We start from the raw sequence: 143,803 nt of genomic DNA, 5'->3' as shown, positions 1-143,803 counted from the left end.
GCAATCATGCTTTTCTTAAGGCACAAAGCTACGCTTCCAGCAGCAACACCCTGTACTATCCAAACTTGTTTTCTTAGACCGTATCTTCCGGCCCGATCAAGTCGACAGCTTGTCGATCGGTGCCTTCTCGCCGTGGCCGCAGGTCATCGTCGGACAGTGCCGGGCGCGGCATCTTCTCAATATTCCCGACATTCGCTACAATTTCAATTTCCTTGACGCTTTGACGTTCATATCTCGCGATCTTGTATGCAGCACGGATCTCGCCGTCGGGGACGCAGCCGCAGTACGGGACGCGTCGCCGCGGCGGCTGCGGCGGCCGCTCGTGTTTCATATCAGTCTGTCACATTGTTTTGGACGCGGTAATCCAACACTGAAACTGTTTCCACTGCCACGTGGCAGCCAGCTGCTGCGAGTTCATGTACAGCTGACATGAAGCAGCGGCAGGCAACGCGCACATTCCGGATGAAAGTCCTGCGACCACTTGGCCAAGTCAAGAACAAGCCGACGCCCGTCCTCGTACGGCGGCTACCTTGCATCTGGAGGGGGAGGGGAGGGGGCGTTCAAGGTCACTACCGACGCGCCCTTGATGAGATCAGCGCGCGGGGCAATCGGTCTTTGACCAGATCCGTGCCCAGGCCCCCCCCCCTCCCCTCCTCCTCCCCCTTCCCGCCCACCGCGCCATTGTCCGTCGGCGTAATTGTATTCCCGGAGCGGTCTTCTCATTTGCCCGCACTGGAGTTCTTTCTGACCACGTGCCGGTCAAGACCGCGTGCCGTGCCGGATGTGCATCCATGTGACGCGAGTCAGGAGTCGTGACTCCAGTGGCCGCGGCAGTTCGCTACAAACGCTCGTCTGGAGAGGATCTGAAGGGAGCTTGTATGAAAATTCATTCACCTGCCCCCCCTCCCCCCCACACGTGTTGTGTGTGCGTGATTGCAGATGTGTTTGTACCACGACCGATCAAACTGCCGCGCCCACGTATATGAAGCAACGAATCCGGCACCTCGCTGAGGCACTCGGCTTAGGAGCATGCCGGGAGCATTTTACTTTAAAGCCCTTCGGCTTCACCCGTACGTCCTGTGTGCAAAACTGTTTAAAATTGAGGGAGACTGTGAGTGAGCGTGCACAATAAATACTAACCTGAAAACTTTTCAACATGCGGGCCAATGAGAGGAACCAACTCATAGAAAAACAGACCATGTTTTACATAGATGTGACCTGCATGACATGGCTAACTTTGATGTATTTGAATAATCGAATTGAAATATCCAAGTGTGGCCACTCGAGGACAAATGGGGTCAAGTCCTCGCCTTTATGTAAGCAAACTCCTGGTCCTGATTTTCCGGCAGCTTGAGTTCTTACACTTGGAAAAAAATTATGGCACCCGCCGTCTATACAGTTGGAAAGAGGAAAGGAGTGCCACGCGCAAACGCGAACTAAACGAAACGCGCAAAAACGCAGCCTACAATTCCAACCGTTCTCAGAAAGTGCGTCTTTAAGGCCATCCATCACCCGAGCCTCGCTTAAAAGTGCCTTTTCACGCGCTGCTCATCATGAATCCATTAGATCGGCTCCAAACTGGCTTATCAGCGCGGAGAAGACTTGTCGCTGCCCCGCGGCTCCCCACGGTGCGGAAGCTGCCCGGCGGATTACCTTGAGCGATGACTGCTGGGTCGACAGCGAAAACTGCGCACCGGCCAGTGAGAGTCACGTGCTGTCTTACCTTGTTGCTGACTGGCTGAGCTCATCCAATGAGCTGGCCTTACTATAGCGGAAGAGCCAGCCATGGTTTGCTGTTAGAATGATCCTCGTCGGCGGGGCCTTGTGGTAAAATATGCTTGATAAATCCCCCACATTGATGCATGCGTTCATTTCCCTACCCTATGACGCTCGCAGTAGAGTATACCGCTACTCAGTGGTGTCGTTGCGGGCGAAATGACTTTCTGCTCGCAAGTCGTCCTCATGCTACACTGCCCTACTAGCATAGATAAGCGCGGGCAGTACGTCAGCCTGCCATCCGGTGACGGCCCGGTGCCGGTACCGTGTGACAGGCGGCGCGCCCAGGGCCTCCGGCGTCTCCTCCGTCTCCGCACATCGCGTATTGGTGACCGGACGTGAGTCGGCCTTGAGTCGCCGGCGACTCGGAGCCACCAGAGACCCTGAGCTGTCAGAGACCCTGCCCAACGGAGACCCTGAGCCACCGGAGACCCTGAGAAGCCGGAGACCCTGATTCACCGGAGACTCTGAGTCACCGGCGACCCTGAGCCACCGGAGACCCCGAGAAGCCGGAGACCCTGAGCCACCGGAGACCCTGAGAAGCCGGAGATCCTGGGTCACCGGAGACCCTGAGCCACCAGCGACCCTGAGCCACCGGAGACCCTGAGCCACCGGAGACCGACACGGGCGGAAATTGCTGCCGGCGTCGCGTCGGCTGCGACGAACCGCACAAAAAAGCGCGCGCCGACGTCGATCGTCGCCCCCTGAGGCGGCGACGGACAATGGCGTGAGGCAGGCAGGGGAGGGACGTCGCGTCCCTCAACCATGGCGCTCTGCGGGAGGAGATGGGAATCAGGGGCAATGCTGGATGGCCAGAGCGTGCGGACTCTCATGATTCGAATGCCAGAAGGGATGAATGTACACTCAGGCCTCCTTGCGTCGATCTTGCACGTGTTTGCGCGCGCGTGCAGCTGCCGAACGAAAATGAAAAGCGAAGACGGTTGTTGTGATCGTTAGACATACGACAGTTGTCGCTGTTTGGTTTTAATCTTTCAAATAGATTAAGACCACGCTCTGAACATAAAACACACGTAGCCTCAGGAAATTGTGGTCACGATAAGTATCGGTCCCGGCCGGCGACCGGTGTGTGGTGAGTGTGTCTAAGTGGGCGTGAGGTAATTCCATAAGCATGGATACCTGGGCTTGGCCGGTAGAAAGGGTCGGAAATGCATGCGGTTTCGCATTTACGGCACACCCTACTTAACCGCATCTGTTGAACGTCATGCACTGTGGTCTTGTAGACTTTTAACTGAGTAGTTGGGAGTGATGCATGCAATTTTGCACATTAACAGGATCATGGGATCCTATAAGTAGCCAGCATATGGCTCTATGATAACCTTTGCTGCCCCGGATGGCTGAATTGGACTATGTTCTCAGACGGATACATCCTTTTATCGGCTGAGCGACATCGGCTTTGGAAGCGAGCTAAGGAATGCACTGAGCTACTCGCGCCCGCCGGCCCAAATAAAGCGGGGCCAAGCCGTTGAGCTTTTGGCCTGGCGCCAATGCGATATGAAGCCCGTAAACCCACGAAAGTTGTTTAGCACCGCCGTACGTCGCCATTTCTCCGGGATAAAATCTTCTCGTTAAAGGATTTTGTATATTGACTGTGGCCTGACCAGAAGTACTGTTGACTTTAGATGTTGATGGCCTCGAAAAGTTCCCTCACTCTGGCTAGTCTAAGCAGTGTTTTTCTTCTAATTATCTACAAAGTGGATGTCGTTATATTTGCGTTACGACAGTCTGGCACTGAAAAGCTCTTCGCGCTGGGAAAACTTAGATGACGAAGTCATGGGGGCGCGAGACAGCGGGCGGGGCTGTGAAAGCAGCTTACGGCCTGGTAGGTGTTCATTTAAAAGCATTATCACGCAGTATAAGAGCTTCATCTTAGCCTCTCAGTAATGAAATCCGCTGCCACCTGCACCCCACTAATCATCTCAAGACCTGACAGCTTACATCCTTACACAAGCTTTGCACATTTTGCGTGAATGATATTCTAAAATTAACTGGCCCCTTTTTGCTTGTTGCGACGGCTACACCGATGTCAATGCGATGCTGATGTTAGCAGCCTTACATAGTTGTGCACTGTTGGCTCTTCACCTTGGTTTTTCATTTCGAGTTTCACCGCCTCGCCCAATTCTTCGTCTCAAGATCTGACATCTCCGCCCAAATCCTCATGTCGAGCTCTGACGGCTTCGCCACACTTATCAATACCTAGTTTGACAGGCCTCGAGGTCCGACAGCTTCACTAAACACGTTGTCTCAGAGTCTGACAGCCGCTATTGGCAGCTCCTATCGTAGTCCAATGGCAATCATATGTGGCCGGACACCGCGGTCTGTTCGGACCATGTCCACGGATCTCCTGGCGTGTACGCACTGCACGTACATTCCAGTTGAATGGACATTGCATGTCACGCGAGAACGCGACGTTGTTCAGGCATCGGGCCCGCCTTTGGAGCTGCTTCAGGTCAGTGCTTAAGGGTGGGAAAGGGGGTTTAATTTTGATGTTCATGCATCATCTCACCCAAGGTGCTCCGCGAATCCTTTTAGGCCTCTGCTGGTTCAATCTTGTTTTTCTTCTTTTTGCTTGCGGTGACAAAAGCATGGAACTCTTTATGCCAGCGATACCTGCCTCCTATTACTCCACGACAGGGCATTGTCCGTCATGGTTGCTACGTTACCGATAGCCTGACCATAATAACTGGAAGACGTGTCATGCCTTCGGTAGTATCGACCATGACGTCCTTCTGACAAAGCTTCAGTAGTTTGTATAACAGCTTCTTCCGGTTATATCAGTATATATAACCGGCAGAAGTGTCATGCCTTCGATAGTGTCGACCATGACGTCCTTCTGACGAAGCTTCAGTGGTTTGTATAACAACTTCTTTTGGTTATATCAGTATATATAACCGGCAGAAGCGTCATGCCTTCGATAGTGTCGACCACGACGTCCTTCTGACGAAACTTCAGTAGTATGGCACCCACCCGAGGCGGTTTGAGAGCTGTCTTTCTGGTCGGCGGCAGATGGTGAGAGGTGGCTGTCTCTCTCTTCCTCAGACTTACGGCGTCCCTCAGAGATCCATGGCCGCCTTATCCTCTTCAGCATGTTCACGACCGTCCTTCCGGGGACGTCGTGACGTCGTGAGTCCTATGCCGAAAACATCCAACCAACCGCTAGACTGCGCTCTTCCTGAGAACTAAACGTTTTGAAATCTCGACAGGAGGAAGCCGTCCAAGTGATCCGGTCCTACTTCACATCAAACTCCCTCAAAATGAATCCCGCCAAAGCAACCCCGTTCCTTCTCGGCACTCAACAGTCCCTAAAAAACGTCCTCCCTTCACCTGGGCATTCCTGCACACCAGCTTACCCCGCTTACTCTCCGTTAAGATCCTGGGCGCTGCCATTGTCGGTATCCGTTCCTGGGAGAAGTACATATCCCATGTTGTCAAAAGGCGTAATTCTATCCTTTTCCGTGCGTATAGGATTCGTCGCCAACTGGCGCCTGAGGTCCGTAAACCCCCTTTTCCGTGCGTATAGGATTCGTCGCCAACTGGCGCCTGAGGTCTGTAAACCCCCTGTCAAGTCTCACGTTTTCACTCATGTCTTGCTCTGCCGGTAATGGATGGGGAGGGGGAGGGGGACGATCGGCATGGGGTTTGGCTGTTGTGTGCCACATAGAGTGCGTGGGGGTGATGAACTTAGGGGCACGGATCGTCACCGAGGCTGGTCGGCGAGGTTCCACGGTGGCGACCGTCCAAGCGTTGGCTGACACGGTCTCAGTGATCTTATCACTCGGCGCGACAGCCGCGCAGTGTTCAGGGCCCTGGACGGCTCCCGGTGACGATCCGGTCCCTGTTCACCCACACCGGTCCCCTGTATCCCTGCAGGCCAACGTGCCATGTGAGCGGCAGCACAGGCGTCCCTGAGTGCCCAGCTCTCCGCCTGTCCGTGACACGCGGACAGGCGGAGAGCTGGCACATGTCCCCTTTTTCCATCGTGGGTCATCATGCTGGAGCCGCCCACGTCCGAACGCGCTCACACTCGCAGCCAGACGCCCTTGCCGCTGTGTAGTGACATGTTACGACAAATCATGTTTCGTATTGTTGACAAGTTTACGTAGGTGCATGTCTTGTTGTTGCTATTTTGCCACGGCACTCCCCATTTGTATCGATTCAAACAATAACCCACTGATTGGAATGATTCGTCAATTAACGGAACATAAAGGAACGAGCACAACATAGCCGAAGTGCTGTCTTCATTTGAAGCATTGCCTTTGCTGAACTGCCGACACCGACGCAGTTGATTCAACCGCAATCGTCGTTTGTGGATTAGATGGGACCCGAATGTCCCATACGCTGACTGTTATCGAACATGGCTCTCATGAGCCTCCATCCATCACCCTGATCGCATTAATAACATGCCAGCATTTGCACGTTATTGGCGTTATTGCATTGATCGGATCGTCCGGCTATGATGGACGGGAGTCGCTTTGCGGCCGGTTACCTCCCGGCGACCACCATCGGCCTCTGTCACGCGGAGCACGGGTCATCGCTCGAGCTGGCCGTGCCGGTCGCCTGGCCGGCGAGCCATCCTTTGACCGTGAGCCGGGTCGTGTTTCAAGCCGACTTGAACGTGACGGTGGCAGCCTTTCATCCCAGGACTCTATCCTTGTGATGCGCCGCGGGTGAGACCGCTATCGACCCGGGGGCGGTCACGTGGTGTCCCGCCCGCCCGTGCGCCGGAGGGGCCGGTGGACAGCAGCGTTGAAGAGGCCTTCTGCGAAAACGTCACGTCCAGGGCGCGACGCTCCGCGCTGCTCGGGCGCGGAGACCAGGCTTGCCCGTCGGGTGTCGCGTTCAGAACTGCCACGTGAGCCAATCTCAGAGATTGTGTGGGACAGTAAAACAGCGACATTAAATCGCCACTGGCCGGATCCCTGTAATGACCCCGCCGTTGTCGCCGAGTTCGCCGCGTCGAAGGATGACGTGGCGATTTTGGATGAGGCTTCAACGCCGCTGGGGTGGCCCGCCACCTTGCAAAATTCCTCTGTCGACAGAGGGGCTGGACGGATTTTAGCAACGTGTTTCCTTAGTGCTCGCGACTTCAGCACAGTGGTTTGCTCTTTACGGACGTTGCTGCCAGGACCCTGGCATTTGGCCGGCGGGATGTCCATTGGAGCGTGTTCACGAGTTCGCGGGATGATTTGCTTCTTACGGGGTGTTCCGCTCATTGAGGCGCCGTTGCTTTTCTGCCAAGCAATTTAATCAAGCAACAGAATAAGTGTGGACATTAATTTCCTTTCGGACGCCAGCATGTAAAACAGGAGCCGTCAAGTGTGTTCGTTGGGTTTGAATAATTCAAGGGGACAAGATGAAGGACGCAGCATTTGTATGCGCGTGCATAAGCAAATACGCACTGAACTGCCTTAAATCTACTGGTGAACTCATGTTCTCACATACTAGCTTTCATGTGCATTTGCAAGGAACATTATGCATATGTATAAGGTGATATTAAAAACCTTCTTCCTCGTAGGGTAACTAGAAGAATGGAGCAATAGGTAGAGCGATATTTCGGCAACATCTTTTATCAAAACGAATATTTTCGTTTTGGTGAAGGCATCTAACCAACATATCATTTATCTATCGCTTTATTCTTCTAGTTATTCTACGAGAAATAAGGTACCAATACGCTGTTTAAGAGCATGACTAAAGGGTCGCAGCGCGGAAGCACGGAATAACGCAACTTGCAGCATGTGTCGCCAGGCATAACCGCTCCCGTTGCACAAAATACACTATTACAAGCTTTGCGAATCTACATAGTTAATGCAGGCACAGCACGTGATGGTTCCATGGTTCATGGGAGCCGGCCTGATGCACTAAGATGGCATTTCAAGTCCATTGCATTGCAAGGCATTGCATTGCGCGAAACATGCATCACTGCATGCGTTTCCGTCTGTGTGAGTTTCATACTATCTCGTCGTTTCTTCATTTCGGTATAATCTTACCTTTTTGAAGGCAGTGGTGTTTGTTTGTGTTCGTGTATAAATTGCACCAGCCAGATCCGACTCCACTTTTGCACGAGTTTTGTGTTACCTCGTGGTCCCGTGTGGGTTCGGCCACGGTAAAAACTATGTGGATAATTATGTTAGAGCGTAACAAACATATGACAAAAAACGGCACAAGGACAATCAGGAAAGGCAAAATACAACAAATTAGGGGCCAGTCGAACGGACATGCTGCATGTAGAACTTGACACTGCGAAATTGCAATTTCCCTTTCGAAGTGGCTTGCATTTTACTAGCACAGGAATGTGTTGGTCTTTCTGTTGTTTCTCGTTTGCTAGCATTAGGTGCTGCTGGCTATGCTTTTTCTCTGAATGGCCACCATATGTGTTAAATCGGCCTGCTTTGCGTCACGAAGGGGCCTGGCCTTCGTGACGCCCCTTGTGCAGCAGCCTTCCTCGTCAATTGTTAACACGCGACTGGGTGGCCGGCTAGATACCTTTCGCTCCGGTGGGGGGTCAATTTGACCCCCTGAGATCTCTGGAACTAAGAGAGCCAGAGACACTAAATTTACAGGGCGTCTTAATCTGTACATTAACTTACTTAGGTCAAATTTTGAGCTTCCTAGGTCATGACCCTTAGGTCGAACAAGGTCAAACAAGGTCAACTTCCAGGATGGTCTCCAAAGTGCCCACCGAACCTAGGCAACTGTGTTTAAGCAAAAGGTCGCAGCCCATTTGAGGTCGGTGACCTTGTTTGACCTTTTGAAGGTCATGGTGACCAAAATCATACAAGACTGCTCTGAGTTTTGCGTTTGAATAAGCGACAAAGATTGCGCTAGGCAGTATGTTCTTAAAACAAACTGTCGACTCGTGTCATCGTAGGTCAATGACCTGTTCTTATCTCTGAAAATACAATGGAAAACGTATAATGCGGTTCCTGCTGTCAACAAATTTGAAACGAGCACCAGAAACTCTCTTATGCAGCAAGCCCTAGAGAAATAAATCAGGTTGGTTTTGACCTTGGCCTGACCTTTACACCTGGCCTTAGGTCAACGTAATTTACTCATTCAATGTTTGTGGTGCCTAAGAAAGCATCTCAGAGATGTATGACTTCGTCAAACACTCCATTGTTTTATCAGATTGAACGATTCCCTAGAAATTGCCTTCGCCGAAACCATGGCCTGACATTAGCCTGCCATAGGTCAGCAACCTGGCACGGCAACGCCGCGCCGTTCGGAAACCATTCTGAAAGACCTTCGGGGGGTCAATCTGCCCCCCCCCCACCCCCACCCGAGCGCATGCTAATGGATGACGCGAACTTGGGTATGAGTAAAAGTTTTAGAGCCATCTAAGGGTTGCAATCACATAAGTCCAGAGGCTGACAAGCAAGATCAACACCCCTGCGATACTTTTTCACTGTGAAAATGCTGTTGGCATGCGAGGCCATCATATGGGACCGTGTTGCGTGAAGCCCATGACAATGGTCTTCTGTAAAGAGCTCGCCAGACAGAGCGGCTTCAAATTCACGCAACCAGCGACGCAACAGGCTGCCAACTAAAACTGATGATGTATATTGCACTACATGTTTCAAAACCATCTAAGAAGTCAGTGGAGACAATGCGAATGTTGTGAGTCGAAGGGGACATTTCCACGAAGCCCTCACAAAGCAAAAAAGATACTAAAACAACACAATGTCAGCAACCAAAATAGTCTTAGCCAGATCATAACATGCGTGAGAAATCGGTAAAAAAACGATGCGTGGAAAGCCTGCTGGTAATCATGCAAGTCTAAGCTTAGCGGTACGGGGGAGAGGTTTCAGGCTTTGGATCCTTGTGCTCTTTCATTACAGATGTACGCCAACGCACGCGAAAGGTCAGCAGGATTAGGTGCTTTGAATCTGTATGGCACGCGTGATTTTTAAGAGATGACGGGGAGTTTTAGGAAAAGAGGGCACTTGACATTTAGTGCAACACGTTTGGTAAAGGCCTCGCTAAACGCCGCGGTCGAGCAGCTCGGGTCTCGACAAACTGTACAGTTAGTAACTGGCCGCCGAGGCTCCCAGAGCGGCTCGGCTCTCGACAAACTATACAGTTGGTAATTGGCCGTCGAGGCTCCCAGACGGTCGTGTGATTACTGTTTCGTTGCGCCTCGATTAAGGGACGTCTCTCATGGAGAGACATCGGTCTTATCAGCGGGTGGTGTGATTCTTGTAAAGTCAGTATCGGTGGGTAACGTCAGTCATGAAAGAGTGGCATATTGGTAGACGTTTGTGCAGCTGAAGAGTAATTACCTGTGTGTTTTGGTCTAGTGAGCAGCTTCAGAGGTCATTGGAAGGTGGGGGAACGGTGGAGACCGCAAATATGAACGAAATCTAACAAGCGTGTTGGTGTCGTATGTGATACATGAGGTGTTATCATATCTATCGTTTGCAGTTCGTGGCATGATGGGGTTTAATTGCACTTTACAGTGGAGAGAGCAGCGACACAGATATTTGGGCGCGAGGCCCACCGAACGGGATCCAGCACCCCACTCGTGGCTATTGTCCTTTTCTGTGGCAGGAGCTATCGATTAGTGTAGAGAATGCTACCGGTAAACATAATGAGCTGTGCCATGGCATGGGGCGTAGCCATAAGCAAGGGTGTTGGTATTTTTGTTGATTTTGGGATGATATTACAACTGAAAATAACCAAAAGTTATCCAAATAATTAATCTTACATCCATAGAACAAGAAGATGTTATGTTGATAAATGGAGTCCCCTCGTTAAAGTAAGGGATCTGCACACTGTACCCAAGGCCGCTTGGTGGGTGAGATTTCTTTTATTCAGCAGCGAATAGATCTTCAGGGAATTATTCAAATGTGAGTAGAGTGTAATGTCTCGCGCAAAACCAGATTGCATGCGGGACATCATACAAGCCACTGATAAGAGGCCTCGCGTATATACTTTACCGGCCCTGGCCAGATTTTTGTGAGATAACGCTTTGTTTTTGTTCTCTTAAATCAAATGAATAGCAGCTCGCACACCTTGTTCTGGGGACAGTTCAGCGTCGGAAGGTTCTTGCAGCAAGTAACCTTAACGTCCAGCAGCCGTGAAGATGGCCAGATGCACAACGCACGCTGAAGGTAACCAGATCTGCAGAGCATGCTGAGGACTGCGAAGGATTCAGACCATTTCGCGCTATTTTTGCACTTGGCATGTACTTGGATTTGCTCGCATGTGCATCGCGATGCATCGTGCGTGTGGTCTTTGTTGTAACACATTGGTGGGTAGCCAGTGTCAACATGTTGCAAACAGATGGCTGGCAATGTGCTAATTAAGGAATGCAGTCATTTTGGTGCTGATTTTATCGCACAGAGACACGATTAGCGTCGGCGAGTGGAGTTGTAGACAGTTTTTTAAAGATACCCTCGGTTGCGTCTGAAACTGTTCTTCGCGGGATTTAACCATCGGTCTCCTTCACCATCGAAAACATTTGATTTAGTCATTGAGGCTTTTATGCGGTTGTATTCACCTGCGGCTCTTAAGTATATTTTGTGATTGAAGTCATTTTTGGCATAAATTGCAGAGAGCAAACATTACCCTTAATTCGTTAAGCACACGTTGCGCAGGAAACTCCGAGCCAATGAAAACGTAGCAATTTGGGCTCAGGGGCATGCTATAAATTCAGTTCTTTGTCGGGAGTGCCAAGCCCGCCCTGCTACGCATGCGGTGAATTCGTTGAGCCGTTCAAACTGGCATTGGCTGGCCGCCAGCAGGCTTATGACCGCCGCCATATTTGGGACGTGGTAGTCCGTGTACCCCTTCTGACTTACTTTGTATGGTGGAAAGGAATACAAATGAATTGCTCATTGCATGCCTTGAGTACCCGCAACTCTTTCTGGCCCTGCGCACAATCAACGGCCATGCACTTTCATTTTACAGTATTTTTGAAATTGCCTCCAAAGAAGACACCTCTTTTTAATGACACCGAAGCCGGGGGGCTGGACTTTTAGTGCTACAAGGATGTAAATCTCACCAATATGAGTGTAAATTACCTGAATGAAATTGCCTTTACACTCCGGGTCACTCAGCGTGCCCCTCCTATTGTTCTAAATTGCGTCCCTGACAAAGCGGCGTCGTTGTGCTGCCTTCGTAGGCGGATGCAGACCGTTAGGGTGGCATCATAATACCGGGAACGTCCGATTACCATGCAGGGTCTCCGCTGTTTGTCTGCGGTTGGAGGCTGCTGGTGTTGTCCAGCGTCGCCGGTGTATGAGATATCGGGCCGGGTGTGGAGAGGGCCGGCCTCGTCGCCCGGCCGCCACCCAGTCTGGCCGGGCTACGGAGGCTCGGCTGGCGGCCGCCCGCGCAGCGTGGGCCGTCCGCCGCGCTGTCGGTCGCATCCCAGGCCGCCTCGCCTTGCGCGGCCCGACAGTGACACTCGCGGTCCGCGGCAGGTGGGGCCGGTGGACCGGAAACGCCAGAGGTCCGTCTGACCTGTGGGCCGGAGCGCCAGAGGTCTGTCTGACCAGTGGGCCGGAGCGCCAGAGGTCTGTCTGACCAGTGGGCCGGAGCGCCAGAGGTCTGTCTGACCTGTGGGCCAGAGCGCCAGGTGTCTGTCTGACCAGCGTAGGCTCAACAACTCGCATGTACACTTTTTCATGGCCTGTGCAGTATTTCTTCTTACATTCAGGCCATGGTCCAGATTTTACGTAAAATTGACTGAAGTTACGCGCATAAGTTGGTTGCAAATTCAATTCATGTAAAAAACGCATGTCAGCTTTGGGTCCACGCGCATTCCTCTGCGGCCGTTTTGAAGACGTCGCTGCACCCCCTTAGTGCTACTCCTTGACACCGCACCGTCGCGTCGGCACCGACACACCGCCGCGTCGGCCCCAGCGAGGCGTCCTTGAGGGGCGGCGACGCGCCGCGGGGCGCGGCCAGCCGCCAGCAGGTGCTTGCTATGCTCGCCGGGCGGCGGGGCCGCACCGCGCCGCCCCGACGCCGGCTTATCTGCCGTCGTCGAGAGCGAACATTTGGCACCCACTGTCCGCCGAAGTGATCTGGAACGATGTGACGCTGGCTCGCTCGGCCGCGGCCGGCGCACTGGTCGGCCCGACCCGCCACCAAACGCTGAATTCAGATGAGAGTTAAGCGCGGCGCCGCGGGCGTAGCGCTGCGGCTGCGAGCCCGCCGCACGCCCGTCGTTGCCGTCGGGAGCGGCGCGGCCAACGGCCTGGGGCCCGCGGCCATGGTATCACGCGACCAGCGAGCGTGCCCGCGGACCGACGCTGATAATGCGAGTTCCGCACGCGTGCTGGGGCACGGCCAGTGCGTCCTTAACCGGGCGCGTTCTTAATTGCGGCGTGGCTGTGGAATACCACGAAAACGGAAGCGGCCGACCGGGCGTGACAAGGTCAAGGTCACGCCAGAGCACGTGCTCGGTAATGGCCTCCGTTGCTGGGCGTGCTCGGCACGCACGCGGTACCCGATAATGTCACCACGGGGGCGGAAGATGTCCAGCTCGCACCGAGGGGGGGGGGATGACCAGGCTGTCGACGGCCGGAGAGGCGCAGCAGGCAGGGGGCAGGGCGTGACCGGCATCGGCCCGGCGCGTTGACACCGTCCTGGCAGGCGGCGGTGTCGCCATCCGTTCAGCTGCCGCATGGCTCGGCACGCCGCTCGGCATCCGGAGGCCGCGCCGGCGTGTCGGGAGCGGCAAATGCGCCGGCGGTATGCCCGCCCTGACTCCGCCCTGTCGGCCGGCGCTCCCCTCTGGGCCCGGCTCCGCAGACCAGGAGCCTCACCGCCCGGGCCCGGCTCCGCAGACCAGGAGCCTCACCGCCCGGGCCCGGCTCCGCAGACCAGGAGCCTCACCGCCCGGGCCCGGCTCCGCACACCAGAGCTCACCGCCCGGGCCCGGCTCCGCACACCAGGAGCCTCACCGCCCGGGCCCGGCTCCGCACACCAGGAGCCTCACCGCCCGGGCCCGGCTCCGCAGACAGGAGCCTCACCGCCCGGGCCCGGCTCCGCACCCAGGCGCCTCACCGCCCGGGCCCGGCTCCGCACACCAGGAGCCTCACCGCCCGGGCCCGGCTCCGCAGACCAGGCGCCTCACCGCCCGGGCCCGGCTCCGCAGACCAGGCGCCTCACCGCCCGGGCCCGGCTCCGCACACCAGGAGCCTCACCGCCCGGGCCCGGCTCCGCAGACCAGGCGCCTCACCGCCCGGGCCCGGCTCCGCAGACCAGGAGCCTCACCGCCCGGGCCCGGCTCCGCGACCAGGAGCCTCACCGCCCGGGCCCGGCTCCGCAACCAGGAGCCTCACCGCCCGGCCCGGCTCCGCACACCAGGAGCTTCACCGCCCGGGCCCGGCTCCGCACACCAGGCGCCTCACCGCCCGGGCCCGGCGCCGCAGACCCGGAGCCTCACCGCCCGGGCCCGGCTCCGCACACCAGGAGCCTCACCGCCCGGGCCCGGCTCCGCACACCAGGAGCCTCACCGCCCGGGCCCGGCTCCGCACCCAGGAGCCTCACCGCCCGGGCCCGGCTCCGCACACCAGGAGCCTCACCGCCCGGGCCCGGCTCCGCAGACCAGGAGCCTCACCGCCCGGCCCGGCTCCGCACACCAGGCGCCTCACCGCCCGGGCCCGGCTCCGACAAGGGCCTCACTGCCCGGGCCCGGCTCCGCACACCAGGAGCCTCACCGCCCGGGCCCGGCTCCGCAGACCAGGAGCCTCACCGCCCGGGCCCGGCTCCGCACACCAGGCGCCTCACCGCCCGGCCCGGCTCCAGACCAGGCGCCTCACCGCCGGGCCCGGCTCCGCAGACCAGGAGCCTCACCGCCCGGGCCCGGCTCCGCAGACCAGGAGCCTCACCGCCCGGGCCCGGCTCCGCAGACCAGGAGCCTCACCGCCCGGGCCCGGCTCCGCAGACCAGGCGCCTCACCGCCCGGGCCCGGCTCCGCAGACCAGGCGCCTCACCGCCCGGGCCCGGCTCCGCAGACCAGGCGCCTCACCGCCCGGGCCCGGCTCCGCACACCAGGGCCCGGCTCTGCACACCAGGTCTGTGCCCGGCCGCGGGGATGGAGCGACAGGTCGCCCCGGTCTCGAGCCGGTGCCAGATTGTCGTTGACGACGTCCGTTCCGCGCCCGCGCCGACTCGGTCGTTTGAGGTGGCTCCAGCGGAGGCGATCACATCGAGGGTATTTCGCCGCACTTGTAGTGTGCAGTTACGACTTGCTGCGGCGCCGGAGAGAAAGAGCACCCTCTGCCGGAACCCGAACCAGCAGTCCCCCTAATGTTGACAGCGCTTCCACCACGACATTGTAAACAGCGTCCTGCTACCGCCGCAACCCTGCTCAGGAGGGTGTCACAGGTGCACGGCGCGTGCACAGGTGCCACCGGCGCCGGCACACGGCCGTGTCGGTACTGCGCCAATCACACACGTCATCTGTCTTCGGCGTGCGATACCAACGCTGATATCCGGGCGGGCCTAAGTTCAGCTGTGAAACGCGGGCAAGTATTTTCCCGGCGGGATTTTGTTGTGCCTTGGAGCTGCATCTCGTTCTTGCGTCATTCGGCTTTGGGGTAGTCAGACTCCTTACGGAGCAAGCAAAATAGCGGTTGCGACTTGCTCGACGGGACAGGTCCAGGCGGGCGCACTCGACGTGTTACCTTGATCGAGCATCTCGCCGCCGCCACCACCTCCGACCTCACTTATCGCCTCGGCCGCCGCGGCAGCCCTCTCATTCCTGACGCATCGCGCTGCCGCCAGCCTGCGGGGGGCCGGCGTCCACACGGGCACCCCGCGGGGCGGCCGCCGACCGCGGCGCGACCTCCGTCCAGCCGGCGGCGGCGCGGCGGCGCTCATGGCGCGGCGCGCGGCCGGCGCGGCGGCGGGGCGGGGCCGGGCGGTGCGTGCGGCGCCGCGCCGGCCGGCCTGGCTGCTCGCCGTTCAGTCGCGGGCCGGCGGGGCGCGGGCCCGGCGTCGGAGCGCTCGGTGCCGTCGATGGCGTGGCGGGCCGGCTCCGAGATGGCCATTCCGGCCATCCTGGTGCGCGGGGACGAGGCCGAGCCGCGGCACGGCATCAGCCTGCTGACGGTGCCGGCGGCGGCGCGGCGGCGCCACTCCTGGATCTGCGGGTATGTACCGGCGCTGGGCCGCCCGGCTGCTCGGCGTATGACGATGCGCCCGCCGCCAGCTGCCGCATGCCTCGCGGGCTGACTGCGGCCGTCCGCGGCCGCGGCGTACGTGACCCGGGCGGCGCCGCCGCGCCCGGCGAGGCTGCACGGCCGATTGTCGGGTGGTCGGCCCCGCTATCGGGCCGAGTGGCAACGCCTGCACGGTGGCGGGCACGGCCCCCGGCCGGCGGCCGCCTCCTGGCCGCCTGCCGACCGGGCCCGCTCCAGAAACAGGCGCGCGGGTGGGTCCGGCCGCCCCCCCCCCCCTCTCCTCCTCTCTTCCTCTCAGTCTAAACCGCGGCACGTGGCGCTTTTTGAGGCGGGTCACGTGGTCGGTACCCTCGGGAGGTCACATGATCAGTTTCCTCGACGCGTGACAGCTGCCCCGAGAGCCCGAAGGCGTGTGACAAGTGGCTTCTTCGAAAAAGGTGTGGACGGGGGGGGGGGGGGGGGCAGGAGAATGCGGAGAATGGGCCGTAGCAGAGCCAGCTCTCTACGACCGAATCCCAGGACTGATCACGAGATCGGCTCGGCGGGGTCAGTTGAGATGGCAGCAGCGCTACCCTCGGCGCCGTGTCGTGACTGACTCCTCTAAGAGAGTAACGAGGCTGTGTGTTCCGGGTCAGATCAGGTCACCGCCCCTCGGAGAGCAGTCATGTGACCCGGTTATTAGTCGGTCACGTGACTGGCTGTTTCTGGGATCACCTTTCACGAGCGCGGCCTCCAGAGAGGAAACACACCTTTGTCCAGTCGTGGCTGGAACGTCCATCCATTCGAGTCCGACAGCTGCTGTAGCGAAGCCGACGCCCGCGGCTTCAAAGGCACGAGTTCGAGTTGCTCCACGTGGGCTAACGGGATGCATCGTCTCAGCTGTGGAGTTGATCTCATTCGACCTGAGCACGGCCCCGGCAGCACGAGAGTGCCTTCTGATGTGCCTGGATCGCTACGAGAGAAGTTGTTTGGGCTGCCTGTGAAGGGCCCCCGGGAGCCCAGCCGGCTGATTTTGTTGCAGGCTGTAGGTTCAGTTCTAGGACGGGATCGGGTCATGGCGGGATATTTGGCGCAGAAATTGGCACACCGAGTGTCCAATGGTAACAAACATACTGGTCTTCTCGACTGAAAACTGTCTTAAAATCGTGGTTCGTGTGTCTACGACTTCGAGCGGGGCTGACTTCACTTATTGCTTGTTGCCAGAGAGCATCGGATTGTTAAAGGACTGGTTCAATCGACTTGTGTTTGTCTTACGTTGTTTGGTCGGCAAGGTAAACTCAACTCTTTTGACAGAAGATTAGGGCGAGCTCATTTGTTGTTCCACGAGGTAGGTTACAATTTTGACAGTACATGACACGCACTAGTTCCAATTGATACAATTGACTAAGTCTTACATGTTTCTGTGATCAGGTCTTGTGCGCCGCACGGGCGTGCAGTACTGTCAAAATGCAACATATCGTGTTCGGGTCTCAGGGTGCCGACCACACTTCACCTTTTAGCTGTAAAAATATCCTTCCTAACGGGATATTTCTTGGATGATTTGCCATCTTCAGTTTCCCTGTGGTATTTGCCATCTTCTTCCGGCTTTATTTCCAGTGTAAATAAGTTCTGCATGATTTCGAAGTCGGTTTTATGTCCTGGCTGATTTAAACATAAATGTACATAATCGAATGTACGAGAACCGCATGTGTTAACACGGTTGCATACAGATCGTTGACGATGTCACAACTTGCGCCAGTTGTCACGATTAAAAAAGTATTGTAAATCGTACAGGCGCTCCATTTCAAGTTGGTGATGTGACTTAATGGAGCAGAGATGGGCAAACCAGGAAGTTTTCGTGATGGGTATACATTGTTTACGTTTATCCACCATGTACGTCTGAGACAAGGTCATCATCAAAGGATCACACGATTTTGCCCTTAAGCTCGCTAACATGCACCTTTTTGCCTAAACACTGGGATATTATACTTAAAACGCAGATATGCATTGTATCTATGGCTTGCATAAGCCACTCTTAAATATGTATTGTGATGTGTGCGTTCCTCCAAGGTCTTGCCACTTGAGGAAGTCAGACAGCTCTCGTCGAAATGTGAACACGATACATGTTTTGCTTACTAGTGGTATGCCCTTCATGAAAGGGCTTTGTTGCGTCATATTTACAGATTGCGGTCATCACATAGATGGCATTTCTGTGACTTACGTGTAGTTACACAGTTGATCAACCTTCCGGTCATCACATAGACAGCATTCCTGTGACTTACGTGTAGTCGCACAGTTGATCAGCCTTCCGGCCATCACATAGATGGCATTCCTGTGACTTGCGTGTAGTTGTACGGTTGATTAACATTCCATGCACCTGCGATGCTTGCAATGCGATCTTTGAGATAGCCGCGACCGCAATTTATCACGGATATAGTTCCTCTTCCATCAATTCACCGTAGTATATTTCAATCATTGCTTCACGCCCAAGGCCAGTGGCTCCTTGGGTACTAAAGGCCGGATGGCTTCTGGCTCTGAAACCAATAACCATTTTCAACGTTTAGCCCTGTGACGCCAATGCGATGTAACCTGTCAAACTCGGGGCACAGAATGCATTCTGTAGAGATAACTCACCTCCAATGTGCCATGTGTGGCTGAAAAGCGAATGTCGAGGGAGTGTTGAAGTATGCCATGTAAATATTCCTTATTTGAAATGACATGGAAGGAATGAATTATTAAATGAGAAACCGGAGATGACGAAAATTTTCAGCATTTTCAGGATGCTTCCGTAATGTAAGTTGCATTGTTGTTATGATATATATATATATATATATATATATATATATATATATTAGCTTTTGCCGAGCCTTAACCAGTGACTCATATCATTTGATTGAATGTCGGTTGTCTTTATCCGAAGAACTCAGAATGCCGAAAGATTGGGATTGAAGACCATTCTTACATGCATCAAGAAACGAACCGCGACAGCGCAGTGAGATTAGGTTCCAACGCAGCATCCGCAAACAGAAGACACTTTAGAACACCATTTTGATATGCAAAGCGTTTTCAACGGCCGTTGAAAATAATTGAAGGTTTCAGGCTTCCGATGCCATGTATTTAGAAGTGATAGCAGAAAACCCGCGTGGCCGGTGAACGCCGACCCTAGTAATTGTTATGGTGAACCTGTCGCTCAAAACTTTAACCTAATCTGTGGCCGCAAACCCGTGGGGTTAAACCGATTTGAATTAGACGACCGTCGGCCTGAACGGCCAGAATCAACTCAGATGCGAACGGCGTGTCACAGTCGGTACTTCTCAGCCCGCTAACCCGCAAACAGCTGACCCGCGAGAACCCGCGTGTTTCTGGCCGCGTTGTGAGTCATACATACTTGGAAGGCTTTTGCGAGCAACAAATGTCAAGGTCAAAATAATGTGCTGGTTGTTATTACTTAAGTTTTAAAACTATCCAAAAATACCAGTGTGCTGGTAAAAGCAATACAGTTATGAAACCATCTTTTGGTTCGTATAGCAGGAGCTCCAGAGACAGAAACTCGCCGCAGGTATGGCACGTCAGTAAATAGGGGTGCTGAAGCAGAACAGCTTCAAACAACATCTCACTGAAACATCCCACTGAAAAACTCACAACTCACTTTTCCAAGCTTGGCTTAAATATCATTGAGTAGTTAATTATATATTTTTCAGCACAGCTACATGCTGCGCTTCGTTGCTTTTGTTAGGTTGAGGTGCACTTTGACTTCTTGCTATATACACAAACCATGCGTCAAAACTGACACCTATGATCAATGAAATGACAGGAAAGCCGTGCGTCTTTCATTGCTCCAGCCTCGCTCGCTTGTCACTACAGTCTGCAGTTACAGATGCATCAAATGCGCAATAGTTGCAATAGTATCAAAATGCGCAATAATAGTATACACTAATGCGCAATAATGCATACAGTAATAGTATATAATAGTATCAAATGCGCAATAGTTGCAGTAGTATCAAAAGTGAAAAGACCCTTGACGGTAACGTTGAGTGTATATGTTTATGCCGGAATAGATACAGCTTACAACCGGGATAACAATTTCCGTTACATTTTATACGCTTTCCTTACTGCAGCTGCCTGTAGTTTTGATCAAATATGTCGTCTTAAGACACTTGTTTGAGTTGTTTTTCATCTCTCCAAATCTTTGGATCTGTATGTAAGCCTGTGCAAAATTACAAGTTCAATGTATAAAGTCAATCATACGATCGACATTGATCGAAAGTTAGTCATCAGGCTGTGTGAAGTGCGAACAGAGGCCCTAGACATGATTTGGTCAATTTGTCATTGTTCTCGGCAATATATCATGGTTGTTCGTAGCAGTGCTAAATGGGAATGATGCCAATTGGGAGGCAAATATTCTTTGGCTTTTTTGCTGCCCTTGCTTGTTCGCAGTACCACAAATGGTGCGGCGATGGAGGTAGAATGTGGCACGGATAGTGGTAAGAGGGCAGTGCGGATAATTTCAAAGCTGTCATTTGGTATTTATTCCGTGTTACTACATGATGTATCCACTTGAGGACAACAAACACCCTACAAGAGCCTGCGTTTGCCTCTCGAGTGTGGGTTATAACATTATGGCGATTGCGACGCATTTGAATGATGTTTGTGCTCATACCGTGTAATGAAGCGTGTAATGAACCGAGGAGGCTTTTCATGGCTCGCAATATCGAGCACTTCTGACTCTGTCAGTGCAAAGCCATCAGTTGAGGCATGCAGTGTTAGAAGGCCTGACCCGTATTTTACTCACATGAGGTACAATGGTAAAGCCTGTCGTACATGTACATGTCTTCATGTTTCATAATCAATTTCTGATATAAAGTCATGCACATATACCCAAATTAATGGCGCTGGCTCCGGGAGTTCTCCCAGCAACAAGCTCTGCTTAGCTGGGTGGACTCCCTGGAAATCCAGCCCAAAACCCAGCACAAAATGACCAGGTAATTGCCCCCTCCGACTTGTGACTGTATAACCCTTACTAACACCGGGAATTGAGTGGTTGTAGATTATTGGGCGGTTGTAGCGGGCTGTCATTAGCTGATTTTGGCTAATGACTACTTTAAGCCTTTTCATCTACGATTTTTCCCTCCCTCTCATATAACACAATTCCCTCGGGTCTGCTCCACCTCCTCGCCTGTTTTTTTTAAAGTTTGTTTCATCTTCCTAGCTGGGAGTGCCGCGACTTGATTTTATGTTTTCTGGTGTTAACGTACGGTTTACTGCGTCGCTGGGATTGAGGGAGGGGCACTCCTGATTACCTGTTCTTGGGTAACGGCGTAGAAAAAAAAATGTTGGTGACATAACATTTCAAATTCCACCCTCTACTTCTCATCTGTAGTTAAAAGCCGACTTTTTAAAAAATTAGTGACCTTAAAAACCTAGTGTTTCACGGCAGGGTGTAGACCTGCCAGTAGTGCTTTACGGCAAGGTGCAGACCTGTCAGAGGTGTTCCACGGCAGGGTGCAGATCTGTCAGCAGTGTTTCACGGATAGGTGCAGACCTATCAGTAGTGTTTCGCAGTTAGGTGCAGACCTATCAGTAGTGTCTCACGGTTACGTGCAGACCTATCAGTAGTGTTTCACGGATAGGTGCAGACCTATCAGTAGTGTTTCACGGCTAGGTGCAGACCTGTCAGAAGTGTTCCACGGCGGGGTGCAGACCTATCAGTAGTGTTTCACGGTTAGGTGCAGACCTATCAGTAGTGTTTCGCGGTTGAGTGCAGACATGCTGCCAGTGTTCCATGGTTGGGTGCTGACTCGTCGGTAGTGATCTACAGCCGGATGCAGACCGGTCAGTAGTGCTCTCCGGTCGGGCGCAGACCTGTCAGTAGTGTTCTCCGGCCGGATGCAGGCCTGCCAGTAGTGTTCTCCAGCCGGACGCAGACCGGTCAGTAGTGCTCTCCGGTCAGGCGCAGACCTGTCAGTAGTGTTCTCCAGCCGGATGCAGACCGGTCAGAGATCCTCTCCAGTCGGGTGCAGACCTGTCAGTAGTGCTCTCCGGTCGGGCGCAGACCTGTCAGTAGTGCTCTCCGGTCGGGCGCAGACCGGTCAGTAGTGCTCTCCGGTCGGGCGCAGGTCCCTCAGTAGTGTTCCACGGTCGGGCGCAGGTCTGTCGGTGGTGTTCTAGGGCAGAGTGCAGACCTGTCCTGCCTGGCCTGGGTGGCAGCGCTCTGTTCCGAATAATTCTGAAGGCTCCCTTGCTTCCACTGGACCATAAATCTGCTGCGCCAAACCGCATGCATTTGTGCCGGGCGGACGACACCAACACCTGCAAAAACAACATCATTGTGCCGCGCCAGCAGCCGCCCCCCACTCTCGTGAAATGTTTGTTTTCAGGAGCGGTACAGCGCCGGTAAATCAGCCTCTGGCACGGCGGCTACCGCTTGAGCCCTCCCCCCCCCCCCCCCTTTCTTTCCCCTCCCCTCCACCGTGCCGCCCAGGTCCCCGAGTGCACCCCATGTACTGATCAGAGGACGAGCCAGTTGCGCGTGCTCTCAGCGTGGCTGGACGCCGTCGTGCGGCGGCGGGGGAAGAGTGTGCTGCGGTTCAGTGGGGAGACTGCCTAGCCACCCGAGGTCGACGCCAGTACGCCGGGGTGTCGCCGAACCGCTGGTGGGACGGAACAGCAGGTGTGGCAGCAGCTTCTGCCACCAGGTCAATGCATTTCCTAACAGCGCGCCAATATTTGATGAGCTTCCCAGCAATGGAGAATAGGCCTCACACGAAAGTATGCAAGTCAAATAATCATTATTGGCCCGTGCATTCAAAGCCGATGCCGACTGTGCTAGTTTTGGGTATTGTGGAGCGTTATTGTCAGAAGCGGGCGGTGGTCATCAAACGCTGGTACGCCCGCTGCCACAGCGGGACGATGATTAGGTTTGTGACCGTGTCGAGCGATTTGCTGAATGGAGTGACTCAGGCGCCTGGAATGGTGGCATGTAACGTCACCCGCGTGCGCCGTTTTCCTAGTTCTCAGCCAAGCGACCTATCTGCTCTCTCCTTCCTCAAACAGGCGAGCTGGTTGCACCACCGCAAGCTACACTAGCGAGCCTCGTGTCCGGCTGTGATAGTCATGTGGGCCCGAAAGCTCAACCCCACCAGCCGGGATCGCCTGCACCTGCCGCGACGCTGCCCGACCCACCCTGGTGGGGCCATCGCCCAGGGTTCTCGTTCGCGCGGTGAATCCGACGTCCTCAAACAGGCAGCCATCAGCGGCGACGGGCCGGACGTCGATTGAATCAACATGCGGCCGGGAGCGGGGCCAGCGTGATCGGTCGGCGAGCTGGGGGTGGCGCGGGGCGCGAGCTCCAGCTGACCTGGCGCCACCCGCGGCATCACCCCGGCCGTGCTTGCTCCGGAGCTCTGCACGTCCGATGCCGGCTCTATGGGCGTGTTCTGGGCGTGTGGCGCCGTCGGACCGGCGGACGCCTCCGTGAGCCTTTCCCGGTCGACGAGGGGCGGTGTTGTCGGGACTGCGAGGGAGCCTCGCCCTCCCCACCGCAGGGCTCGCTCGGTCGTGGCCTGTCCGAACGCGTGTGCGGCTCAGGACGGTGCGTGGCGGGAGCGCTCCGTCCCCACCGCGACACCGCCGCCCTGCCGTCTGGCGCGGCGGCCGTCCCACGTGATGCGCGTCCGGAGGGGTCAGCCGACCCCGTCCCACCAGCGCCCGGTGCTGAACCGTGCGTGTTACCAGGCCACCGCACGTGTGCGTCACAGCGTCGAGACCGTCCCCCCTCCCCCCGCCCACCCCCGCCCACACCCGCCTTCGCGGACGTCGGGGGCGGCGGGCGGGCCGGCGGCGGACGCCGGGCCGCGCCCGGCCGCCCCGCCCGCCACCCCACGCCGGCTGAGACCCCGGCGGGCGGGCCCGGGCACGCCCGCTGCACTCCAGCATATCGATCTGTGCACGCGCCGCTACAGGTGCGGCGTGCGCGGCGGCTGGCAGGCGGCCAGTGCCGCCGTGTCGTCCTGCACGAGGCATGGCCGTGGATGCGGCCGGCGGCGGTCGCTCGCCGGCGCTCTGGGAAGAGCCGTGTCCTGTGTCGGCCGCACGGCTGCGCCTCCGCACTGGCGTGGTCGGGCCGAGTCTGGCGTGATCGGGCCGAGCTTGGTCTGGTTGGGCCGAGTCTGGCCTGGTCAGGCCGGGCTTGGTCTGGTCGGGCCGAGCCTGGCCTGGTCGGGCCGGGTCTGTGCTGGTCGGGCCGGACCGGGATTCCGATCGCGCGCGCTGGGCTTGTATCGTGACGGCTCGGCGCGTTCTGGCTGAGCAATGTGATAGCACTGTAGTGGAAGCCTCGCGGCAGATTTATGGTGTACGCTGTGTCACACAGATGCGTACGCCGCGCGGCGTTTATGGCTGCAGTCAGCACGCCTGTGTGATGCTGTATTACCACGCAGTCACGGTACGATGGGTTGTTTTTCATGGACGGATGCTCTCAGGTATCGTATCAGAGCAACACAGGTGTCCAAAGCAATCATTCAGGCGCACCCTCCGTTTTTTACGATGCCAAAACTTATCGAGTTTTTTTTTCTGTCCTTGAGCGCCACCCTCAGAAACACAATCAATTTTTGTGCCTGCGTTTTATAATCCATCGCCGTCCACTGGGCCCTCAAAAGTGTTCGATAGTATTAAAGGCTCCAGCCGATTTTAACATCGACCATTTTCATGTTCTACAAAGTACTAAAGGCTTAGCGGCCCGCACTCAGCATTGATGAAGGGGCAATTGCTTAAAGTAGCTGGCGATTATACAAGTTCCAAATGTGAACGAATTAATCCTAACGATTTTTGTGACTTTGGCCAGCACTGACTATTTCAGCCTCACCACTCTCTATCAGATAACCTTAATGGGCCCGGGCAACGACGGCTTTGTGATGTACGACCAGCTCCGTTCGGAAACTGGATACACGAGGTACCGCTGCCGACACGGCTAATCCTTTTGTGGAAGGCCGTCACGCCATACCCGCAGGCCGCGCCACACCTTATCACGGGTCAAAAATGTCCGCCGTCCGCGCCGGTCGGCATGCCCGCACGCCGGAGCAACACGCCATCCCATCTGCAGCCGACCGGCGCTGGCGGCACTCACACGCCACCTCATCTGCAGCCGACTGGCGCTGGCGGCACTCACACGCCACCCCATCGGCAGTGGGCTGGTGCTGGCGGCACTCACACTCCACCTCATCCGCAGTCGACCGTCGCTGGCGTCACCCACACGCCATCTCATCTGCAGCCGACCGGCGCTGGCGGCACTCACACGCCGCCTCATCTGCAGCCGACCGGCGCTGGCGGCACTCACACGCCGCCTCATCTGCAGTCGACCGGCGCTGGCGGCACTCACACTCCACCTCATCCGCAGCCGACCGTCGCTGGCGTCACCCACACGCCACCTCATCTGCAGTCGATCGGCGCTGGCGGCACTCATACGCCGATCCCATGAGTGTCGAGCGGGGCGCAGCGGCGCCTGAGCTGGCGAAGTTCTCGCGCCCTGTCCACCTTCCCGCCCGCCAGCTCCCGCACGAGTTCGACGCCGGACGTGGACGCTGCCGCGTGGCCTGTGTGCGAAGCGGGAGCGAGGCGCCATGGGGGAGGGAGGCAGGGAGGAGCCGTCATGCAGAGGCTGCGGCCAGTGTCAGACGCTCGGGACGCGCGCTCGACGGGGGACGCAGCGTCTTATTTCACCGACTACGCCGTGAACGGGCTCGCTCTACACGGTATCAAGAGTGGCTGCATGTATAACACAGCGTCCCATGCATAACATGGTGGCTCCACACACAGCGCAATGGCTCCATGCGACATCCTGCGGCGGCGGACCTGGTACGGCGACTCTGCGCAGACCACGGTGGCAGAACCAACGCACGGCCCCGACCGAACGCAATGCCATCTTGAAAATGACGACGGTCCCATGCGCCGTAGCACAGGGAGGTATGCGTGGTCTGCCATCAACCACGTCGTTGGAAGCTCGCACAATTAGCATTTCTGTGGTCGCGATCCACCCATTTCTTTCGGGCTGTCGAAACTTATCGGATGTCATCGAAAATCGGCGAGATATCTCTCACATAGATCAGAGCAGAACCTTTGCCACTCGATTTTTATCCGCTATCCTTGTCAAATAAAACATTTCAGCACATACCTGCCTGGACGCCTGTAAATTGGAATATGTCAAAATCAAAAACTGTACTAGGCTTTTGATAATCAGCCTGGATTCGCCAGCTTCACACCCGGATATCACGCAGCTGTACCGGCGCAACTACCAATGCTCGTGTTGGTAGGTAGCGCGTTGGCGCAACTACCCCGACCTTCACGGCCGGGGTTACGACGAGGTCGTCGCACATTTCCAAACCTCCCTCACGCCAGCACAGCACAGAAGACAGGCGGCGATGACGACCGTGATCCGGACAGTTGATGGACAGCCTTCCAATCCAGGCTTACGCAACGAACCGACTCTCAGCCACCCCTGGAGCCGGCGGACCTAACGCGTGAGCCGTATATCCAGCGAGCGATGACTCTAAGTCATCAGAGTCTCGTGCCCATACATCCTGATCAAATATTCACGCATATTTTGAAAATACTCGTCTTTATTCCCATTATTCGTGTGTCACACACAGTGAAAATCGAAACTTCCCATCGGCAAATGCTTGCTAGTTCTCCAACGGTAACCGTTACACAATGTCAGGCACGCTCCCGAATGCAATGTGAGTGAAAATGAAAAGCACGATGTTTTTAAGCAACACATTGCTAGTATCGCACCACGGTACACCACGATACACCGCGGATCCACGTGGAATTGTGGAACTCTCGTGTCGTGCGTGAACCCATGCCTCCACGCGCAACACGATGCTCCCACACGCACGCACGCACGCACGCATGCACGCACGCACATACGCACGCACGCACGCACGCACGCACGCACGCACGCACACACACACACGCACGCACGCACGCACGCACGCACGCACGCACGCACGCACGCACTCAAACACACTCGCTCGCTCTCTTGCACGCACGCACACACACACATACACACATGTTGGCGCATGCACCTCAGCGCATCTCCCAGTTCAAGAGCCGACTGCAAACACAGCGTGGCTGCCGTGTACGTCATACGGTGACTCCACACCCACACGACTGCACTCAGTCACAGCGGGTGGCGCGCTCGAGACACCGGTCTCACCACAGCGGCTCCACGCCCCAACAGTGGCTTCTTCATTAGGGCGGCCAGATCACGCTCACAACACACTGGCCCCAGTCAAGACACGACGGATCCAGTCCATTACAAACCGAGAAACCAGATAAGCTGCGGTGGGTCGTGTTTATGCCGGACGATAAGTTTAGTAGTCGTCGTCTGTATACCGACCGGTGCTACCAAACTGCTTACTGCAGGGCGGTTCACACACAGGCGGCCGTTCGCAAGCGGGGCTCATCACGCTAACCAGTTCTTAGCGCACGGCTGGGTGGCGTGCGCCGTGCTCCGTCCGCCGACACGAACGTCATCCTGCGTCGTCTTACGTCGTCTTGCGCCATGCTCGTCTTCATCGGCTGGGCGGCCTCGTGTGCTGGACCAGAGCTCGTCGTATTCGCTTGGCTCGGGCGCGTCGCCTGTCGACCTAGATACTTCCCCGTGCCCTTGCCGCAGTGGTCACCAATGCTGACCCAGGCACCGTCGTACACCCCTGGCTCAGTCCGTCGACTCAGCCACCGTCGTTTACCGCCGACACGGCGGATGCGTCCGCTGGCTCGCACACCGTCGTTCGGCGCTGTCTGTCGGATCAGTGGCCGTCGCCTGCCCCGGCCTCGGCCGCCACGGCCGCTGACGCGCGCTCGTCGCACAGCCTGACCGCGGCGGCCGGCTTCAGCCCCCGCTGCGCCGTCTTCTCCCGGCGCTGAGCTGGCCGGCCAGACCCAGACCCGCCGTGCTGAGCTCGACACTGTCCTGATTGGGCTGGACGTGGCCTGTCGCCGCAGCCGCCGCCCTGGAATTCCAAACAGCCGCACTGGAGCGGGGAGGGGATGGCCAGCGCCGACCTCTGCCTGCCTCGTCCCGGACATGTCGGTCCGAGTGTGGGCTGTGGATCGCTGCTCGTGAGCTGACACGCCTGGCGCGCGGTGGCTCCCACAGGAGTCCGTTGGCAACAAGGTCGTTTGAGAGTTGGGCAGCTGCTAATCACAGAAGGGAGGCTTAGGCGTTGGCGATGGGGGCTGACTGAAAGTTCACGTGTTTGTAGTGTTACTAATTGTGAGGTGGTATTTTCTATGCATAGCAGGTTCCACATTGATTGATATGAAAGAAATCTTTAAGCCATGGAATCTCGTATGGCCAAACTATCTGGCGAATCAGAATGTCTAACTCGGTACCCCATACTTTTAGAGGGTACACTGAAGCGCAAGACAATCAAAGCTGCGTTGTTAGTCCGGGAAGTTTCCGTCTTGTGCTCGGTCCGTTTGGCGGCTCTTGCTCCATTTCTTTCCACTTGTTTCGTTCTTATGTGCGTTCAACATCCGTCCGAGCGTTACCACCCACCACTGGCAATCAGTTCGCCCTATCGCTTTGTTATTCTGCCATTGTGACCTCAACGGCCCAGCGAGTGGCGCGTGCTGGTGACATCACCGCGGTCAGCTGACTAGTAGCGGCCTAAGTCCTGCGATCTGACACTACCAGAGAGCTACGAGGACCGGCAGAAGACTCCCAGAGACGCTGGCGATCTCTGCCGCCCGCTAATCCGTTCTCGCAGCACATCATCCATGCGAAGATGTGCGAGAGCTGACCAGCTGACTCACTGGGGTGTAACGCAGCGCACACATAAAGCGACGTTGACGCCTTGTGGCTTGTTGGAGGACGTTATCAGTTTGCTGTGAGCGTCACCTTTTGCCGGTCGCGCTAGGCAGGCAAAGTAATGATTCTTGGGCTGGGAGCATGTATGTGCTTTTAGGTTGTTGCACGAATGTATTTACTTTGCAATGCAGTGGTTCAGTAACTACTGGCACTGGTTCACACATATTCTAATGCCCAACCCCCTTTAAGCCTGCTTTTATCTGTGAAAAGTTGTATCGTAGCTGGCTACCATTAAGATAGCTTTAAAATGTAATAATTCTGTGTTCGGCCTTGTATGAATAAATTTGGCACAAGTGCGCACGTTAACTTTGAACTATAAACGAACTGGGCGTGCACGTATACGTGTAGTTTGATTAGTCCCACCGAGATAACGTGTGTCGTAATCTAGTCAGCATGAATAAGTGCTGACATGTAAAATGAAGACTGCAACCGGTTTTGTCACTTGCTTTCCTTACGCCCTATGTAGCCAGATGCGCAGCAATTCGATATTCTACCACTTACACATGTATTTCGCTGTTTCATCGTTTCAGCTTATTTCTTTCGGCCAGAATCTCTCTCTCTCTCTCTCTCTCTCTCTCTCTCTCTCTCTCTCTCTCTCTCTCTCTCTCTCTCTCTCTCTCTCTCTCTCTCTCTCTCTCTCTCTCTCTCTCTCTCTCTCTCTCTCTCTCTCTCTCTCTCTCTCTCTCTCTCTCTCTCTCTCTCTCTCTCTCTCTTCTCTCTCTCTCTCTCTCTCTCTCTCTCTCTCTCTCTCTCTCTCTCTCTCTCTCTCTCTCTCTCTCTCTCGCTCTCTCTCTCTCTCTCTCTCTCTCTCTCTCTCTCTCTCTCTCTCTCTCTCTCTCTCTCTCTCTCTCTCTCTCTCTCTCTCTCTCTCTCACGCTCTCTCACCTTCCATCCTTCCGTTTTCTTCGCCATCACCCCTGAAAAGCATTTTCCTTTCCAATGCGGCTTATTTTTCTGCCAACAGACCCCAACCGTCTCCGGGCCTGGTTCCGGCCGGTACTATGTCTGTGTTTCTAAAGGCGCACACCATAGCTTTTCACGCCGCAACTCGGCCCGTCGCGAATAACGACCCGCATTGGCTCCCTCGCAGTATCCTGCAGCTGCTTCTCCATTCCAAACAGAACTTCTTGCCGGACCGCGCGCACACCCAGACTCCCACAGTCTCCAGACTCCAGGCCAGACTCCCACGACGCCCGGACTGGCTGGCCGCTCACGCATTGCTGACGTGGTGCAGCATTCCGTCCTCACTCCTCTCTTCCTCTCCTCCGCGCCGGTCAATCCGGCACCTCCGAAAATATCTCCACTCGACCCGACGCCCGCGCGGATGAATAGAAATTGCTGAGGGCGCGCCAACGTCATTATAACGCTCGGAGAACAATGATGCCTAACGAGGTCAGTAAAGAGAATTTACTGGCGCCTGCCGCAGTAGAAAGAAGGTGGTCAGGACGGAGCTGCCAGCGTCTGCTGGGGCCCGGCCAAGTTATCAACATACGAGCACGCTCGATAGGGGCTGCTCATCTGGCAGGACCGCGATCCGATGTGACCCCAGAGGCTTGGTGCTACCTCGGCATCCATCTGCATTACAGTGGGACTTGCCGGCCGCCGCCCGTCCTGAGCTCTGAGCTGAGCTGAGGCCGAGCTGGTGCGACGATCATGGCTCGGCGACCGGGGGGGGGGGGGGGAGGTGGAACACACGCCGGCCAACAGGCGAAAACGTCGTCAGTTACGTCAACAGTCGAAAACGTCGTCACGATGCGATGGCAAAGCGATCTGAATTTGCAGGGAGAGGTAAAAAGGGTCGTGTCTGTGGCGGATGATGCGTGCGTCGGGCAATGTCCCCAGCTGAGGTGGTGCCGCCCATGGAACCGTAAACCGCAGCGATGCACTTCGTTGGTGGGGTAGGCGGGGGATGGGTCATTGGTCACTGCCACCCAGTGTGGGATAGGTCACGGATGGATGGGCTCCCGGTCGCTCCCCACAACATTGGTGCCAGGTGACTAGTGACAGGTTTGTCAGGTGGCCAGTGACAGGTGTGTCAGGTGACAGGTGACAGGTGGCGCCATTGACACTATGAACAGGCCCTCAGGGGAGGATGGCACCAAACCCGCCTCGCAGTGCCGCCGAAGGATGGTTACATTGCGAAAACAGTGCCTCCACGTTCAAGTTCATCGATAGCTCCAAATTGATTGGCACAGGCTCTGTGGAGATCGACTTCATTGATTAGAAGCACAGCATTGTCAGTAGTCCTGGCCCACAAAGCAAACCCATGCATTCGCACGTAGAAGAAACAGCAGCGCCCACTGGCTGATTTGCGGCAACGAAAACAGCGGCCCACGGGTGGTCGTGACGTCATCACGTCTGAGACGAGCGACGAGTCGGCAAAGTTGAGGGAAGGTCAGCAGGAATGGTGCTGCTCAAGCGTTGACCGAGACGCGACCATAAACTTGGAGAAGTCTCGCAGCGCTGCGGCGAACGAGGCAGCTTACGGCCAGCTTTATTTGTTGCTGCGTTGTTCTTGAAATGGCAGCTTATGACACTGGTGAGCCCACGGAATGCATGGCCGCTCGTCATGATTCGCCATAGTGTCGTGGTTTCTACAGCCGCATTCGTGCGATTTTACTGAAGCCGTAAATCAAGCACCGCGCGCTCTTCCGAACCGCATTCGAGAAGACAACTTCGCTTCAATTAAAGTTGTTCAGAAAAGTTTATTAACTTTATGACAGGGTACGGTCTTTTGGTTTTGGTCTGAGTTACAATGCGCATACGTTACAGAACGTCATCTGAAGAACAAAGGAGTTGTTGGGTCATAACTCAGACATCCCTTTGTGTCAGCACAAATTAACTTGCAGTCAAGCAACGCTATATCAAGTGCGATATTGAACGTGGCGCTACCATAAATCTGTAATTCGGTTCGGAAAAATCATTAAGCTTCATCTACGAAGAGCATCTACGAGAGAACAAATCGAGATGACGCCAAACTAAGCCGTTGAGGAATCCCTGAGCTCCGCTGGCCGCACCTCTATCCGAACGTGCTAGCGCAGTATCGCGTCAGCATGCCAGGAGTGCCGTGATCCAGCACGCCGGAGGTGCCTTGCTCCAGCATGTGGAGGTGCCGTGCTCCAGCACGCCGGAGGTGCCGTGCTCCAGCACGCCGCAGCGCCGTCCCTGTGCCGCCGGCCTCTGCCGACACAATCGTCACCATCGGCAGCCGGCGGAGATTCATCGTCTGGTTCCCGGCCGGCGGGTCTGCCGCCGCCCACTAAATCAGCCCCGCCCCGATTGGAGGCGCGCGTCACGTGACGAGGTCGCCGCCGCCGGCGAACGACGGGCGTCGATACCGACGAGCGGCGCGACGGCCGCCGGAGCGCCGCGGCGGCAAAAATCGCCCGGTGAAAAAGGCGGCCGCGCGCGCCGCCCGAGCGGTTGCCGGCGGGTTCGAACGAGCCCGGCGCCGGGCGGAGCGAGCGGCGCTGCCGGCCAAGCAGCGTCAAATCGATACCCGAGCATTAGCGGGGCCAAGTTTCGTGCGGCTGAGGGCTGCCATATTTCAGATAGACACTTATGCGGCGCAGCTGCATGGCATTTGTTAATTACGGCGGCTTGGTCCGTTGTCAGCTCGTGTGGCGCCGTGATGATGACCACGACTCGGCTCCCCCTCCCCCTCTCCCACTCCACGCGCGGCACGAATCTCCGTGGCGGCATCCTCCTGATTTCAGGCCTGAATAGGTGATGTCAGAACGGGCGCCCAGAGTCGTGATAATAGGGTTGGATCGAATCACGAACCGCCAATGTACAGCGTCATTTCTAGGTGCGTGCATTATTTAGCCGGTGGTGTTCGGACACCTCCGAACAAAGGGAGGGTCTGGACGGTGGTCTGGATGGAGTGAAATGCTCAGAAACTGACTCATGCGGGCCAGCCATGTCTTTAAGGCTGGTGGGAGGGGCATCCATTGGCTACCTTTGGGAATTGTTACTTGCGTTATCTGGGTGATGTAGCATGGCCAGTCTTCACTTGCCCAGCTTTGCACACCAGCAGGAGGTGCAGTCTGCGTGTAGTCTATGGCGTTTTAAGGCAGTGAGGCTCAGTATAGTCTAGGCGTTCTAGTGAGGCTAAGTGAAGTCTACGCGTTCTAGCGAGGCTTAGCTATAGTTAGTATAATGCGCGTTACATTAAAGTAAAAACCGAGTTTCTACCACTCTCCTACTGAGACGAGCCGTCCTCAGGACAAGCATAACGAGCAGCGATACTTTACCTGGCTTAGAGGCTGAAGACCCGAACCTTAGCAAAGCGTGAGCATCGATCGCTGATGTCACCAATAAAACACTTCAGTTAATGAGCATTGAGTACATGCCAGGGTATTGTGGTAAGCGTCTCCCGTGGGCCATCAAGAGCCTTTAGGCTAATTGTGTATCGATGAGCACACTTGCCCGCACGGAGGTGGTTGTCATGCTCGTAATGGCGCACACATGGTCGGACATGGTGGGCTGTATTGGACACCTAATCGCATCAGCCATGTCACTCTGAGGCACCGCGCTGTGGTAGTCTTCCGACATGTCTGCACTCGTGTGGAAGCCATCTAATTAGCTCGTGTATCCTTGGGCTCATCTCATTTTCCTTTTTTGATTTCCGGACATCACTAAAGTAATGTTTGCGCACCTTGTGGAACAAATGATACATCTGAAATGATATTGGTCAACCCTGAACAATAGGCAAGCCTATCAAACCCGATCAATACTCAGGGGCCACAGCAATGCCCGAAATAGATGGTCCGATTTACAAGCTATCGACCTTACTTTGATGAGGCCCGAAAACAAATCGAGGACAAGACCTCTGAACAGGTGTGTAAAGAACTGTAAGTGCCAGGATGAAGGCGCACCGTTTTTCCACGGCGTAACAATACTTCGATGCATAATTAGGCATTTAAAGATATAAATGTGCGCGTTAGTGGTTAGAGTACCTATATCCGCACCGTTGCACTCAACAGAGAAAATGTTATGACTTTGCCCGTTCTAAAGCCAAAGATTATGACCTTGATGCAGAATGAGGAAGTTCCGAGAACGTAGGTGGGAATGTAATCCCCCCCTGGCGTCAACTGATAGAAAACTACACCCAGGAGTGCAGTTTTCAATGCCTTCCGAAGAGCACACCCGGTGGGCTTGCATAACAGCCGTCATGCGTAGTTCATGCTTCTTGGCCGCATGCATATCACTTTGGGCCCCTTGTCACGCTTCCATGGGTGCTTCGCGTTGAACACAGCGCTCAGAGGAATCTCGGAGCACCTTCCGCCGCGCTGGCAGCTGCCGTCATGCCCTGGCCATCGCCCCCATCTCCAACACGCGTGTAGCGCGCCGCCTCCGACGTGGCTCCGGTGGTCCTCAACAGGCATTCCCGCTCAGCGACCAACGGGAACCGTGGGCTGATCGCAGGTATCGAGCACCGCGGAGCTACCACCGGGAGCCGCGGGATGTTTGCCGCGGAGCTACCACAGGGAGCCGCGAGACATTTGCCGCGGAGCTACCGCCGGGAGCCGCGAGCTGTTCGCAGGCACTGAGCATCGTGGAGCTGCCTCCGGGAGCCACGAGACGTTTGCCGCGGAGCTACCGCCGGGAGCCGCGAAATGTTCTCGGCCATCGATCCTCCAATGTTGGCAGTACGCCGCGACAGACAGACGAGGGGCAGTGCCGCCCGTCATTAGTGGACGCATTCGAGCAAACTCGCAGCAGTTGCATGGGCAGTTAGCGTGGCACTCGCGCCCACTCTGTGTGCTGGTCGTTGCGACCGACCAGCCGTCGAGCTGTAGAACTAAAGCCCGCACCGGGGCTGGGGCGATTGAGAATGGCGCCAATGACGTCACGCACCACCCACGGCTGACCGGTTGGTCCCCGGATGACGTCACTCGGAGCCGGCGCCACGGACGTCGCGCGGCGTCGCTTCGAAGCCCTCCTCAGTGCGGTGACACCGCCGCCAATCAGCGGGGTTTACCTGCGTCGTGAGCGGCCCACCCGCTGAGTCAGGTCACTGGGGAAAGTTTTCCGTGACAGATGGCGCTGCGGGGGCGAGGGGCAACGTTGAGGGTCTGAAGTCCTCTTGTCCTCTGGGTCGGGCTTGGAGCCCCCTCGGTCGGGTATCGTGGTCGCGATGTTCGCGACCGGCTCGCGTTGAATCAGGAATGTAGTGTCCTTTTATTGGGACAGGGCTTCAAACCCCCAGTTTTGCGAAGAAAGTTGGCCAAAATTAAGGGAAACCCTGTTTTCCTGTCTTGGGGCAGATGTACCCATTTCTCCGACTTAGCCCTCCAGCCAGGATTGCAAAACCACGCCCTGCACTAAATGAGGCGCGATTTAGAAGCAAACATATGCAAATTTGTCCTTGATGGCTTATCTATGCAAACCTGACGTGAGAGATTTCGTATTTGCGTATTCGTTGTATTTTCGTTGGCATTTTAATACGATCCCATAAAACAGAAGAAGGCAAATGCATACATGTCAAGAGCAGCCCTTGTTTTGCAGCGCACTGACGTTTATAGCAACACTGTAGTATATAGAGGCTACAAGATGACGGATAATGGGCGTGTTTTTACGCTGCCAACACAAGCTGTTGCGATATTGTCGCTGGGTTATTCAGACAGCAGCCGGCCGTACATTTTGTCCTTAATTTTCTGTTATTTATTGCCCTGAAAATGAGGAGGAAAGTAATGAACATCAGCTCTGTCTAATGATCCAAACAATTAATCAGCGGAAAATAGCCGCGGAGCCATAAGCTTTTCGAGCGAACATTCCGACAACACATGGCCTTCTGCGTTAGAACAAATGCAAAGCCCTCCGCTTCAGCGGCGTCGGAGGCCCTTCGCCAGCCGGTCCGCAGGCTGGTGGGGAGAACAGGGTGCTGGGCGAGGGAGGGAAGGGGCCCCGGGCGTGATTGTCTCGCTACGCAGGGCGAGATGCGCCGATCCCCGGGCTGCGTGGATTGGAGACGATATATCTCGTCTAGCTGATGAGCTGATGACATGATGGGCGATGATTATGGCGACGGAATACTGGAAGAAAAATAAGAGTAAGCCAGATTTACACGAATTGTTTCTTGTGTACTTATCCGAGGACCGGGCTCAGCGACATTTTGCACCCTTTCACCGCGCACCACACACACACCACACATATATATATATATATATATATATATATATATATATATATATATATATATTACGCATTGAAGCGAAGGTTGGACAAATACCAATAGCACCGGCACTCTTAAACAAGGTGGAGCCTTCTCTAAGCAACAATCAATGTTCTAGAACAATTTTTACGGCACGCCATCGATATGATTATACCTATACTGCCAGTGTTTTGGGAAAATGACGCCGGTTAGAACCACACTTTGTGGCTGTGACCGCACGGGTGGGGTCCGTGCCGACGGAGGTGGGGCTGCTGGGGAGAAGTGCAGCCTTCTCTCCTCTCTCCTCTTTCTTTCTACCTTTCCAATGTTTCATCTTCTAACTCTGTAAATTATATTTCCCATTTTCCACGGTATCTCTTGCTTTTCGCATCCCCATTCCTCACTCCTGTCTCGTATCTTGTCTCGTCTTCCATCTGCCAACAACCGTCTCTTTTCTCTCAACACCCGTCTCTCGATGCTTCTCTTAAGTATGTCATCCCTTCATTTGTCTTGTATATATATTCATACTTGTATAAACTCATTTTTTGCTTTTTGCGCACTATGCGTGCTCCCTTGTATTGTCTTATAGCCCATGGCAAACTGGTCACTGCCTTTCAGTTGACTTGAAGTGCTCGCTAGCTTGCATTGCTGGAATATACGGTATAGCCATAATAGATGTTTGATTCAGTTAGCCAGACGACCGTCCGCTCCGAGAAGGAAGCCTAGGCGTCAAAGGCTTCCGGTGCCTTTTGCCCTGCTTTGGGGTGCAGGTACTGTTATGACTAGCCCTGTATGGTTACCATTTCAGTCTGGACGTGCTGCGCGACAGCCGCGCGTAACTGATGGCTTTGCAGTCACTATATGGCCGATCAGTCAAGAAAAACTCCACCTGCGGCAATCACCCGGGATCAAACCGATGAGTAAAACTCCACCTGCGGCAATCACCCGGGATCAAACCGCTGAGTAAAACTCCACCTGCGGCAATCACCCGGGATCAAACCGCTGAGTAAAACTCCACCTGCGGCAATCACCCGGGATCAACCCGATGACTGCTTTTCCGTTACGGCTGTATTATGAACAGGACTTAAATTCCGAATAAATTAAAGGGGGGGGGGTACATGCTGTGCTCTGAATGGCGCGGGAAGTTGCCCCGTGTGGTCGCCTACACTCTCTCTTGTTTCCACGTGAAATCCTGCAATCGTCTCTTTGTTAGGCAAATCGGTGTTTTGTATTATTTATATCCAATTCGACTGTCATTAAGCAGGAAGATTGTCTGATGTTAGTAAACATATCCCTCGAGGATTCGCGGCACAGGGTTATTATGACATGTTTATGATGCGCGATAGGCAATTTGCATAACAGAAGATGACGAGATTTGGCAGTTTTGATAAGAAAACGCACAATGACTCATGCACAAGCCTGGCTGTATTTGGCGTCCTTGCTCATTTATATAGCTATATATATATATATATATATATATATATATATATATATATATATATATATATATATATATATATTGTACGGTTATGTCCAATCCACACGGAATGTGCCCTGCCCTGCCCCTCCTCAGCCCAGCGCTAGGAAGTAAAAGACTATTGCTGGAGCTGAAAGAATACATTAGGGTACAATATCCATTACAAACACGTGGGATTAATGAGCAAAACGGAACATGCCACATGATAACTCGACGTATAAGTGGCACAGATCACCGAAAATGAAAAGTTCAAAAACATGGATATTCGTCAAAAACGATCTAGCTCACACTGATTTGCTTCAAAAGCATCTTCAAGCTCCTGTTCAGCTAGCGCAGCTCCCGGCAGACTAGGTATGGCGACAGTCCGCTGGGGACTAGGGGAGCCCAGTACATGAACTGCCGCCCGCCAGCCTCGGTGGGCATGCGCAGCAGGCACAGTAGCTAATCTTGAGCATGGACGCACGCAGGATTGTGTGGCACTGGAAGGGGGGGGGGGGGGAGAAGCACAACTGAACAATAATGACTGAAACCCGTGTTCAGCGCCCTGCGGGTGGGCTAAACTTGCACGTTCTCGATCTTCTTATTTGTTCCTGTCTACCTGCAACTTTGAAATACCGACATGCATTCAGGCGCATATGAATGCCTGACACAGACGTGGTAAAAGGAAGGAGCTCCTGTCCCCAAGGGCTGCTATGTGCGTAATAAGCCCCTGATCCTCACGGGCTTGGCTTTAGCAAAAGTCATTATTTTAACGGAGGAAAGAGGCAGGGCCAGATGATTCACTACACGTGCGGAGGCTTTATGTGGGGATGAAACATCGACAGTTGTCTAACTGTCTAGAGCTCAGCCAGCCCGGTTTTCTCAGAACATCTGATATGAGGTCAGATCTGTCTGCGCAAACCTTGCAAAGCACGGCGAGCATCGCAGTAGTTCATATGCCTTCCGTACTTTCATTAGATCTCTGTGTCCACGACTGTGCACTGTCTCTACCCACTAATCCCGTGCTGAACGCCACAGGCATCTGGATGCGGCGACGGGTGTGGTCCCTGGATAGCGGTCCGATCGTGCTCCCATCCTTTCGTTTGCCTTCCCCTGCGCCTGTGGCCTCACCGTCCGCTCGCCAAACACAGCGCGATCCGCCCTCACAGCCTTTGTTTGAGGCCGCTCCCACAAACCGCTCCGTCCCCACCGCGCCTCCGAATAAAAGCCCGCATTCGCTGTCCGTGGCGTGACCGGCGTGACCCGCGACAGCGCGGCGAGGTCCGCTGCCGTGCTGCTGTCTCGCGTGCGCCCGTGGGCCCTCCCCTCAGCCGCCGACCGGTTCGAAATAGAGCCGCCGCTGTCGCCGGTGACGGCCCCGGGCTCGACGCCCTCACTGTCGGTCCGTGGTGGCGCCGTCGCCGACCCCCCCCCCCCTCCCTCTCCCCCTCCCCCCCGCCGCCGCTTGTGAGGTACGGACTCGGACAGCAGCCCCCCCCCCCCCACCGTCACTCACGGCTGTGGGGTGACCTGCCGCCAGCCAGGCGAGTTATCGCAGATGTGAAAACTGGCTGCCGGTTGGCGGCGCTTTCGGGACGGCGCTGTTTGTCGGAGAATAGTTCGACGCGAGTTGTGTGGCAATTATTTTTGAAAAAATCAGAAAACATACGCAAGATAAGCCAAGTCGTCTAGCAATGGCTTGCTACTACCTGTATAATTTTAATACATTTCAAGGTTAAATGAGCTGCGATAGAAACATTGTTATTAATTAATTTGATGAGGTTTGTGAAATTCCGCACTTGTCAAAAAAACTCACAAGATGTTTTTTCTTCACTCCGCAATCAGCCTTAGCTGGTCGTGTGCATGTAAGCACCATTTTGTTGGTGTTCTCAACGGCCACCTTTTTAGCATCATCCCAGGTTTGAGAGTACGATACGGTAATGATTCATCTGGAATTGAATGGATTTTGCTTCTCGAGATTGCCCTGTCTTTCCCCCGTGATATTCCTGAACACGATGCGTGACCTGTCTGCGCGGTTGTTAGCCCGTTGGAATGAGTGGGGTCATGTGAGTAGAAGGCCTTTTACCGACCACGGGAGTGGTATGCTATGTTCTAGTTGTTGCCAAGTTTTGCAAAGACTGTTGATTTGGGGCCCAGGGCGTCGCAACGGCTTGGTTATTTAGCTCACGAAGGCGCTAACTTAAATGGCACGTAAAGTATCTACATAGCTCCGCGCAATATAAGCCACCACGGCAAGACCACCACTCAAGTTAGGGAGACAATAACCACCACTGGGCCTGTGGGTCGAGACCCGCCAGTTTTCGCCAGACTGCAACAGTGTTATGTTTTGGTAGCAAACACCAGGACCAAAGCAGACTGGTACCCAGAGGGTATTAGAGGTGGGGTAAAGGAGAGGGTGTGGGTGGGGGGGGGGGGGGGGGGTAGGCCTCTGAGCGAGACTACGGCCTACAATATTCTCCAGGCATGCTGTGCATACACGCGGGCCAGAAACAGTTTCTTTCAGCTTTTGATTGCGTTTGAATTCAAATGAATGATATTGTTGGAAGGCATCCAACCCATATGCTGACGCCATCGTATTTAAAAGGCATGCAAACTACGGTTCTTCTTTATGGCATCGTCTAATGGCATTCTAACTCATATGGACGCAAGCCGCTGTCTCACTTACGCAACACGCAGATGATCGCCTGTTAAAACGCACAGTTAAGGCGAGATCGACAAAATCGACAAACGATGCGGGGTCTGCCGTCATGATGTTCAATCTCTACCCTAAACCAGAAGCAATCCTCGTAAAGCGTTCGAACATAGCAATTTGTTTTAGTACACTTTCCTGTCCTGTTGTGTCGGAGTCGCGTGGAACGGTGTCTGCCGGAGGCATCCGGCCGGCCTGGGAGCGTCCGCCTCTCTCAGGCAAGGGTCCGGCGCTGTAGCTCCTTTCGACGTTTACAAAAACACGCACATAGATTGTGCAGTGTGGCAGCGGACGTCACAAGCTATTGTCATCGCTGCTTTTGGGCGTGGGCGTTGTGTCGGCCACTAGCGGGGTTCAAGGAGTCCCACGGAAGTGCCGCGACTTACCCTGCGGGACTCCCTGACCAGCCACTAGAGAGGTTCAGGGAGTCCTACGGAAGTGCCGCGGCTGATCTTGCGCGGCTCCCTGGCCGAGAGTCGGCTGCCGTGACGGCTAAGCAACCGGCTTACACCTGGGCGCTGCTGCTGCGACCGCGGCTGCCTCGCTCGGGGGTGGTGGGTGCCACGTCTGCGGCGGCGCCGCGTCCGTCTGATGAAACAGTGGAGATTCACACAGGTCGAGCGGCGCATTCTGGGCGGTCGTGACGTGCCACGTGTGTTATGTGCGCGCGGTCGGAATGTTTGCGTGCCTTCTTTCTCAACTTCAGGGCACCGGCACCGGTGTTCCGAGAAGGCGGCTCCGTTCTCCTATTTAGTCTTTGGAACATTGCACTAAATTCGTCCGCGACAGGCGCTTATTAATAGCATATGGTCCTCAGCTGGTGTTTTCGTTACAGATGAGCGACTGGTAAAGGAATGGCTACAATAAAGCCGCTGTGTGTGTGTGCCTGCTCTGACTAACTCAGTGTCGTGCTCGTTTCAGGTGAGTACCGGTGCGAGACCCGTGCCGAGTGAGTCTCAAAACAGTCTGGCACGCCCCTTGATGGATGCTCGTTGGCTCCGTCACCGAACCGGCCAGGTCACGTAGGTACACAGCGGTGCGTAGCCAGCGGGCCTGGCGTGATGTCAGGCACCGCGAGGTGCACAGTTCACACGTGCACGTGCCAGCGCTGTCTGCAGTGCCCGAATTGACATCGGGTGAGCTCGTGAGTGCGGCTGGATGAGTTTACGTGTCGTGTTTATAGAAATTGATCATAAGATGTGGTATCGCGGTGTTGTATGTGAGGTTATCTTACGTCGTCCGCTCCCGGTCCTCTTCGCGAGCTTCGTTGCGATCATTGCGAGAAATGCGCTTTGTGGCTGGAGCCGTCGTGGGAGGAAGCCACATTCGCACAGCAGAACGTAAAGCATACGCGTCTGAAAACGAGAGTTGCTGCTCCTCGGCTACAGTTCATTGAAGGACGTGGTCAGCGCGCCTTTGGATACCTCAAGTCAACCAACGTATTAGGCATGTGGGCATAACTTTCCTCAAGGAGGGCTGAATTAAACATTTTGACAGTAGAAAGGGTCAGGGAAATGACCCCGCGAATCCCCCTGGCTGCGCGTCTCAAACGCATTTCATACTCAATGCCGGTTGTGTTTGAAAGCAGCAGCGGCACAATGTGGAAACTAAGGTGACAGTGCAACTGCCGCCTTTAAATCTCAGGCGCGGTTCCACTGACGTGAAAAAGTCGCCCTGCAGCGTGAGTCGCACACGCTCTCAGAGCAGGATACGGACACGGGGATGGCTAGGGCAGTAAAGCCATGATCGTCATTTGCGATTGGAGCTATTTAAGGAAATGGAGGACGTCTGTCCTTGTCCGACAGGATCTTTTTCCGTACTTCATAGCGGCGCGTAAATGGTATAATCACGACGTCGCGCCTCAGAAGTTGGGTATCCTACCCATGCGGCCGACGTGTTACGATCTATTCCAAATGAAATAGGAGCCGACTCCATCGGCGTACGATTGATAAGGCGATGTTTAGCACCGCTGTGAACCTTTTAACACCGATGTAACGGCCGGGGTTTCCAACCGCCGGGCCATTTATCGAGCTGTAGACCATGACAAATTGTGACCAGGCGCCACGAATTTTCTCGCGGAAAATAAAGAGCGCTAATATTTCGCAATCAGAGACTCTTACTGCTATTGCTGTCATTCGAAATGCGAGCTTTAGTTGACTAGCTTTTTTATTAAAAGCGTACCAATCGCCCGATTAAAACTTATTCGCTCCGTGGACTTACCCTTGCCTGTCCCCAAACTCAGGCACTGAGCATTACCACTTGCCAGCGCCACTGGCAAAAACGCATCCATTCCATATTCCGTTCACATATGCCCGTCTTTCATCCTCGCAGCACATAGTCGTCGATCGTAGTCCAAATACAGGTGCCACGCGCATGCAAAAAAACAGCAACGACTATCGAAGGCTTCATCTGTGGGCCTGGTCCGAACTCATCCCACGATTTGCCGCACCACCGGCTGGCTTGTTAGCGGTGCTCGGTCATTAGGAGTGCTCATACCGTCCAGCAGTGGGGTATCAGGGTATCTCCGCACAGGGGGTATCGGGGTATCAGGGTATCTCCGCACAGGGGGTATCAGGAGAATCGTAAGACGCGATGCAGTCATGGACAGTCAGGCCGGTGTTCGTCCTTGGTGAAGCAGGAATCACAGCGCCTGATACCAATGGCCTAGAGTGTCAGTACCATTGAAACGTGGCATTGCGCTGTTATATATAATGATTCGGGAAACCCCTTTATATGTCACATGCATTTCATACTGCGTAAATATAGCGGACCACGCGTGGGGTAGCCAAAAACCTAGGTGTAGGCGTGAACATGCTTTCCTGTCCGCTTGCGTTCTTGTCTATTTAACTGCTAACGCGAGTGCTTCAACGTCGCGGCATGACCAAGCGACTTGGTGACGGGACGGGTTTCGATACTCAAAACCGAGTGGCGGCGAAACGGCCGAAGGTTCTCGGGGCCGGACAGACGATACTGCCCTGCCTACGACGCGTACCTCGCCATCATAGTGGGGCTAGGGGAACGGCCAAGCAGCCTAGCAAGGTGTAGTTTGGGAGGCTGTCGCAGATTCGGTCCCCGGAAGTTTCTCTGAATGCAGATCCTCGTCTCTGGATGGATTGGGCCATAAAAGCTACGTTGGCGGGCAGCCCCTTTTAATTTTGAAGAGTATCCGCCAAAAGTGTCAGTGGATTTTGCGCTGCGCTGGCCACAATTCTCAAAACCGGAAATCACATTGCAACGTCAGTGATTTCTCTCGTTGGTATCTTTAGCCCAGTTCATGACCTGGTCCAGCCAATTGCCAAGTGATGTTGTTTGGGAATTTATGGACGGATGCCAAACATGGACACGATTCCGTCTGTTAAACCCATTAGCTGATTATCTTTTCCAATTACTGATCAGTTATAGCGGTATTTGTTCCCAGAGGGGACGGTTCTATTTGACTACATTTCGATATAACCTACCCATATTGTGGATCAGTCACGTCTGTAGCCACATCGCGCTTCTCGCGCCGCGAGAGACGTCATGCTGTTGTGAAGTGTCGTAGGTCGTAGTCGTACATTGTGCATTTTGCTTTGGGAAGTTGGACTATGTGAACCACATCAAAACCACACCAAATGTGCGCACCAAAAAGCCATACGCTGCGTCGGAGCAAAGCGACTTTTCTGTGAGGAACTGGCCACCTTACCGATAACGCTCACTCCCCTTGAGCCCGTGTCAAGGTCAACACTCTGAAGAATTATTACCACGAAAAAGGGAAGTTGGGATTCAAAGGAAGATACCATGCTCCTCAGAGCAGTATTCGTTTTTAGAGGGCAGCATCGATGATCCTTTTCGGCACTCGGTCTGCAGCCTCGGTCGTAATCACATGTTTATTGTGTATCATGTTCAAAGCGCCGGAGATGGTGCGGTCGAAATGCTCAGCTGGAACTCCGGTGACAACTAAGTGATGAGCTCCTTTATCCCAGATGTCACCCACCGAGATCCCCACTTTGCAAGATATCCGTCGCATTCAGCCATCGGACACAGGCGAAGTTGGAGTAGCGAATCCAATTTGCAAATCAGGCAAGTCAACAAAATCAAAACAGGGCCTGACGTATGTGCGTGATGGATGCTCAGATGGACGTTGTGCGCACCGTAATTGGTAGGGAAAAACCAGGACTTTCAGGTCTAATGAATCTGATTTATTTCTGCGAGCCTGCAGAAAGCCTGCACTTTACTTCTGCGTGTCATTGCACGTTTATGTGTCTCCAGATCTTATGTTCAAGCTCAGCGTTCTTGCATTAATGACCGCTCGTAGACCAAGCCCATTAGGAAATTGGCTTTTTCAATGGCTTATGTTATCGACCAAGTGCAGCTCGGCACCTCATCGGTGCGCTGCTGGCGGCCGGGCTTATTTGTTGCCGTCGTCATACCTGCCATCCGCCCCGTTTGCTGGCCTTGGCGCGCGTCTGTGTCTCGGCCGCGCCCAATTTGGCGCCGTGACTCTAGTCAGACCAGACCACGGCCAGCCTCTGGCCACAGCCGGCCGGCACGCTGCGCCCGCTCTGCCTGGAGCGTCCGCAGCGCTGACCCCCGCCCCCACCCCTCCCCTCCCCTCGCACGAGACGCTAGCAGGACCCTGGCCTGTGCCCCCCCCCCCCCTCTCGGAGTGTTAGGTCAGGTGCATGTCGGGCCTCTGAGAAATGTGAGATGTCACGACCTCAGTGACCTCATGATTGGACTTTTACGAAATATAAGATGGCGGGCTGCGTAAATTTTCACCGGGTGAGAGAAGTATGTGGCGGCTATTGAGGAATGCGCTCTGGACGGCGCATGCGAGGAGCGAGTTGAGCATATCCATCTAGAGACGCAGTATGGGTCAAAACCGTGCGGTCCATATTAAGATCGTCGAACTAACGCGGCACTACGATCCTTACTGTGGATTTGATCTACTGCAGGGTCAAAGTAAGAGAGCATTACAAATTCAGAGTTGCGAGAACATTGAAAAGATCTCACAGTGTCCGTCACAGGGTAATGTGATTGGGCGACATGCGTCGTCCGCACTCTAGCCAATTAGTGTCGGACAGCGAGTGACTATTTTATGGAGGTTCCACGGCGCCGGTCCGTCGCAATGTAGCCGGCCAAGGACACTTCCTGTCCCTTTGATAACATATCGCCGGGGGCTGATCCGACGGACCGTGCCGCTGCTCTAGTCGAGCCGGGCCCAGCACGGTCCAGCGGGCGACCTATTCAGACTGGAGCAGTCTCTGATGGCAGCCGCTCTTCAGCGGAGCCTGGGTGGGCAGGGGAGCTGGGAGAGGCGCTGGCAGCGACTGTTGGTAAGTGCGAACATGCTCGAACATACCCGGCATCGCACGGTGATTTCGCCGTTTGTTCTAATCGTCATCGGTCAGCAGCATGAGAGCACAACTCCCTACAACGGCGCCAGGCTTGTGCATCAACAACACATCTTCCCCAATATCCCCAGACAGGCGCTTCCCGCCGACCGATTCCCTGCAAAATCTCCAGACTGGTGCAGCAGCACCGCACCTTCCCTCAACGGCACCAGACTAGCGCATACCCACCACCACAGCCCTCCCCACGCCGCCAGACAGTCGCAGCCCTGCAGAGCGCCTCCCTCCCAAGCCAACACCGGACACCGGTCGGCCCGGCCAGGGCGGCCATTCATCCCGGCTCCTGGCGGCTCGCTCCTCCTCTCCGGGCCAATTCGGCGCCGGCGACATTTGTTGCGCATTGCCCTGAGGCTGCGGCACCGACGGCTCATTTATCATTGTCGCGTCGCCTTTCGTCTGAAGGCGTCACCGGCGGGTACCGCGCCAGCGCCGCCGCCGCTCCGGCCCACGACCGCCGTCGAAATAGCCGCTGACCCCGTGACCTGACAGCGGCGCGTGACCTTCCGGCGTGACCCCGGATCTCGGCAGGTCGCCGAAGCGGTGCTTGGTGGCGGCATCATTCCCGTGATGGTAGGCTAACAGGGCGTGTTGGCGCTGGTGGGACACTGGACGGAGCGGCCGCGTGTGCACGGTGGCGGCTCATTGTCGAGTGTCACGACAGCTTACCAGCTGATACCGGCGTTGTTGTGGTTCGACACGGACGCTGATGGTGTGGATAATCGCACTATGAAATTCCGTTCGTGGAAAATGAGTTGGGTATAAGCTCAGTGGAAAATGTGTGACGGCTATATTGTTGGCCAGGCATGCTGTAAGGTTTCATTTGTATCCTACCCGTCGAATATCGCTTGCTGACCCCGGTAGTGGATACAACCAACCAAAAATGAAGATGTGCTGCCCTAGCTCTTTGTCATTCCAAAACTGATCAATATGCAATGGAGGACAACTCCAACTCGACGTCACGATTGTGGATTTATTCTGCGCGGGACATCTTCATTCCAAATCCCAATAAAACACACCCTGAACGCTGTTTTTTTAAACGGAAAAAACATAATATATTTCCCTGCAGCTTAGACTGCAATGGAGGCCGCGTAGGGAATGACTGCGTAGACTGCGTAGGGAATGGTTTGATGACTGATCTGTTTTTAAGACCCCATGAGACAGTATCGCATGCCACGTGTGCCATGACATGATAGTTGTAGTTATAGGAAAATATCTCGCTTGTGGGTCTCGTTACAACCACCATGCAATTTTGCGTACTGGTTCCCAGCAAACGGCTGGTTCGTAGACAGACATCTCAGCTTCCAGACGCAGACAGTCAAAATGAAACTGGCGAACGCAAGATCATCGAACAGAGTCAACTAGTTTGCTTTCAATATTTCCCCACTTTGCTCCAAGCGCGTTCTGTGTATTCACTGGGCGATATTGGTTGAAAGCATGCAACCTGGACGAACCCTATTTCAGACTTGCCCAGACCCTCAAAGCGCCTGTTTGGTCTGAAGCGCCATGCTCCTGTCCATTCATCTCGTTCGAAAACCGTTAAAAGACCGGCCACAAATTCAGCGCGATAATAAAAATTCAACAGACTGATGCTGCTGTCGTGCTAGCGGAACGCTAGTACTGCTGTCGCATTGACGAAACGCTAGTGCTGCTGTTGAATTGACGGAACGCTAGTGCTGCTGGCCTGCTGACGGAACGCTGGCGCTGCTGTACTGCTGACGGAACGCTGGCGCTGCTGTACTGCTGACGGAACGCTGGCGCTGCTGTCCTGCTGACGGAACGCTGATACTGCTGTCCTGCTGACGGAACGCTGGCGCCGCTGTTGTGGTGACGGAACGCTTCCGTGCCTGCGCGCGGTTGGCCACAGCTAAAATTCTGCCTCGCCGCTCCGGACCACACGAAATTCCGGCGACCCCCGAACACCTGATGACTGCGCCACAAGGTGAACAGCTCCCAGGCGGCTCATCTGACACGGGTCGCACCGTAAATCAAAGCAAATGACGTCCATAAATCCGGCGGCCGTCCGGCGCCGCCCGCCGCCGGAGGCGTCGGCTTCATCGGCTCACGAAATCGAACGGCGCGGTCCGTCATCGACGCGCAAACAGCGCAAAACAATGGGCAGGGCCGCTGGCGCCGGCGTGTTATGACGACTTCGGCCGGGCGGGCGTGTCGAACCGCCCCGGGCGCGGGTCGGGCACGCGACGAGCGCGGCTCGGCGCTGCGGGGCTACTGCTGCCCAACTCGGCCCGCGGGCGCCGGTGACCGCACGGGATGTCCGTTACAGCCCTGGCCTCGTCGCGGTCAGGTGGGAGGAGGCTGGGATCATGGTTTGGTGGAACGGGGAGCGGATCTAGATATTGTGCGTTGTCTTGCTCAGTAGGTGTATCGTGGCGCAATTACTGAAAATGAAGGGAGGGAAGGTGATCATGTGGTGACATCGCACGCTTCGATTTTCGGCGCTCAAGAAGTTTCGTTCGCTTTTGTGTCGGGGGAGAACCCAATCAAAATTGTCTTCGTTGATGATCTGAACTGCTCTGTGGTTGGTGGGCTCAGGTAAAGCGCGCATAAAGGTCTCCTCGGCATTTGCTCCGACCCAGAAGCTGCCCACGTGCGAAAGTGTCTAAGAAAACACTCTTTCTCATCTCGTGGAAGAGCCCCCTGTAGATGCCAGAGGCAGCGTGCGTAGCAGTCGTTACGAATGCCGGCCGTCATTCCAGACCAAAAGCGAGGGCACGTTTGCGCGGGCTGGCCACGCCGCGACCGTAATCTACAGCGCGCCAAATTAGCAGGCGGGCTGGCCGCCGGCGCGTCCCGTCTGCTCTAAAGCACGGCCGGCTGCGCCGTCCGTTACCGGCGCCGGTCCGGCTGGCGGCCGTTGCTGGCGGGCGGCAGTGCACCCCGCCCATCGCCGGGCGCCCGCCGCCGACCGCTGCCGATGGATGATGACCTGCGAGCGCCCCGACAGAGCTGCCGCCGAAGGCTGCCGTCGTAGCTTGGCGGCAGCACCGTCGGCTCGTGGACTGCTGGCTGGTGGCAGAGCGCAGTATTAGTGGTTTAGTTTTTCGCTGGTAGGTGGCGGAGCTGAGGAGCCTACACGAGGATGCGTTGGTGGGATGGATGTAGCGGAACGTCCTTCATTGTTTACCGGAGCAAGGGAGACCTGAGCCAAGAAAACAGCCACTTGTGGTTATTTTCAGGCGTCCGAAGTGAATGGCACTGTGGTGAACCTAATGCTCCACATTCCCTTTTCGCCTCTGGAACGTCCCTCATTGTTTGCAAGGTTGTGGAGACCTTAGCCGAGAATAGATTTTAAGTTTCATTTTCAGATGTTCCCAGTGAGCGGCGCTGCGGGGAAGCATAAAATGAACCAGCTTATTCCGAACGTAATCCACCTGCGTCAGTCAAGCAGTCCCAAACAAGGAAGACGGGTCGGTCTGTGATTTTATCACGTCCGCCGGCTCATCCATTTCATGCGAAGTCACACGTCCAAGCTTATTTCCCATTCCGGCATCCAGGGTCGCATTCATCAACTGGTCCCGGGGGTCAAGTATTTTTCGTATACAATGCATGACATGCACTGAGATGTGCGCCAACAAATGTCGACTTAAGAAAATGTACGCTTCACGCGTAAAAGTAAGTAAATGGGGGAAACGCGTGATGTTTTGGGCCGTGCGACATATTTCTCGCACCCACAGCGCGCCAAGCCGGGTTTTCAGTGAAATCCTCGGTTGTGAGTCGTCGTCGAGTTGAGCTGAGAGCAAGAAAGTTGAGAGAGAAGTTGCTGAGAAAGGATCTTGAAAGAGAGAAAAATCAAAAGTCCGCATACAGCCTCGGGAGACGGCCTGGAGCTGCCCGTGCTCTTAGTTCGCTCTGGAGCCCCTCCCCCCCCCCCCCTCCCTCCCCCTTCCCGCAGGACGACGGTCCGCGGGCGAGACAGCGTGGGAGCGGCGTAATCCCACCGCTGATCTCTGTTCCAAATCCGTTAGCGCGGCGGGGGTCCGCGCGAGCCGTAAGCTGGCCGCACCTCACTAGGTTATTCACCATTCAGGCTGGTGTCTCATGGCACAGTTCCGACCAACATTCAGACGGCGATGCGGGGCCGCACACACCCAGCGGCTCGTATGCATGGGCGCACGTGCCCTTCCCGTTTGAAATTCTTACATGCATTAATGCGTGCGTGACTAAATGTCAACGTTAATATATTTGTGGTAGGCACGCAAAAATAAGGAGATTAAGGGCACGCCATGTCATTGCATTCCATGCAACGAATTTCGCGCGTCTGCGGTGTGCCTAGCCTGGTTTTCGGTGAAGATCTTTGGGGTGTGCTTCTCCCATCACGAAGTCCTGCGCAGCTCCTGATGTGATTCAGATCACTATCAAAGTCTCTCTAAAAGTTATTTGATCTGAGCGTTGGGTGCGCTTTCTCTGGTCACCTGTCACATTGGGAATCGACCGTTACCAACGGGGTGCATCGCTACACTCATCACGTCATCATGCTTAGTTGTCTGGTGGCCCAAACTGCGCATAGAAATCGTCTCAATGCCTTCGAACTCAACCGTCAAAGCTGCTTTGCCGTTGGATCTTTTTGTTCCAGGCCACGTGAATTGTGAACACGATCGCGCCCTCGCGATGACTGTCCCCCACCCTGTTCTGAATGACCTCCACCCTGTTCTGAGGTCCACCTTCTTGTTCGGAGCACTCAGCAATAACAAAAGGACCGCTGCGGGTTGGTGGCAGGCTAGGAGGCGGCTGGCACAAAAACATGTCAGGCGTTTGCCGGATGTGGCATGTTGTGTTGACGGTTCACGTGTTGTAAATGTGCCGTGGCCACGACTCACAACCAAATGCGCCTCTTGAAGTACAATGTTCGCCCTATATCGCCTTGATTATGCATGCATAGAAGTAAAAAGTGAAAAGACATAAAAAAGAAACTGATAGTAAAGAAACGAAAATGTTATCAAGTGTAACTAATCATGCTGTTTAAAGATGGACCTCAGCTGCTTGCAGCTGAAGTCTACGCTGTTTAAAGGCGTAAACAGCTCAGTGCAAACAGTTCCTCAGCTGTTTGCGGCTGAGGAGCTGCGGCTGCACAGGCAGCGTCACGCTGTTTGTCGGTGCTAATAAACTGCAAGATGTAACACACTGGAAGCAAGAAAACACATTAGGCGTTTCAATGCAGCGATCTGCCTGGTAGATAACCGCAGGTCGTTCTTGCGACGGTGGAAGAGATTGTGCGACGAAGGTCGGTGTAATCGGATCCCCGATCTTTGTTCAAGGTGAGAACCGAGGATGTGCGTGCGTAAGACACGAGCCTTTACGATTGCGACATCCACCTTCCGGTTCAGGGAAAACTGGCCACATATTTATATGGAAGCCTGTTGAAAGAGGCTGATGCGGACGGACCTTTCCCATATGGCCTTCGCGTAGTGATCTTGCAGATAATGTTACTTAAAATTGGCACGCATGGTTCTCAGGATGTCTATAAGTGGGGATGGGTCTGCCCGGGGATAAAAATGAGCCATCGGTAGGTTTAAAGATGTCTTGAACTAAACAGAGCATTGGCCTGGCCTTCCCATTTTCATCGGTAAAATCGACGACTTAGATACCTTCTGTTTCGCTATCTGCGAGAAAAGTATTGTAAAAGACATGTTTTGAATTGTTCAATAAACGTATTTTAATCACAATAAGTTGGTAAAGCTTAACTTGTATGGTGGGCGCGATGATCTTGCGACATGTCTGCGTCGTTCCCATCGTTCAGTATCTCAGGGTTGAGACTACAGCACGCCGTGTTCGAGACCGGTTTCGAAAAGGTGACGTTGGGCGCCCTCTGGTTAGATTATTGTCGGACCTAAGGGGAGGACACTATTGCGTAGTGGTAGACGATTTGTAGACCTACATTGGCGTAAAGTCGGGGTGATGTCTGCTCTGGATGCCGAAATCTGATATCAGTCCCGAAAAACATCCATACACGGTCAGAGCCATGATTTTTGTTCGAGAACCCGTGAGTGACGGTTGCACCCTAGACCGACACATCTACCGGCGCGGGCAATTGTTTGTTTTCTCGGCAGGTGAAATCCGTTGGTCTTGTTTCGCTGCGACGCCAGTCGTTGAAATCTGTGCCGATTGGTATCGGGACAAAATAATGACGCGCTGAAAGTTGACAGGCAAAACTCAAAATATACGTATTGTCACAGCAAATATAGACCAGCAAAGTAGGAACGCACGTAGACATATAGTAGGCAAGAAGGCATGTAGACGACGTGGAATACGGACACTGAAAATCGACATCGCAAAGCATTGGCAGGACTGATATTGACACGCTGAATGTCTTCATTGTGCGAAGGAGATTGACCTGTGAGGCAAAGCAAAATGTAAAACCAACAATCTTGTAACACCCCGAGCCTCCCATGTATGGCTGGTTAGACGCCATTTGTTCAATTGCCACGGCAGTAAATACGACTTAATCCAGAAATATGCTGACGGCTGCCAGCACTCATGGGCTGGCAGGGCCGCCCGGATTAATGATGTGGCAGCTTGGGCGAACCATGTTTTGATATATTTTAAATGGCAGTGCAAGTATTCTGAGCATCTCTGCATTTTTTTTGTAGTGTTGAATGCCACTTTTTCTTAAAGGGTTGTTCAACATTAGTATGGGGCTTTGAACTGAATAAGCTGTCTTGAAGACCATTCGGTGCACCTCACAGTTCGCCCTTTTTAAGACCTAAACCGTTTTAGTTTCTGAGCTAAACGCCCGCAAAGATGTGCGGGCTGTTTGTTGGAGAGTTTTACAAGGTCACACAGACATCCATGACGCCATAACAATGCTAATAAAATCATGTTGTTCCATTAGCCATGTGGTGATTACGGCCAATAAAAATATTGTCGCCGAGTGGATCACATCTGGCGTTCATGAGCACGATTTCCAGACATGATGGCCGTTTTGGGCTCTAAATCATTGCTGTGCAAGGTACGATCACGTAATCAAACAATGACGTATTGAGGAGCACATTTACTAAACAGAGAAATTGTGTTGTCTAGAGCACTATTTTCCCCTTAAAAGCATACCGATATTTGTAAGAGAGCTTGTTTTATCTTATCTGATGCTTGCTTGAGCATTGTCAGCTGTGGAGCATTACCTTTAATGTTGACTCGCGGCCGCACGCTTCGTCGCAAACACAGCCGGAAACGTCGAGCTGTATCGACATAACCAATACATGCTTAGTAACGTCGTTTGGCCAACACTTTCTGGCGCAATGAAGGTCGATTATTGTTAGCGTCGAGACTTCTAATTCACAATGCCAAAAAACTGGAGGATCACGCCTTTCTTGTTTACACCAGATCATATGTTCGCATCTGTATGGAAGGGAACATGTGATACTTGGAACACATTGCATCGCTTTCTGAAAAATACCATTTTCAAGCATCTTGTATGTAATTAATGGTCTAAGATCACAACAGCAAGATCGCGGTCTTGCTTGTTGAAAGCTGCGTGCAACTGTGAGCAGAGATTGCAAATATATTGCCTTCTAGGTTACGTGACTGCTGGGCTGTGCTGAGCCGCCCAAACTGAAAAAGGTCAAGCGGGAAAACAATCTACCCCGGTATGGTGGCCTGTGTGATTTCTTCCTTGTTTCGAACGCATTCCAAGACAAGTAGCATAGGATTGGCTCTTACCCAATCGCAGGGCAATGAGAGGAAATTAATAGCTTAAATGCTGTTTTCTAAATGCTAGTAAATACCAATGAACACCACGAATATGGTACCTATAATATGGTATGGTACTAAATCCCAGGAATAAGGTACTTCGTTGCGCATTAATAAGTTACCACGGCAGAAACGAACCATTATCATGCGGCTACGTTTTCCCTTGCTAGCCGCTGAGCTTTGCCATCGCAGGTAATGTGGAACATTGGCTTTGGACGGCTTCATCTCAAACCGAAAATTGCATCTACCGCGCGGCGGTGACCATCCCTTTATGGTGATGCGTCCGTTCAGTATTCAAACCTCGTCCACTATGACAGTCGCTGAGTGAGCTGAAAATGGCATGCAGAGCACTTCATTTGGCGCCAACGGCTGCGGCTACCGCGTTAAGTCAGCCAATATCCGCTAGATGGCTTCAGAGACACTCATCGCATGGGTGTAGAAGAGCTCTGAATTTGGTTACAGAAGGCCTCAAGGCATGGGCGCGGAGGAACCCAATACATGGGTGCGGAGGAACCCAAGGCATGGGTGGAGAGAACCTTAAGACATATCTGGAGAAAACCTCCGGACGCAACCGTAGAAGACCTGAAGGCACATGGTCGCCGGGGCAATGAAAAGGAAGGTCCCAATGCAGCTAAGGCAGTGCTATCGCTGGCCTACAGAGGTCGGCAAAGTACACATTTGTCCGGAAACACAGCCCCGGTAACTCCACCTGAGGCCCCTCGCCTGCTCCGGTGTACCGTATCGTCGCCCCGGCCACTGTGGCGCTGCGGCGTCCGTGGCCCGCCGTCTGGAGCCGGCAGGACCGCCGCAGGGCGCGGGTCAGTGCCGGTGGTCTTGCGTCAGGTCGGCAGTCGGCCAGCGGCCGACGTCAGGCCAGCTGGGCGCCGCGTCAGCTGACTGCGGCACGCGTCAGCTGGCTCGCGTCGCCTGCGACGTGCCGGCTATTATTTATGCTCGTCGGTCCCCAGCCGGTGCCAAGTCAGCAACTCGGCGCAGGCTAGCCGAGAGAGGGCGCCGATGGTTGCGACGATGGCACGTTCGCCACAGGTTATAGACGGAGTTAACGTGTAGCGTCTCGTGTCATGATTCCTGCCTGGATGCGGTCTCAGTGAGTCGTGTTGCAGTGAGCTTTGATGGGGCATTACTTGACAACATCCCGTGTCGGCGGTGCATTAAGTTGACCGACCTTGGCGCCTCGAACTTTGCCGTTGGCGCGCCCATAACCATCAATGATACTGATTTGCTAACTGGGAGACGGTTAAGGCCAGTCCACTTCACACGTCGTAGGGCGGAATTGCTGATGTCACGTGTCAGCTGTGGTGCCAGGGATGATGCACTTCACCCAGCCGTGCCGCCGGTAATCCCAGTCATCAGGGAAACCATGTGCATTTCAGTGCAGTCCGTCTTAGATGATATCCTCAGTCTGGGCAGACCATTCCATTCGCCACATTTATGGTAGAGCTGACTTGCCACGTCAGCGTGTTTCATGACGTCATTTAATTTGCTTCAATGCTGGCAGTTCATTTTGTTCAATCCTAGCACGTCATTTTCTTCAACACTGGCACTTCATTTTCTCGGATCTGTTCATATTGCAATCTTTCTACGCGTACTTTGACTCATCGGCTGCGCCCATCTGCACAAGTGTCACTTTCGCCGCGCGGATTCCCCTGAAGCCCGTCCGGCAGCCAGGCTGTGCAGCCGCCGCCGCCCGTCTGTTCGCGCCTCCCCCCTCCCGTCCTCAGCGTGCGGCCCCGACGAACCGCGTACGCCGCCGTCGCCAGACACGGCCGCGGCCGGTCGGGGAGCTCTCGCCGCGCGTCGTCTGCCGCGCGGTCACGAGGTGTCCCGCGGGACGGGCTGAATCAGCGGCGTGACGTCACCGCTCGGCGAGTGACGTCACGCCGCGTCGCCGGCGGCCGTGGCGCGGTCGATGCCAGGGAATGTCGTGGTCCGGGCGGCGGAAGCGGCGCGTCTTGACTGGGTGCTGCCCGCGGGCAGCTGACGTGTTGACATTGGCGGGACTTCCTGGCCCCGGCCGGGACGCGGCGGCAAGTCAGGGGTCATACCGCCTTCGGAGGACTGTCGTGATGAGGCGGCGCCGTTGAGGTCGGGCCTGCCGCCCGGCCCCAGCGACGCGGGCTCGTCGAGGGGTGTAAGTCTCGGTGAGGTTTGAATTGGCCTAAGACGCGCTGTTGACAGAGGGTGGGGCAGATGCATAGTGAAGACGGGCGTAAGACTTATCTTTGCGGGTTGAGGGATCGGGTTGCAGAAGCTGGGATGTAATCCCCGCTATGTTATTCATTGCATGCAGAACACATTACTTCTGTGTCGCAAAAGCACAGGCACCATACTGTGTTTTTTGGTGGTAAATAACCAGGTTCTCTTTGTCCGGTAATGGTACCAATCTCCCGGCCGTCATCTCTCCGTTTCGTCATGCCGAGATCAAAATTTGGGATCCGCTTGTGTATGCAGCATGTTTGCCGGTCGTCTTGTCAGTTCCATATAAAAACAGAATCAGGCATGTTTATCGTCGTATGTATGTATGTATGCATGTACGTATGTCATCCGATGGAGAAAATTTCATTGAGCATCTAGCGCGAAAGTTCGTACCTGGAATAATGTTTATTTATATAACCCGACAGACGCACTGGATTTATTACGCAGGATAACTGCGACTAAGCCACCTGCAGAACAGTCTACTGTCGTCAGAGTCTCGCAGATTATTTTCATTTTCGTGAAACTCACAGTTCTGCAAAGCGCGTATCACATTGATCCATCAGTAATGATCGCCAGGCTCCAAACAGAGGACACTGCAAAAACAAATAGGCCAGGGTTTTGTTTACAGACGGAACTTGTGAGGCACTCCTGCAAACAAAGCGAAGAGCGTTTAGCTCCTGTAGATTGACGAACAGGTATGCTTACACTGCCTGACTAATCGGCTGTTTGCCGGCTGGCCCCAAACCTGTCATGTTACTGTCTGATGTGTTATCCCGGAGTGATGACCTGTTATCACCATTCGTTGGCGAACCGTGTTATGTTCGTATGTGTGTCTTCTCTCGCCATATAGGTATAGAACAGTGAACACTTGTTTATTTCCACTTTATTCCATTGCTGTTCGAATTTTATCATAATTTTTATGCGCACGGTTTTGCTCACATGCATGTGGAAACGTTCAAGGAAGGGATTATCGATAGCACTTGGACTCGCACAGAGGACCATGTTGATGACGGTCATTGCACATGATGACAACATTCATTATGTTTGCGTCAACAGACATCGTCATGTATGATGCCAACATTCATCATACATGATGACAACAGCAATCAAACGCGATGACAACAGTCACCAAGCACATCAAACATAAACAGCAGTCATCTTTGACTTCTGAACACGATCCAGTGGATTATTGGGACAATGGCGGTTAAACGCCTTTCGAGTTGGGTACTAGAGGCATAGTCTGTTTTTTTCCATGCAGCAATACATACTTGATGTCTTACGCATGAAGCAGTTGTTCGCGCTGTCATCCTCGTCTTATGCGTAATCGTCCTCGTCTCATGTGTAATCGTCCTCGCCTCATGTGCAATCGTCCTCGTCTCATGTGCAATCGTCCTCCTGCTATCGTCCTCGCGTTCTCGACGCTTGGGACAATATTGGCCAATACAAGAGACGAACTGTGCGACACTGACGCGCATATAGCGTCCCATCAGGACCCCATATCATGGTACGTCCGCTCCTGAGGCCGTTGATCTCTCGGGGAAATGAGATCGCGTGGTAAGAAGGCTTTCCCGGAAAGCAGAAAGACTTCTTGGTAGCCTCTCACAGCACGATGTTGCTGCAACTCACCGAGCTGTGGCCATTGCAGCTGTACTGCTCCGCGGCAAAAACACTTTGTCATTGGGATGGTGTCGGAACTACGTGGAACGTTGAATTTGCTTACTGTATAGGCGTCATGCAAAAAAATTCTGATGAAATCCATTCCATGAATAAATGCTTGCGTCTAATAGGTTCAGAACTGCTTTCGAATGCGGGAAGAGGCTGAAGCAATTGGTCACGCGCGCTGGTGATCATTTGAATACGACGCGCTTGGGTGGGGTATTTGACCCCAGAGACGCGAAAAATAAAAGAGCTAGTTGTTAGAAATTTGTAGTGCAGGTGAGCTCTATGCGGACTTGTTTATGTGAAAACCTTATCTCTAAATCACAGCTGTTGAGAAAATTCGCGAAATGAGCTGAAACTCGAAATCAGCGTAGGAAGTGTGCTCAGACTTTCTCGCGCGACCAACTTTGACTTGAATTGAGATCATTTCGATATTTGAATTCCAAGCCGACACAAGCATTAGCTACGTGGCAGGGGCTTCAAAGCAAAAGGTTGGTCACGGCTAGTTTAGGGCAACGACTTCCCCTAACCTGAAACTCATGACATACGGAATCCATAAATAAGCAATGGCCATAAAATTAACATGAGAAACCCGGCGACTTCTCGCTATCAAATAATTGTTTTTAGTCAAAAAGCTTTTGGGCAAGATGGGATGTTGAACTGCGTACAGCTACACAAGGTTTGGTGTCGCCACGATACACCGTTCGGATGCGTTTGGAGGGGGGGGGGGGCGTAGGGGGCAATCAAACTGTCCCGTGACTCTCAAGCACGCATTATGTGTGTTTTTGTATTGTGAGCAACGGCGTTTCTTCAACATAACGATGCCTTTTCAGCTTGTATGACACCGTGAGAATAAAATCAGATTCGCTGACACATGGAACAATAAACAATAAATAAACATATAAATCGATTAATCAACACATAAAATACACAAACACGCAGATTTGAATGCCTATCTGCGCTGCCAGCCGGGCCGGTCCCGACGCTCGACTCAGGAATTCACTAACGGTGCCGTCAGTCGTCATGGCCGGTCGCTCCCTCACCGGCGGCAGCATTCTCGGAACGGCGTGGCGAGCGAGAACTCTGCACAGGACCCGAGGCGTCGGCTGGCCGCCTCCGGTGGGAGCCGGCCGGACGGTCCTCCATGCGAACCGAACGGATTCTGGCAGCTTCTGTTCAGGTGGAAGCGGGTCCATGCAAGTTGCATGGCAGGTTTGGGGAGCTCATATATTATGCATTCGTCTGGGGTTCGGGTGGGCGGATCCTTCACATGGCGTGGCAGAGCGCCGGGCGTATCGGCCGCATAGGTCAGCATTCAGTGGCTGGATTATTATGGGCCGTTGTGATTCCTGGTTTATACGACGCCCGCGCCATCCTTCAGATTGTTATGATAGGCGGTAAATGTTTATTATTAGTGTGTCTTGTGATTTTCGCGGGGTTTGTTTGGCTTCCACGTGTCAATGATAATGACGTCACCATTTTAAAGGACAGTATTGGCGGATCAATAACATTGTCACTGAGAGCACATTCCGCACTGCGCCATACGACGAGAAGGCTGGCCGGATTAGGATGTCTTAGGAAAGGCCTCTGCCCCACTTGTGAAGCAAAGTTGCACTTCGCGACCGTTGTCGATACCTCGCACGTGTGATGGGCTTCTGAGAACGCTCGCTGGAATGGACGCAAATTGATGTTATGATATAAATATTAGCAATATTGATGGCTGTGTTCAACAGATACGAATGACTTGTTGACCGAGGTGTTACTTCATGTGCGGCAGTACTTGTATGACATTCAGATCGCTCCATTCGTAGCGAAGAATGGCTTTGACAGATACGGCCTCAGTTGTTCCATCCACCGCGCATTCCTTCCGGAGCCGATGTTTTGGGCGCATGCACGAGCGATCGGAGCTGTAATGTTGCCATGGCGCGGAACATACAGCATGCGCAAACACATGTACGCACGCACGCCCGCCCGCACGCACGCACACACACGTCACATAATATGCTTATGATATTTACAAAACATATGCTATATGTGCGTCTGGCCAACCGAAGGTTCGGGGTTGGATTATCCGCGGTGCTCCTCCTACCCGCTGCGTGAGAGACAGGCGACGCCACATAGCCTCAGTAGCTGAGTGGGTCCAAAAGCCCTAATGTCACACAAAACCAGTACCGAGGACTGGCGACCAAGCCCCAAATTCAGCGACGTTAGCAAGCGTTGACCAAAGTAGTATGAGTCTGAGTGCTCGCAAGTGCCATTAGGGTGACCTTTTAAACAGCGGGCCGTGTTCTTATACAAAGATAGCGCCGTGTCATATATATATATATATATATATATATATATATATATATATGTATATATATATATACATCTATATGTATGCCGACATATATATATGTATATATATATATATATATATATATATATATGCATGCTACATTTATATGCATGCCGATACCCCGTATCAGAACGAGGCCCCCTGTTCAAAATGTCACCGCAACACCGCTTGCAAGCTGTGAAGTTTGCTTGCAAGCTGTGAAGACTCATACTGTTTTGGTGAACGCTTACTAATGCCACTATATTTGGGGCTTGGTCGCCAGTCCTCGGGACCGGTTTTAAGCGACATTCGAGCCATACGACGCACTCAGCTACTGAGGCTATATGACGTCGCCTGCCTCTCAACTTGGCAGGAGGAGCGGGCACCGCGGGGAATCGAACCCCGTACCTCTGGTTCCCCAGACGCGCGGTGGCGAACGTACACACGCCAAGCAGCGCACTACCGAGACCCCCAGTACCGGTTTTATGGAAATAGGGTTTTATAAAAATGCAAGCGGGAATTAACGGCTCAGCCTCCGCTTCGAGCAGCATGCGATTGTTCATGAACGAGACTGACTACTAATATCCGAATTGAAAGTTGTTATACACACGTCCCTCCCTTTGTATTACTCCTTGAGCATGTCCTGAATTTCTCCAAAGGGCGTTGCATACAGCTGAATGCGTATTTCAATAGGCATCTGCGACCTACGCTTTCTCCGATTCTTGTCTGCGGTTGAAGGTAAAAGGCCGTCTGGACGTAATCAAATGTCCCATTTTCCCAATTGCAACACCTTATGGCCGTATTGACCGAGGCGTTGCTTTCAAGGATATCCTGTGGCGCATTGCCCACTTATCCTTTCCTTATCACCCCCTGGCTGATCGCCACAAATCCGAGCTCAGGCATGGCAGCCAGCTGAATCACGTGACGGCGTTGCATGCATTTGTGTGGAAGCGTTCCGGGCCGCGATGGCTATCGTTCCGGCTCAGGCTGTCCTCGAGCGGCCTGGAGCGCCCGAGGACAGCTCGACACCGTACAAACAGTCCATCACCGGCTTCCCCTGGTAACTGCTGGCGCGTCAACGACCGGGCGGCAGGCTCGCACTCTGATGCATCCAGGTGTCAGCCCTGTAGCCCGTCGCGGGGTAGGCCGTGATGTACTAATGCCCAGGGTGCAGTCGTTGCGATGTTGTAGTTTTCCGCTGGCGTTGTGTCTGCTGAGTGGGGGCGGAATAGGTGGTTTATTTCGCAGGATATTGCTCTGCTCGTCACATTTTTCTTCGAGGGCTTGCATCTCCGCTCTGTCTGTATTGTTTTCTCTTCTAGTGCGGAGCTCGTCCAGCGCTTGTTCGAAGCCGAGGTTCATCCGTCGCAAACCTGTCATTGCGCCCATGCAAAGACCATCCTCTTCCTGTCAAGAGCCGGTCCCATTGCTATTTAGAGGCCAGGCATTCTCTCGTCCTGTATCCGTCTTCCTTATTGCACAGGGCTCAACGCTGCTCGTCTAGAGCGTGTTGCATAATCCGTGAAGCGTATCCTTCTGCTCCTTTAGATTCGGCCCGTTTTGTCATTCAGAGCACGTCTCTCTACCCGTCAAGGGCTCAGGCCTTCACCCGTCCAGATCCCGGACCTTTTTAAAGTCCAGAGCACGCCGCTCAGCTCGTCCAGAGCACGTCCCCCCACCTGTCGCGTGTCTGTCCCAGCGCGGCCCCAGCTTGCTCGCCGCCCTCAGCGCCGCCTGGCGGCGGTCGGGCCGCACGCCCCCTGGCGGCTCCCGTCCAGGGTGGCCGCTGTGGCGGGCCGGCCGCCGCCGCTGGCACTCCATCGCGACCCGCGGCAGGCACGGCACCGGCCGCCTCTTCATCTCGCGTGTCAACCGGTTAAAAATACGCGGCCGCGCGACGGCTGGCGCGGCTGGACACGACACGGAACGCTGGCGCGCGCGCGCCGCTGTGTGAAGTGCGACGACGACCCGTCCGCGCCGCACAGTGCCGGCTGACGCCGCCGGTGACGTTGCACGACTGTGCACGTGTGTGCACCCGCCGCGTGCTGCGCGCGAGTGCTGCGCATCGATCGCGGCGCGCGGCGACGGCGAGTGGCGGGCAGGTGAGAGGCTCAGTCCGCGCCGCGCGGTGACAATGTCCTCGCGACAGCAGCGGTGCTCCGCACCCAGCGCGGCGAGGTCGGAGCGGGAGCAGCACCCGCTGGCCACGCCGCGCGCTTGGCACGCGCTGGAGCGGCTGCGCGCGCGTGCCGAGCGAGCGCCGCTCGATCGGCTGCCTGTGCCGGGCGAGGGGCACCTGGATCATCTCGGCGGCCACTTGGGCGGCGTGCACCAGGACGTTTTCTCGGCGCCGAGGCGTGGAACGCTGGGTCAGCCGTCGGCGCCGGGCGCCGGCCACGCCGACGCACTCTCGATGTCGGGCGCAGGTCCGCTCGACCGTCAGAGCACCGCGGACGAGAGGCTGCGAGACCGCCCAGCCAAGCTGCCGCTGGGGCCGCTGGTCCAGCCGCCGTCTGCCGACGGTGACCGGCCAGACGGCGGCGGCGCGCCCGGCGGCGGCTGGCCGGATCAGCGGCTTGGCGGGAGTCACGTGCGGCGCGCGCTGTCGCCGGGCCGCCTCTCCATGCCGCTGACGCGCAGCGCCGAACTGGAGCGGCAGATCGCCGGCATGGAGCTGCACGTGACCGAGCGGCAGCAGCAGCAGCGCTCGCTGCGCATCCTGTCGCCGCACTCACAGCCGGCCTGGCCCGCCTGGGACACGCACGCGCGCCAGATGGTGACCATCCAGACGCGTCGCGGCCGCCAGGTGCGCATGCCTAAACTGACTATCCCGCTGCTGAACGTCTCCGACGTCTGGTCGCTCTCGGCCCAACCGTAAGTCCCCGGACCAGCTGGCAGGGTGCACGGGCCACGGGACGTGTGGCTGGCAGGGCTGCTAGGCTCGAGTTCGGTCGCGAGCTGGCTCAGCCACTTGAGCTGGTGCGTGTCTCGTGCCCGACGTGGGTCTCCGAGATCGATGAGTGGGATTCGAGCAAGGTCGAATGTTTTGCTTGGCGTTAGACAATCTTTGCGTGTGTTGTCTTCTGGGCTGTGCCAGCACCGGACGTCTTCCGAGTTTTTTTTTAGCTGTCGTCAGCTCGACACAGGATATTTCGCCTTGAGTTAAACGATCGGAATCACTCACTGATGGGCACAATGGGCTGTGCACTTCAGCCAGATAAAAAGTCTGATTTGTGCTGTAAAAGAAACGGAGGGGACCATACACTGTGGGTAAAGATTTGGCCTCCTGGTCAATCTAGTGGGCTGGCAGCTTTAATTGCATGGCGGCACCGTCAACATTACTGTCCACATGCACTAATGAGGAAAAGTGAATGGAGGAGCGCTTATGTTCGAATTCTATGACACCAGTCCCTTGCCTGCAATTTCGCGATATGCATGTCAAAACTAAGAAGGATATAATGTCAGCAGACTACGTTGAAAAACATGAAGGTTCGACGGCAAAGAAGGCAATTTTTGGCTTGTAATTGGCATGCTGGAGTCGCTTCACTGTCGTGCCGAAGTGACCAGTGCTGCGCATTTAGAGCTCGCCAGGACCCACTGCCACCTTGTGTTTTGTGACTTTCCACGTGCTAAAGCGGCGCCTTCTCTCCCTGGCATGTTCTCCTCCCTCTCCCAACGCCTTGCCTTCAGTAAAGATGGCATTACCTGCCCGTTCGATAGCAGCCTACGTAAAGAGGATTACCGTCTGGCATTTCTGCTACCGGGAAGCTGTTCCCTCGTCAATGGAGGATCAGAGGTGCTCTGTGAAGCGCCTGATTCATGTTTTTATACTAAATTAAATGTAGAAGATGAAAGACTGCTGTTTGCGCTTTAGGCAGCGCTGGCTAATGCAAAACGTTCGCCCATTCTTCCCATATCTTGCTGCACTACATCAGCGTAAGTTGTCCGCAGTTATTGTTGGCATGACTTCATCCAGGCCCGTCCCTCAGAGACACCAGCCTCTATGACTTCATTGTTTCGAGCATGGCGACGCCGTCATCTGGTGTTCTCCCTCACCACCATTATCGCCCGGACTGCTACAGCCGCATCGCCTCTTGCGACAGCTCTGGCGACGCTGCCGGAGATCTACCGTCGCCTCCCGTAACACCTCCCGTTGTCCCCGCCGGTGACACTGTCTTTGAGATCGCGTGGTGGCGGCTGCCAAATCCCCAGGGACCAGCCGGGTCCGTGTGTTAGTGTTGGCTGTCGGCAGCCATTACCTGCCGGGCCATGTGTCTCAGTCCGAGACAATTCCTCCTCACTCGGAGGACAGGCGGCGGGCCAACAAAATGCCGCGGCAGCGACGTTGCTGGCGCGTCGGTGACAATGCAAAGAGGAAGTCCTCCCGCCTGCCTCGATCGCCAGCTTTCGCCTCGACTCGCTAATGACTCCGCAGAGACCTGCTCGTCATTACGCAGCAGCGACCGTCAACAGCCCACTCCGTTTAGAATCCGAAGTGTTTACGGCCTCTATGCCGCCAGCTTCCGTCATTCAGCGCGCCTCCATTGAGCCCCGCCCCCCACCCCCGGCATGCGACCTCTCCCTGGCCGCCGGCTGAGCCCTAACGGGGAGGGACGCTCGGCTGCCGAATTTGGCGGCGCCGCGGCGGCCGTCGAAGCGGTGACGTCACGCCCGGGTCCATCGCTCGGCCATGGTTTTGGGGTGCGCCGTGCCGAAGTCAGAGCGTGCGCGGCTGTGGGTTCATGGGCCGGCGGAGCGCTAAGCGCGTGCATGGTATTTTCACAAGGACTCCTTCCTAGGAGGCGCTGCAGAAAGCCCGCCCCGACCTCCAGGAAACCGTAACAGCGTCCCGCACAGGACTGTTCTAATGGAGCAACGGCCAGTTATTATCAGACGCCAATAATGCCTGCCCGTTTCTATTCCGTAGCCTCAGCATGTCGCCTATGGATGACTGTGGTGGATAACTTGAAACTGGGTGCTAGGGCGCTTCACGTATCGTATTAATCCGCGGACCATTGGACCGGATCAGAAATTTTCACCAAAGTATGGATTAGTACTGCACCAGGTTTTCAAATTTGCCAGCTCACACAGATTGACCAGATAGAGCCAGATTAAAAAACAATCAGATGTATAATAATATTAAAAATTATCTGAAATGCTCAATAAAGACATCAAATCAGAAAATAATATTTCAACCAATGCAATACAGTAGTTTCAATTCCGGGAGTGCGTGAACAGGCTGCATGGTACATAACATAGTGCACAACCACATTCTCCACAAATTTTGTGGTGAACAGATCACATTGACAACTGTATATGAATAAGTAGCACTGATATATGCGACTACGGAAAACTACAGCTGTCATTCTTTCCAAGGTAGCTAAAATGTCTAGTCTCATCAAATAGCTTATCATAACGTAGGCACCATCCCTCCTGATCCTGTCAGCAGCACCAATAACCCTAGTGGGTGACAATGAAGTTCGGAGTAAAATAAGAACGGGACAGGAGCATGTTGTTTTCGTAGATAAGTCGCCACAGAGTTTTGAAATCCAAGCTCCTGTCCGGAAAATTTTAAAAAAGATGAACTCCGTGACAATACTTAACTGTCTTTTTACCTAGTCAGTCAGCTGACCTTACGAGTTTAACACCAGATTTAATTAAAGCATATTGCCTCAGCTGATCCATTTCCAGGTGTGCACCATAGCACAGATTGTTGCATCCTCACATATAACTGTTTACCCACCCCCTTGATTAAAGTATGGGCATGCTGGCTCTACACCAGGGAATAAAGGCGAATTTCTCACCCAGCAGTTGGTTGCTTGGTGTGAGTTAGATACGCTCTGCATCCAGGCAAAAACTTTGGCGTTAGGTAGGTGCTCATTGATTTGAGTCCTATCTATTCTACTCCCGCTTGCACAAACCATGCACGAATTAGATACCAACGATGCATGTGCGTACTTGAGATTCTCCTGTAATGATTTAGAGGATCTAAGACACTGCACAAAAGACCAGGAATTAACATGGCTCAACATGTTGTGCTGTGAAACACGTAGGAGTGTGTATGATTGAGATGTATGTAAGATGTACATGAGATGTTAAAGCACCAGCGGTCATGGCAAGTGCCAGATGACAGGCAACATGTATGAGGCTCTCGTATCACGTTTTGTGAATATGAGAGGATTCTATTTTTGTGCCTGTGGCAGTCACGACGCACGAGAAATGTTATTTACGCACTTTGACTATAACGCTCCATCACGTGATAAAGTACTTATGGTACTCATCTTAGCCTGCTGAAAACGACAAGAAAACGATACAAAGTTGCATACCATTGTCCGTATATCTGGAAAAATTGTTTTGAATTGCGTAAATGTGGCTTCACCGAATGCGGTGCTCAGTTGAAAAAAACCGTTTTCGTATGTTTTCCAGTGTGATCACAATAAGGAGATTTGATAGCCATTGGCATTTTAGCAATGGAGATTAAAGAAATGCTACATCTGTTTCATTTCCCGGGACAAAACAGAACTGCCTGCGTCCCGGGGCCAGCCGCGTGCATGTATGACAATTTTGACGCAGTCGGTAATCTGGCAGGCAATAATGGTAAAATTGGTAGGATGTTGTGAAACTCGGATGTTGTAGGATGTTGATGTAGGATGTTGTGAAACTTGTGAATTATTGGCCAAACTAACTGTGATATGATTCACAATATGATGAACATTGTGTTTTCTGGTATTCACTCAAAATTGCATTCCCAACAGGCAACTTGCCGTGTTGGTACCATAGCACCCACTGGTTCATGACAATTTTCGCACATTTTTTCTCGTGAAAACTAACAAGTCACTTACGCTACAATAATCTCAAAAAGTGGTTTATGTTGAAACGGATTGGCATGGATTAATTCCTTGACATTTCTGGTGAGTCGGATTGTATCAAATTGGATTGAAAAATATGGGAAAGCGGATTGGCGGGCGGATTGGACCTGGACTATCCGGACTGCACTGGACCAGATCCTGAAAACTCAATCTGTGATATGCTCTACTGGGTGTCTTCCGGGCGGTCTCACTTCATGTCCCCCTCCCCCCTCCCGACACCCGATGGCCGGCGCCCGCCAAGCAATTCGCCGACTCGCGTGCCTGTCCTCGCGTGCGCCGCTGAGAAGCGCCATTACGGGGACGCCACGGCTGGGGAAATGGTAACTACCCGTGTTATGCAAAGCGGCATGGCCTGGTAAGGTCATCATCACCACGGTCGCTCACGCCAACTGACGTGGCGGCGCGGCGGCACACCATTCAGGTGGCATCACGTGAGAGCGGCTGCCGATACAGCTCAGGGGGCGGCACTAGGGGGGAGGGGGCGGTGACCGCGACCCCGGACATCGGAGAGGGAGAGATGACGGTCGTGCAGGAGCTGCCGCTTCCCCCCCCCCCCCCTCCCAGAACAATCAGCCATGGCCCGACGACGGCGGCTGTCGAGTCAGACGGCAACCTCGCCGCAGCGATGCTGAGTCGGAGTCAGAGTCCTGCAGAGTCGGCAGCGGCGACGGCTTTGCACGCGTGGGCCACGGTGCGTTTCGGCGCGGGGGCGACGCCTATGGTTGGCGCGTCAGTTGGTCGGGGGCGGGTGTGGGCGGCACGGGGCGTGAGCCGTCACAGCGGGAGGCGGGGTGTCACCAGTCATGGTGGGAGACTGCTGAATTTATTATCATTTGAACAGACATCGGTGCCTTTTGTGGCTCGGTGTAAAATTGTATGGCCAAGTCCTCATACATTTTCCGAATGCGTCTTCCATCAAAACCGCATACATTTTCCTGGTAACTTTTCCGGTTTTCGCAATTTCGAAGGTCACCGACTCTGTCTGAGCTCTGTGAATCTAACCCCAAGGCAGAAGTATCTTCAAAGATCTGCGAATTGTGCTGGACTTAAAATTTCAAAGAACTCAAAAATCCCCCATAGCGGTCCTCCGGAATTTCAGAATTATTCAAGACAGCCCTTAGAATTTCAGAACCATGTAGGTGGACAACGGATAATGGACAAAAGGACAATGCGTGTGCACTTTAAGACTGTCATGGTAATGCTGGAGTCCTGTGGGGTAAACTTCATTGCACAATCCCACATAATTTTTCAGGATTTGGGGGATATTATTGGAGTCCTGGAGGATGTTCCACTAGAGCAGGTGTGATCGATCCCACAACGAGACGAGATGCGACCTTTCTCAGCAGATGGCGCCCGAGAGACATCCGCGGAGGGACAAGGGAGCTGCAAACAATCCCAGGGTGAAGTCAGACTCAGAGAACAAAGGGCCACCTTTCAGACAGCAAAAACATCAAAGTCTTGCCAGATCGCGAGTGCCGAATGAGACATTGACGCAGCAGATGCTGTAAGGATGCGGTGCGGACCCGGACGCAGGAGTGTAATATGCATGTGCAATGCGGTAAAAGCTTGAAGGACGATTCATTCCAAACAGCGTCCAGCGACCGCACGTGGAGCTCCTCCAGAGCATGCCTCAGTGTCGGCGCCGACGGACCGGCGACGCGACGGCCGGCCCGGCGTGCCTCCAGCGCCGTTCCAGAGCATGCCTCAGTGTCGGCGCCAACGGGCCGGCGACCCGACGTCCGGCTCGGCGTGCCCCCGGCACCGCAGCACGCCGAGGCGGCATTCTCACGTGTTGCAATCTTTCGAGATTAAATTCCACGACACGATCGCCGGTCGGAATCACTACAGCGATCGTAACCGTGCAGCCGATCACCGCCTGGCCTGGATCGTGTTCGGCGTGATCGTGATTATCGAGGCGATTCGACATATACCCGGAGGAATCGTGCTTTTAGCGCCCATGTACCATCAGGCGGATACAAGGTGCGCAGTGAGGTGCGGGTACGCGTAATGCGCCTTTTTGATGATGTGGTCTTGCACACTCTGAAACTGTATCGCTTGCAGTGTGCGGCACTTACTGATTGCGTGCTTGAGCCTTGAGATATTCCTGCTTTCACGCCGCTCCATCGTATCTTCATAGATATATGTGGTCAGTGCCGTTTATCCATATTAACCATATACAGCGCATCGCTGTCTCAGGAATCAGCAAACGGGAACAGAATGGCTGCGACTCTTCCGACGTGCGGGAATTCAACTGGGAAATTAAGCTCCTCTAGTGCAGCCGACAATATAGCTGGCGGCCCCTCTGTAAATGGAGCGCCACTTCGAGGAAGTGTCTGCACACGGGGTCATTTTGGGGCGTAGCAAGCCATGGCAACGGTAGACGGGGCGGAGTTTGATCTTTACGGCGCCCAGCGGGATGGGGTTAGTTTGCCCGGGTATCGTGGGAAATGGCAGTCCATGGGAGCTATAACTGCTCGAACTTTGGCCGGAAAACTGACCACATGTCACCAGGAAGTGCGCGCGGCTTTCGACTCTAGTTACGCTCACCGCAGTCTTCTAATATTTTGAGGGAGTAGGCCATGACTGTGCTCGTATTGCAAACGTCCTGCTCCACGATCAGCCGCGTATTGAGAGACCCCTGAACACGACACCCGCGTGCATTATCTGTTCGCGCCTCCTGTCAGGGCCCGCCAATCCGCGCCCTGCCCGGCGCCATGCGCGGCAGACACGCCGGACATGCTCAGAATCGATCTCAACACCTTTGCGACGCGACGAGCGGCGCTCCGTCACGCCCCAAGCGGGAAGGCCGGTGTCACGCGGCACGTGTGACGCGTCGTCGGCCGGCAGCTGGTGCTGCACAGATGTGCGGGGCGGCCCGAGACGATCAGCCAGTCGGCAGCGGTGCAGCTGTGTTTGGGACGCCCGGAAAAATCCCGCTTACTCAGAGTGCGATGTATCGGAAAACACGCTCGGCCACTTGATATCGGTGGCCTGGTCACGGTCGGCTGCGTTGAGCGGGCGAACCGCCAGACACACGCCGCCCACGAGTTGAGACTTGAAGCTACTGAAGCTAGGCGGTTGCCATTTGTGTGCGGTGACTTGGATAACTGTGTGCCAAATACTGTACCAATGCATGGTGTTCTAATGAAATTCGGAAATGCCTTGAGTCTGTGATTCCTATAAGCTACCAAAAAGGTTTTGGCTCAAGATGAAAAACGGCTAAGAATTGCGTGTATGTCGGAAATCTGGTGAGCCCATGACAAGCACGGCAACTTTTGCAGCTGTTGCGGTTGCAATGTAGACATGTTCATTTCGGTACGCGTAGCCCTTTGTGCGCATCATTCGCATCTTTTACCTGAGCTTAACAGCCTTATATCGATCATGTAGTGGGTCAACCTGGTGTTCTACGATAAGCGCAAGCAGAATTGGCCTGGGCCTGCCGTCTGTTTGTCACCCACCTGTTGTTGCCAACACGACTGGCGGCGTGTTTATTTTGTTAGCACCGCGGCGGGTGTGGGACCAACTCCGCCATTGTTGTCACTCAGAAACGTTCATCGACAGCCCCAACCATCGTAAGACTCAGTTGTGTCTGAGAGTCCTAGTCGTGTCGTCTGAGAGTCCTAGCCGTGTCGTCTGAGAGTCCTGGTTGCGTCTCAGAGTCCTAATCGGGTCGTCTCAGAGTCCTATCCGTGTCTCAGAGTCCTAAGCCGTGTCGTCTCAGAGTCCTAGTTGCGTCTAAGAGTCCTAGTCGTGTCGTCTCAGAGTCCTGGTCGTGTCGTCTCAGAGTCCCAGTTGCGTGTCAGAGTCCTAGTCGGGTCGTCTCAGAGTCCTAGTCGCGCCTCAGAGTTCTAGTCGCGTCTCAGAGTCCTAGTCGTATCGTCTCAGAGTCCTAGCCGTGTCTCAGAGTCCTAGTCGTGTCGTCTCAGAGTCCTAGTCGCGTCGCAGAGTCTTAGTCGTGTCGTCGCAGAGTCCCATAGTCCTAGTCGCGCCTCAGTCCTAGTCGCGTCAGAGTCCTAGTCGTGCCGTCTCAGAGTCCTAGTCGCGTCTCAGAGTCCTAGTCGCGTCTCAGAGTCCTAGCTGTGTCTCAGAGTCACAGTGTCGTAGCTCATACCGCACCCACTAGGAGTCCTGCCGGATGTGGGCTCACTCCAGCGCTGTGCAACAGTTGGCGCTGGCGCCTTGGGGCATTGCCTCCACCCTGCTTAGATGGCAGACGGGTCTCTGGAGGCTTGTTAGTGAAATTTTCTGCTTCGCTTCGTTTCCCTCCACTCATCAATTGTGTAAGGATTTGGTTCAAATAATGGCCTGTCACCGCAAAATGTGAAAAGGCTCCCAAGGGCTGGGAGCTTCCCTGGTATCATTTGTCTCCCATACCCGGAACAGAAAAAAAAATGGAGTTTACGCTCGCGTGATGTGCATCCTTCGCGAACGAAATGGCGTTTTTAAGTCGTACCCTACGGATGTGCGACGGCGACGTGCCTGTTGCCACGTCGCAGGGCTGTCTTTTGGACAGAACACGCTCTGTGGCCCCTCCGTGGCTATCGAACATTGTTCACCGCGTGGTGTGCTATTTCCGTCCCTCAGCGCACCGATCGAGGCTGGCGGTCCACATGACATGGGGTGATGGCCTTTCATCGCCGCCCCGCCAACGCCCCATGTATTGATGGCGGGCGGTGAATGGTGAGCCCAATGTGTTTGCTGTTACTGATGGCCCCCAAACGAAGTTAATAGACCGACCAATGCTTTACTGATGCATTCCCGCTATCTCCCCGGCCGGGTGTAAGCCAAAAACTGGAAGGCAGAATGCAGGTCGTAATAGATCGGCCCCGCGTTCGTTAGCGGTGATGAAGGAGGCAGGCGTTACAACTGAGGTGAAAAGATGCTATCCCACCTCCTACACGAAAATACCCCAGTCCCAAGCAGCCTTTATTCGGCTGCAGTAATTTAATTGATTAATAACTGTATATGTATGCAGAATTATAAGTTAAAAATTCAGATATTTTGGTCGGTGTAACTCCTCGAATGGCGCAAAGATTAGCGCGCTTCTTGTAGCACAATTCCAGGAATTCGCACGACTCTGCATCAACGGACTCTCCCCTTCCACTGTCTTCACCACCAGGCTGGGCGGGAACGCGGCGCGGCAGCCTACGCACGCTGTCCAACGTACAGCTGATTTACGCCCTGCACCATCGCGGTAAACCTCCGCCTACGCAGATGTCTTCCCTCCGCTCCGCCCAGCAGCTCAAGGTTGCGACACCGTAACGAAGCTCATTGTCATCGCCGGCCTGCAACGTGGAGTGTAAATAGCACAGTTTATGCCATACCTACTCACACTCACATGCGCACACACATTGTACACCTACGCATTCGTGAATAGCCGGGGTGGTAGCGGGAGATTTGCATTGCGCTGCAGTTGTAGCCGGTGCTGCTTTTCTGAAACGCTTTTACGATGTGGCTCCATTACCGCTAAGGCACTGACTTTTTTCGAGTTTGTCAGGAAAGGACGCGCTGTGCGTGTTTTTTTTTTTCGTTGTTGTTGTTGTTGCCATGGCTGGCCACTTGCCTCCGGCTGGGTCTGCTTACAGTCGGGCCAGGTGTCGGTCTGACGCCGAGCTCCGTTGGAGGGTCAAGGGTGTGCTCCAGCTATCCACCCGCGTCTGCCAGCAGTACCCCTGGCACGGCTGTGTCGGCCCCACCAAGCGCGCCTGTGAAGCCGACATCCTGTTCCTGGCGTCGCAGCGCGGGCGAGCACGCCTCTGTATGCCCACCCTCGGCTGCGTCGCCCACGTCACACATGCGACAACCGGCGATGAGACGGCGTGATCCGCTGCCCGCGTGCTCACGATGTCGACCTCAGCGCCCCACGTGCCCCGAACACCGCGCGCACGCCCGCCCCGCGTGGTGGAGCTCGCCCGTGACGCCCGGGACGGCGTTCTGCGGGCGGTCCTCGGACTTCAGGAGTACGGGCCCGGGCTACCAGCGCACAGTAACCCCTCGCTCAGACCCAATCACGCCGATCACTTCCACCCCCTCCCTCTCCGGCTGTGGGTGTTGGTTCCGTTCACTGGATCGGCCCCAGTGCACCTTGAAACCGCCCGTCGGTGTGCTTTACAGCCCATGGTATGCATGTAAGGCGCGCTGCCGGCATTGGGCAATATCCATGCTGCTGAAGCCTGGAGTTTGGTCGGAACGTGAGCGGAAATGGTTGCGCTGCTTTATAAATTCTGAGAGGCCCGACTGCAGTAAAGTTTTGATTTCAAGCCAACCGGGTGGATGAAGTGCTGTGTGCTTGGAATGGTAAATGCTGTAACAAAACACGGACCGTGCTGATATGGTCGTGACTTGTGACCAGTGCCTGCCAAAGCTTAGCGTATCTGAAGCGTTCATCTGAAGTGGTCAGAGCGTGAATATACTTTCAGGTAAGCAATTGTCAGAGGTGAAACTTACTTACAGAGTGGTGTGTTCAAGGGGAAGGAAACGCAGCGAACGCCGAGACAAACGCTTGCATAACCTCAAGCTTTTAGGCCAGCGAGTAAGCCTGTGGTGTTAGTGGAGAGAATGCATCGTTACCAGATGATAAGAGGCACATAATGACATGACACCCATAACCTATGCTAAAGGTAATGGCTGCACGAAGACTGGTCGTGGCTGTTATGCTGAGTAACGGTAAAAGAACGTTGCCGTCCAGTGATCACGACTGGGAGGAGTTGCGTGGCAGCCCCAGCCCCGCCCCCGCCCCCGCCCCCACCTCATCATGATGCGCCGTTTGGAGCATCACGCCTGCTCGCCCCGCCGTGGGCCGAACCGGCCAGCCGTCAAAAACAGCGCCTGACACCCTTCTGACGTCACGCGACGGGAGCGGTCCGTGGCGTGACGCACCGGGGCCCGCGGGGGGGGGGGGGCGCTCGTCACGGCTGTCACGGTCGTCACTCGCCGCCGGCTCCACGAATTCCTGCCGCGGTTAGCGGCCGCGTAAAGAGCTCAGCGGTCAGGTCAGGCATAGGCTCCTGACAACGACGACTGTGTAACATTTGGGCGGTGGTTGAGCCAGCGCAAAAGTGACGCCAGGCCCGGTTTTACGCCGTGCGTGGTTGCCTTGGTCTTCACGGTCGGCGTGAGCGAGCTCGTACATCGATCGGATGTTTGCATGACAATGTGATAGCTAAAGGCTCGCATCGACGGATCTTTGGGCCGACATTTCTTTCGTGCATGTCACGCAATGGTATATTTTCCGGGCTCGATAGCATGTTTGTCCGTATTGAGCTGGCCAAAAGGACGTCATTTTCTTTTACGGATCACAAAAATGGTGCATGAAGCATTTCGCCTTCATTGGGCTTTTTTATGAATGCATTTATTTTCGATAATTTTGCATTCCGCATCTCTGTGACTGAATTGGTAACTAATGTAATTGCCGTTTAGCGATGTCGAAGTGTCCATGATGTTAAATTGGGACAGCCAGTCGATCTCAGTCGGTTTTGCGCACCATCTAGACGGAAGGTGGCAGCAGCATTGGGTAAAGATGGCGCTGCGATCGCACCGGCCTCTCGCCTAACCCGACACCGGCAGCGTTCCAACTACGCGATGCCAGGCCGCCGGCGGAGCCCATTAGCTCGGACACATCCAATCAGCCCCCGAAGCAATGCTGTCACCGCTCTGGGTGGGCCGGTGGGGAGGGGTGTGGGAGGCTGGGCACGTGACAGGCCTGTCCGCGACGCACCCTTATCTGGTCAGCCGTCACGGTCCACAGTCGCCGCCCGGTCTGGCGCACCGTCTGGCCCTCGCGCCGTCGATGCAGCCGCCGATCTTTTGGCTCGGGGGCGATCCGACTGGGCCCGTTGCCACGTCTCGGAGGTGTCCGGGGCTGGCGTCGCCGCCAGCTCGTCAGTTCGCGATGAAGGGTGAGGCGCGACCGGCGCCGCCGGTCATGCAGAAGGTGCACAGTCTGCCCAGCCTGGGCTCCAGCCGCGGGCTCGCCTTCAAGATCCTCCTACTCAAGGGGTAGGTACCAGCGCGGCACCGACTGTCGCGGTGCGCCGCCGGCGTGTGTGAAAATAAGCTGCGATGCGTCGGGCTTGTCTCGCGTGCACTGAGTATGTTGGGCGTCAGTGCTCGGTACTTCCTTTCGCTCAAAGTGCACCCCACATGTTCTGCTTCAGTCATGTGGAGCCGGCTTGCGACTCGGGCCCTTTGCAGTCCTGCGCGGCGGGCCCCCAATGGCGGGCCGTCATGACCATTCCGGAAAGCGTCCGTCAAATGATGCGCGACCGGCGCCATGTTCTCAGTAAGTCAGTGGCGGCCGCGTTGGCCGTGGCTCGGTCTCAGAGTTTCTCGGAGCCGGTTTCCTGGGGAGGCCGGCTCGTGGCAGCGCTCTGTGTGGCCCGGCCCTGGACTGCACGCCGGGTGCCGCATTCGTAAAGCCGAGAGGCGGTCAAGAAGCCAGCGTACTTTTTGCCGGGATTCAGCTTTCCAATTGCACAGGAGCTTTAAATATGTATGTATGTGGCCCGCAGGGATGAGGCTACCATACATGAGAGCAGAAACTGAAATGAGATCCTGTTTGTGTCTAGCCATAAAAAATGCAAGAGTCAGCAGACGACGAAGGCAGAAACTTCGTTGAAATGTGTTATTCTGAAAAACACCCCTAACAACACATCAACTCGCTGCCTAACCAAAAATAAACGGAAATGGGGCGGCTCTGACAATGTGTCCAAGGGCATGTCCTCAACACTTAAGTCACGTAAATCCGTGCGGGCGGCAGATTTCCTCCTCATTCGGTTGCGCCACCGGCAGCAATCTCAGCAATCAGGGGGACCGTTGCAATCCTTTAATCCGCAGAACCCGCCATTGAAACAGTCTGCTGACTGGTCGCCGCGTCCGCTCATTAGAAGGCCGGCGCCCTGTGTGTCTTTGTCTCACGACGACGTTCTGTAAAGATTATCGATAGCTTTGCGTGTCACGCGCGTGGCTCGTCGCACGCATGCGCTCCGCCATAGCGCAACGGTCGGGGGCACGGACGAGAGCCGGCGCACATCGCAACCGGTTCGGAGCAGACGGCGGCCGCGCCTCGCCGGCCGGCTCCGGAGGCCGTGCGGGAACGGAGCCTCGTCCGGCCCCGCACGTGATTGAGAGGGGGAGGGTCTCAGCACGAACGCGGCCGCGATCTCGACCACGATTTTCCGCTCGCGAAACATGAACGCGGGAAGCTGGGGTCTTTAGACCGCACATGGCCTGCCACGGAGAGGCACGCGGATTTGGCGGACCGAGTGACGTCACGCCCACGTGCTGTGACGTCAAACGCTGCAGGTGCCAACGCTTCGGACCGCGCCAGGCCCGGGTTTCTCACACCTGCAATAGGACGGGTCCAAATGGCGAACTTTTGTGGAAGGGGTCCACAACTGCACACCACTACTGAAGAGGGTCGGATAGCCACGAGCTCTTGCGCTAAGGGGTTCTGCCGAGGATAGCTTCACGTCTAAGCTATCTGTTGGAGTAAGGACCACAGGTCCTCGTGCTGACTACGATGAGGACATCGCACGTGTCTGCATATGCTGTCCAATTAGCTATCCTGAAACGCCGAAATAGCGGGCTGAGACTGCTACCACCGTCGCCAGCTTATTGAGCTTATCTTAGCTGCTCTTCGCGAGCCGTGTTTCCATCGAGGCGTAGTGATCCCAAGCCTCTTCGAACACTCGCTTCCTAACGCTGCGTTGATCTTAAGCATAGCGCCTCCATGCGCTGAGGTGCATCCAGCGAACATGTGGCAACTGTGGGCACCTGGAGCACGGCTACCATGCGGCGACTGTGAGCACCTGGAGCACGGCTGCCATGTGGCAACTGTGGGCACCTGGAGCACGGCTACCATGCGGCGACTGTGAGCACCTGGAGCACGGCTGTCATGTGGCAACTGTGAGCACCTGGAGCACGGCTACCATGTGGCGACTGTGAGCACCTGGAGCACGGCTGCCATGTGGCAACTGTGGGCACCTTGAGCACGGCTGCCATGTCGGACGTACCAAGCGCTGTCACACTTGGTGAATGTAAAAATGCTAAGCGCCAGGTGTTTCAGCGTTTTTGAATTATTTGTGAACATAGCCGACATTTTATGAACGAAGAGGTGTTGGTCAAAAGAAAAAGTCGAATAATCGCTGACATGGAGTACAACGACGAAGGACCATGAGCATGCTGAAGCGTCTGGTATTTTCACATTACACTTTAGTGATTGGTTGGCATGTGCTGCAACTCACACCTTTTGTCAAAATAAAAGACGCTTACCTGCAGCCTAGCAACTAAGAGCGTCGTGATTCGGATGCATAACTACAGCGTGACGTCAGCCCTGCCGTGGTGCTACACGCCTTTTTAGAATGTCGGTTCAGTGTAGCATTCCTGTGTCCAGTTCCTCGCACTTTAAGCCTCGCATTTGTGTGTTTCTACGACTTTAAACATGTCTTCCTGCCAAGCGCCAACGTGTAGAGGCACTGCTTGGGAACGAGCCTGTGGACACATTCGCAGTCGAGCTGCTGTTTAAAACTGCACATAGCAAGCCGCAAGTGTCCGCTCATCACACCCTGGCATTCAAACTAGAGTGCGGTCCACTCCGGCGTGCTTATAAACACGTCCTAAATGGAATGCGCCATACATGCTTTGACTCGCCGCTGCCAGCGCGACCTCCGGCGCGTTATACTATGGACCACTGTCCGTCCGCCTCGTGACGCCGCCACGGCTCCGTAGCGTCACGGTCGTGACGGTCCCATAGCGTCGCGGTCGTGACGGCTCCGTAGCGTCACGATCGTGACGGCTCCGTAGCGTCACGGTGTCGCGGCCGGCGCCGCGCTACATCTCGCTCTAGAGAAGCTCTGAGGGTCCGGTTCGGAGCTGATGCCAGGTTCATTGCGGGATAAGTGGAGAACGGTGGTCAAGCCAGCCTTGGGATCATAAAGTCTGCCCAATCGGTTGTCGCCTGAGACCGTGCGCAGAGCAGCAGCATGACTTTCATGTTTAGTTTGTCTGTCGGAAGTGTTATACAATATGTGGTGATGATTGCTGACTTGTGCACATTCATGCCCTTTTTATTATGCTCGGGATGAGAAGATGAAGAAAAAGCCAACTAATACGCATGTCCGCGCAGAGGGATTGCACCCGCTCTTTAGTTGACACATGGGAAGTTGCAAAATGTTGTCTTGATTCACTTGGCTGTTTTATTTTCACTAGTGGTTTTCTCTTAACGCCGCAGTTTGCGCCGCAATAACTCTGCGAAAAGAGTGTTATTTTGTGCCTTGGCTTAAGCTGCGCGTCCAGGAAGTCGAAGACGTCAGGTTCGGTTCCCCGATGTGTCTGCCCTTCCTATCCGGGCGAGGGGCAGAGGATGCTGTACAGCCTCAGCATCTGAATGTGTCGTAAAGCCTCAACGACAACGTTAATAATTCTGCGAAGTTTTAGCCCCAGGTTGAGGTTGTGGAAATCGGGTGGTTGCTTCTCTACTTTGATAACGTGCGTAGCGCCGCGGCCGGAGACAAATCATAAACGTAAAAGATGCTAGGATTTGTTTTGATCGGAAAATGTGTGTTATTTAACATTCGGGGGCATTCTAAGAAATGTGAATGGAATGGTTGTTTAGTAGCCGTAATCGCTTTTTGTGTGAGGCGACGCTTGCAACTCTAAGGCGATTTTAAGTGACACCTGGGTTCGTTACAGCTCAGGTCGGCTTTATCAGCCATTATCTGCCTGGGTTTTACGTCGCCATTACCGTCAAACTTAGGCGATTTAAGGCAGGAAGACTGGATCTGTGATTTGACTCATCGTCTCTCACTTAAGTTCATGAATTTCCGTCCAGGTGAGGCCTTGGAGTTAGGCGTGCTAATCCCAGGCGCCGGATAGGGCGCGAGAAATACCATTATGGGCTTAGCACGAAGAAGAAAGGTCAAGGCATTGATATGGTGGAAAAAACACGGTAGTCGAATAAAACATGGCTGGGATCTATCACGGTCGGTTGGATCAGATAGGACTCGTGAAGTGGGATTTCCGTGATTTATCCAGTCCAACCACTGATTTTTTAGTGTTCAAAGGCGGCACTGACACACCTGCATTAGATACAACGTAAATACTAAATGCACTTAATTCTGGGAATGTGCAGTGGAGACTTTGTGCAGGCATGTCGTGGTCAAATAACGTCATATATTTATGAAGCTGCTCTCCAGAATATGACTTGTTATACTACTATGCAATAAAAGGCGAATTCCACTGCCCACTGCCCACACACGGGAGACGCCGCCACTTCTGGTTTTCTCATATAAGAGGCTGAACGAAACAGAAGCACGTAAAAAAGCCCACGATGCAACCAGGATTTGGCTTTGTGGTCGTCCGGAATACCTAAGGCTTGCTTGGAATATACAGTGGATTATACAGGATCCTTGAATCATCTCGCAATCGAAATCGGCCTTTTCCGACCCGGAGTTGTGTGTGAGTCAGGTGAAGAGTAGCATTTCTCGCCTAAGCCCGGCCTTTCCCAGTGCAGGTGTTTGAACTTATCTCCTGCTTAGACGATTTGCCAGTGGATCGTGTTCTCCCTTGTCAGTGGCTATTATCAACCAGGGCTGGCCAGGCCTTACACACTTGTCACTGCTGCACCGCAGCCGAAGAACCAACAACATTCTTCTGACCTAACTGCATTAAAGAAAAAAAACGTGTGCCCGTTTGTCCCGAAAAGTTATTCACCAGGCCTCTGGAAATTTCTTCGAACGTCTTGCATGCAAAAGGGACCTTAAGTAATGAGGCTTTCTTCGCGCACTTCACTCGTTATCCTAAGGCTGTCGCAGCCACACATCCGCTACCAATGCCAAGTGAGGTCCGCTCACTCGCTACTTGCGTCTTTACTATTTTCAAAGTTTTGTTTGCAAGCTTAAAGGAGAGCGCTGGCACAACTTTGCTAGAGCTACAAGCCGAGGCTAGATTCGGTGCGATATGTCTCGGGTTGAAGACCGGATATACTGGTGCGCTGCTCGCTCGCGGAGAATGGCGGACCTCAGGTTACGTGGATTGTGCGGCAGCCTTTTAGCGACGACGGCTTACATATCCAAGCTGCCGCCGGTTCCGTTCTGGGTTCTTCTTGGGCTTGGATGTTAGTGGCTTAGTCGTGGTAATACCGAAGCTTCTGGTCACGATTTGCTCCTTTTAGGCCCTAGAGATGTGGCATTGTCAGTCGGTTCTGCCGCGAATGATCCCCACATGAGGCCAGCTTTTATGCCCGATAGTTGCGACATTGTCAGTCGGCTCTGTCGCGAACTAGGTTCACATGAGACCAGTTCGGCGCAGCTCTGTCACTGCTGCAGCTCTGCTCGGAGTTTGTCACAATGTCGTCGGATTGGTGCCCGCCAATAGGTTACAGTCATGTTTTCCTGCAGCTGTAGTCCCGCTGCTCGTTCCGGGCTCTGAACATGCCCGGAGGCACGCCATGCTTCGCAAGCTCTCGCTGACCCTCTACCAAGGGCTCTAGACCAACCGATCTCTTGGTGAATTTGCGTCGATCTCTTACCGATCTCCGGCAATCTGCTATCAATCTCCAACGTGTCGCCGATCTGCACCAGTTTCCTCCTACATTTTTCCGATCTACTTTCTGTACAAGTCTGTCTTCTTTTATTTTGTCTCCCTCAGATACCCACCCGATCTCCCCCCAATCTCCGCCAGTCTCCCTGCGATCTCCGGTTGACCTCCAGTCCATCGGCTGTCTATCTTCTCCTATCCCGAATGAATCTCCTTCAGCCCGCCCTTCACTCCCAGCCCATCCCCTACCAACCTCCCTCAAATCTCCCTCTGATCCGCTCCGGTCTCCGCCGATCTCGGTTGATCTCGGACCTCGGTGGCCGCCTGCCGCCGACGTCCCTGTCACGCTCGGTGAGCGCCAACCGCCCCTGCACAATGGCAGTGGCCGTAATCCAATTTGGCCGGGGATGCGCGCGTGCCGACCTTCGCCGGGCGCTGGGCGGCCGCGGCGCCATGCGTCGCCAAACTGGCGCCTGTCTGGCGCCGCCAGTGTCTGCACGAGCCCACAGGTGTCTGCTCCAGACGATCCACGGGCGGCGGCTGCCGTGCTGGTGCCCAGCGGGTCTGTTGTGCGCTGGCGCTGGGAGGGCGCTCCTCAACACGCGTTGGGAAGAAGCCCAATGGAAACGCCACTCCGGCACGAGGCGGCAGTTTTCTTCGAAGAACCCACTTGAGCCGCTGCAGAATTTGTCACGTGCGTGACTCGGCTGTGCTTAGCCGAAGCGCAAGACAACAAAGCCTTCTAATTAGTGAATGATCTTCTCTTCTGCAGACGCTAAACAGCTTTTTTCCCCACGCTATGGTCTCTTAGTAAAACCTCGACCAGCCAGTATTTTTATTTGCTGCTCGAGGTGCAACGTAATGCGAGGAAAACTCCCACAGCCCGCACGATAAACCACACTGCCTCCGCCTGGCGGTCGTCACATCTCCGCGCCCACTGCTCCGCCAGATCGTTGTTACGCCTCCTCCGCTGGATCTATACGTGCGCCACGGGCGGGCCGCGCCGCCACTTGACGTGCATAACGTCACGTGCGATGGCCTGATAGTGGGGCGGGCGCCGGCAGGCGGCCCCCGCCCCCCGTCCCCGCACATGGTCCCGAGATAGCCCCCGGCGGATCCGATTAATGTGTCCAAGTGGTGTGATATACACTGCCTCCGCGGCGGACAATAGCCCGGTACAGGCAGTGCACCGCCTGAGCGATGGGGGGCGTGACCCGGTCACGACGGCTGCTCACGAGCGGCGCTCTATAGCCGAGCCCGGCCACCGGGCTCGGTTTGGCCCCAGCTCTTGTGGATGACGCTTTTGTAGACGGTGTAGGCATCGGGTTCCTTAGGCATGTGCGGAGGAGCAGATCAATCGATAAATGGTACGTCATTCGCTGCTTAGCTGTGGAGTGAGGCGTCTGGCTTGCTGTGGAGTGGGTTGTCAGTTATTTACGCGGCATTATGTTGCATGCTACAAAGCATCCATGTGATGTAATCTTTCAGTTTGTGAGCGACATACGGGATGAGATGAGGTATCAAAGTTCCCGGTCATGTGACCATGTATTGTCGTATTGCAAGGACAAAATATACGAATGTAAATACTTTTCGTGTCCTGAAATTTAAGCTTGTAATTTGGTGGAGCAGGACCAAACTCCTTGGGCTATTACGCCATAAGCTGTTATTGGTTCAGTATCAATTCTGTGAATTCACTCTTAAGGTGTCTATCGCCCAAAGCTTCCATCTCTGCACCATATCACGAAGTTTGGAAACCCCATCAGCTCCTCTGAAGCTCGCTTCCTTTTGTTGATGAGCTCAGTGCACTTCCAGTGGAGCTAATCATCAAGTGGGTTTTAATGTTCACGTCAAAAAAATGAGCGACCAAATTAGATGTAGAAAAGTCAAATTGTAACCTAATGACGCGTTCAGTAGAAAATACACAGATGATGATGTTCACAGACCTCGCGCAATTATTACGGATGTCAGTCTTAGAAGCGCTGAGTGTAGTGATACAGTGAAGAATTAAGTGGAAGCTGCTTCTATTAATCTGCCTGCTGTATCTAATTGAATCTTCAACTACATCGGCCTGAGCAGAGCAGCCGGCTCAAAAGATTTCAAGCGTACGTCCGCTAATGCTCGCCGGCCGCTGGCGCGTGTTATTTCAAGTGTATGTCCGCTAATGCTCGCCGGCACTGGCGTGTGTTATTTCAAGTGTTCGTCCGCTAATGCTCGCCGGCCGCTGGCGCGTGTTATTTCAAGTGTTCGTCCGCTAATGCTCGCCGGCCACTGGCGTGTGTTATTTCAAGTGTTCGTCCGCTAATGCTCGCCGGCCACTGGCGTGTGTTATTTCAAGTGTTCGTCCGCTAATGCTCGCCGGCCGCTGGCGCGTGTCGTTTCAAGTGTACGTCCGCTAATGCTCGCCGGCCGCCGGCGCGTGTTATTTCAAGTGTTCGTCCGCTAATGCTCGCCGGCCGCCGGCGTGTGTTATTTCAAGCGTATGTCCGCTAATGCTCGCCGGCCACTGGCGCGTGTTATCGCTCTCAATACAAGTCAGGATGCAGTGGTGGGCGCCGGTGCCTGTCATCTGCACGTGCGCGTTCGGGGCGTATGCGGGTCGGCCTGTGCCAGGGACGCCGTTTCCCACGGGTTATCAAGTGTGCCGCGTAAACCAGCCTCCACTGCGCTGATAAGCAGGCTGAATGCCACGGACCCGGCCCGGGTCTGGCTCCTCTCCGCCTGCAGGTCGGTCTCGCAGGAGGTCGACCGCGCACGCTTCTCGCGCCATGCCCACGGAGCTCTCCGCCCCTTTCATGTGCCGTCTGTCCTGCGTCACCCCCCTGTCCAGCGGGGCCCCCGATCTCCTGGCATTTGCATATATTACGGCACCCCTTATTCTCCGCCCAGCTGAGGCGTTCCTGTTCCGTCTGTGTCCGCTTCCTCCTGGAGAGCACTTTCCTTTTTCCAGGCGTAATTTTTTTTTTGCTTCGATTGTAATATTTCGTTGAGCTCTGCCCATTTTACATTTTGCTGTTTTCTCTTCTGACCTTTTGACCCCTTCTGTGATCTCTCTTTCGCCCCGTCACCTCTTCATCGCTCCGGCACCTCTCGACCCCATGACCTCTCTGCCCGTAGCCCCTCCCCGCGTAACGTCCCCTCTGCCGGCAGCGGCGGGGGTTGGCCGTGTACCCGCCGGCCGGCTGCCGGCCACCGACGGCCGGTCGGCGTCGACCTCGACGCGCCGCCGGCCGCCGCCGTCGGGGCCGTCAGTCCAAGTGCCAGCCGGCGGGCCGACCGACGCCGCCGGCGCCGCGTGTGTGCCGTCCGGACGCGGAACCCGGTCAGCCTGCGTATCGACAAAGCGTGCACGAGCGGCGCCGCCGTCGGGCGGCGTGGCGCGCCCCTGCCCCCGGGCCGGCGTCCGGCTCAATTATTCAGCGCCGCGTGAATTATAGCTGTCGCGATCTGCGTGGTGCCGGTGTCGCGCGCGTCCGGCGCGGCGGACGCCGCCAGCGTCGGCGATCGATCCCCGCCACGATAACGCCCGAGTGCGCGTTTAAAGCGCGCGTGCATACGACGCACGTGACCCCCGGCATGTCGTGCCGTCCGCGCCGCCAGCCGGCGCGCGACAGTGCAACGTCGGCGCGGGGTCGTCGCGACCGGCGCATGGCGCGGCAAACATGGCGCTCTAATCGTCGCCGCGGCACCGTTTTAGCCGCGCGCAGAGTGGCCGCCTTGTGCGTGCGGCGCCGACGGCGGCGGCGGTGCGGACGGCTCCCGGCGGCGGCGCCGGTCGGGCGGCCGATAAATGTTTACGCCCGAGGCGTTATAAACTGGGCTGTGGCCGAGGCCGGCGGCGCCGAGCGGTGACCGGAGAGCGCGTGGCGCGGCGACAACCGTGACGCCGGAGTGCCGCGGGAGTGCCGACGACGGCTGGAGTGCTGTGTGAGCCGGGGCCCGGAGTGCGCTGCCCGGGAGAGTGGTGACGGGTGTGGGTGTTTGGTCCGGGGACTTTGGAAACACGGTCGGGGTGTGACAGGACAGAGAGTGCGGCCTGAGAGCGGGGGCGGTCAGAAGGCTGTTGGAGCGCAGGACGTGCCGCCGTGGATTCGGAGGTGGCGCCCGGCTAGTCTGTGCGGACACGGTGGCGAGCAAAGCTGGGGGTCCGACGCACCAGGTGTGTCGCAGCACCCCCGGGAGCGCCTGGTGAGGCCAGCGGGGTGCCAGGCCCACTTGGCACCCTCTGCGGAGTGTCCGCGGAGTGGCGCCGACCGGGGTACAGCGGCGCCGCTCGGGCCGGACCGGCCGCAGCAGGGCCTGGCCGGGCGGGCCGTGCAGGCGCCCCGTGCACGGCCGCCGGACGCGGCGCCAGTCGTGCCGCCAGCGCGGGCCGGTGCGGACCAGTGACGCACGCGCGCCGCCGCCGCCGCCGACCGCGTGTCGCCGGCCGCACGTGATCCCGTGCCACCCGCGCCGCCGCGGACGGCCAGCCGTCAGCGGCCGGCCGCTGGACGTGAGCGCTCGGCCGCGAGCCCCGAGCCGCGAGCCGCGAGCTGTCAGCCGCGAGCCGGCAGCCGGCGGACGGACGTGGACGTAACGCAGTGAGCACGGCTCTGCGCGAGCCGCCAGCCGCCAGCACGGCGGGGACGTGGGCAGGAACGATGCGGACTATAGAAGAGCGCGAGGAGCGCGCCGTCGAGGGCGACGGTGGCGACGCGCCCTTCCGCGCCGTGCAGCCCATCAACTACGCCCAGCTTGCTGCTGGAGAAGCGCAAGCGGTTCCGGAAGACGCTCAGCCTGCCGCAGATTCGGAAGTCAGTGTGAGCTGCACTCGCTGGCGCGGCTGACGCTGCTGTTGCCGCGAGGTCTCTAACGCTCCGCTGGGATGGCATGTGGCAGAGAAGGGCGTCGTTTCGGGAGTCGGTTGCATGTGTCGTGCCTGTGTTGATGGGTGCAAAGTTGCTTGCTGCGGTGTAATTTCCTATGCATTTCGGGGGGGGGGCTTTACCCTTACCTAAGTTGGGCGCCAGCCCCCCCCTTCCCAACTTTGTGACGGGAGTTAGCCAAAGCCGGAGAAAAACGCACTTGGATTTTTGGGTCAGGTGGAGTCAATTTCACTATTTAGCTCTTTCACCAACTCAATTTGCGAAACTACGCACCTGGTTCCCGGTGTAAAATCGAAACGAACTTATGGTGAATTATCGTGGCCTCGCCGCGACTCAGCCACACGGCAAGCTCTGGTTTGATCAGACGCAATGAAGTGACCATTTGAAACCATATGAGTAGCAATTAAGGTTTAAGGCAGGAGTGAGGTAAAAAGGGATAAACGAAGTGGCCCTCACTTTTTTGAACGAAGGAAAGGTGGCTTCACTTAGTTTGGTCGTAATTTGAGTTAAGAGGTAGTTTAACCTTTCCCTATTGTCTGTTACGTGTCTACGTTCCTAACTCGGGGTAAGCTCCGATCACTCACGAAAGGTCGTGTGCTGAAAAGTGCTTTTTTAGGTCAATAAAGTAAAACACTGCAGCCATTTTCAGCATTGAAACGTGTTTTGCAAGGATGAAAAGGTTGACCGAGCGTAGGTCAGTGGGTACGTGCAGCTTCCTCGGTAGCTGATCGTGGTCAGAAGGCACTTTTAAATCGCGAGCATAAATGACCTAGGAAAACTGAAAACGCCATGTTTTCGAAAAAACATATCCTCCCATCTATCGATCGGTCTTTCGCGGAGCACCGCTGTGACGGGGCTCCACGGTTAGACCCCATCTGGTGTCATTTCCTACTGACCGCCCCGGCTCCCGCGGCTCCGGATAAACGTAACCGTGCTGTCTCCTGGGTAATGAAAGTAATGCGTTCCGCAGGTGTCACGACAGGATTAACTTTTCCGGAACTAGGCCACGGGCAATTTCACGCTATTGCACTGACGCATAGGCCGTAAGACCGCTGCGTTATCCACGAATACGACACGCTCTGACGTCGCACCGAGCTGCCGCGGCGTGCGACGCTTAACGCTGCGCCAGTCCTACATAGGACAACAGGCTGAGTGGCTTCCTACAATGTCGGTCAGGCGTTACGTGCCGGCGCAAAAGGAGGCCCCGGATCGATCCGAGTTTTTCGTCTTGACGCAGCCAGCGATTCGCCTGCTATAAAGGTCGGTAGCTAAAGCAGCCTGATTAAGGCGGCTTTGATGAGGACCGCAGTCAGCGCAGGTACGCACTTGTCGGAGGGTGCCATCGTTACAAGGTGCATGTAGGCTTACGCTGACCTCCTGGAGGTGTCAAGGTGGCTAGGATCGAAGCGACTGGAAGCAGTTGCCGGACTACGCAGCACGCATGCGGCTAAAAAAGCCGCAACCGCAGACACCTTTCACTGAATCCCCGTTTTTTAGTCCACTTGAGGAAAGATCGTCGCATTGCAGGGCCCTTATTACGCGATGCAACCTCATAAGGACGCAGAATTTTACGTTGTGTGAAATTTGCATGCACCAGACCGGCTGCGCCCGGCCCCACGCCGCCCGTCGTCGGTCTGCGGGCTGGAATTTGGCGCGGCTGGCGACGAGACAGTTGGCAATCGGGGCACCGGATTATGGCCTACCGCTGCTGGTACCAGCATGTCGTCCACGCCCGTCGCACGCCCCCCTTCGAACAACTTGCGAACATGCTAGCCCTCTGATGCACCGCTTGCATTTGCATGCGCTATGCATCAGGAGCTTTACATGTGCCTCCTTAGCCATGCTGTTACAACTGATGCGCAGAGCCGATCCATCTGCAAAAGTGCACTTTGTCACCTTTGCATGGTTTTAGAGACCCCTGCACTACTGAAATGGATATGGCGGTGCGATAATGGGTGCGTTTGCATGAATAATCGTATCGTCGGTGCGGTAACGTAGCACAATGTTGCACGCAGGCGTCGAGAGACGTCCTGAGCCAATTCGGGCTGCGACTCTTGGATGAGTCCACCCCTGAACAGTCCTGAAGACTGCACCCGAGCTGTCCCCGCTGTGCGGCGAAACTTTGCTCTGCGGATGATAGTGTACATTTGCGGTCGCGCCTGCTGTGTCACGTTGACTTTGGACTCTGCCCGCTCGCTGTGCTCCCGCTTCCAGCGCGCCACTGGGGCAGTCGACCGCATCAGCGAGCCGGTCAAAGCTCGTCTCGATGACAAATCATCAGCTAGCCCGCTCGTCTCCGCTTTCTAGCTCTGGAGGGTATGCTCATAGCTGTGTGCCAGCTCGCCCCGTAAACATGCAGCCAGGCTGCTTGATCCAATGTTTCTGGGCCCAAAAGACAGTCCCGAAAGGTCAAAGTTGATTGACGGCGACGATGCACCAATACATCGTGATGCCGCTCCACGGCCGCATGATTTCGGAGAAGCCCAGCGGCCGCGTTTCCGTGTGGTGGTTGGCGTGCTGCGCGCCCAGCCGGTGATGGGAGTTGTCGGGCAGCCAACACGGGGCTCACGGGAGGCTTCAGGAGGTAACACAAGAGCGCTGCGGCGGTGGCACTCTAGCCGCCCACCCTGCCGGATCCGCCGACGGCGCACTGTCAGCGCCGGCCACGTTCTCAGCGGTGCGCGAACGGTCTGGAAGCACGGCCATCAAGTCGAGTCGCCCAAACCCGCAGCGCCGTCAAAGTGTGCATATAGCCTTCCTCGACGGTGGAATTGTGTCGCAGTTTCGCTCGGCTCGATGGTTATCACCTCACCAGGATGGCCATTGCATGCAGTCAGGCATGGCTGGCGCACCGTTTCAGCACGCTTGCCGTGCGCTGTACATCAGCGGCACGCGGACAGCACGTGATCAGCAGGACCTGGCCTGCCTTGGACGCCTGAAGCCAGGCAGGCCTCACCCCACCAGTGGCTTCAGCCCAAACACATGCTAGGTGTTGATGGAGCTTCTAGTAGTTATGAAGTACATTCAAGTTGCAGGGGACCTCTTTCTAAAAACCTTCCCATGAAGACAAGCGCAAGTTGCGCCCACGCGTTAAAACGTATGTTTTAAAGATAGAAGGTCAAAATCGGCGTGTTTTGCAGTTTGTCTTGTGCTGTATGGTGTGTTCTGTTATGTCCGTCATGATCCGCGATCTTTGCTCGGGCCATCGTATGACATCAGAAGTCAGGCAAACGTGAAGGCTAGCGGCAATGATCAGTTCAAGATGATCCAAACAGCTGGCGGTATTCTCTGCCGCTCTATTGTCATTTGGACTGGTAGTGTTTATGCTTCGAGGTGGGGCAAAGCGCTGTGCAATCAAAATATCCTGCCAGTGTACATAGCGGTGAAGAGTTCGTCGCAGTGTATGCTGCATCATAAACTCGTGGAAAAGTACTCAGGGATGACCAGAGACTAAGAGTAGGTCACCGATGAGAGTTCAAGACGCGTCAAAAAATGATGATAAGCTTGAATGAAAACGTGTGTTGATGGTTCCACCCGGTTTCATCTGGTCCTTCAATGGTTCATATCTTATGCTTCAACGCGCACCTGGTGGGAATTACGCAGAGCGAGGTGCCCATTATGTGCCGCTGAAAATACTAAAATCGGCTTTATCAAAGCACGGAATCCCACCTATCTTGACGATCATTGTCTACAGTTGTATCGAGATAATGTCACGAAAGTTTTTTTTTGATGGCTCACATATGATACCGGCATGAGTATTGAAAGCACATGATGCTGGTATCTATAGAAAGCGTCTATAAAATACGCACGTTGAATAACTGCTAACAGTGTCACGAGGCTATTTACTCCTTAGAACTGACCGGTAAAGATTACCATGTCGCGGCCATTTTGCAGGAGACGGCCTTCTTTGCGGATGTTCAAGCATTTGAACAGGCGCCGTGGAGGATTGTGTCGTCCTTCCTTTCTGCATGGACACCGCTGTCCTTGCAAGTCGTGTCACGGAAGCTTCCGTGACAAAAAAAAAATGACCACACGCTGACATTGCCCTAAAACTAGCTTTTATCACGGCTGCGGCGGCGGCTGGGGGCCAGTTGGTGTGCTTGAGCAGGCTTGCTTCTGCAGCTCGGTCGCTCGTAGCGTCGCCTGATCCCTGTGCGACCCCGCCCGACCCCGCCGCCGGGGGAGGAGGAGGGGTGAGGTGTGACCCGACCTCCGTCACAGCCGCCCACGGGGTGGACGGCTGTGACGAGCTCCCGCGGCCCACACGCCCCCCCCCCCCCTAGCAGGGGTCACGGCGATCCGTGCCGGCTGCCCGGTCGGGGGGGAGGGGGTCGTCCGTCGCGGCGTCCCCCGTCGATGACTCCGCGCGGAGGATGTGGGACACGACGGGGTGGAGACTGCCAACCTCTGGAGAGGTGGCGACAAGGCGAGGGCCGGATCGTCTCGATGCGGGATCCGGCCACTCCAGAGGCCACGTGACTGGGCGGCAGAGGCCGGATCTCCGCGCAGATCCGGCCGAACTCCTCCAAAGGTCAGCCTCGTCCGGCTCGCGCCACTGGAACAGGGTGAGGGCGCAGTGGCGCCGGCCAGACGCCTCTCGTGCGGCCGGCGCCGGTGGGGTGCCGACTGTCGTGCCGCCCTCCCTGTCCCGCTGCAGCCTGCGCTCCCGCTGCAGCGCGGCTAATGGATGGCAAGAGGACCTGTCTGACCCCCGCCTACCGGCGCCCCGCAAAACATCAGTGGGGCACGGCAGCGGGCCTCCGCCGGGGCAGCGCGCTGGCCTCTGGCATTTGCTTTGCAAGAACGGCTGACATTTTCGATAACACACTAAATGGAAGCCTGTCGGCTCATCGGGGTTGAAAGGAAGCGTGCTCGGAATGGCCCGACCTGCCTGGATTTCAAAGCAGATATTGTTCATGGCCACGAGTGATGAAAAGAAACACCGCACGCCGGTGTCACGGATGGACTCCATGCAAGCGTTCAAATCATAAAACTTTTGCCAATAGATCTGTCGTAGATTTACTTCGCCGGAACGCTCCGTCGGTTTATTCCGTCGAACTTGGGCTTACGTAAGGGCTTTGTTGATGTTCTCCAGATGGTGTGTACGGTCCACTCTGAATGGTATCCGTTTGCTTGTCAGTCAGTTGTCTGAGTCTGATGCCTGAAACCAGTAATCTTTGTCTCTATAAATTTTTCTAAAGCATAAAATAATTCTCTCAATCATGACTTCTTCGCGGAAAGAGGCATGTCTGGATTCTGCCGATCCGGAAGAGAACAAGGTAAACACCGGTAGTTTGGTTCAGTTTATGTGAACAGTACGTGATTTGCTTGCTTGGTTTCCTTGTGCCGCCTTTGTGGCAAATTCTGAAGGGCCTCAAAGCTGCAAAGCAACGTTTGACGGCTACGCGGACTGGGAAAGTGACGGCTGCGGCTGTCACCCGTGACAGCCCTGATGGCTGAGAAGGTGACAGATGCCGCACGGCGACCCTGCCGTGTGTCCAAGCTCGACCGATTCGTTGGCAAGCATTCCCCGCGGTGCCGTTTGCTTTCCGCCACAGTTGTAGCGAACTTAACCGAACGGCCATTTGCGCCGCCTCCGCGAGCTGTCCGATTACATTCAGTCAGCTCCAGGCCGCAGAGACCAGACATTCTGACTAGACCAGACATTCTACTGCAGAGACCAGATGCCGGCGTGGGTGTTTTGACATATCCAGTAATTGTTACATGGCAGTTATATAGTCCTTGCTGTCGGAGGCAGCGGCACACAACGCTGAGTCATTGGAGGCCGGTGACAACTTGGTCCACCTATGGGCATGTGTCAGAGGAGCACCGTGCACCGCACTGATCCGTGACATTGGGATGTGCAGTGGGTCCACAGATGTGGTGGTCGCGTTTCGGACCATTTGATACGAAAACAACCGGGCAGAAGAGGCGCACACCACTTCGTGGGCCTTTGCGTGAGGAGCTTGGTGCTGTTAAGCAGCGGTTTATTTGGACGGGCTCTGTTGGACAGTTTGTGACTGCATGTATAAATTGCCATCAAATTTCACGATCCTACGTGATTTTGAGAACTGCTCGTGAATATTTGGACTAAAAATCCAGATTTGGGCTTCGTGAGGAAGGACCCCAGCCAGCGCAAAACCAACCCTGCTCCAGAGGAACAACGGGAGATGAGCAACAACGAGCAAGGATGTGCGGTGGCACGCTACTAAGCTGAATGCTCCCTAAACACTACCGGAAAAGGGAAAACAGCAGGGGCATCCGTCATTGTCGGGTATCATCCGCACTGGATTCGTGCAGACGCCTGAATGTCGTTGTAATCTTCATTGTTTACATCACCCATGCCGTGCAGCGCAGTGCGTGCCCCACATTCCAGCGTCGAAGGCGATGGTATGGCGTCGCAGGCGCAGGCGCAGGCCATCTGGCTTGCGCGTGACGCATGAGGGCTAATGGCTCGCCCGCTATGGCGCTGGTTCACGGCCCGTGGCGGATTCGTGGATGTTCCGACCCTGGTGAAGCCATGTAGCCTTGCAAATATTGATAACATTGATACACGCCGGCTGAGACAGCTGGTGCCCGGCCGGCTTTCTGGCTCGGTCGTGGCTGATGCATTCCCCAGATGGTGGTCATGCGGTTTGTTTTTACTCGTCGATACCCCCGATTGCAGCGGCCCCCACCGTTTATTCATGTCGGAAATTGACAGACAGCCAGATTCCCGCGTCGATCCCTGGCCGCAGCACAGTTCGCGATAGCTGTCCTCAATAGCACCAAGGTCATCTAGGCGCCCGCCAAACGTCGCCTGTCCCATCAGCCCCGTCTAGCGCGCTCAGTCAACTTTGCAAAGCGCCGCGAGGAGATACGGGCGGCGCGCCTCTACCTGTCACAACAGCATTCAGACAGCACTGACGCAGGGTGGGGCGGGTTACTGCCTTACCGCCGAGCCTTTGGCCGTGAGCTGGGCCGGCCCACGGCGACCTGGCACAGGAACGCCGCTCGGTAATAAGCCTCCCGCATTCCAGTGTGACGGCGGTGGCGCAGTGCGCATGGCCCTGTCGACACGGCACGGCCCGGGATGACCGGTGACGTCAGGCATGTGACGTCGCCAGCGCCGCTCGGGCCCCCATCCGTTCAGCTCTGCTAAACGTTAAACGGCTCGTAAAACGACCGCGGCTTTGGGCGGCCCGGCTTATACGGCCGGCCGCCGCCGACGCCGGCGCGGCGGTCGAATTTGACTGCGGCGACTCCGCCCGGTCGCCGTCCGGACGGCCGCGGCCGGAGCTAAAGCGGTGGAGTTACGGTGGGGGAAAAGGGGGTGGGCGGGGGCTGGGGGGGGGGGGACTCGGCCTCCGCGGTCGGATCAGGCTCACAGACGTGTGTCCTGCGTCAGAGCTCGCGCGCGAGCGGACGCCGCTTGGGCTCTAGCGCGGAGGCTGAAGGCCGTCTGCCGTCCGGTAAGGCGCTTTGGGGGCTCGTTTGAGCTGAAGCGATGGCATAATGGATCTGAAATGAGCCGTATGGGCGCTCGCCTGTTATGCCAGCCCGATGGGCCATAAAGCGCACGCTGTAATTTTGCACCGGCACAAAGCGAACAGTTGGGTTTAGCGTAGGCTGAATAGGCGGTAATCAATTTCGGGGATTTGGATACGTGATACGCAGCAGCCTCTACGTGCGCTAATGGTTTTACGCTTCTCTCCTTTGAATTGTCAATGCGATCTATCCCATTACATTCTTCACCGGCATCGTGCATTAGAAACTGGCTCAGCGCACGGGCTTGCTTGAAAAAGCTCCCTTTCAAGGCTGAGCTTTTGCGTATGTAAAGGAAAATTGCGAGCTGTTGGCATCGAGGGATAAATATTCGAACGCTAAAGAAACTTAAAGAACAAATGGGGCAAGAACATGTCTCTACCCCGCCGTCAGCCATTGGAATGTCTTTGAACCACTTCCCCTCCCCCTCCCCCCCCCCCCCCCCCCCGGAGCCTGACAAACGTCTCTTCGGGCGCAGCGCGGTCAGCCGTATAACTCGTCGCGCCGCAATTTATACCACGGCGTTTCGCTTAACTGCCCGTAATAAAACTGCCCGAGTGTGCGACCTGCCCTGACTTCGCAACGGAGTCGGTGTCGCACCGTTCGCCCTAGGGACGACGGTCAGCAGCTCTTCTCGCCGACCTCGGCCTGTATTCCTCACCAACAGTCGTGCGCAGACAGCAGCAGCTATGCCTCCACCATGACAATCGGCATCTGCCTCCCCCTCGCCCGCCGTTTTGTCGCATGTGACACCGTCGGCGAATCCTTGCCAAATCGCGCCCTCGCGTGCCGGTCCCGGTGCGGCGGTGCCTGCAGCCGCCCGCAGTCGTGCCGGCCGCCTCCAACCGTTTTCCTGTTTCACCAGCGCAGCGCGCTTGGGTTTGCATGCGTTTGTGTGCCGAATGGGCTGCGAGTCGGCGCGGGCCGTTTGCCTGTTGAGCCGACCGCTCGGTCTGAGTGCAGTTTGCCCTGTTTGATCAGACCGCAATACGGCGGCCGATGGCTACACCGCGTGCGGCGGCTCCGGCCCGGTAACCCGACAGTGGTCTCATGGGGCGCGTGCACGCGGTCCCGCTCTATGTGTCCTGACCCAGGGACTGCGGGCGGTCCTGTTCGGTGTGTCCTGGCCGAGGGACTGCAGGCGGTCTCGCTCTGTGTGTCCTGACCCAGGGACTGCAGGCGGTCTCGCTCTGTGTGTCCTGAGTCGAGGACTGCAGGCGGCCCTGCTCTGTGTGTCCTGACCCAGGGATTGCCGGCGGTCTCGCTCTGTGCGTCCTGACCCAGGGGCTGCAGGCGGTCCCGTTCGGCATGTCCGGGTTCTGGTTCTTCAGGGGTTTCCACCTTTAGTGCCCTGTCCGTCAGTGGAAGCGAGAGAGGGTGGAGATCCAGGCTCGGGACTCGAAACCACAGTTCCGGCACTGCTACTTAATCCCGGCGCACCCTGGCGGCGGTCGTGACTGGCGGACTCGGTGCTGTCCGGGCGTCCTCCCGTTGTCGCCGCGGCGGACGGCGCCAGCGTCAGCACGCGCACAGCACGGCGCCGCGTCCCACGCGCAATCGGGCGGCCCGCGTGCTCTGCCGGGCGGCGACGGCGGCGGCGACACCCGATCGCAGGCTCGCCTGACCGACGACGGGGTCGTGACGTCAGCGCCGCGTCGGAGCCGACGGGCGGCCGGTTCGCGGAAGCGGTGCCGGCGTCGGCCGGCGCTGTGCAGATGGAGCCGCGCTGTCGGAGGCGGCGGGGCGGGCCCGACTGCCGGCAGCGCCCGCGGCGGCGGCGCGGACGCGAGGGAGCCCGCGGCCCGGGCCTTGGGCGCCTCCCGGCGCAAGGCCCGGTCCAAACCAGGCGAACTGCTTGCGTTCCGGTGATTCAACGTCCGTTGTAACGGGCTGGGTGTTAGAAGCTGCGAACGGTGCAACGTTGATGTGAAGACGATGATGGAGTGTTATGGTGTGAGGCTGTTGCCGTGCGAGCCTCTGAAAAAGCACCTACAAGGCTGACCGCCATAGGTATCGTGTCTGACTTCGCAGTGCGGACGGCTCCACAAAACTAGGTCTGATAGGATTAATGAATGTCATCCAGTATACCAGGCCTCCTAACAGCCGATCGGTTTACATAATGCCTCGACGCCTCACTCGCCGAGACCTTGCTCTTTGTCTTCCACCGACCTCCGAGCTGACCCCGGGGATGCTTATCTCCGTTGTGTTCCGACAAGGAACCCTGGTAATGGGCGTTCATCACCTTTTGCAGTCCGCTGACAGGCTGGGTGCTGACTCCTATGACAGCGTCTGCCCGCGCGCCTTGCAGCGCATAACGAATGCGCGGGACGTGTTCAAAGAAGGGGGTGACCGTTGAAGGTATCTCACCAGCCGATAATGAGCTCCTTCCTGCACAGCGCCTGCGACTCAGATGAATACTTAATCGGTCGCTAATTGCTCCTGCTTGTGGCTCTTGGCCTGGCGGTGCACTAATGGCCTGTGCGCTCGCTATTAACAATGGACCAAGCGGCCGTCATTGATCGGGGTGCCATTGGGTGGCGGGTGACACGCGGGCACGCTCGGTCTGGATGGCCGTCCCCGACGGGCGATCTGATCGCGGAGCAGGGGGCTGTCCCTGCCCGAGCTCTGTCGGCGCCGCTTCTCCAGGGCACGGGCAAAGCGCCGTAGCTGAGTGGGTACTGCAGCTGGACGCGCGGGAGGGAGGCATGACCGCGGTGGGAGGGTGTGCGCTCGCAGGTCGGGGCTTTATATGGTGGACAGTTGGGAGTTAGGGGCTGGGCTGCCGTGACATTTAGGAGTTAAAGATCTGGGCTGTCTGTTTGACTCCTCATTCCTTCTCACTGAAAAGCGGTTCCCTCAGATAACGGAGTGGCATTATCGTGTACAGTTCCAGAACAAGCCGGTTCGTTTGAAGCCTAAGTTAGTGGCACAGCCAGTAGAACGTGATTGATTTTATGCCCCCCCCCCCCCCCCCCATTCCATCCTACCCCTGGAGCTGGTTGGCCCTCTGGGTCAAAAGGCTGGAGCACTCTCTGACAGTTGAGGTATGAGTAGGGCTTCTAAAGCATAAAAACCGGTCCGCGAAGCGCCAAAACAGGATCCCGAGCCAGAGTCCTCTGAATCCTAACAAAGGGCCCCTGGAGCGACCAAGTGGACCCCTTAGGTGGAAGGGCCCCGCGCCGCGCTTGGACTCCCTCCTGGGCGACACTGGCCTAGAATACCAAATCACGTCTGTCACGCTGCGCGTGAATGGATCGAGGTAGGTCTGCCTTTGTTCAGCCTATTCGCTTGCCCCGTAGGGAAACAGTACAGGTGTGGATCACATAATGAGCCTGATTAAGCATTAATAGAATGGAAACAACGTGATATCGCACCAACTACAGTGCCTCAATGCTTGGCGATATGACGCCGGCATGGCGAAGCGGGACGACGGGAAACAGCCGGCAGCGCTCTCCGCTTAGGAAGTTCATGAGGGTCAGCAAGCGGAGGTTGACCCGCGAGCAATCGACCGTGTTTGACGTGTATGTTTTGAGTGTCATGGGGCACGCGTCGTAGATGCATTGAGCAGTGTTTCGAAACGATGCTGAAAATGCACGATAAATTTCGCAAGCTTCTGTAGCGGCGTGTGCCTGGGATGGGGGTCAAACTGTGCGTCAATAGGGCATGTGTTATGAACCCTTATTGTCTCGAAAATAATGCTAGATTTGATCAATAGGTATTTCAGGTCATTAAGTAATTACCAGTGACCAACGATTGTCTCTTCGCTCGCCTGCCACACGACTTACAGCCGTGGAACTGTGCGTGTTAAGAATAGGAGTATTTTAACCGAGCACGTACCGGTATGGTTTGTTTTGATGCCGTTTGGGTTTTTAAAGCCTTGCTGTCATGCATTTGATAAATGCTATCTAGGTTCCAGCATATACAACAACATGCGAGTTTTAGCAGAAACGAGAACGGAATACCGACTGCTTTCGTCGTTGCTATTCCGGCAAATCACGTCATTGGTGACTTGGGTGTCCTGGTCTTGGTCTTGGTATCCCTCTGTCTTGTAAACTTGGGTATCAGCGTTGGCTTGATGGCAAAACTGCGACAAGATTGTAACTTCGAATGCTGTTGAGTTTTTAAGAACTGTAGACTTATCATGCTCTCTCCGCTATCATTTACGCGACACGGCCACTCTTCATAACATGTTTATGGGTACCGCTTTCCGAAAACCAGTAGATTCAGTCTTAGGTGGTTTATTTTTGTCTCATTGAAACTATGATCCTGTCTATAAGACCGTGCGCTTCATACGGAACAAAGAAATAGTCAGAATAAACAATTTGATACAGAATATGCCTACACGGGTGCACCTACAAAAGAAGCTGATTTAATTCTCGACTCTGCCCAACATGTCCGCAATATCGGACGTTCTCACGAGGTTGATATATATTCAGCGTTGCATATCAGTCATGCAGTACCTAATTCTTCTATTTAAACCTGCCCGAGTATTTAACAGCGTTCGGAGCCATGGGAGTCACAATCATCTGGCAGGTTTGCAATCAAGCTGCGACTGCCCCCCCCCCCCCCCCGTTTGATAGTTTGTAAACAGTTCAGCTGCCACGGGCAACGCCCATAACAAGGCTCCTCCAGTTGCAACTATCCAAATAACTTACAGACGCCGTTCAGTGAGGCAGTTCAGACAGGATCAACAGCGTCTTCAGTGTGTATCTTCAACTGCTGCAGCAGTTGCTAATTCAAAGAGCTGCTGTTCGCAAAAGGTTGCTCACGGCGCCTCGATTGTACTGGCTGTAATTATATAAGTGCTGGCCGGTGACCCTAAACACTGCCTTCTATGTGTAGCGTGGTCCTTGTTGACAGAAAGATGGCCTTAGCTGGGGTCCATGAGGAGTAAGTATAGGCTGAGGGTGGTTGTGATAGAAAACATCCTGTAGACTGGAGTCGTTATTATAAATATTTAGCAACACTGTTCCTTCGTTAATGATCCCCGCTAGTCGTCCGTTGCGTGCCACCAATAAATGTCTCAAGTGGTGATTGATGTGCGGTTAGAGCAACGCATGACATATGCAAATTGTCCGATAATTATGTCTAGCTAGATGGCTGTCTTTATGTAGCCGCTCGGTGTTTTACACACTCAGCACGACGCGTTGTTGCAAAATGTGCACCGTTCGTGACGGTTATTAGAGTTTGCACGTCTGGCGCCCTTGCTTTGACAGCTCACTTTATTTCCAAGCAACGTGCGTTGTTTGGGACAGATATTGCCAAACTGGTGGTACCTGTTCCGACATTTGCAGATGAGTGAAATAATAATTGAGGGATGAATCTTGTTGAAAACACGAGTATGGCAAAGGTTCAAACAGAGCAAGTAATTTCTTACAAGGAGCCAGTGCGCTGGATTGGTTGTTTGGATTAGATCCCTTTCAACCAGACATGATCATTTCAGGGCTATAGGGTGAAGGAAAATGATCAACGATGGGGCAGGACTGCATGCGCCTGAGAGGCCAACCGCCGAGCTTTAACCCGTGCATGTGCGTTGGTTACCCGGTCGAGGTCCACTTTCCCACAGGGCCTCTCGGCCCACTCGTGGCTGGCGCATGCGGTCTGCCCTGGACAAGCGCGGTGTCGCGAGGATGCAGGATGAAGCAAGATAAAGGATGAGAGGGTCAGATGCTGAAGCTGGAAGTCTGGCGGTGCATTTGCGCACACTTCTCAGCGCTCGTCAGGCCGGTTTGCGCACTGTGGCTGACCACGAATTGGGGATCGGGTGGAGCCTGGACCCAACAAAATTGGGGATGGGATATCGGCCATGGGATAAGCTGGCGACAGTGCTTGGTCTCTGAATAATGGGCGGCCGATGGTCATGAATGATGATATCAGCAGACTTTGTAATTTTTCTCTCTGCAAACGTGTTTATATAAGCGAGTATTTTTGGAACTAACTGTGCGCTAGCCGAACCCATGCTGGCGGGCGTGAGTGAAATTAACGTTTTGTCGTCCTGGAGTGCATGCTCTTGTGTTTGGTGCTCCGTGCCCTGGTAGCCAATGATGTGACTATAACTTAAGGAAATGTGTATAGGTGGCGCTAGTATCGGCTTAGTGCGCAAGCTTAAGGGCAATGATCAAGGATAATGTGCAATCAACAAATCAATAAGTTCTTCTATCGATGCCAAAAAAATTAAGCAGCAATAGCACTAGACAGATGTGAAATGTTTGACGCACGAAAGATAACTCATAACGGACGCAGTGAAATAGTGGTGAACAATGGAATGGTGGTATGTCTGCTCGTTTCATCACCTCCCAACTGTGACGGGCAAATATTGACTGAAATTAACGCTGTCATGGGTTGGAACCACGGTCATGTGTTTGGCTTAGTCGGATCTGCTATGTTTTTGGACACGCGCATGCTCAAACGGCTCCACCTAAGCGACCTGACACCAGGGCGATGTGCACTGGCCTGACGGGGACGAGTCCCGCTATGACTTCCTTGATCATAAGCGATAATGGATAGACGAGCGCACGGCTTACTCATCAGCTAATTACGTTGCATTCAAGTGGTTTAAATGCGAAAATTGTCTATGAATTACACGCCGAACGGCAATTTGGGCTACCTTTGGTGTGAAAGGTAAGCCAAGTATGTCGAGTAAGCTAAGTAACCTTAAGTGTCACGACGTCTTGGTCTGGTGGGCCACGACGACTAACATGGATTAACCCATTGTAGTGTCAATATTTCCTGAATAGTTAACGCTAATGGTGATGCGGCTGAGGTTCGCTGCTGACGCGTTTCAACTGCATGTGTTGGGTTGAAACAGCCAAGCTGGGGATCTCTGGTCCTCTGTTGTTTGGCTTCAGGCTTTTCGTCTTTCAAGGCGATGAAACTTGTTCATATGCATACAGCCGATAGCTATGGCAAATCTCGTGGTCATGTTAGAAAACGTGAACACAAGCTATGAGCTATGGTTGAAATTTTAGTGCAGCAACGTCAATATTTTAGCATCCTCTGGTCATTCGCTTTGCAAAGAATACAACAATTTCACACATGGATTATATGAAAGTAGCAGAAGTACTTAGTTGAAAGAAGGTAATGTAAGCCAACTGGTCCATGTTTTTGAACTAACTTCACTCAGCATGTGTACGAAAAGCTATGCAAAAGCAGCAAAAAAGGTGATTAGACCCCGTTGGACACGGCCCAAGCAGACAAATGTAAGAGGAAGTTTTGCTGATTTGATAGAAACAGCTGCAAGAGAATGTTTTGTATATTCAATAGAAACAGCTGCAAGAGAATGTTTTGTTTATTTAATAGAAACATCTGTAAGAAAAGTTGTGTTTTTTCGAATAAATAGCTTTATTTAATTGATCACATGTCCTATACCTACAAAACTTTCGCCCCGTTTGTCAATATTTCTCTTTTGAACATCGAGTATGAAATCAACAGGGCAGCCAACCCACACACTGCTGAAAGCGGCGACACCCCTGGATGTCTGCCGTTCATGGTTCCGGCATGCTGCTGAGCGTAACCACGCCTCATTTGTTACCGTGGTCCATTTCTGTTCCCCACCTACCCCAGGGCTGGTCACGCCGACGTGCAGAATGTGGCGAAGTCTGGGCGTTCTGGTACGTCCAGACGAAAATAATTTCAGTGGTGGCTTTGCTTTGTCACAATTACGGAGGAGCTTGTCCTGGTGATTAGAATGATTTGTCGTTGAGGGGAGTTGGATGGCGGCTGTACATCACAAATGTCGTTTGCGCTCCAGCCGTCGACTTTGAGACGAGTTGACGTATGACACAAGTCAGGCGAAAGTTGGCAGATGGCGTTTAGTCCCTCGCCTGCCCGCTGACGTACGAGAATTGAATGCCCTACGGCCGGTGACGTCTCCAAATGTGAGTCAATTCCCATCGCTGGTGAATGCTCAGACGTCAATGGGAGGGTAAATGACGCGGCACGAAAAATGGCTGATGCTGCCAGTGATTAATCGCCAGATAGCATGAATGTTTTGTTTATGGTGAAATTCTTGTGGTGATTGCCGAAATCTAGGTGTTCCTCGTCCACATTTGACACCAGAAACTTGAATAGCTCTAGCAATACAGACACATGTTGTTTCCTGCTTATGTTATGAAAATGTGTTTTGATGGGTGTGGCCTAAGTAAGCCACATTGAAATTGTATGTTGTTTATCTGAACTTAATGGATATTCAGCCGTACCGAGCTATTATAAGCCTTTCCATGTATTTTCGCTCTGTGCTCCGAAATGACTTCTGCTGCATCGGCTATTTACACAGAGACAAAGATAAAAAGACGCAAAAAGATTATTCCTCCCGAGCGAAAGTTCAGCATCGCTCATTCCACATTGCTGGTCAGAAAATGTCCAAACGTTTTCTTGGGGAGTAGTATGGTGTAAGGTATATAATATTTCATGAAAAGGCTCAAGCCCGCGCACGTATCTCGTTGCGGTGTTTTCTTTCACGCGAGGCTCCAGGTCGATAACAAAATGGATCGTCGGCGTGCCACAGTGGTCTGAGGAGTTCCGCTCCATGCCTACCAATGAGCTCATATCGGCCACTTGGACGTGCACCAGCCCCGTCCCCGATCACGTGGGCAGGCGTTACTTACATTTCTACCCCGCGGGCTGCCGATTCTTATTCGGGGACGCCAGCCAGGCCCGGGGAATCGATTCGGTTTCGTATTCAAGGATTCACGTTTGTTTATTGGAACATTCTGCCCAAATTGGCGTAATCCTTATCTGAAGATTCGACTTCATATGCAGAGGATTTCATGGCTGCGGAAACAAGAACTTAAGTGCTGTCAGTTGCGTCGCGGATGATAAGTTTATTGGGTCGAGTAAACTAACCATTACCGAAGGTCTTTGCGTTTTGCTGAGAATGCTTTTGGAGAAGAATTTCCCTTTGAGATTTCCTTTGCCTCTGCCTCCTTAACTTTTTATATCATGTAAGTTAGCATTGATATATCCTGCATGCTTTGCATTTTGATGTTACAACTAAGGACAGGTCAGGAGCATTGGAAGCTGCTGAACAACTGGCAAGCGCAGATTCTTGAGAAAAAGGGGGTAGGAGCAAATAGATCCATTAAGTTGTTATCGATGTGTTACAATGAGAGTAGTAGTATTTGTCCCGTGGCCCTATACCGTGGCACTTGTATCTGATTTTGGCAATGCCCTGATCAGTGGCGGATACACAGTATGTTAAATTGGTGGAGAAAAACGCGATCGTGTCGTAGCGTTCCGACCTTTACCAACCGTGTCAAGTTCCGTCCTTTCCTAAATCGGTGTCCATGTTGCGGTCGGCTGTGACTTAATCTTTATCTCCGGCTCTACAGCATGCTGCTGATATGTTGCAGTCGCTTTGCTGGCGATAGAAAACCTGCCCGAAGTCTCTGAGCTATTGAAGGGTCCTACCAGCATCGGGGCACAGTGCGTGTACTCTGTCTGCGAACTGCACTCGCGGTTCTGAGTAACAAGTTTTCCATCTGACATATCCCCTGGTCCACGGCATGTTGTAATCCACCGCATGAAGTATGCCGAGAAATTATCCGGATTTTTCCATATTTTGTACAGATTTCAAGCTGCATAATCATGCTTCCGAATATTCAAATGCGGGTTTCGGCATTACAATGTCCGTTGAATTCGATAGTTGCGGTTGTCACCGAATGCTCCGGATCGGAGAGCTAGCTCCAGGGGCGATGTCCACTATCTGGATGACCGAGGTCAAGCCACAGCGGGCGGCGGAAGGCACATCTGCGCAGTTCCGCCACCCGTTTATCGGCGGCTTCGCGCCGACGGTACCCCACCCCGAGTGTGGAGAGTTTTCGTCAGCGACCGGCCCCGGTCAGCGGAAAACTGACCGGGGGCGAGATAGCCACGGGATTGATCGGAACTGCGCGTCGGCCGTGGTGACTCGCGCGTGACGTCACCCGCCTCGCGGGAGTCGCACCCCCTGCAGAGGACACCGCCGGTGTCGTCTTCGCAGGACGCTTGACCCTCTGCTGTCATGAACTGGCACGTTCCTGGAGTGGCCTCGTTCCTGGAGTGGCAAGCTGTCCCCCACGTGGTGGTGACAGGCTCGGAGAGCGGGCGATTAAAGATCACGCTGCCGATGCTTGCGTCACAGTGCCGCCGCCCTCCGACGCAGGCGGGGCCGGCGCCCCGCGGGCGACGCCGATGTCGTACGCCACGCGCGCGCCTCGAGTGTCCGCGCCCAAGTCTGGCGCCAGCCCAGATTGCTCTGTCAAGGCGGCGGAATTCCAGCTTTCATGTTTTTTCAGCAAGGTCGCGTCCGGCCGTCTGAGAAAATTCGGCGTGATTGCACGCAGAGGGAGGCGCGAATGGAAATGTCCTCAGCAGAAACTGCAGCATGCTACGGTGTCGCCATTTGCTGTTTACCAGCGTAGCTTGAGCGTGATGTCGCACACTCTCGAAATAATTTGGTTGCGTGCTACGGGAAGCCTGGGAGCTTATGTGTTATCTTAGTCTCAGGCCACGCAAACATAAATGGGACTACCCGGAAATATGTTTCCTCGTTCGTTAGAGCCTTTCTTCTTTTGGCGCCGACACCGTCACCCTAATAATTCCAGTACAGCGGGTGTCTTCGGCCAAAAGAGTTAACCTGCTATGCAATGTCATGGCGTGGCCGCGCGCCGCGCCTTGCAAGCTTGCCTCTCTCGGGTCGCCAGATGGCTGTCTCTGACGAGCCAAGAACCGAGCGCGGTTTCCGGGGCGCGAGCTCACATCGCCCGCCGCCCATGCTCAGGCTTCCGGCGCTCTGACAAAGCCGTGGGGCGACGTTCTTGGCGCAAGCCTCTCCGCCAAGCATTCGTCCCAACAATGATATTGTTTCTCCGCTCTGCATCCTAAAGGATCTGCTTCATTTGGTCTGGGGAAGTTTGGCATTAAAAGAAGTGTATCGTAGGCAAAGTTGCACGGCTCATGTATTGCGGAATCTGGGAGAAAGTGAATGTGAAATATGAATAAGGCTTAAGGAGGTCCAGATTTGTGAGGACACATTGGATAAAGATAAATGGGGACGGGGGCGGCGGGGGCAGTAGCTAATAATGCCTTAATGGCCGAGTTTGTAGCTGTGAAATGAGTTGAGATTCATTGTGGTCACTCGGTACCAGTGATAATTTGTGCGGGTTGGAGGATGCACATGGATTCGGGTTTGCTGACATGTGTGCGAAAACGAGAAAAATGTTAGATGCGACGGCTACTGGGTGTGCGAGGTCGATGTTCGTTTACATGGTCCAAAATCCAAGCAGAGCGGAAAGAACACGAGCCTTTAGTGCCACATCAAATGGCTTCATTTATATCCCTCAGGATCGCCACGAATTGAAACATTTCCACCGTCAAACGAAATCACCTATCATCGCTCTTCCTCTGCCACCATCAACCCCATCGACCCCCGACCCGGGGCCTACATCAGCCGCGCTTGATAGCACATTTTCATCTCGAGCGGCCGCCACAGTTCGGCGAACACCGCCCGAGGCAGGGCAGCTCGGACCCGAGAGAGGTGGTGGCGGCGGCGGCTGCTGCGGCCGAAGTTCCGCCGCGCCGACTCCGCGCCGGCCGAACCCGGCTGTCGCCAAGCGCCACCGGCGACGTCGTAATTAAAATACGTCGCGCCGCAGGCGTCAGCCGGGTCATTCCCAGGTCACGGCCCGGAGCGTGCGCAACCGAGCACGACGCCCGGCGCCGCTACGACCGCTTCGGGGACATTACGACCGTCGACGGACTGTCCGTCGTGCGACCGCCATCCCGCCGATGGAGTGGGTCAAATGCTCGGCGCTCACGAGCTGGTACAGCGATACTCACGGGGAGACTTAGCGGGCTGGTGGCGTGGCGGCCGTGCAATGGCCGTGGTCAACCACACGTGCGGTTCGCGGGGAGTCGAGCTTGAGCGATCTGCTCCGACGCTTGCTGACTTGTTGTGCGTCAGATCGCTGACCACGCGCGAGTACAGCTCGCCCCTTCCTCGGAGCGTGATGTCCTCTCCCGCAATGCACCGGTTGAGCCCTGCGACCCCGTTTGCTGCCGCTGCTGGGCCCCGGCGCCCGCCAGAGGTCAAAGCCTGAACGCCTTGCGACCCTGTGATCCGCTCCGCTGTCGCCGCCGCCGCGCCCGTGACGTCAGCACTGGTGGCTGATCCCGCGCGGCGAATCAATATCACGCTGCGGCAAACAGGCCCCCCGGTGAGACTTGCAAGCTATTTAGTCCATAATTCGCCGCCTGATTAGATTAGCGCGTCGCGCCGCAGCCGCGGCGCCGGCGTGTCATTCGCGGCGCGTCGCCGGCGCCGCGGGGTCGGCGTGTCTCGCGCGGTCGCGTCGCCGACGGCTGGCCGGTGCTCTCGCCTGCCCCGGACGTCACAGGTGTGGCCCATCGACCTGACCGCGAACAGGCCGATACTCGACCAGCGTGGTCATTGATCATTGATCGTGGTCATTGATCGCCTCGTTCGGACCGCACCGCCGCCAGCAGTGCCGCCGTGGACGGCATGGAGGCGCGTCTGGCGCCCCTGCGGCGGCGGCTCAGCCTCAAGAAGGAACGGCAGCCGGCAGTCGTGGAGCTGAAGCGGTTCCAACGCTACAACACGGTCGTGTGGTACCGCCAGTCGTCGCTGGGCGACGTGCCCGACGTCAAGCGCGTGCATAGCCAGCCGCACCTGTGAGTAGGGCGGCGCTGGAGGCCCAGCGACACTTGTCTGTGAGTAGGGCGGCGCTGGAGGACCAGCAACGCCTGTCTGTGAGTAGGGCGGCACTGGATGCAAAGTGAAACTTGTCTGTGAGCAGGATGGTGATAAAGATCCCAATCATTAACACCCGTGGGAAGAGCAATGTAATGCACCACCCCAGTCATTGGGTAAGAGGCGCAGGGACAAAGACGAAATCTCTGCTAGCACCGCTTGGTGAAAAAGCGCAGCGCTAGAGGAGATTTTGGTTATTATCTGCAGTCTGGTGGCATTAAAAGAAGGTCCGCCACCCGTGACAGGGACAGTGGAAAATACCCTGTTTGTGTCAGGTTTGATGTTCGTGGATAGGGCGGGATACGCCACTTACACCTGTTAAGGCATGGCGGTGGACCGGCGACTGGCCATGAGACCACATCACCACCTGTAGCCACATGGCAGGGAGAGAACAGGTCGCAGCCGACACCACCTGTTGCGCTGAGTGATCCGCGAGCGGGTGATGTGCTCACCACCACCTGGCACCGTGTGGTGTGGAGGAAGAGGCGTCCCAGGAGCCACCACCTGTGACTGGCGTGGTCCGGTGGGACCTGCCTCTCCGCACCACGAATGCAACAGCTGGAAGCAGACTCCATTGCGTGCAAAGTCAATTCTAGCCGCAGGTGGTGGTGTACTCTTTCTCCACGTACCGTTGGACTTAAAGTGGTAAAATGTATTCCAGTCCCACTCCATTTCGTCCGCAGGGGATGGTTTTGGGGGATCTCCTCTAAGGTGCCCATGCTGTCACGCGTGTGTGGCAAATCGCTCTTGTGACCATCCTTGGCTCGAACCCTTCTCCCCCAGCATCTCAACCCGAGCATAGAAAGATTCCTCCCAACGCCGTTTTCAGCGGAGAAATGGATCTCCGTCTAGAATTGCCAGCAACAATTGAGAACGAATTTCCTTCCACATTTAGCAGCATTCGCTTAGCCGTCTTCGGCTCCTCTAATCAGAATAGCATGCCCCTGCATCCCAAATGACTTCCTACTCACATTTGGGGCTTTAAATCTGATTGTATCGATCACATATGGCTCAGAGGCCTCCAGGCCAGTAGAGATTCATTGGACAGCCCTGCACGAGGAAGCTGCATTGTACTCGGGTTGTGCGCTGAAAGCGATACGCCACGCGCTGTCGGAATGCTTGTGCGTGATAAAGGCCGCATTGATAGCAGAATGGCGCACTGGTATCTCCCTGGACAGGATGCTAGCGTAGCGCTGGATGTGTAACCAGACGGCGAGCGGCGGCAGATGACTGAGGCCGGATGAAGGGACGCACGCGGCAGGTCATCAGACGCAGGGGTCAGGCCCTGGCGCCGCTCCTCCGCCATCGTAGGGAACCCCATTCGCCCTGCGAGTTTGAAGGGACGCGCGTAACAGGCCGTCGGACGCAGAGGTTCGGCCCTGGCAGCGCTCCTCCGCCATCGTAGAGGGCCCCACGCGCCCTCTAAATTTCAGGGGACGCACGTGACAGGCCATCGGACGCAAAGATCAGGACCTCGCACAGATCCTCCACCATCGCAGGTCACCCCGCCTGCCCTGTCAGTTCGCGGTTTTTTGTGACTGTGGCGGGCTTACCGGTTTCCCTTGAGCCAGCGCACGCTCCAAAATTGCGTATAATGAGGCGTTGACACAATTAATCATGCGCTAACACTGGTAATAGGTTTGCTGAAAAGACTTCCTGGGCTAAGAGCGTGTTTTAAACGAGGTGCGCTGAAGACCGGCTGCGTCATCGACGAACTATTTGCTGTTGGAACAGCAGACGTAATGAATGAATCAAAGTGAATGTATTCACGGGTGTTGTCGCCGTCGTGGGCAGCGTTCCCTGAATTCGATTATCTTGTCTATTGCATCTGCAACGGATTCTAACAGCTCCATTTCATCACAGACAGGTCAAAGCCAGAGTTGACGTTTTAGTGAACGTAGCGCGGGCAAAAAGTCTTCACCACTTAGCTGAAACTGACAAGAAGTAATTACACTCAACGCATGTCCGTAAGAAATTGTTTCATATTGTCTGAAGTTCTTCAAATGTTTGTGGAGGGAGAAACAAACGCCGTCAGTATGACGCTGTGTTGGGAGAAACTGTACATGCCGAACGCCGCGCTGTAGGTCGCGAAACTCCCCGCCGGTTGCTGAGACCTTCTTCCGCTTCGGACCTCCGTCGCCACCCTCCACGCAATCGCACCAGTCAACACCTCTTGCGTTCCGTACAGCAAGCCAGAACAGGCCACCCTCGGCGGGCGTAGGTCGCTGCGTGGTCGCAACAGCGCTGTGTGCTGTGGACCAGAGCGCACAGCGCTGTTGTCCTGTGTGCTGTGGACCACGTAGCGGTCCGCGCGGTCACTACTGCTCGGCGTCCAAAGTCGAGACCACTAAATGCAGACTTGTAAAAATATACATTGAGAGACAAATTCACAGGACGGCTTTGAGCTGCAACTCATGGGCGCAACTCACTATGAGCTGCAACTCATGGGCACAACTCACTATGAGCTGCAACTCATGGGCGCAACTCACCGGCGCAAAATAATGAAACGCTGTACCAAAACTTTTTAGGCTGGCTGTTGTGAAAAGGTCGAGCGTGGTTTTCACAAGGCGGATGCAACGACGCGTGTTTACTTACAAGTGACTGGCCAGGGCCACTCCTCCCATTATCCCGGCCTGCGGCTGGCGTGTTTCCACTTGATCCTTTCTCCGCGTTGTTGGACATAAACCAGTTCGTAGTTCCCAGCTCTACATCCAGATTTGTCATGTCGCTGGATGTTCACCGCGCTGATAAACTCGCTGGTGGTCAGCAGATTGGGTGTGGCAAAGCTCAAGCCTAAAAGGAGCGCACCGAGTTCATCCTGAAACGTAGTTCATGAAGGTTGTAAAGCCGCAAAGGTGCTCAACTTTTGAACCTTAAGCCCTGGAGATCCAGAGCCAGAGAAAGCGTCGGTCTTTGTAACGCTGTTCACGCCATAGGGAACCCGACCCTAAGATCCGACTCACCTTTAGCTGAAAACGTTACCTGTTGTGGGAGCACAGCTGGGCCTGGCATGTCTTTTTAACGACCAATTATTCACACGAAACTGTCAGGTCCGGCCAGATCCGTCACTGGAAAGCTAAACAGCCAGATCATTGCGACACCGCTTGGGCTCAAGAATAGCCCTGCTGAGCGCAGCCGGGGGCGTAATAATGCCGCCGTAGTTTAGGCCCAGTTCCCTTTGCCCTGGCTCTGTCGGAAACAGCAACACACGGCCTCGCGTGACAGACCGGCGATGGAAACGAAAAGCTGTTTATCTTTTGCGAAATTTTTGGTCGGCTTTCGAACGTTCCGGACAGGTCACCTAATATTGCGGGCGGGGGGGGGGGGGGGGGAACGATCAGGTGTTCTCTTGATATCTCTTATTATGACAGTCCTACCTTGCGAATGGTGAAAGAAATGGATTGGTCGTCGAGTACCGATTGCGGCGCATTGCGTCCATTTCAGCCAGCTCCTTTTATCCCTGTCGATCGGTGCGTTCGAGGCACTTCTATTGCGCAAAATGATCAAGGCAGTCAGGGCTCTCCTTAAATCTAAATATCTTTATTGAGACACTTCCATGACCGTCGCACCTACTTCGGCGCATTGAAGGCAATCACTACCATCATGGCGGGCGCCGTGTGTCTTCTGAGTTCCCAATCGGCTGATCGGCCTTTACGTATAATACTTAACGTTCTGAATGTGTACTCCAAACGGATGTACTCCACGGTAAGCTGGATGACAGCATACCCCAAAAATTACACTTACCGTAGCGCAGAGGAAGGATAAAGGATGGATATTCCACGGAATTTTACAGGCACCATCCGAATACCTGACCGTTGCTCGTGTCCCAGCCGCATCTTTTGCGTCGCCTGTGAAGGTATGAGCCAACGGGCACCGGACGTTTGCGGCGCTCTTTCAGACAGCCGACGTGATAGTCTAGGCAACCAGGGGATGTATACTCTGTAAAGATATACACGGAGGTGCATATCCCCGTCACCTTCTCGGAGCTATTGATCATTATAAATGGTTTACCAGTAGACTGTTGCTGTAACTAACTTGTTTACGGCTGCTTGTTTACGTACCCTGAGCTTGCCGGTGCCGGCAATCAACCAAATGGCGTTTGAAGCCAGCACACCGTAACAACTCGACATCGGCAGTCAAATCAAAACCTGCCCGCCATTCCACACAACTCAACATCCCAAGTCTCCGCCACAGACCACACATCACATTCGATAGCAACATCAGCCGCCCGGCAGCCGGCTGACCATCCCAGCTACCGTCGTGGCGAACCGCTGCTTGATTAGGCGGCGCGCGTGCCCGGCCGGCCGCTCGCGCGCCGGCGGCGGCGGGGCGCGCGCCGAGTCTCGGCCGCCGACGTCGACGGGGCGGCCGTCGTGAGCCGCGCCAAATCCAGGCCGTCGCCGGCGGCAGAGCGGCCGCTAACAAGGCACTCGCGCCAGGGCTCGGGTTCCCGAGGGATGCCCGACGTGACATGCGCGCGGGGTCGCGATAAGGCGCCGATCGTTACGCGGCGGGAGGTCGGGCGCTCGGCGTGACGAGCGCGGCGCACACGTCACGAGACGGGGCGGCGGCCGAGGACGCGGGCGTCACGGCCTGGCACGGTGCGGATGCGGCGAGCAAGGCCTGGCGAGCGCCGACCCGGATCCTGCCACTGAAGGGTTGCGTTTCTCGAGCCCGCCGTCCAAGCTCCTGACGCTAGCCTCCTGACGGCGTCCGCTGGTCACTTGCAGTGCTGCGGATCACCCAGGCCCCCGTGCCGGCCAGATATTCACTGACCATGGGGATCCTGAAGAGACTGAATGGGTTGGGGGAGGGATGGACTCGCTGCTTACTCTATAAGCAGGCGAATGGGAGAACCTGGCCGATCCCATTATGCGCGCCCAGCCTTCCTGCCGATCCCAGCCAGCATGGCACGGCCAGCCCGCCAGGGGCCGCCAACAGCGGTGCAGATCAGCCTGCCTGGGGGCCGCCAACAGCGGTGCAGACCAGCCTGCCAGGGGAGCTACCGACAGCAGTGCAGACCAGTTTGCCAGGGGAGTTACCGACAGCGGTGCAGACCAGCCTGTCAGGGGAGCCACCGACAGCGATGCAGACCAGCCTGCCAGGGGAGCCGCCGACAGCGGCGCAGACGGAGCAGCCGGGCGCAGCGCTAGGTGGTGTTCGGCCCGTATCTATCGGACAAACGTGACGTCCCATTGGAGGTACAGCATGCCCGTGAAGTGCAGTGGCTCCTCTCAACCACGCGATAAAATGCCAATGGAACGCCAGGTGGACCGCATTTTTACTGGAGCTCTGCATCCTGATGAGGCGTGTTTAGAGGCCATTGTGCAGCGACCGCGAAAGGTCAGCTCCGTGTGGCGAAGCCTCCGCGGCTTCGCGACGGCGTTTTTGGCTGGCGTTCGATCGACCCAGCCACCCTGGCCGGCAGCATCGGCGTATTCGGCGATCGACACGACACTTTCTAGGTCAACTGCCCACCAGCAGTGCGCATCTGATGGCGCCGTCCGTGCCGCATGCCCTGGATGGCGCGTGACTTGTCATTTCCTGACGTGTCGACACATTGATTGCATGGAGCTCCGGGCACGATATTAGCATAAGCTCCGGCGCAGGCGGGATGAAATGCACGACATTCAAGAGGCGAACTCCAAATTCAATCAGCTGTGACCACCCGCTGGCATTTAATGTGATTAATGTCCAGACCAATGAATACGTGCCCGACTGGAAATGGGAGATGTCGCCTTCACTGCCGCAAACTTATTCAGTTGTCTATTACATTGAAATAGTGCCTTAACAAATGCTACGCTCGGGCAATTCTGGTGCAATCATGCTGTGATGTTGGCCTCAAATTATCCGGAATGACGGGCCCGGCACTCACAGGCACGTGCAGCGTTCAAAATGTGTTTGCTGCCGTTGCGCAATCATAGACGATTGCCAGAAGAGTAAATAAAGCCCGCCAGCTGAAAGCACTCTGGCCTCAAAAGGTACCGTTGACAATCTGTGAGATGAATGGGAGGGATGCCAGACTGGCATTGCTGGCTCTGTTTTAATGATGCTCAAATTGTGATATGATGTGGTTTATTTCACGGTGTTTAACAATTTATTTTCCGGGCAACTGGCTCTTTCCGATTCCCCTGTTAATCGAATTGTGTTATATCCGTTGGTGCGTGTCAATCCTTGTCCTTCTCTGGTGGTGATTTACTGGTCAAAGCAGAAAGTTAACATTGCATTATTTCTAACATGGACAGCTCACAAGGCACAAGAACAGGAACAAAGTCGGCGTGGAGTTCACAACGGTTCACGCTTTGCAAGTTCCCGAGTTGTTTTGGAGTTGGCGTCTATTGGCGTGTGTCCTGAGAAGTTGCTCGGGTGCTTGCATATGCAACACCTTTCATCTTTATTTACCTGCCAAAAAATTGATGGTACGTAAGGTTGAAGCGGTCTTGTCCCATGCATGTTAAAGCATTCAAACTTTCCTTCAGTTATGAGTGACATCTAAATTGCACTTTGAGTGAAAGGTGAAAATGCTATTGGCAGGCCGATCAGGCTTGCAAAGCCTCCACTCGCTGTTTCTGATGGCCTTTTAAATTATACATTCTGATAGCTGTCCCATATTGGAAAAGCCTCTTGTAAGACATAGTTTGTGATGTGCTGATGTCTCAGAAACCGAACCCGTGACAAATACATGCTCGCTTACTCCTCTGTAGTAGCCAGGCTAATGAACCGCGATGTCATTACCCAATTGTCATAAGGCACCGCCTGGCGCATCAGCCGGCCGGCGCCACCCCAGGACGTCCGGAGCCGGGCCAGCGCTGATGCGGGCGTCAGGACAGCGTCCGCTGCCCGGCGCTGCGGGAGGGGCGTGTCCGGTGGCGCCTGTGTCAGCAGTGATCATCTGGCGTTCGCCGCAGGTCGCTTGGCACCGGCGCCGCCCTGGGCGCCGTCGCTGGAATCGATGCTGCCCCGCCAGCCGGGTCTTTTAACAGCAGTGGGAGGTGTCTTCTCCAGACTTCTCTTCGGTTTTCTTTCGCCGAGGGCGGCCGCTGGCGATCTCAGGCCTTTCCTCAAGTCCGGCGGATCCGACGCTGGGCCGGAGATAAGAGACCTGCACTCCAGGGACGTCGTGGTCGTTCCCGGCTGGTTTGGCGCTGTGTAGATACGGTGCTCCACCAACTGGCTGCACTTCAGAGATAAGGCTAAAGGTCAGGTCACGGCAGGTTAGAGTAATTGCGCTCTTTGGTTCAGTGTAGGCCAGGACAAGAAGTAGTGGATAACTCGGGTCATATCAGGACATGTCAAGCCAGCTAGCTCAAGCTTATGCATTCCCCTTCAAACCGATATCAAGAAATCCAGGGCACGCCAACGCAGACCAAGCAAGCCCTGAGGGGCTAGATCAGAGCGGATCAGGTCAGGTCAGCCGCTGACCCGGCCCGGCCGGGAGGGCTCTATTGATCAGACGCCACCTTCTCCGCGCCGCCGCGATGCCAGCAACAAGTCGGCGGCGGCGGCGGCGCGGCGCGGCGGTGGCGGCGCGCGCGGCGCCCGTCTTCGCCGACCGCCGCCGCCGCCGCCGCCACCAGTCCGTGCCGCTCCGTCCTGGCGTGAACGTGTGTTGTGAGTGCGGAGCCGCGCAGCGCAGCCTCGCGTGGGCAGCGGGCGGCCTGGCCGTTCAGGGTGGGAATGTATGCGGAGGCGTGCGCTGTGTCTCCTCCTCCTCCCCCCCCCCCCATCCTGTCCACGGCTCGATCCGTGTTTCGCCTGGTGGAAGCTTAGCTCACCGGCTCGGCAGTCGACAACCTGTTGATCGGAGTCGGGGAGTCGGACAGGGGCCTGCTTTCGAAAGTGCCCCTCAAGGTGTGAGCGGCCGGAGCGGAGGCCTGGCACAGATGCTGCCAGCAGATCACGCAGGGCGACTGGCATTGTTTTCGGTGCGAGGCCTGGACGGTTTGGGGAAAGTGGCGATGACTGCCTTTGGATTGTACGCAGGGCACGACAGCCGAACTTTTGGTTGCATGTCGGAGAACTTGCATGCCCGGAGATGATTCACTGGCTTTGGCTTATCGGCACTTCTGATTCATCATGCAAACGTACTTCCGGTAGTTGTCTTGGAAGTGCTGGGAGTTGGGTTGCTGAGCTGGGAAGAGCTGCTGAGAGAAAAACCCCTCCACCTGGTGGTGCATCCCCAGTGTCCTGTGAACCGAGCAGTAGCGTGTGGCTTCCCCGGTATCTTTGTCGTAGGAGTTCCACGAAAGTCGATGCGACTTCTTTATTCATGCCTTTTAGTGCCCTAGAACCAGTCGGTGGCGTAAATTATGTAGTTGTTCTTTTGCATCGCTTTGATAAAAGGAATATCGGAATGTCAATGATCATGATTTAGTTGATATCCCACACAGTTGGGGGAGCTGTGGAGTAGCTTAAAGTAATGCCATCTTCGAAGGCTTGCCGACGCGATTGAGGTAACTGCGTACTCATTGCACATGCTCTTGTTGGGGATGGGAATCTAGTATAGAAATGCTCTCAAGTGACGGAAATCTCATGAGGTATTCTGGAGACTAAGTTTCCGAAATTCTGACCATATCTCATTTTGGACACTTTAATTGGGTGCCCTGGTATACTAACCAATTAGCGCATTCTCCGAATCGTCATGACGTGTTTAGTATAACGCCCATCAGATGCAGCCTGAATCCCACGCCGTTCTCGCCGGCGCCGCGTCTCCAGCCATCTTGCGTCCCAGCCGCCGGGGGCGCCCGTGTGACCTGGTGCTGTTTCGCCGCACGCCCTGTCGTGCAGGCTCGGCATGACCGTGCTGCGTGCGGCGCCAGATCGCTTGATGTCCTTGGTGGCCGCCGCGCGCTCCAGGGGCGGCCGGCGCCGCGCCGACCGCTGGGGTCGCGCCAGGAAGCTGCCGCCGTCGCGGCCGCCGCGTCACCGGCGGCGTGTTTTTTCTGAGCTCCGCTGGCGCTGGGCGACGGCCGGTAAACAGACGACGTCATGACGGCGGCGGCCGCGGCATGCGCGCCGCTGGCGAGGCGGCTTGGACTTGCCGTTTGGCCGTGCCGCCGGTCGGTTCAGGTCAGGTCAGGTCAGGTCAGGTCAGGTTCCAGCTCCCGCGCAGGCCTGGGTCGATCGCCGGCAATGAAAGCCGGCGCAGGCTCAACGTATGTCCTCCAGCGGTTGTCGGTGAATGCGCTCGCTGCACCGCCGGGAGACCGACACCCCGGCACCCCGCTGATGTAGGCGGCGTGTTTACCGCGGCGCCAGTGCACCGGGCGTGCGTTACAATACGTGTACGCACCCTGCGGGGTATTATTCCTCGCATTACTGCGACGGGCGCGCTGCAGCGTGGAGGCCCTGGAGACGCGGCTTATTTCCACGGGCGTCCCGACGGGACAGAAAGCCGGCCGTCCTGCGCCGCACAATGCGCTGTTTTTGCCAGCGCTCCTCGCCGAGCGGGCAGGTCCGCGCCCTTTCTCTTCTGCCATGGCCGGCGGTCGGCAACGGCGCCGTCTGCCGACCGGACGCTGCAGGCCCGGCTCCGGCCGCGGCGTCAGCGTGGGCCGGACTCGGTCCACCGCCGGCGGCGCTGTCAGGGGCGCTGCTCCGCACCAGTTGATACACCCGGCGCGGATAACGGACGTGTTTAGGCGCGCTAATAACTGGCCGCGAACGAGTTTATGACCCCTCTGACAGATACGGCGACCGGGCGGCTCCAAGCGCGCGGCCCGGCCGGGGACTTGACCTTTAGCAGGCCGCGTATCGACCGGGGCGCCGTGTGAGCGCCCTGCCCCGGCCGGCCCGGCGCCGTCGCCGCCCGCTCTCCCCCGCTCCATGTCAATACAGAGTACATCGGCGGCCGTGTTGGCCGCCGGTCCCAGATGTTCACCGGTGAATACCAATTAATCGGCCGGCCGCGGCGCGTCCCGCCTCGGCGCCCGGTGCCCGGCCCCGGAGCCCGGCCCCGGTGCCCGGCCCTGGCCCCGGCCCCGGAGCCCGGCCCCGGTGCTCGGTGCCCGGTGCCCGGCCCCGGCCGGCGCGTCGCCACCAGCTGGCGTTTGATGAGCGCGTGCAGTGTCAACGTGCGCTGGCCGCCGCGCCGCCGGGGGTTCGCCGCCGGATTGATGTGCCGTTGATGAGAGGTGGCGCCGGGCTGCGGCGTCGAGGCACGCACAGGTCGGAGCTGAGGGCAGCGGGCTGGTTTGTTGACGGCGGCTCTATTCGGTGCCGTCTGCGCAGCAACGCTGGCGATCAGCGTCCTCTGTCTGCCTGGCCGACGGTGCCCTGGTCGTAGTGATCTCGTCCTGCACATATTGGTCGTTAAACGCAGCAGGAAGGCAGAAAACGTCATTTGAAGCCGCGGAAGTCTGCGGCAGGGAATTGCTCGCTGTTTTGCTGGTCGCTCTACCCACGTGTGGCGACAGCAGTGTGAGACGAAAAAGTGGGATTAAGCATGTTGCATTACAGTATTTGGCGCAGAATAGCCCGTGAACAAACGTGTGCATGTGTGCACAGATGCTGTTAAACACACGCATACACGCACACACACACAGACACAGACACAGACATAGACACAGACTCAGACACAGACACAGACACAGACACAGACACAGACACAGACACAGACACAGACACAGACACGGACACGCACACACACACACACACACACACACACACACACACACACGCACACACACACACACACACACACACACACACACACACACACACACACACACACACACACACACACACACACACACACACACACACACACACACACACACACACACACACACACACACACACACACACACACACATATATATATATATATATATATATATATATATATATATATATGTATATAGATAGATATATATATATATATATATATATATATATATATATATATGTATATATATATGTATGTATGTATGTATGTATACTTATTTTGCCAATAGAGCATCACCCAAGCCACTTCTGACATATGATTCTCCAGAAAAATATTCCAAGATTGCTGTAGGTGCGGCAAAGGTGACTTGTCATCATTTTACATTACCGTGCCTGGAACGATTTAAAAACAAGACACAACGCTCCGCGCATTTAAAAAATTTCTCTACACGGTTACACGAACTGCAAAGAGAGTTACGACCTGAAGTCGCAATGAATAAATGAAATAAAATTCACGTGATAACTGGCACGCACGCATGCTCCTTCGACCTTTGCCAAGGGTCACGGTATGCCTGCTGGCTACTATGGCCATACTTCCGTGTCGATAAGACCTGCTCACGTCACTTGCGTGTGCGTTAAGTTCTGGAGTGCGGATTGCATGGCTCCTTCATCACGTGCGTCATATCACAGACGCCTCGCTTGGTGCCGGAAATAATTTGTGGCGGACACTGACAGCCGGCCAGAGGGCGGGTCGGCTCTCCTGGAAAATTGTGACCTTTGAGATTTCTCGCCGGAGTACTTCTTCCCACTGAATGTGCTGATAATAACTTGCTTGCGACGTTGCGTTCACAGGTCTGTCGATGCCGTTAATGTAACTGTTATGTAGCGCCAGGACGTCGTTTAACCAGCACCTCCCGGTATACTGAAGGTCGTCAACTCAACAGGAGAACTTTGTTTTCATAGTGTCGTAAAGACATTGGATCTGGGTGTATTATTTCGATGGTGTGCTTTTTTTTGGGGGGGGGGCAGATTCCTGCCGTCTCAGCAGCTGAGACGCGATGTATTTGCCTACTTTGCTGGTCAGGTCATTTTGACTTTGAAGCTTCTGTCGTCCGGTGTTCATTCGCAGCACGAATATCGAAGCAATGCTAGCTGTCTCTGGCGCAATGTCCAGCTAAAAAATTAATCACTCTTAACTTTGCGCAAATTTTCCTTCAGCCCTGGGAGTGGGGGATGTTGTGTGTTTGATCTGTTGCTAAAGACGACACAGCTTTCACAGACCGAACCCGATAACGTGTGCATTAATATCAATCTAGTCTATATGTATGCAGTTTGGCAACATGTTCCTCGTTTCAATTTCAGGGGCCGCCCAATTACTGGCTGTTGCATGCTAGTCTCTGCTGCTTGAGCAATGGTCCTCGTAGGAAAGATGAAGCGTGCCTTCTTCCTAGAAGTTCTCTTCCTGGGTTTCACACCGGGTAACAAGGAGTTATAAACTACTCCCGTCACGCGCCCTCGCCAGCGACTCAGTAGTGGCGCGAGGCGCGGCGTCGTGCCTCTCACTCGTTTTCATCTGGCGCGGGCCCGGCGGCTGGCCGCGGGTCTCGGCATACCACTCAACTGGGAGTGAATCTCATTCCTGACCACTGAACCACGTGCATTCCGCTCGCTTTGCTAGCGAGAAGCCGGACAGGCTAGGATGACTCGGGAAAATATCAACTCAGGGTAATGTAATGAACACAGTTTTACAGGTGTGCTTTTAATTGCTGCCGAGGATTGTGTTCAGTTTTGTTGCGACCTGAGAAGGCCTATTAATCACGTTTTCGACTCGCTTGATCCATCTTGTCAGTCTTAAGGAGCTCCTTGACACAAACCTTCATTAACTGTATCTTGCACTTATGTTTATCATTGTGTTTATATTATATATATGAAACTCAATTAAAACGTGTTATATATATAACACGTTTTAATTGAGTTTCATATAAATGCAACTTATTGGAAGCCCATCCAAAGGAGGCTTTTATCCGAGATTGGATGGAAAATTGATGGATTGATTCTTTGGAGACCAGCGTCCAACTGCAGTATCCGATCGGCCAGAGCGCCCGGCACACAGTGTCACCGGGCCTCCCGGGCGGCCATCTTGTGCTGACGTGCGCCGCCTAACTGTCCAGCACTATTTCGGGGCCGGGGAGCCGATATTCTGCCCGATAAAAGCTGGGCACTGTCGCCCGCCGTCGAGATGTGAGCTGCCGGCGGGACGGCGGCCGCCGCTCAATCTCTCGCCAGCCGCTGCCGGCGGCGGATAACGCGCCGGAAGCGATGCCCAGCCGAGAGATATAGCACTAAGTCCGGAGCGAAAGGCCGCCCGCGGGCCGCTTCCTGAAAGAGGAACGGGGAGATGAGACTTGAGCGATCGGGTGGACGGCCAGGTAGATGCGGTGATTTTCTTTTCTGCCCGGAGCGCACAGTCCCGCCTTCAGGCGGGTGTGGCGAGCGGTATTGGTGATTCTCATGCAGAAGGTGCCTCGCAGTATTGATGTGTCCGGTTGATGGACTACTGTTGCAGCATCTTTATGTAATGTTGCCTACGGCAAAGACTGGTTGGATTTTATGCGTGTTCAAAATACACAACTTAGGAGGGTATGTTGTGAAGATTTGCGTTGGCTGAACCGTTTTTCTGGGGTAGATCAAGTCATTGTCTGGTTTGCTACCGACTGGGTGGGTGACCACGTCACATGAATGGTACATCATTTCGGTGGACGCGCGGCTAGTTCTGATTAGGTGATTAAATGTTAATTAATACCCCAAGCCCAATAGCAGGGGCCACCCGCCTGGTACTCGCTGCGAGTGAGGGATTTGAGCTGGATCAGAGAGCACAGCGCTGAATGTTGCTGCCACCAGCATGTATGCCAAATATTGACGGGGTTAATGCATTAACGACATACCATTTCCATTACCAATATGCTTGTGACCATTTTCGAAGTAGTCACGTTGACAACTTGATGACCTTTGTTGAGCATGCGAATAAACATGCTGACGTCGCAGGTGGCGTACTCGGTCCACAGATTCGCGTGATAAAACACTATATATGCAATCGCAAAGGTATCCTCCCTGAAACATGTCCATATTTGCTATGCAGTGATTTACCAATGAAATGACACCGCCAGCGGACATCTTTCCGCCACCGGGCTGCATCGGGTGTCTCCCATCCCCTCCCCCCCCCCCCCCCGCTGTCATCCTATTCCGGGAGCCTCGGCCCACGCGGCCCACTCGCTGCAGCAGGCACTGCGCCTGAGCACCGCCTCCCGCCAGGCACAGCCCTGGAGATACCCCGGAGATACAGCGCAACGAGGGTCCTCCCCCACAGCTGGTGGTGATTCCCACGTTCGGAGAGAGCGCCGCTCGCGCCGTCCGGCCGCGGGCCCCGCCGCGCGCGCGCTCGCGCTCCATCGCGCCGCAACCCACGCCGACGCGTCGTCGCCGACAGCGCCCAGGTGCCGGCGGCAGCGGCGGCCGTCGGCGCGGCTCGATGTGGCTGCAGCGCGCCGCGGCACCGGCGCCGCCATGCTCACCGTCATGGCGCTGCTGTGGCGGGCTGTAGCGGGGATGGCGCAGCCGGCCGGAGAGCTGCGGCCGCCGCTGGGCGCGCGCGCCTCGCGCCGCCACACGGCCGAGGGCGTCATCGGCGACCGGCTGACCATCCGGCGCCTGCAGAAGCGCGCCTGGAAGCGGCGCAGCGGCGACGCCGGGTACCCGTTCGGCCACCGCAAGCACAACAAGGAAGTCAGGTCAGGCGCCTGGGCTGGGCGAGGCTCGCGCTAGCCGCCAAGGTCTGCGGAAGGTCAGGCGCCAAGTCAGGTCAGGCGCCTGGGCTGGGTGAGGCTCGCGCGCTGGCCGCTAAGGTCTGCGGAACAGGCACCGGTCTCGGAGCAGACCTCTGACGGTTTGTTAGGTCGGCGAAGGAAGTTGTGGACGGGTGATGAGCACATGGGAGCAAAAGGGCTCAGCGGGTAGCCAGAATCAGGCGGGAGTCCGCTGATAAGGAGCGAAATCGTGGCAGCAGCGCCGGGCACTGATATTGGTCCGCGGTTGTCTGTTGCCTGTTTCGTCGATACGGCGTTATACCGTTGCCCTTCGGAACTAGCAACGAGATAAATGTTCCAGCCGGGAGACTGGCGCCGGTCGTGACGCGCGTGTCTCAGGCAGCCAGGCGGGAGGATCTCTGCTTCCGAAAGGTCTTGATTGAGGGTGCCGGTGTGACGCAGAGGTTTGAGTGCGCATTCAGGCGAAGCCGATCGGTGCCAGCGCCGCCTTGGTAACTGGCGTCATTCGACCGTCACCTGGTCACGGAGGTGCGCCACTGTTCGGACACGGCTTTGGCAGCTGAAGTGAAAACTGCCGTGTCAGCTGCCAACTGACTGTCGTAAAATCGCGACTCAGCCTATTCGTCGGGTTGTTTTGAATAACTCGGCACGTGCGACTGACTTGAGCACGCCGAAAGCTTAAACGCGGTGATATATCGATTGAAGCCAGCCCATGGCGTGCCATTGTGCCGTTATGACTTACTCCCAACCAACATTAAGCTTCAACAGACTGACACTGATTTCACAGGTAATTGCCGCCGTCCTCCTCCTCCAAATCGACAGCACGTGCGTCCGACTCCATTTATCCGGTGACCACTCCCTCGCTTTACGTCATTGACATGTGGGAAGCTCACTCGCCGCTGGCGGACGCCGGAGCGTCGGCCCTGGCCACGCCCCGCGCTGCCGCTCCGTCCTCCAGAGCTGCGGCGAACGACGCCGGTACCCCGGTCCAGCGCGGCCGCTGCTCGCCGGTAACAAGGCGCCCGGGGCTGGATTTGTGCCGATAGCGGCGCTTGTCTCCGTTCGGCCAGCGCCGCTCATTACGGCTCGCCTGTCCTGCGCCACTCGGTCGTCTGACAAATTGCCGGGCAACCTTCGCGGAACACGGTGCAGGCGGGTTGGGCCCGTCCCGCTCCCCTCCCCGTCCCCTTCCCCGCCCTGCCGCCCCGTGGCCAGGTGGGGCGCCTCCCTCCCGGCAGAGGAAGCGGCGACCATGGCTCCCACGCATCGATCGGGTCGCTGAGGCGATGCAGCGCGGCGGAGGATTTGAAGGCTGATTTGCATGTCGTGTACGCGCCATGCGGGTTCATGCTCTATGGTTTTTTACGCGCATGTTTGCTTCTTTAAGTATATCCTTGTTTCCCCGTCTTTACCGTATGGCTTTTTAATGTGATTTCTATTATTTTCATTAACGTTGTGCTACCTTGTGATATGAAGCCACCTTTGAATGCAGCACGCCTCGGCGTAAATAGAAATATGGAGCCCAAAATCTGCATTGTCAAAGAGCACAACTTAGTTTGGCAAATGTCGGCTAAAGCTGTTTATTTTGTTTTTAGTACCTTACGGACAGCCACCAAGAACGCAAGCCATTCCGAGTTCGTTAACTTCGTGTTTGTTTGTTTCGTGTTTCACAACGTTTCATATTTGAAGACATTGAAGCAGGCGTCAGATATGATGAAACAAACACATAAAACTATTACCATGCTTTTGAAGTGAAAAAGACTGATCTAGACAGCACAATTATCTTTCAAATTAATATGCTCCTCGATGCATCATGGTTTGATTATGCTATGTACCTTGCACAGCACTGACTGACAGTCAGTCGACTGTCGTTATATCTGGAATTACGCCCACGAACGCCGGATATGACCGCCTCGACAATCTTTTCTTTCGGCCTGGATCGCCGCGTGGCATATGGAATGGCGGCATTTGAGTGACGTTATTATGAGGCCATGAATGCCAGGGTACTTTGAAATTCTATCCCCGATATGCCTTTCCCCATTTTCACGGGCGTGTAGTCAGAAACTGGAGGGGCTTGGGTCTTAAAGAGGGTAGGATTATGAACAGAATCAAAAGGTCTTCAAGACAGTTTTTCAGCTAAAACCTTCATATAAACGTAGAACATTCTCTTAAAAGTTGCCGGTCATCGTCAGGCCTTCTCCTACCAAAGTCATGTAAGAGGGGCTTTTCAATGCTGTGGTATGACAGTTTGGATGAGCTCCGATAAGTGATAGGCTTCATTCGCTGAATTTTTGGCTTGTTTCACATGGCAATAACACTTGCGTCTATGGTCATCTCGCTCGTCACACGCCTGAAAACATTTGCCACTTGTTTACAAAGCGCTTAACTGCACTTGATGATGAGCATAAACAAGGCACGGCGATAAGCAATCAACATCTGAAGCCTAACCAAGCACCTCCAATAAAGCTAAGGCTCTCATAACATTGTTTATAAACATTCGCGGTGCCCGGACTACAGAGGCTGCCGAATAACTGCGGGATTAGCTGCAGCTCCGGTCTCGAAGCACCGGCCGGCGCATTGATCTGAAATCCTGCCGTTGTTTAGTGCTGAGGCTGGGCTGGGTTTCACTTGTTATTGTTTCGAGTGCGTTGCCTTTAAAGCTCCGAAACATGGCTGAGGTCTCACCCAAACATGCAGGGGGCGCAACCTTAGGCTTGCGATGTGGTGGGAACGCGTTTGCTTTCGTCTGGCGCAGTCGAGCCGAATGCCGAATTGTATGTTGTGTGTCCTGAGTATTATTTCAACAATTATTGTCCTTTTCTTTGAAAAGACAACGTTAAGGGCATTTTTAGTGGTTACTCGTCAGTACTCGTGGTTACTGCGGAGTGGTTTTGTCGCCAGTACAATATGCAGACTGTCATATTATGCCGCCTTTTTTGCTCACCGGCTAATCCATATGTGCCACCATTCATCACTCGACCGTGTCATCCCAAGGGACAAAACTTTGTGCCTCGAAGTATGTGATGCATTTCACGCGGATTACCGGTTTTTGAATTCCAGGAGTTTCCGCAGTTAAATTCCTTGTGACGAACCGCCATTGGCTAGATTATGTTGGGAATATTTTAAGGGTATGTTAAGAAAGGATGGTTAGTAAAGGTCTCCGGGACCGAGTGTGTGAAACGGCATAAAATTTGCACCAAAAAAACCTGAGAGAACCTTTCGGCACCTATTTACAAGAACATTTTCGTCGTTGAACTCGTTAGGACGTTGATAAAATCAGCTGGTATTACCGGGCCTTTATAAAATAGCCGGACACCAAATAATGGCACGTAAATATACGCTCTTTACCAGAGCTGTGGTGGAATGATGACGAGAGCATGGCCTGAAGCTTATGTCTTTTGCAGCTCAATAAACGTACCCGCGTCTTTAGGTGTATGGTGTGTTTCTGCACCCAGTGTTGGTTTGTCCTTATATCCACTATTCTATACATACCTTTGATCTCGGTTCTTGGCCGCCACTTCCTTCGCCTCCATCCCCTAGTCAATCTCTGGCTTTGGGCACGCAATCTAAACATCGATGGCCTCGGCATTCCTGGCATCCGACTGGCTTCCAGACCTAATGTAGCGTCCAATACCCACCGGACCTATATCCCTCGCCTGTGACGTAGGCATGCCGTCGTCATAGAAACGTAACACAAACCTTGTACAGGTAGCAGGCTGACTGCGCGCGCGTATCGCGCGGCTGCCTTCAGGCGTTACTGTATTCCTGTGTGCCTCACGCGCAGGGCCCGCGCACACCCCAGGATGAGAGGCAAAGTATCACGGGTCGGCAACCGGAACTGGATCAATGCCGAGAGCGCTTGAGCGACAGCGAGGGTGGTTCGGCATTGCCCGGACGTCGGCACCGCTTCGCCGAAGAGTCCCTCAGAATCCGGCCGACTGTCGCGGAGTCCCTCAGAATCCGGCCGACTGCCGCGGAGTCCCTCAGAATCCGGCCCGACTGCCGCGGAGTCCCTCAGAATCCGGCCGACTGCCGCGGAGGTCCCTCAGAATCCGGTCGACTGCTGCAGAGTCCCTCAGAATCTGGCCGATCGCCGCGGAGTCCCTCAGAATCCGGCCGATTGCTGAGCCCACTCCCAGGCGTGGTTCCCGGTGGAGCTCTGCGGCTCGTGTTGGCTTTGCGATTTCAAGCTGGCTTAGTTTCTTTTGCGCTTAGTTGCCAGTGTTTGCGACTTCTGGCATTGACACAGGCATGCGACAAGTCACACGGTTCAAGTATAATTCTCAAATCGTTTTCACGAGATTATAGTCAATATTCTTACATGACTGATAAGTACCTACTACTTATTTGTATTCTTCCTGTTCGTGGCTTTAATGATTCGCTTATGATTATATCGTTAGATGTTAATATTGTAATCGTGTAGGGTTGAGTTAACGGGAGCCCGTCGCTGCCTCGTCCCGCGAGTTGGCTCGGAGCGACCAAAGCAGGCTTCTGATTGGATGAAACCCAACCGTCACGCGAATGCGTGGCGGTTGGGTTCGTATGATTGGTGGGGCCGGGTGAGCTCAGTGCGACGTGACCTAGGCCGGGGTCAGCCCGCACAGAGATCGGGGCCGGGAGATGGTGTCAGGTCAGGAGACAGGAATGTGGCTCTTCGGTAAAAAGTGGCATGTGAGCTTCGAGTATTCGCAAACCCAGTTTGTAATATTAGCTGAGGCTTAGGATGTATATATATATATATATATATATATATATATATATATATATATATATATATTTCCTGCCAGTCGGCCGGCCTCTATGTGCAGGATGGCGGACTGGTGCACCACCGTAAACGCCTAAGTATTGGTCCTCGGAAGGGCCCAGCCGGCGCGGCTCCACCAGGGTAAAATTGCAGGCGCTTTCTGACTGCGTGCCCGACAGGTCGGCCGATGTTATTGGCGCCGGCACCGGGTGGTCTCACCGTTGGCTAGCCATTCCGCCGTGTCATCAATCTTGTGCCAGCTGGTGACCGGCAGACTGCGACCGGCGTCGTGTGTCTTATGACCTGTCGGCCGTAGACTGTGACCTGTGATCTTTGACCCGGGACCCGTAACCCGTGACCCATGACCCATAACACATGGCCCATAACCCGAGACCCTAGGCTCGTGACCCATGGTCCGTGACCCGTGGCCCGTAACCCGTGACCCATGACCTGTGACCCGTCACACATGCCACATGACCGATGACCCCTGACCCGCGGACCCGCGCTGCGCTGCTAACTAGAGCCGTCTCGTTTCAGTTTCGACGTTGAAAATGGCGGCGTCCAGGGGCGCGCGGACGGCTCGCCCTCCACCGGCCTGGTGCTCCAAAGCCTGCCACAGCGCCGGGAGTCGTTCATCTACAAGTCCGACTCAGACTTCGAGATGTCGCCCAAGACAATGTCGCGCAACTCGAGTATCGCTAGCGACGGGTGAGTACGGTGCGACTTCCGATCGGTGATCTTCGCGTTCACGGGCGGACGGCTCCACTTCGAGGTGGTCCCCCTGGGAGGCGTTGCTCCAGGCCCTCATTACCCGAACTTTGAAGCCTTAAGTGGATTGCATGGGGACCGATGTGGGGGTTGCGTCCGGGAAACTCTGTACGGCCATGGCAGCTTGAGCCAATGTTTCCAGCTCACTCTACTGGTAAGTTGGTAATCGTAACTTGCGGTCATGGGCCAGATGAAACTTGTTGGGGCTGATATACTGGACTTTGGTTGAGTGGGAAAGTTGGGCGGTCGGCCATCCCGCGTGAAACATCCTGAAATGTTGGAGAGGATGGAAAATCGTGGCAGCCAATGGTGCTCTAAGCCCGATATTGATTTTACGTGCCACGGGGTGCGATATTGATCAGGTAAGTGTGCGTGTGCATTATTGACTATTAATTTCTTATGGGCTCAGTCCTAAATGCACTTACGGGGAGTAACTTAGCCAGATGGCTGCTACCATCGCTCTGAAATTATGCATCGCCAGGTGCCAGCAGATCCAGCACCGAGAGCGAACACCAGAGTAAAACGGAGTGCACTGATGACGATTATGTCTGTGGATAGATCCAGTGCCATTTGATTCCGACTATGATTGCATTCATTACATTAATGCCATCGGGTATCTGTAGTACAGCCCAGGGATTGCATAGTTCACTGAATAAAGCCTCTGTGCACTTTGCACGACACATTTAGCTGATTGCTGATGAGGCGCGACCCCATTCCGAGCGCGACATACTCCGCGTGATTGCTGGTGATCCGTCCGTGTCGCTTTAACAAGTGACGGCTCGGTGATATTTCCGCAGTTTGGACTTCGTTTACAAGTGTGATGGGACTCCCGTGTCGGCGCGAAGTTCGGGCCGAGTCCAAGCTCCGCTCTAAGTCCAAATGACGTTTGTTCCGGTATTGGTCGGCGCGGTCGTCTCGGCGATGGACGTTTGAGATGTGGGTCCATAAACCCCCGCTTTCGTCCTGGCCTGGAGGGCATTCGCCGCCCTGCGCCATAAGTTTTTAAATGCGACATCCATGCTTTCCTTTTGCTCGCGTCATGTCGCGTAGGAGGTTTTACCTCCGGACGTGAACGGCCGCCGCCTCAGGCTCTGGGTTTAACCTGGACGTCAAGCAGCCTGAGCGGTAGATCACCCAGCCGACGACTACATCAAGCTGGTGATCTGACCGCCCAGATCGTCTTCAGCGATTTGATCCCTGTTGATTGCGACGTCCGGTCCGGTGCCCGGTCGCCATGGCGCCCCGGCATCGTCGTCCGCCAGGTGACGGACGGCCCGCTCAATAGCGGCTGGTCGGCCCGCCGCGCAAGACGCTTGATGATGCACGCTTCCTCATAGCAGGGCCGACTCCAAATCCCGAGGACTTTAGTAAAGTAGTGCTTGGATGCGTGCGCCACCTGTAGGCGGGCGTAGCCAGCGCTCTCATCTGCTGGCGACTCTCTGAGGACCGGCTGGCGATGAGCCGGCGCTCGGAAGCTGGGCGCCACTGCCAGATGTTCGGAAGCTGGGCGCCACTGCCAGATGTTCGGGAGCTGGGCGCCACTGCCAGATGTTCGGGAGCTGGGCGCCACTGCCAGATGTCTACGCCGCTCTCGCTCGGTGGAGTGGGCCGCTCTCGGACGCGACCCGTTCGCTCCGCCCAACGTCGCCCCGAGCGGCTCGCTTAAGCCGGCTTTCCGCCCACCGCTCAGCCGATTCTCGGCGTCTCGGAGGCCCCGCGGGAACGGATGGTGCCATATCACGGGGATTGACTTCTCCAAGTGCGCCACATCTTGGAGATAGCCGAGCGCCGCCCGCCGGGCGCAGCGCGCTGGCCCATCCAGACGCCACGGACAGCCGCCGCCGTCGTCAGCGGCCCAGCGCAGCCCGCGTCCCCAAAGTCATGATGATAATGCTGTTTACTTAACTAGGCGTGGGGCATTTGGGTGTCATGGTTCATTCTTATCTGCCTGTCAACCTGATATTGTTGTGCCACCATTAGGCGCACATATATAGCAACCAACAGCTCGCTTCCTTTATCAGTTGGGAGGACCGTTCAAGTTTTTGTCTAGTTTATTGGACAGTCATCAGCAAGTTGTATTTCCTGCGTCAGATACAGTCACGGATAGTTAAAACAACGACATCGATTTAAAAGACCCGCGGACTAGCCCCGTAATACACGTCACCACGACATGCGGTGACACGTCGTCGTGTAACCTCAGCTGGTCAGGCCTGGCGGCTGCGGCCGTCCCCACCGGCGTTGCACCCACCTGGAGCTCCTGCGTGCCGCTCTCGCCGGACGGCCACGCGCTTCTATCGGCGGCAGCAGAGGTCGCGTCGGCCGGCTCCCGGCGCTCCCTGGAGCAAACGCTGACGTCGGCGGCCCGGTCGGTGCCGTCAGCTTCGACGTTGGCGCTGGCCGCCGGGCAATCGAACGGCGGCGTTGACGACCGTTGCACAGCCGGCGCCGCTTAGCCGCCTCCCCCCCCCCCCCCCTCTCCAGTCAGCGGCCGGTGAAGCCCCTCGGTTTCGATAGTCTGGGTCCGGCTCAGCCAGGCTCGTTGGTCCGCCTCCGTATGGCTCGCCTCGGCTTGCCCGGGCTGGGTCGGGCTCAGCCAGGCTCGTTGGTCCGCCTCCGCAGGGCTCGCCTCGGCTTGCTCGGGCTGTTATGGCTCAGTTATGGCTCAGTTGTGATCGTAGGTCGGCCTGGACCCGGCTCGACGTGGCTGCTCGACTCGGCTCGGCTCGGCTAAACGACGACGAGGCAAACAGACCACTTGGTATCGCCTGGTGATATCTGGCGCAAGGGTTGAAGGGGTTTTTTCATCTTGGCTCTCTGTGGTACTCTGGATAGTTTCCAGGAACCATTCGCCGCTTTTCATTCGTGCTTCCACAGCGCAAAGCACACAGAATAGCTCATCTCCCGGCGTCAGCAAGCAGCGTAAAGCACAGAGAGTAGCTCATCTCCCGGCGCCAGCTAGCAGCGTAAAGCGCACAGAGCAGCTTATTTCCTGGCGCCAGCAGGCAGCGTAAATCACACAGAGTAGCTCATCTCTCGGCGTCAGCAAGGCGGCCATACCATGAGCAGCAGCGGCATGCTTTAATGGTCGTGATAAATCACATGCGGTCTCCGCGGAGTTGGTTAGGCTATTGTCCGCGTCAGCCGAGTCTCAAACTGCCGCTGATCACCTGTTGACGTCGGTGCCGCAGGCTAATCCACCCTCGACGAATCAGATGCCCTCCCCCGCTTGTATTGCTCAAATGCTCTAAGCCGCCGGCGCCCCGGTCCCGAGAGATGTGCTGAGCACCTAGCAGGTGGTGCGTGGCAGCTCAGCCCTCTCGATGCAGTGATCCGACCTTGTTTTGCTCGTGGCAGTGGGCGGTAAGTGACGTCTCTGTGTACTCCAATCGGAATTTCGTTTCCACGACAGAAATTACTCAAGCAAAAGGATGTTCGCAGGTAAGACAGCAGTAATAGCCTTGTTTCTCGCCGAGAAACCAGGAGAATGGAGCGGCAGGACCACGAACGTAAAAGTGATGGGCAGGCGATGCGGACGGTTCTGATGCTCTCTTGATTCCAGTGAACGTCTCAGTCTCACTCTCTCAGTCTCAGTTCCAGTGGGCGATGGTGCTCCTGGTTTTTCTACTAGAGATAAGGCCATTATTACTGCCTTATCTGTATGCGTAATGTTCCTCGCAAATGCACTGAGCAGCTCGCGTAAAAGGATTTTTCTTGGTAAGCCTTGCCTTAGGCTCTCGGAGCCGGTCATTTCAGCCTAGTACTGGGTTGAGCCTGTCTGAAGCAGACAAGTGCTTCAAAGCGATGTTTGTCCAATGGATTGAGAGCGCGGCACTCGCGCGAGGTGACAGCGACAAAGCCTAGAGAGAGTGAGCGAGGAAGATGCTGTCCCAAACATGCCTACCTGTTCATCAGTCGCCATTCCAGCAGTCAACGTAATGCAGCGGAGCATGTTGCCTTATACTGGACACCCGTATGCGGATGATATCCGCGCTTAGCAAGGCTCTCGATCACAACTGCGCTCCAGCAACTCTCGAAGGGGGTTATTTTTCCTCTGCATTAAGGTTTAATACTACTCCCTCCACGGCGTTAGTAAGATTGGCATGTTATCTCGCGGGAGAACACTGGGTTCCTACAGCGACGCAGCGCTCCAGTGCTGCCACTCTGACTGTCCCAGTGGGTAGTGCTGCTCCTCCGTCAGTTCCAGCGAGCGGCGCCTCTCCGCTGTCAGTTCTAGTGCGCGACGCTGCTGCTCTGTCGGTTTCTGTGAGCGGTGCTGCTTCTCTGGCGGTGCCAGTGAGTTCGGCGGCCCGCTCAGCTGAGCCCGTTGCTGTCAGTTCCTGCGAGCAGCGCCGCTCCTCTGACAGTTCTAGTGCGCGATACTGCTCCTCTGCCGGTCCCTGTGAGTGGTGCTGCTTCTCTGACGGTGCCAGTGAGCTCGGCGGCCGCTCAGCTGGGCCCGGACGCTCGTGCTGCTGCCGTGCCTGCGAGCCGGCCGGTCCGCCTGGCGCGGACACGCCGCCGCCGCCGGCAGTCCGACCATTGGTATGCTGCGTGGGGCGGCGCCATGAAAACTGGACCCGCCAGCCGGGCCCGCCTCATAAACCCTCTACGCTTCGGCTACCGTTCCGCCGTTGACGGCTCCCAGAGGAAGCTCAGCGCCGGTAGACGATGAGTGTTAGAGTCCTAACCTGCTCTTCCTCGCAGACGACGTTAAATCGCGTCGGTTATGGGTGTGGTCGGCGGAGGAGATCGTTCTCAGCCGATGTCGTCCGGAAAATCATTTTTGAGCACCCTGATAAGATCCCCGGCTCTGAGGTATCGACCGGGTCGTTTCCGCTGTGGATCGCGGCGAAATGGTCCGAGCGTAATTCGCAATCGACGATAGCGTAAGCCACCGGTGGCAGCGTAATCGCACGGATCTGGCCTTGAAGCGCAAGTTTTAAGCTTGCGGGTTGATAGCATCGAGTCTCACTGTAGACGAGGCCTGATATCCCTAGACGCTGGTAGTTGCGCAGGAGGCACTCCTTGTCAGGTCGTCTCTGCCTAGAGAGCCCCACGGCGTGCTCCCGGATTGTGTCGGCCTGGTGTGGCAGGCTGGCAGCAGCGGTAGGTGTTTGCAGCGTGGACAGTGGGGTTTGTTTGCACGCGTGAGCGCCGGTTTTGCCGCCTGTAAAAGTTTTTGCTGAGCCGGGTGGACTCCAGCTACTGGCAGATATGCGCTGTTTTTGCTGTAGTCGATCATACGTGGGAACTTAGATGGTGGTATTTAAGTTAGTGTGCTACGCGTCATTTGAAAGGTTTGCGATCATGCGCAGTATTAAGCAAACCGGACATTCAGTTAAGCTGATGCATATGCACGGGTTCTGGTATTGTGCTTAGCTGATGCATATGCACGGGTTCTGGTATTGTGCTGATACGAGAGCCTCGGTTGAACATCTGAGGCGTTGGTCCTGCTCCTATAGGCTGTGAAGCAGCCAATCAGCTGACTTGTAAAAACAACCAGCTGCATGGTTGTCATTTGCCTTGTAAAGGCTATCGAATACTCGTGCTGCAGCTCCAGGCCAGCTGGCCTACTTATTCAGTTTAAGAAGCAGCCAGTTGCCTTCATGGGTGAAGCTCACTGGACTGACTTTTCACCAGAGGCGCGGGCACACTTGGTTTATCATTAGCAATACGCGCGCGCAAGGATCTTCTAGCCGCAACGTACACGAAACAGCGGAACCAGACTGGTACTCCCGCCACTCAGACCACACTCAGATTGAACGATCTTTCTCCCGCAACTGACCTGTCGTCTGGCTGAGTGCAGGAACGCACTGTTTTTTAGCAGCGCTCGCGTGACCCAGTTTGTGCTATTTCGCCACGCAGGCGTGTCGACACCACCGGCGGCCAGGGAGGGCGAATGACTAAACGATGGCGCTCAATCTGACGCTGGGGTCGTCACGGCGCTTAAGCTGTGTCAGGGCCCGTGCCATGTACGGACAAGCAGCGCCGGAGGATCGCGCCAGGACGCGGCCCGAGAAAGGTCACTGATCACGTGATCACGGCCCGCGAAGAGGCGCATACGGGGATGGTGATACGCTAGGCTCCTGACCCAGCTTCGCACGGGCGCCTCTGCATTAGTGGTGATTCTTTAAAACGCAGCGTGAGACGGTTTCACGGTCTGGGGTATGCGGCAAGTCCACCCGGCCTCGCCTGAATTTGCACAGAATCGCAACTATGCCCTGTCATTTAAGGACATGGACTAGGTCCATCGCAATGTCGACCACGTTTTTATTTATTTTCCGTGGGCGGGGGAGGAACATTGGACGTGACGACATACATAATGACGGTTTATTTGGCAACAAAACGTGGGTTATAAAAAGTTCATATTTGCGTACAGCACACGGGGGAAATGACGCTTTGGTGTGAAGTTAGATAAAAATCAAACCGGATAATGACAAAAAGAATAGATACTCAGATCTGAGTTTCCCCAGATTCGTGTACCACTTCATGCCAGCCAACGAACATTCTTGCATGCGGAAACAATTCGTGTCAGGTTCCTTTTCAACGGAAATCTGATCCGGAGAAAGGGTGGGCACTCTGATCATTTCCATCTTGTTTTGGCTCGCACTGAATGAGATCATTTCCGTCTTGTTATACTCGTGCTGGATGGGGCAAAAACATTTTCCGTTCCACCAGCTCTGCAGTGAGAACGTTATGAAGATTGCTAATGTACTGGCTAGTTTGCTCCGATGCGCGATAAACTGGCGATGCAGAGCTGCGTGGCTGATGATGTGCGAACTGTTTTGTTGCTTGCTTTTATTGCGCTATCTCTTCAGGCAACATCTAGGGCGTAAGTGGTTTTCCAAGTGCTCATTAAATTGTGCGGCTGGTGTGTTTGGACAGAGGCCGTTGAGCTGTGGAAGGGCGCGTTTGTGAAAGCAACGCTTTTTGCAATACGTTACAATACAGTGTAGTGGGAATCCGGCTCTGGTTTTGGTATTTGAAGTCCGCGGGCCCTTGAATGAAGCTGTCAGGGCGCAGCTCCTCGTAGCCTCAGGGCATATCCAGCCGGAGGCAACACAAGAACGCGGCGGACTCACCGCGGGTGCAGTGACGTAGCAGCGGACGGCTGCCAGCCACGGGTCGGAGGAACCCCGCGCCGGCGGGAGACTCAGAGACAGGGCCACCGACCCGAGCTGCAGGGGAGGCCTCGTCCTGCTCCCAGTGGAGCTCCCGGCGGAGGAGCGCCCGCTTCCTTACAAGCCCGTACGAGGACCGGGGGGGAAGCGCCGCCCACCCCGGACGGGGTGCCCACGGGGTCCCGGGAAAACGGGGTTGTGGCGGTCCCCACAGTGTGAGGTGGACGCAGCAGCTGGAGGGGGCCTCGGGACCACTCCGATGTCTGCCGGAGGCGAATGGCTCAGCCGCTGGCGGACCATCAAACCCTTCAGAATTTCCCTGTGCGCTGCACACTATTCGCTCGCGATTGGCTTGTGATTATTGTTTTGATTGTTTCTTGATTGTGTGAATTTCTCATGCTTAGCTTGAATGACGCCACTGAAAGAAGATGCACTGGTTAGATTGGATGGCTACATCTATTATGAACGGCATTGTGGTTGCCGTCGCTTTAAGCCGTGCTGGTTAATGCTGCATACGTGAGTGCTTGCCTTCATTTCATATCGTTTGAAAAGCTCTTGGGATCTAGCTTTTTTTCCTAATAGGTTGCCGTAAGAGATGAATAATTCGTTCCAGAGTTTATCATCGTATGTTTTCCTATCGGTGATTGCTGGTTTTAGCCTTTTGTCTCTGCGATGTGCCTGCCACCTGGCGCTGGGTTGTGCTGCCACCTTCCGTTATATTCTGGAAGCGACGTCTTTCTCCAAGACTAGTGCTGCCATCTGTCCGCAGATGGCGCTGGAATTGTATGTCGAGCTTGGTCCTGTGGGGTCCCGTGCTGTCACACACCAGCTATCACAAGTGTTCTGATGTTATATATTTTAAAAATGGCTATGAAATATTGCCACTACGTTGCATATGTTGAACATCAAGGTCATATGCAGTGGGCATTGGGAAGTTCCGGGTGTTACCCCTCAGCATTGGAAACATATTATAATAATTAAGTAACCAATTATGATACGGCGGGCGCGGAAGATTCAGGACAAATCATCTTACGCTGGCATCGCTCAAAAGATTCAACTTCTTACTTCTACGCCTCCATTCCTCTCGCAGGATTTACGGAACTTTCGCCAGATGTGCGGATGTGCGAAGAACGTTTTCGCTCATCTCTCAGACCGGAATCGTGCTGCCGCCATCGACCGGCTGGCACCGCCCTCACTTTGTTCCACTTCTCGGTCCTTCTGTGTACGCGCAGGATCCCGCCATCTGCACGACAGTGTGTACTTCAAATCAGGCAGTGTGGTAAAGGCTTGGCCGGCGGGCTGACTTGACCATGGAGTGATGGTGCCGTATCGATGCATTGCACGTCTAATATCCCGATGGCGTTTTGGACAAAAGGCCTGAGCAGCAGCTCGGCGGGGAAAAATTTAGGCTGGCTCCTGCACAAATTTCTGGCGCGGGATGCTGGATTGTTTCGTCCGAACCACCGGGTCGAAATGCCTCGGCGGGCGTGAATCGAGGAAAAGCTGATTGATGCCGGTCGAGCCCGGCTTCCCCACCGGCCGGGCAAGGATCCGACCGGGAGAATGCAGGGAAGCTAAAACTCTATCTTTTTGGCTCTCTCTCTCTCTCTTCTTCTCTCTCTCTCTTCTCTCTCTCATCTGCCTATTCGTCCATCTCTGTCTTTCTTCTCTGTCTCGATGCCTTGCTGTCGCGCTGCCTATTTGTACTATATGTACTATTTAAGTATCGGTGAAGACCACCATGTAATCACGCCAAGAGGACGCCTAATGACACATATAGATGCCCCATATTATCTATTCTAAATGACATCCTCTGCAGCATTTCTACAAAAAAGATGGACATGAAGATGTCGCCTTTCCATTTTTTTTTTTTTTTGAGCGGAACGTTCGAAAGTATCGTTACGTGTTACGGACAGCTGCTGCTAGGATGCATAAAGAGATTCCGGTTTACCAGATCTAAATACTTCTGCACATCTGGCGGACAATTTCAACTTTTCTGTCCTGTCGATCTACCCGGTTACCGGACCGAAAAATTTGGCAGAGATTTCCTACAAGGCGATTTTTACTAAGTTTTTGATGACGGTATCAGTGTTTATGCAAAAAAGTATGCCTAGCGAGAACGCTGATCCCATTAAGTAGCGTACTAACGGAATAGGTCCCTGGCGTTACGTTCCTTGTCTCACGACAAGCGATGTGTCTTACTTATGCACGCTAGTTGGTGGTTTGTGTGTGACATAAGTTATCCTTATTTTTAGAGGGGCAAGCGCATTTGGCTGCGAAAAGGCACACGCATCCACCATACTATTATATAAATAGCCGCAATATATTATTTTAGCAATCATTTTGATCATCCTCGCGCCTGGTCTCGTCAGGTTCAAGACTTTGCCGTTTAAAATTCCTCCTTTCCCCAGGGGCATCGGTACGGAACGCTGACGCTTCGGTAATGGGAATTGCGTAGTTTGGATGGCGGGTCGTTTCACGTTGATGTGCGATACTTCAAGTGCGGTAGAAGTACGCTCACATGTGCGCTCACGATAGTGGTCGGCAATCCGTGTAATCACGCACAACTTTGCGGAGAACTTTTAATTGGGGCCGGCCGACTGAAGATAGGAACTCGCAGAATCACAGTGGTGTGTATTTTGAACGGCATCCATAGCTGAAGAACTCAGGCATACCGCAGATCTGTGGTGCACGGCTCTGGCGTGGGATGCGAGTGAAGGCTTCGTTCGTGTTAATGCGATGGGCGGCAAAACTTACAAATATGTTTTTTAAAATGGGAATTGCACGCTCGTCACGTGGGCTGTGTGTTAACCCTGGCTCGAGCACAGGTAGGAGCTCATTAATTGCCTTGCACGCACACATGCGGTCTCGCACAAACACTGCGACTATTTGAAATCGACTCACCATGTGCTACTTGACGCACCCTTGGCCAAACGCCCATGGTTGTAGGTGGGCATAGTGGCCTACATGGTTATAGACTATTTCAGTTGTATTGCTACCAGTTTAGACCGAAACGGTGTAAGTACCTGCACAATTTCTTTTCTTGCCTAAATGTGCTCAATGACGACTCCTGTCATGGCGATGAACTGTACTGGATGCGTCTGAAACCAATTGCCTTTAACGGAAACGGATTTTTGTCTTTATATTGAATTTAATGTCCCAGTAATTGTCTTCTGAGATGAGAAACGCTGTTGGATATGTTTAGGAACGATTTTCAGGTAAAAGTCCTGGGAACGAAATGTATTTTTGGGCACTGTTTGCGTTGGGGTCATTTTAAGATTGAATATAATGCAGTATTGTTACATGATCAAGAGGCCTTCTGCAAATAGTTGTTTCTCACTAACATATGTAAGTTAAAATAACAAGGATGCATCGATGTGTCATGGCGGTATTTGAATTTGCTAATGCGTCATATTCTCAACAAAATCAAAGGCTTCTGTTGCCAGTGGCTTTGCACTACCAATCCCAACAAAAGGGGGCGTGAACCTTTTCGTCCGGCATTTTATCACGGGGAATGTGACGTTTTCAAGTTCTCAGAACGTTACCCGCATTGCCATGAACTAAACGTCTTTCACACCTTTGTTTGCACTATTGCACGGCGAGAGGAAACGTCCCCCAAGTACAATCATTGCCGGGTGTTGGGGAATCGCTTGGGTCTCGTCTGGCGCCTCCGCGGCTCAGGACGCCGCCCGGTCGCCTCGCGCAGTCGCCACCAGCCGGGGGTGCCATCGCGTTAGAACACTCGCCCTTCCGCTGACCGTCCGCATGATAAACGACGTCATAAAGCGTAGTGAGCCTCCGGGCGTCGTCCGTGACCCGACCTCGCCTTTGTGGCGGCTGACCGCGAACGACGCACCGTCTGGAGTGATGACGTCACTGACTCCGTGATTGTGGCGGGCGCCGTCGGCCGCCGCGCTGGGGGGTGGTCGCCAGCCGCCGCCCAGCGCCCATGAAATCTGCAGTTCGGTCTCCGATGACGTCAGAGTGCAGGCCCCGCCCACCGTGTGACGCACGAGGCGGCGGGCGCGTCGCCTGAAAATCGTTAGGCGAGCTCCTCGAGCGCGCCGCAGAGGAGGGAGGAGCGGGGAGGGATAGTTGGGGTGAGGCGGTCTGCGCGCCCTAGTGACGTCACGTGCTGCCGACGGCGCCTTTTGATGACGTTTTTGGACGGGACTCCGCCTGGCGGGAGATCTGACCTCATGTCAAGGCTGTCGTTTTGTCTGAGAGGCGTTGAGGCCATCAGGGTTTACCACTATATGGTGTAGTGTGCGTCTGAGAACGCACCACACTCGCATTATTAATCGAACCGAACGTGATCGGTTTAAGCGACCAGTTTGAGTACCAGTCGATAGCCAGATCGGCAGGCAAGTACAGCTTAGGCAAAATCGGCTTACGTGCGACTTCACTATGGACAGCAATGTTTTATCAGGTTCCGAAGACGTACACCAGATGGTGCACCCCTCAAAAGATTCAAATGGAAGTGCCTGGAGTTCGGTTATTACACTATAACCAATACCTCGTTGCTAAGAACTTTTGCTTATATATGTTTGGTGCATGCCTGTGCCTTTGTGCTAGGAAGTGTAAGTGTTAATTTTAAAACGAATGAGATTTATTAATTAGTTTTTGAACATCTTTCAAAGCCGATGGACGTATGACCCGCTTACAAGGTATAAAAACAGAAGGTATGCGGCGGGATGTAACGCTACGGCGATCACATGTCATAAAATTGAGAAAACTATCAACACTTATTGTTTTCTGGTTCCCCTTCAGTTGTCCGGTTCTTACTTATTTGGTTAATTAAACATAATCTGAAAGCTTCAGAGTTGTATCGTCTCCAGCCTTTAGGTACCTACGCACTTGATTGCACATCGACGGCTGGCTAACGAATCATACAGATAAGTTTTCAGACTTTCCTCCCATACACCCAAACCTCTCGCTGCAGGCGCTTTAGACGTTACCGGTTTCGGGCACGTGCAAAAGCGTGGTCCAAGCCAACAAGGCACCAGGTGTAGGAACTCATCTGTTCGAAAATTGCAGCCTGAAAACGATTCGAGCTTCCCCTCGGCCCCCCCCCCCCCCCACACACACACACACGGCAATGGGATTAGCAGAGCATGAACCCCCATGGTGATGTCCCTGCCTACTGGCTATTGCCGCCGGTATTGTGTGCCGTCCGGTTATGGGCAGATGCGATCTGCGACTGTGAGCGTTCCGTCTTCGAAAATGATAACCTGAAAACGATGCGAGTTTCATCTTGCCACCCCTTGGTATGGTGAGCCGTGAACTGTAGAGTGTAAGGCAGTGCATTTGGATAGTTCTGGCTGTTAGGGCATTGGCTACAACGTGGCAGGCCCGGAGTTGGACGAGATCGAAAGAGAACGACTAAGGGGTTATAATTTCCGGGGATTAAAAGGCTGGAAAGCAATGTGGGCCGCTAGGAGCAGGGTACTTCGGATGCTAGGACTTATGAACATGAATATCCATTACAAGAGCAGGAATGCTATCAAAAAGTTGTGCATAGTTATGTCAGACCGCACTTCGAGCTGCGTACAGGCTTAGTCTCCATGTCTCCAAAAAGATATAGAAAGGTTGGAACGAGAGCAGCGAAAAGCAACTGGGATGATCAATGGATTGGCAATTAGGATATAAGGACAGGCTTAGGGCGTTGCATTTGTATTCACTGACATATCGCAGACGTAGAAGGTATGAGGGATCTGATAGAGATATTTGAGATTATGAAAGGGATTGACAAGGTAAGATCTACAAGGGGCGCTGGAAACCAGTTTTAATAAGCAAAAGATAGGAAAAAAACTGTGACGAGGCATATGCCGTTTAGTCAGAGTAAGGAATAATTGGAGTGAACTGTCAAACGAAGTTGTAGGAAGTCACTCTAGCAACATTTAAAAGTCGTTTGGATAAGCTATCGGTCCAAGGATCTCATTTATAGCTAAATTCAGGCAGGCCAGGTGGTAAGATTAGTGTTGGGGATGTGTACGGAACCTGAGACAGACCAACATCGACGGGCCTCTGCGGCGCTTTGTTGGCCTGATGTCTTTATGTTTTATGTCTCGCGTGCAGTGTCGCCGACAAACTACAGTATCATGACCATGATCATGATATTGTATTGTATTGACCGATCATGATCATGGTCTTTCCTCGGCCCCCGTCGCGCGTAGGTATCCTAGACAACATATAACATCATGAATGGTCTTTCCTGTGACTGCTAACTGCATTGTTAATCCAGCTGCATGTCACAAACATTTTTACGAAAGATGCTTGGTTATTGTCGACGGTCTTCCCAGGATGGGCGAGGGACAGCCTTGCGACAGACTTATGATCAGCGAGCGTCCAACGAAACACAGCTTCCGAAAAGGCTGAGAGGCTTATGACGACCGTAGAACGCCCGAATGACTCGTGAACTTTTCTAAACCTAGGAACAGTGAGGACCCCGAGTCATTTGGAAAGTGTTGGGGAAAAGTAGAACTCCCAGAACAATGCCAGGGCCGGCAGAATGCGGCCTGCTGCTGCAGAGCATGTTAGTGACCAAAGTCGAGCTGATTTTATTACTGGTCAATATCGCTTTGATATTGCGTGCACCTTTGACGAGAAAGGAAACAGACTAGTGTTTTGTATTCGTGTGTTTTTTTAATACTCTTGGGTCAGGTGTACCCTGATGTAGGCATGTTTGGCTACGATTAAATTGTATTATTTGAACGGACCAGCATGGAGCTGATTAAAAACCTCCATTGTGGCTCAAGCAAGGTACAATTCTGTTCGTATTCACACATTATCAAATTTGCGTCAGGTGTGAGTCGTCTTACGCATGCTGAAAGGCATGCGTATGGCGATCTGGCTAACGAGATGACCGGCGACTCGTACACTGTGTGATGGGACTGCCGCTGTTTTCGATTCGAGGCTTCAAGTCGCTATGTGCGAGATCGTTGGGAACAACTCTCCGAACACCGCACGTTAATTTTAACGATTCTTGGTTAGGTTCTAGACATTAGATCCCGACCTTGAACAACACACATGCGTTTCCAGACCATCCAGTTTACCCTGGGACTGGAGCGTGCATAGCTGTGTTCTCAGAATATGGGCGTCACTTCAATACCGCGCACATTTGGCCGGCATACCGGCAAAACGGCGGCCTGACGATCACACCACACTGCGTGCACGCGACGTACTTTCATGCACTTAGGGCCACAGTGATCAGCCTAGCCACATGCAAATTCCCGCTAGTGGAACGGGACACTTAAAAGGCGGGAGCTCGGCATAGGCAGGTGCTAATCAACGTCAGCTCTTTGAACCAGAGCCGTCACGTGACCTGGCGTCCGTGGCGGCCGTGACGTACCATCGAACGCAGCCGCTCCATCCCGTGACCCCCGTGACTGGGGCTGTTGCGCAGCCGGATGCCTGTTGCGCGTTCATGGAAAAATAAACAGAGGCACGTTTGGCTTCCCTGCGAGCCGCGTGTTGGCCGCAGGCGTGGGCTTGGCCGTCAGCTGCCGTCCAGACGTCGGCGGCGTTGTATGGCCACGTTGATATGTCGTCGTATCCCGGCTGTTGCATCAGCCGTAGTTCGAAGCGCGGCGCATATGGGTGTGCCGGGTCTTCTGGTGTTGACTGAAGAAACTTAGCGATTTAAAGATCACGAAACTTTGAGACGTTCTACTTAAAAAATACGAAACGTTGCAAGATGCCGCGCAATGAGCGGTATACTTGACTGGGAGCGACTGCGCATTTCGCTGCAGCATTGCGCACGACAGCGAGTCTCTGGTAACGCAGCGACAGCTCGCTATCAATTTGTCCTCGATGCGACTGGTCGTTGCATCAGCGCTGCGTGCGTCGTGCCAGCCATAACCTCTGAGCACGCGTCCGTGGGAGACCGCAGCCGGGCAACGCGTGACCATCCGCTTGTGCTGGGTGGTTTCTGTTGTGATTTCGGATGCTTTATGGCTTCGGCCTAGCGTGCCAGGCCGGCGGGGAGACGACAGCTGGCCCAGTGCTCCACGCACGCTCGAGCCTCCCGGTCCCGAAGCGCGCGTGCTCGAGCCGCGCAGTCCTGGAGCTCCCGGCCGTTCGACGTCTCGCAGAGGCACGCATGCCCAGTAACCACGCCTCGCTTCGTTCCCTCTGCGCCGTGGAAGCCGTACTGGCGGCATGACGCGGCATGCAGAGCCGCCCGAGCAGTCGGCCCCAACACAGGCCATCGCCGTGGAAGCCGTGCTGGCGGCGTGGCGCGGCATACAGAGCCGCTCGAGCAGTCGGCCCCAACGCAAGCCATCGCAGTCGACGTGTTCCGCTCTACGGACCGGCGTGTGTGGGCAGGATCGGGGCGGTCACCCGAGCTCTGGTCCTGCTTGGCGTGGATTTGCCGCGTGCAAATCCACGCCAAGCAGGACCAGAGATTCAGTTGGCAGGACGAGATCGCAGCAGCAGCCCCGCGCTCCCGCCGGTCGCCAGTGGTGTCCAGCGTGCCCGTATCACCGACACGATCAGCTCGACCGCGGCCACCGAGCTGCAGCCCCGGCGAAGGCTTGGTCCCCGCTGTGGTCGGCAGCCTCTGCATGATTTCGGGGGGGGGGGGTTCCCGGTGGCTGCGACGTCACGTCAGTCTGTCCGGCGGCTAGGGGCCCGCTCTCTGCCGGGGTGCGGCGCACGTGCTCGGCTCTGGCCGTGGTGGGTGGGGCTGTCATGACTAATTCACGAGGACAAACGAGAGGATGGGTCGATCCGTGTTGTGGGCCGGGAGCTGACCTTCCTAAAGCACGTTGTGATACTATCGACATAGTATCAAGCACGTTGAATCTTTGCGTCTTCTGGTGCCATTTGCCGATTTTTACAACAATTTTGGGTCGCAATGAACCGCGATGTCTGCATATACGCACGCTCTACAGGCACAAACAATAAAATACACTCAATCTACCTCCACCTCAATCTACCTGTAATCAATCTACCTACTTTGTAGACACATTGCAAGAGCGATGCAAAACCGTAATGTATGTAGGTGCAAAAAGCTGTAGCCACGCCGCAGCCCTGCTCGCAGAGCTGGTGGGGTGCCGATCACCAGACCGGCATCGGCTCCCTCGGCTGGTAGTGATCGCGTCACGCGCGGTATGAACGCCAGCAGGCGGGTGGATGCGGGCGCCGGCTGGTCGCACAGGTCCCGGGCGAGGATGGTCCGCCGGTCCCGGGCGAGGCTGGAGGATGCGGGACAGCCTGGCCGGCAGCTGGGCATTGGATAGGGTCGCAGGTCGAGTATGAAGCTGTGAACTATGAACTTGGGGCTGGTGCCAAGGAGGCATTGACCAGTGGAGCGTGTTGTGCGCCACCGACAGATGGGTCTTTGTGGCATTTCTCAGAGCTGGTACGTCTTGACTCAATGATAATGATGGTTTACAGAAGATGCTTGTGTACATTATCTTTGAGTGTCCTTAGGTGGGGTCAGCTCCGTGAAATCAGTCTGGTATGAATCATCGTTATCTGTGTATCTGCACTATCGCTGATCATCTGTTTGTCACTAGTTCACAATAGGTACTCATGTATGCCAGCAAACTATGACAACAAGGCCTGCTATGATGCCATTGATTTAGACGTAGATTTTGCCAAAGAGAGCTGCTGTGGATGTTGCTTCAAATTGAATGGAATGGCAGTTTTCGTTTACCTTGGAACGACTGTCATCAATAACTTCTTTTCGAAAATTCGGAACTGTCGTCAATGCAGTATGTAGGAGGACCGCAGGGACGGTACTGCACAACTCTTTCTTTTATCGCTAGTGCTATGCACAGCAACAATAAAACAGGGATTAAACTCACATAAAACGCCAGCAGTTTTCCTGTCTATTTGCGACTCCAATCTCCTGGCAACGACAGGATTCCCACACAATGCCAAGATCGAAGACCTTAACCCCCGCCCCCGGTCCCCTCGCGACCTTGTTGACGACAGCTCCGATCCACCACGCCCCACTAGCAGCATTCACAACAGGCAGCAAAACATCCCCCTGGCGAACAACGCCTGACTTTCCCGATGCCCGCCGGTGCTGGCGTGACATCAGACGTTGAATCAGCGTCTCGTACTCGCACCGCCCTGGTGATCGCACTCAGCGGCGCGTCCCGAGTCCCCAGTCCACCATCGGTCCACCATCGGGTCCAACAGGTGAAGGTGCGGCCTCGTGCGTGCCCCCTGCCGGCCGTATCGACGAGCATTTCTCTCAGGACTGTGACGGGCACGGCGCCCCCTCTGCCTATGGCGATCATGTGCCTCCATCGATCGCCCCCCCCCCCCCACCTCCCCCACCCTACCCCGGCGGCGGGCGGGCACGGCCTGGTGACCCGCCCCCCTCGTCGTCGCCGCTGGCCAGGTCGGCCGGGCCGCGGGGGGAATTTGGCGAGCGCTCAGCTGGCGTCGGCGCGCGCTGTTTGGGCACCTCGCTGGTCGCCCGCGGCCGATCAATGTCGGCCGACCGAGGGCCGGCGGGCGGCGGCGGCGGCGGCGCGGCGGCGGCACGTGGCGCGGCTGCGCCGGCCGCTGCCAGTCGCCGCCCGGGGCTGCGGGGAGCGGGCCGCGCCGCCGCCGCCGCCCGCGCCATGAGCTCCCCGGGCGCCGACCGCGCGCGTGAGCCGCACAAGAAGAAGGAGAAGCTGCCGCGCACGCTCAGCACCAGTATACTGCGCATCAAGCACCGCAGTCCGTTCTGGGAGAAGTTCTGGTCGGGCCGCGGCTCGAGCCCGGCCCGCACCGACAGCGCGCGCGAGTGAGTACTCGGCCATCGACCGGCGGCGCCGCCGTCGCCGCCGACGCGGCCCGTGTCGCTCGGCCTGCGGCTGCTGGTGTGAGCTGCGGTGCCGCGGGAGGGTCGCTTCCCCCGGGAGCGGCGCGCTCAGCCCCTTCCCCCCCCCCCCTTCCGCGAGCGGCCGTGTAAACACGGCCGGCGCACGAGTTTATCCGCTGGGTGGTAGATTAGGAGCGGCGACCGGTGCTGCTGCGACGGACGTGCTGTTGATGGACGCGCGGCAGTGCATGCCGGCTCGGATGGTGTGCCGCGGGTGGTCGTGTGTCCCCACGAAGCCTTCAGCTGGTGATGACAGCTCTGCACTGTCACTCGCGGGGTGTGGCTTCATCACCAGACGATAACAATGCTCTGCTCGCTACCAGTAAATTGCTCGGTAGACGTGGTGGCTGGACTTTGCAACCAGCCTTGTCTTTCCCGAAAAGGCTGGCATCTTCGCTGAAAATTTCCGGAATGACCACGAAGGAAAAGACGTATATTTGCCGCCTATTCCGTCAGTATAGACGGGAACTGCCGATCCAGGAGAGCTTTCCCAAGGGGACAGGAGACACGAGGAAATACAGGATTATGTGCGAACGTCTCATAAAATCTCAGGCGCTCAAACTGAGTTGTTCTCTAGCTTAGATTCTTGATGGAGATGATTTTAACTTGTTTTGTACATGAAATGTAACAACATATTTTCAGGGCTACTTTGCCAATAGCTACCCTTCTGACACATCGGACCTGTGTTTGCTACGCGGCATATGTGCTCCAGCGACACTACTATTACTTTAAAAAACAATCACAGACTTGATCTACTGAAGACCAAAAACAGTTGTATTTTTTCGTCGCGCCGCTGTTTGTTCTGACTGCCGCTTCAGGGGGTGATTGCAGCTGCTGATGTTGCTGCGGGCTGTAACACGCCCTCATACCTAATGATTGCCGCTCATTTATCTACAGTAAGTGCTGTTTATTGACGTTGGTCGTGC

General features: G+C 55.0%; 1 protein-coding gene across 3 annotated transcripts; it reads left to right on the top strand.

The window, feature by feature from the left end:
• Positions 1-62,018: 62,018 nt before the first annotated feature.
• Positions 62,019-125,708, top strand: LOC119110214 (cAMP-specific 3',5'-cyclic phosphodiesterase). 3 transcript variants are annotated; one of them, XM_037233949.1, is made up of 2 exons: positions 62,019-62,256; positions 124,695-125,708. In XM_037233949.1, the coding sequence occupies exons 1-2, from the start codon at positions 62,051-62,053 to the stop codon at positions 124,867-124,869; spliced, it is 381 nt and encodes a 126-aa protein (XP_037089844.1). In that variant the 5' UTR covers positions 62,019-62,050; the 3' UTR covers positions 124,870-125,708. The 3 variants fall into 3 exon arrangements, 2 of the variants coding, with proteins under 2 accessions (XP_037089844.1, XP_037089845.1); XM_037233950.1 differs by lacking the exon at positions 62,019-62,256 and adding an exon at positions 104,553-104,845; XR_005095458.1 differs by lacking the exon at positions 62,019-62,256 and adding an exon at positions 119,261-119,377.
• The last annotated feature ends 18,095 nt before the right edge of the window (positions 125,709-143,803 follow it).

This window comes from Pollicipes pollicipes, unplaced genomic scaffold, assembly GCF_011947565.3.
Source record: "Pollicipes pollicipes isolate AB1234 unplaced genomic scaffold, Ppol_2.1 Scaffold_7231;HRSCAF=8579_pilon_pilon_pilon, whole genome shotgun sequence".
NCBI lineage: Eukaryota > Metazoa > Arthropoda > Thecostraca > Pollicipedomorpha > Pollicipedidae > Pollicipes > Pollicipes pollicipes.
This window is presented reverse-complemented; position numbering and strand designations above follow the sequence as displayed.

Excerpts from the sequence above, each read along its gene's own strand:
- LOC119110214 (XM_037233949.1), top strand. The coding sequence starts at position 62,051 with ATGGAGCTGCACGTGACCGAGCGGCAGCAGCAGCAGCGCTCGCTGCGC. Across the intron at positions 62,257-124,694 it reads TGGTCGCTCTCGGCCCAACC|TTTCGACGTTGAAAATGGCG; the intron begins GTAAGTCCCCGG and ends GTCTCGTTTCAG.